The sequence below is a fragment of the Rhineura floridana genome, chromosome 7 (assembly GCF_030035675.1).
Source record: "Rhineura floridana isolate rRhiFlo1 chromosome 7, rRhiFlo1.hap2, whole genome shotgun sequence".
Lineage (NCBI taxonomy): Eukaryota > Metazoa > Chordata > Lepidosauria > Squamata > Rhineuridae > Rhineura > Rhineura floridana.
Window position 1 is genome coordinate 118926494 of NC_084486.1, and position 103662 is coordinate 119030155.

The 103662-nt window shown below is 42.9% G+C and overlaps 2 protein-coding genes and 1 long non-coding RNA gene across 3 annotated transcripts; 1 reads left to right on the forward strand and 2 right to left on the reverse strand.

Annotated features, from left to right (window-relative positions):
• Positions 1 to 315: 315 nt before the first annotated feature.
• On the reverse strand, positions 316 to 24650 carry SIAH2 (siah E3 ubiquitin protein ligase 2). The gene is made up of 2 exons (XM_061637036.1): positions 23601 to 24650; positions 316 to 2520 (listed from the first exon to the last, which is right to left on the reverse strand). The coding sequence occupies exons 1-2, from the start codon at positions 24021 to 24023 to the stop codon at positions 1963 to 1965; spliced, it is 981 nt and encodes a 326-aa protein (XP_061493020.1). The 5' UTR covers positions 24024 to 24650; the 3' UTR covers positions 316 to 1962.
• Positions 24651 to 30417: 5767 nt separating this feature from the next.
• Positions 30418 to 56683, forward strand: LOC133389424 (uncharacterized). The gene is made up of 3 exons (XR_009764107.1): positions 30418 to 31445; positions 32378 to 32469; positions 56447 to 56683. It is a non-coding gene; the product is annotated as an uncharacterized LOC133389424 (long non-coding RNA).
• On the reverse strand, positions 55410 to 97351 carry MINDY4B (MINDY family member 4B). The gene is made up of 9 exons (XM_061637035.1): positions 97239 to 97351; positions 97039 to 97066; positions 89110 to 89283; positions 87683 to 87802; positions 81770 to 81864; positions 80649 to 80814; positions 61148 to 61321; positions 59344 to 59524; positions 55410 to 56665 (listed from the first exon to the last, which is right to left on the reverse strand). Exons 1-9 carry the CDS (start codon positions 97349 to 97351, stop codon positions 56523 to 56525), a joined length of 1194 nt encoding a protein of 397 aa, XP_061493019.1. The 3' UTR covers positions 55410 to 56522.
• Between the last annotated feature and the right edge of the window lie 6311 nt (positions 97352 to 103662).

Below are 103662 nucleotides of genomic sequence, written 5' to 3' on the forward strand. Positions count from 1 at the left end.
TGTGTTTGAAAAGAGCGATAGAAATGACAGGTCAGAGACATACTGAACATTTATAGTGTGGCCTTCAAGGCAGAACACTGGCCTAGCTTGACCAGTATTGTTTTCTTTGACTGGCAGCGGCTCTCAGAGGGTGAGGCGAGGTTTTCCTCCAGCTCTACTACTCAAGAGTCTTTTTAAACTGGAAATACCAGGGATGAACCTAAGCCCTTATGAACGCGAAGGGTGTGCTCTGCTACTGAGCTATTTTTCTGGAATGCAGTTATAGTACCAACATACGACCAGCATACCAATGTTTTTCCAGACAGTCCATGGAAGTTATTTTTGCAAAATATTTATTTAAAAAACTAGAGTAAATATGGCAACAAAAAAAACTTAAATAGCAAAAAAGACAAGACATATCGGCACATTGCTCTTCCTTGTGTTATTCAAAGACAGCCTTTACAATTTTAATATCAAGTACGCCAAACAACCTGGATATATTTATAGGTAGGGCCTATTTTTAAAAACTGCTCAAAACACATCTTTGTTTTTGTCACCACATTAACTAAGCAGCTTTCACAAAATGTTGAGCCTCTTCAGCTCTTGCTGAAATGGATGGATAGATGAAGGGGTCAAACATTTTGCAGGTGCACTGAACTTTTTTGGGAACAAGCACTGTTGAAAAACAAGGACAAAACGGAGGCAGCAACCAGCTGACAAGCGTACCTTCGGTTTGTGTGTGAAAGTACACGTTTGTGTCATTTTGTGCAACGGTTAAGTCTCCAAAGTTCTCCTACATCTTTGAGAAGTAAAGCAAATCATCCCACTCCCATACGCCAAATGTTATATCTTTTTTGTTTTGTTACAAGGCCAATTGTGAAGATCATCAAGAGCCTTTTCCATGCGAGGAGTTTATTTGGCCTCACACACAAATGCAGCAGAATGAGGTGGTACCATTTCAGGCTGTAACTGACAAACCATGTTTTTGAAAGGTCTTGCACATTTTTTTTCAAAAAAAGTCCCTACAAGTACAAAACCTGCTACAACAGGCAGAAGCTGAGCTAGAACTGCTCTGATATGCCATGTTTCTACTTATAGTGAGTTATACAAGGAGGCTTAAAAGAAACAGTACTCCCATATGCAGTCTGAAGTAGTCCAGTGCACTTAACACGCAAGAAGTCAACCATCTCATTCTGCTTCATGTGCAAACTGCCAAAGCACACGATCTGTACCGCCACCCCATCTGCTCTTCAAATTCCATTATGTCAAAGAAACCTTTGCTTTTCAATAAAAAGGAATTGTCTTCACCTCTAAAAACATAGACAATGGTATTTCTTAAAAATAAAACTTGTCCTTTCCTTTCAGATTAAGAGGAAAAACTCATACTACACCAGTTTAACTGTTCTAGTAACTGTGCTTTTAAAACTCCAGGGTAGGTAGGTGTGTGCGTGTGTGTGTGTGTGTGTGAGAGAGAGAGAGAGATAGAATACAAAATGGCCTGTTAAGAAAGAACTCTATAAATTATGGAGACAAGTCCCACTCGCCCATTCCCCCTCACGCTGTTAACAATTACAAAGGCTTCCACACTATAGAGCAGCCTTTCCCAACCAGTGTGCCTCCAGATGTTGTTGGACCACAACTCCCATCAGCCTCAGCCAGCATTGCCAACGGCTGAGGCTGATGGGAGTTGTGGTCCAACAACATCTGGAGCCACACCGGTTGGGAAAGGCTGCTATAAAGGGAGCCTACATCTGTACAGTTGGCTCCTTAATACAGATGTCCACCTCCCAATGTGTGATAGTAGGGCCATGACAGTACTACAGGTGGGGCCGGGGCTACACTCCTGTTTTCCCCTCCTGCAATTGTTAATAGCGTGCAAGGGAAGACATGAATAGGGTTAGTCTAATACCATTTTTTTTAAAAGTAAAACATAAAAGCACTATGTCCAGGCAACAACATGGTCTCACTAATTACATAGAAATATCACGGACAACAAGTAGAAATAGTCACATTGATCCCAAGATTTCCATTGTCTGCAAAAAGGTGTGCTATGGCAGTGTCAAAAACGAGACAGTCACAGTTCATGATGGCTGCTGCCACACCATCATGGATGGAACGTGGTGTAGCCTCCCAAGTCAGCCTCCGCCGGTTGCCGTTCAGTTCGAGTCTGTATGCAAAGTTCTCTGCTTGTTTGCGGGTGCCAATGAGCAAGACAATGGCAAAGAACTGCTGATGGCCCTCATACTTCTCCTGCTTCTCCAGCACCAGCATGAAATGATGGCCGAAGCAGGACTGCATCATTACCCAGTCAACGGCTCCCGGCAAGTTAATGTCTGTGGCAAGGAAGACAATGTCTTCTCCTTGAAGAGTGGTAATGCTCTTATGGGCATGCATTAGGTGAGACATGACAGCTTCCAATGAGCCCTGCCATTTGCAAGAGGCGCCAGGACATGGGCAGGAGTAAGGGCGATATTCACAAATGTCTTCGTGTTCTGGCTTTTCCGTATGATGGAGTGTCAGAGAACAGCCTGTGGTGGCATACTGGAAGGAGACAAGAGAGAGAGGGAGAAAGAGAAAACAGCATGGTTATAAAGCAAAACTGTTGGTTTGCTACTTGATTTAACTAATGAATTAATTAGCAAAATTTGTATACTGATTGATGGTACTAAAACCTCAAAGTGATTTAAGTGTTTCTTTTTCTTCAAGATAAGAACATAGGAAGCTGCCTTATATCACCTATGGACCTATAAGGACCTTGGAGAATGGACTGAAATGCCCCAAAAGTAGGGTTGGTGTTACTATGCACCAACCAATCTTTTAAATTTTGTGTTCTTCTGAACGTAACGGCCGGTCTACTTTCAAAACCCAGGATATCCTCCACCAAATGCCAATATTTCCAGATACTATGTTAGAGATTTGTGACACCATCAAAAGCTGAGGCTACAAACTATTATTTCTACTGCATTATGTTTCTTTGACCTTTCTATTTCCCCATCACCTGCCATCTGATCATGTAACTGCAGATGCCAGGGATTGAACTTGGGACCTTCAATATGCAAGGTATGCACTCTGCCAATGAGTGATGGTTCCTCTACAAGTCTAAAAGCATGTGATAGATAATGCAACATAAGCATGTTGTTTTAGGCAGGAGCCTTGTGTCATTAATGATTTTAGAATTTAATTCACAAATGCAGACTCCCTGCTAATAAAGGGAGCAATACTGGTTGATGTGCGATTACATGAAATAATTGTTTTTAATTCAAAGTAAGTGGCAGTTTAAGGACTCCATTTGTTTTTATGGCAAACACTTAACAGAGCATAGCACATTCTATTTCTCAGGTGAAAATGATTGTCAGAATTTAGCTCCTCCAGCAATTCAACTGCAGCCATGTACTTCACACAAGTGCTGCAAAACATAATTAATTTTTAACAAGTACTCAGAAATGTTCACAAGATCCAGTGCATAGCACCCACTTAAAAAAAATCACAGATTTAAAACCTCATTCACTGAAAGGATCAGTGATACTAATACACAAATCATTTTCAGATATATTTCTAAAGGCTTAGGAAATCATTTTGTGCATGTTTCTTAGAGGAAATTTTTGGGTTTTTTCTTCTTCTAAAAGTCAAACAGCATGTATAAGTTGAAATATCTATACAGTAGGGCCCCGCTTTTCAGAGGTCCGCTTTTCGGCATTCCGCTAATACGGCGGCTTTCAAATAGAGTAAGGCCCCACTCATATGGCACTTGTTCCGCTTTCACTGTGTTTTTTGGGCATCGGGTGCCATTTTATTGACGGAGTTCTGCTTTTCGGCGGAGGTCTGGAACGTAACCCACCATATGAGTGGGGCCCTACTGTACTGAAAAATGTGTCTACATGAGAAATGACCAGTAGCGGACAATGGGGTGGCGGGGCTCACCTGACCTCCTGGCAGCTGAGTTGCTTACTTGGAGGGATGAGATGGCAGGAAGGTCAGTGCTGTACAAATGCACTGGCGGAGCCAACAAGGTACTCTTAACAGTGGATGTGCACAGCACTAACCTCCTGAGTGCCTCATCCCTCTGGTAACCAGCAGCAACTCCACTGCCCAGAGGTCAGGTGAGTGCCGCCAGCCCACCACACTGTCCACTACTGGAAATGACTAGTTTAGACAATTTCTCCATATGCACCAAGCATATTTAGTTAGTTAGTTTTATTTGTTAACTGCCTTTGTGGCCTTTGAACAGAAAGGTGGCTTATAATTTTTATACAGCATAAAATAGATGTGAAGGAGATCCTGTTGATTTCACAAAGTGAGGCCATGAATTTTGGTTTATCCAGAAACTTCAGGTATCCACCCCCCATGTAATTACTACTGTGCTAGAGCATGCTTCCTGGCCTAACACCCCCTCGGTCACATCATTAGCATTACTGTTACTGCAGTGTCCCCCCCACATATTGGGGGTGAATCTTTGCAGAGGGAAGGTCTCTCCTGCTTGTGCAGCTCATCACACAATTTAGAACCATGATCTTCCAGGGTTCTAAACTGTGCAAGGAATCTACACAAGTAGAAAGGGCTCCCATTTGCAGATGTTTAGCCCCCAGCATGTGTATGTGCGGGAGTGATATAGTAACAACAGTGATGCAACAAAAGGCGGTGAGGCCAGGGAGCTCACTCCCCTGCTACAGAATAGAGCTCCTGCCACACATTAATCTTATTTTAAACATCAAGCTCCCCAGAGCAAGGAACCGGTCTTCTTGTAGTCTATAAAACACCATATACATTAATTGCATACTAATAACAATGGCAGCAATAATAATCTCAATTCAGTGTGTGCTTAAATTATTTATTTTTATATATTAAAAGTGTATCCCGCCCTTCCTCCCAAAGCAGGCCAGGGCAGCAAACCTTTCCTACACATGAGGCACTTATTGTAAAATCAGCCCAAGAGAACTGGCAATTAAGGAAGTTACTGTTTTCTAGGCGAGGTGTCCATCTGCAATATAGGGATAACAACCATATCATCCTATCTTACAGGGTTGTTGTAAAGATTGTGTGTGTGTGCAGTGTGTGTAGTGGTTTGAGCACTTGAGATTATTATATATTATTATTTCTGTACCAAGTTACATTATGTCCAGTTCTTTCTAGCCTAGGAGTCATCTCATCTGGGATCGAGACATTACACATTAATTGCATCCAAGCATTTCCCATTGAGCTTTGTCAGCTAAGCTGCATTAATAATTGTGCAATATATAAATCTTACCAGTTTTGCTGAGGTTGCGCTAAGGATAATATTACAAAGCTCAACACAAAAGTTACATCTATGTTAACAGAAAGGTGAGAAGCATTTTTTTGCTGCTTGACAATTTTTTTGAAATGTCTACTACTGCGTTTACAACGTGCTATTTGTTCACTGCACCCTAGAGCTACATCTCAGTTTGGAACAAGGTGAGCAGATGGGACGTTTGACCCTGCAAATCTTGGCAAAGTATGGGAAAGGCCTGAAAACTGGCTAGTCTGTGAAAACAGGCCACACAGCTCTTGTGCAGCAGCAATTTGCTTGCTGCACAGGAAGGCCCAAAACGTAATAGCTTCATTGGTTCACATAAACCCATAAAAAGTTGTTGTGGGCTTGTTAATGTATAAAAAATGTCTGGCCATTATATAAATCAAAGGTAGATAAAATAGTACAAGGTACAAAAGGTTTAAGGGGGAAAACAGAAGATTTGTGTAAACTATGAAATTTAGGGAATTCTTCAGTAGGGAACTCCTCTGGAATTGAATTATTATTGCCAAGACTTTTCAAGTTTCTAGACCTCATGGTTGCAATGGAAAAATACTTAGTATTTAGGTAACAGATGTTGAACAGGCTTCTGAATGTTTGTAACCCCTCTCTATCTGACCCAGCATCTTCATAGCTTCCCCCTCTGCCCTATAATTCTCTCTTGTTTCATTCTCTCTCAACTAAAAAGGAACAGGGGAATTCAAACTATGCAAATTAAATGTTTTAAGAATATTCACTTGTGAATAATGTATTGTGAGCACAAAGCTTCAGTTTCCTTGGAATACAATTCTTTTGGCCCAGGACGCATATAGCCCAGATTACCAGTCTTATCCTACACCATATATCAACAGTTTAAGAGATTCTTTTACAGCGTAGAGAGAGCGATTTGGCTTAATAGTCCGAGCTGTAAAGTGTGTGTGTGTGTGTGTGTGTGTCTCTCTCTCTCTCTGAAACAGCCTGGAGAGATCAAGACACATGCTGTGGAAAGGCTGGTGGGTACCATATAAAATAATATGCTAAAATGAAGACACAGCAAGCTGCAGCAGTCTCACCCTCCAGACGTTTCCATAGTCAAGAGCCTTCTGTATTGTAGTAATGTGCTCCTGCTAATAATATACAACTGAACTGACCTGATGTCACTCTTATCCGTTCATTATTACAGCTGGTAAGTGTAGTAGTATTACATGATTCATCTGCATAGAAAGGATAATCCACAAAGAGATGTTTCTTGGGAGACACTGACATGAGATACGAGAATCACAGCATCTCTGTATAATGAAAGGGTAGGAGAAAATATGAACCGTCAATGCACAGGCCTCACCTATAGTTAGATCTATATGCTCCAACATTTGGGGGCATGGTTGAGATTTGTCTCTTAGCAGTTCACACATTTACATTTCTGTGGGCGTGCAAAGTTTCAAGGCATCCTGGCATCTGCCACATCCACATAATGAAGAAAACAAAGTAACATCTGAAAGACAGTTGCAGAGGTGGGAAGCACTCAAGCAGCAGAAACCAAGAATCCAGTACACTACTTCCACCATACCCAGGTACAAGGGCATGTTCATACTTGTCCCATTTCTGGCTAGTTACATCTAAAATATGTACAATATCCAATGTTTTTATTGCAGAAGTCTCTCCTTTTCAGTGAACAGCTGTGCACACAACAAATCTCTAAAGCGCTGTTACGGGCTTTGCACTAGAAACTTTACTACGAGCTACCTTAAAATGTAACATGTGAACATCATGGGATGGGGGCGGAGAAAGGAAGTGGGGCAAGATCATATTATCTCACTGAAGGCTGGCCTGTTTGGATGAACGCAAGTACTGACACTTAGGGCTGCAATGTTTCTGGGGGCATCAATGAAGCCTCCAAATCCCTTGCTATGTCACTGAGGTTGCTGGGGCATGCACATTTTGAGAGATGCACCCCAGCACCCTCCCAGATACTGCAAACTATTTTGAGGTGCCCCTCTTGAACTGCAAGGTACAATCGCTTGGAGGTGGGCAAATGGTTTGATGCAGCCCCAATCTGACCAGAAATACAATGTGGAAAAAGCCCGCTGTTTAAACACACACAGGCAGATCCTTGCATCTCACATGAATCACAGGCCCATTAATATAGATACAAAGCCCTGAAATGCAAGCTACCTCTGAACTCCTGAAACCTGAAAGCGGAAAGCTTTAAATCCTATTAACATTCATGATCTATTCCATTGCCTTAGCTATTTTCAATTACTCCAAGTTTCACTCTGAGATGCATCATAAGTCCCCTGCCCCCTGGCACCCCTGCCCCAGCAATCACTGTTAACTGCAGTCTCAGCAGCTGTATAGGTCATCACATGCTGAGCTGGGCACAAAGCCAGTTGCTTGCCTATATTGTGAGTTTTGCATTTGTGAAACGCTGTTTCCTTAAGCTACATTATAGATATAGGCTCCAAAATGCAGAAGTTGTGTTCTGTAACTCACTTTAGTCTGAGCATATGGCGTGACTGAGCATATGGCGTGACGTGCAAGCAAGGAATTTGGATTTGGTTGCAGAATCCACTGTCATGAGAATCTCAGTGAAAGAGAATTTCAAGGTTCTTGTCACAGCTATAAAAGGCCAGATGCTTACTAAGTGTGAGCAGCAATGGCTGGTGAAGTATCAGATGCCAGGGGAAAACCGAGCTGCCAGAAACAACTGTGCAAAGCAAACAAATATATGCTTGTTGAGCAAAGTTGCACAATTTATCTGGATTTCAAAATCTACTTTAATATTTTTTTTAAAAAAAACCACTAGAGTACTGGAATGGATGTAAAAAGGAAAAAAATGAGAACTTTGAGAAGGGCAAGTCAGAGTAGTTTATCACAGAAACCTGGTTTGGACACCACATTCCGATACTTCAAACTGTTGTTAGAGGGTTGAGAAAGAGCTACAAATTTCTTTTCCACTTCCTCGCCTCTCCCTAATTCTGTCTTCCACTTTTTCCCCCTTGGTTTGTTCTAACCATATTTTGCTACATTACCAAATCAGGCAAATCTGGTTAAGACACTCTTATGCATATACAGACACAAAATTTTGGGGAAAGAAACTATTCAATAAGCATCATATAAATGTTTAGCTTTAAATCATTAAAAGGGTTTCTTTGAGCAATGCCATGTAATTTCAATTTTCGACGCTTCATTTAGGTGTTAAGTCATGTGTTATTGCTATTAGTTTTTCGAAGTTTCCTTCTTTGTCATTTTACACTGTTACATTGTGGTTTTGTATTTTGCGTTATAGTTTAAAAATAAGTTTTTTAAAAAAGAAAAAACAAACAAGGATCACCCACTCTCAACATTCTAGTTAGTTCCCCCTCTCACTAAAGAGAATTTTCACTTAACACTAACAATAGACTAGAACAATCTGCACCTGCTGAACAATACTGACATTCAGCAGATCTGCACAAAGCTGCTGTGCACAGAGTGAGTAAATGAAGGACAGACAAGAGTCAGTGACGTTTTCAGGATAAGAACTATGGGGAAAAAGTCCTGCTCAACTATCATCACTCTAAGCAAAGACCCAAGTGCAGAGTCATAGACTGGAGGAGGAGGATCAAATGTAGTGCCGGAGGACAAACAGTTTGGTGTGCATGGGTACCCTTCCAGTGTGGTGCCCTCCAGATGTTGTTGGACTGCAACTCCCATTAGCCTCAAACAGGATGGGCAATAGTCAGGAATTATGGAAGTTGTAGTCCAACATCTGGAGGGCAAAGCATTGGCTTCCCTTGAGATACAGTATTCAAACCACAGGGGAAAGAGTCTAAAAGGAAGTGATGGGAGTTAGATGGACAAATGTCAGAACACAGCCAGGGTCACAGCCAGGAATAAGCAATGGCCGGCAATTCAAATCAAGAGAAGACCCAGGACCCGAGTGCAGCAAAGAATTTATGGTATAACATAGGCATAGGAAGTTGGGCATTTTCTATCATATAGACAAAGAAGATAGTGGAGCTAGGAGTGCTTGAGAAATTTGTTTGGACTGAATTCCAAAATGAATCCATCTGATCTGCAGCTCCTAGACTAATGTTTGGATTGGAACATACTTCTCTTCCAGGATCCACAAACGAATTTTATGAGGAAATCTGAGGTTGCCTTTTAATATATTTTTCCTTTCCTCTTCTGTAATAGGTGATAGCTGTTCCAACCAGCTAGAACTGGATTCTATTCCCCTGGTTGCATTAAAGCAGGGGTGAGTAGCCCATGGCCCACAGGCTAGACATGGCTTGCCAGGCCATACGTAGTGGCCTGTCAGCCCCCACAGCTTTACCTCCGGAACTCTTTAGATTCCCTGTCTACAAAGCAGGTAGAGGGATTCTTTATGTCCAGTATTAGAGCTAAGATAGAAGTCCTCTGCCTGATCTTTAAGAATAAAAGGCAGCATTTCCACCCACAGTACCAGAGGAGCAGGAAGGTCAGAAAATGTTAATAACTATGCGCATGACTGGATGGGCATCTGTGTGAGTTGCGTGCCTGCAATGTCTCGTGAATATCTGTGTGCTGTATGTGCAGAGACTGTGTGGTCTGTACGTCTGTCTCCTGTATGTGGGGGGAGGGAGGGGGGGAGAGAGGGAGAGAGAACGAACTACATGTATACATACATTGGCCATGCCCACTGTTGGCAAATGGCCCTTGGAGGGATGACTGACCATCAAGGTGGCCATCGGGCCAAAAACAGTTAGTCACCCTTTGGTTAAAGAAATGACTGAGAGAGGAAGAGAGAATTTCTACAGACGGAAGGAAAAGGGAATCCAAGCAGAAAAAGAAGTTTGTTAAGTTTGGTGTTATTAAATTGCACTTGGCTTCCGCCTATGATCAATTGTCTAAGGTGTTCTCGCTAGCATATATGGTTCTCCCCCCCCCCTTTGTCATCACAACAAACCTGTGAGGTAGATTAGGCTGAGAAACAGTGAGTGGCTCAATCAAGGTCACCCAGTGGGCTTCATGGCTGAGTGAGGATTTGAACCTGGGTCTTCTCAGTTCTAGTCTGACATTAATCACTGCAAGGCAATGATAACCCCTGTAGTCAAACACACACAAGGACTAACCACCCCCAACCCCAAATGAAGACTAAGAAGCTGCCACTTTGGTGTTCCAGGAACCATTTCAGTCAACACAGGCTGGGGCCATCAGTACTGACTGCACTTTCATTTCTATTCTCTGCTCTTAAGCAATTAATATAAAAGTGGTACATTTCTGATCGACATCCGCTACAATCTAGGGTTTCACTCCAAAATCTACCTAGCCACAGCAAAGTTCTGTTCTAAAGAGCCAAAACCCCAGCCCTGTCATTAAGAGCCTCAGGCCTGTTACCCACTCATTCATTAAAATCAATCAACAACTAAAAATAGAATCGGTTCCTCTCCCTCCCCATCATATTTGTCACCAGCATCTCCAGAAAATAAACCTTGATCCTGCTTCTTTTATCATACCTTTCAAGCCTTCTTTGATCATTACAAAGCAGCTGTGAGTTTAGCCAGACAATGGCTAGTCAGAGGCAGGAAAACAGCAGACTATTGCTTCATTTTAATTAATATTACTTTAAGAGGAGGCACAAAAGGTGAACTAGTCTAGCACTGATGCAGTGATTTCATTAAGACCAACATAGTAAAACTGCCAAATCAGATTCACAGTAGTCTTGAAGAAATGAAAAGAAAAAAAATAAAGCTACATTAGTAACAACTGTGATTGAACACACACCATGTGCCCAAATCCTATATCTCTACCATGCGGAAAAACTGGCCATCATCAGGTCTTTCACCACCTGAGCTCCTGACTGCATTAAGATTAAGACAAAAGCCACACACTAGTAAATGCCAACTTGCCATAAACTGTACAAATGCCTTCTCTAAACATATCAAGCTGCCTAATATTTTCAGTAGTTGTTTCTCCCCATCCCCCGTTGAATCAGTACTTAGGATACTTTCACACATTAGTGTTCCTCCCCTTCCCATCCAATTCTCCACAGCAGAAAGGAACGTGGAGACCACAAAGCAATGTTATTAACCACCAACCTTCAGCAAGTTTACTAACAGACACCATCACGCTCATGGAGAGCAATTATATACCCATTTTATAGATACGGTACCACCAAGGCAGAGGCATATGTGATTTCCCCAAGGCTACAAAATGAAGGCATCCGATAAAGGATATGAATCCAAGGCTGCTGGATCTAATTCCTAAACTTCTCTGTGCCACATTCACTGTCAACATAAAAGCAGTCACTCGAGGAGGGGTGGAAAAGCCAACTTTTCCCCCCAAATGGCAGGAAATCTATCTGAAGGAGCGCCTCCAGCATCGTCAGGAATGCCGCTCTACAAGATCAGCCTCAGAAGACCTCTCGATCCCACCGGTTAAAACAGCTAGACTGGTGAGGACTAGAAAGAGGGCTTTTTCAATAGTGGCCCCCACCCTGTGGAACTCTCTCCCAAATGATCTCCGCCATGCCCCTTCTATGATGAGCTTCTGCTGGGCCTTGAAGACCTGGCTCTTCAGGCAGGCTTTTGGGGTGGGTTAGGTTTTTACTGTTATGGTTTTAAATTTTAACGTTTTAATGTATTGTTTTTTTATCTTGTACGTCGCCCAGAGTGGCTGGACAACCAGCCAGATGGGCGACTAATAAATTTAATAAATAAATAAATAAATAAAATGTGGGGTGGGACAGGCTGAAAGGCATGGAAGAGAAAGAAGTAGCCGTTTTCCTCCCCTCCCTTCCCCATAATGTTCCAGATGCTATGCGCACATCAGATTTTGTGGGAGGAGTATTCAAAACACCCTCCCTTTTTCGGCAAGCATTGTTTGTTGTTTTGGCATTTAATTCACAACATAGCCAGAAACAAAAAATCCCTGGCTATACCAATTCTTTGCATTTCTGCTATGTTTTTGCAGGTCAGGGTATTCTTAGAGGAACAGTGCTGGTAACAATTTTGGCAACTCCAATTGGTCACCCAGATCTTTGGTGAATGCATAATCTAATAACTACCCTCTTTTCATCACTGTGCAAGCAAGCTTGCAGAAAACCAGATTTTGCAAAAAGAACAACGCTGCAAAGCCGCCACTTATGTGAAAGAAAGAAAAAAAATTAGTCAAGCAGGCTAGTTCTGCACCACTACAAAGTTACTTAGGCTTCACTCCTAACTCCATCTACCTGCGGGTAAGCCCCACTGAATTCAAAAAGGCTTACTTCTGAGTTGACATTGCTAGGCTTGCACTATTGGTGGTAAACTTTTTTTCCAGGCCCACTGTCCCTCCCTCTCACCCCAGTTACCACTCCTATCACCCATTCTCGGAACAAAACATGTCACTACTGATGCTGAGTACGGGCCATTAAGATAGCAGCTTTGCCATCGATTTCAGTCAGAGGTGGACTGCACCTATCTGTTTCCGGGGGGGGGGGGGCATGAAGCAATTTCCCCTTCTAACTACCCAGCAAACCTGTTCTTTGTTTTGGATTAGTTAAAGCCCCCTCCCCCAATAATTGCAAATGATAATAATTCCATCACACTAGCAATGACTGTTAAATTGGAAAGGCAACCTTTACACTAGAGTTCAAACACAGCCGCATCCTGAAAATTGATTAATTGGTATGTTTATTTCTCCACTCATACACATCCCACCCTCATTCTGATGGTATTGATTCCCAGGGTAGCACTTTTATATAGCTGGCCTGAGGTGAGTAAGAGAAGACGCCTGAACATGGGTGCACCCCATAGCAGGCTACCCGTGCGAAACCCCGCTTACTTGACTAACAGAGGTGGCTCATACCCTGACCTTGTGTTCTCAGAGGCCGAAGGCAGAATTTGTTTAGAGAGTTGAAGGTGGTACAACAAAGGTATCAGGTGGCATCCAACAGTTCCGCTAGTGCAATGAGTTTTAGTGTGGAACTTCCCCACCCTCTCCTCCCCTCCAAATTTGCTGGCTGGGGAAACCCCCAGAACAGACTTAGGGGGTCACTTAGGGAGATCAGATGGTGGGGAAGTTCCACTGCACAGCTAAAGCTCCTTGTACTAGAAGACCTGTTTAGATGAATACCAATCATCATTTCCCAATATGTACACTATTGTTTATTTTCACTGGTCTAACAGGTTTTGCAAGCGCTACAAAAAAGAATTCTGTAAAACCTCCAACAGATGACAGTGATCTGGATAAGCGTGGAAGCAACAAGCAACAATATCTCTATTCCACACCATTCTTTGACTGTCAGAAAGCGATGGTCTGCCTTGAACCTGGTAAAAGTCTTGCTGAAAATGTGGGGACCACAGCTTATTGGCAGAGCACATGCTTTGCATGTAGACACTCTCAAGTTCAGTTCCTGTCTTCACCAGTTAAAAGGATCAGCAAAGACGCTGCCTACTACCTTGAACAGCTGTTGTCAGAGTAGACAACACTAGGGGTTGCACTCAACTAAGCCTTAAGGAGAGTAGACCCACTAAAATTAATAAACCTGTTTTACTTATTGGAGTTTGGTATATATAGCAGTGGAATGCAGAAATGAATAGTCTGGCAAGACTGTTGGTGGAAAGAACAAAGAAAGTTAAGCTCTATTACTCCTGGGGAAAAAAGCCATTATGAGTATAGACATACATATGGCCATTATGGAGTCATAATACACACACGCACACTAAGAAGAAACAGGAAAATCAATTTGCACATCAACAAGTGGTTACTAAAGAAGAAATCAGGGAGGGAAGAATAGGTTACCTTTCTATCACCCCCCCCCAAATGGTTCAAGCTATTTCTTACACGGATTGCTGCTTTACTCCCAACATTAGCAATGTTTATTAACGTCAATGTGTCTACTCTCAGTAGGGCTAGCATTGAATACCACCCTATGTTACATCGGCAGAGAGTGTGACCTGATATAAGCAGCTTTCTATGGAGTTGAAGCAGTAACACAGGATGCTGTTTCCTTACATTTTTTATGTGTATGGTAGCAAAAAGGGCCATGGCTCAGTGGTAGAGCACCTTCTTTGCATGCAGGTCAATCCCTTGCATCTCTACATAGGGTTGGGAGTGTTCCGTATCTGAAATATTTGGGTAGTCACTGCCAGTCAGGGTAGATAAGGAGCAGGGAATCCAGCCCACAGGCTTACTTAGCCCGGCCAAATTTTCCTACTTGGACAGTGAGGCTGTTTCGGCCAAGCAACACCCACCTGCCCTACAGCTGACCTCATTTACAATGTCAGGCGTGGGCAAGTAAAGATGGGGCTTGGGAGGCTCCATTGATTGGCAGCACCTGCAAAGCCCTGTGCACCAGGCCCTGGAAGAGCCGCCAATCAGCTGATTGTTGGGTCTTGCAAAACGTGGTGCCTTTGTCCTCATGGGAGGGTGAGGGAGATAAGGATCCAACCCACTGGCTAGATCCAGATCCCTTAGGTGTAAACAGCATTGAGCTAGATGGACCAATGGTCTGACTCTGTATAAAGCAGGACTTCCTCTGCTCCTAAGAATTCATGCTTCCAAGCAACTGGGTGTGGCTCGCCCTTCGGAGGCACAGCTGGTGCCAAGGCACAAGAGAGCTTTTTCTGTGGCACCGCCCTGTGAGACATCCTGCCCCAAGAGGTCAGGTTATCTTCCTTTCCAGTTCTGTTCTGCCGATGCTGGAAGACATTTCTTTTAAAACAAACATTTGGTTCTGTTGTTGCTTATTGTTAGCTCTGGCTCTCTGGGGGTTTTATGCTGCTTTTAAGTCTTGGCTGTTTTGGACATTGCTTTCATGCCACAGCATTTTTGTTTTTGTTTATACCTTGCTCACTACTTTGAGCAGCTTTTTACAGAATGTTAGGTTTTCCTATAAATGAATAAATGGGGAGTGAGACATTTGCATCGGCATGCCTGACCTTGACATTTTCTTTTTATTTGTTTATTTTTAAAACTTTGATTTATACTGAGAAATATTACACAGTATTACACAGTATTAAATGTGTAAAAGTTATACATTTTACAAAAGCTCAAAGTTTTAAGAAATGCACAAAATATGAGCTACATTTGTTAGGAGATACAAAATTCTAAATTTCATAAAGTACGAAAAGAAAAAAATACAAAATATAATTAAGAACATTAAGTATAACGCTATAATATAGGCAGATTTGTACCAAAAATAAAAGAAATTTTAGAAAGGGCATTTAAGCATTGTCCATATTGGTTTGCATTAATATTTACAATTACATTTATTTACATTTCTCTTTCATACGCATAATGAACCAAATAAGCTATGTGGTTGTACATTGTCTTGGAATTTATTATTTCAATATATAACAAAAGGCTGCATCTCTTCATAAAACTAATTTCCTGTTTCTTCTCTGACCCTTATATAATCTGTAAGTTTTATCATATAAATAATATCCCAGATCTTTATTGTCCATTCATCCAATGTAGGTGCTGTATTTTTTTCCAGTTGGATGATATAACCATTTTGGCCACTGTCAAAAGATGTATGACCATTTCTTTATTGTCAGAGAGTATTAAATGTTTAATGTATCCAAACAGTATAATCAGAGGATCAACAGGTAGTCTATAACCAGTGATGGTTTCAATCTCATTAATTATATCTGTTCAGAATTTCTTTATTTTAACACAAGACCAAAAAGATTTGTTTCCTATCTGCATTTGTACTTTTACATCTCCAACAATAGTTATCTGCATCAATGTAAATTCAAGCCTGCTTTGCTGGGGTTAAATGCCAGCAGGAAATGACCTTATAAAATTTTCTTTTAAATCAACGCTTAACGTCAATTGAGAAACATTTCACCAGCTCCAAGCATTAGATGATATCTGCTGTCCTAGCTCCAATTCCCATTTAGACTGATAAATCTGGATACCTCTATCAATAGTTAAGAGAATCTTATAAAAATTACTTAATAGCTTTTCAAATTTTTGACTGGTAAGTTCCTCAAAGGGAGTCTTTCCCCTGAGTAGTCCATATGGTCTGAAGGCACATGAGGCCAGTCAGGTCTGGTCAGAGCCTGGATGGGAGACCGCCTGGGAACCGTATGTAAGCCGCCTTGGGTTTCTATCATGGAAAGAAAGGCAGGGTATAAATGAAATAATAAATAAATAAAATAAAAGCTTGAAAGCAATATGCTTTAATAGGAGATATTGTAAAACAGAGGGTCAGGTCTCTTATTTCATCATGTTTTGAAAAAATTCCCACTGAGAAGCTTATCATGCTAAGTTAGTCCATAGTTTTTCCATAAAGACAGATTTCTCAAAAGAGTTTCATTTTCTATCTCCTCCTTGTATGTCAAAGCTTTAAGGAGATAACCCAAGGCTTTATTTTCTCCTTAACCTGGACCAGATTTCAAAATGATTACTTGTGCAAGGGTTTAATTTTATTAGATATCTATCATGTATTGTACCACAATAGATTTCTTAAACGTATTTATTTTTATTAGATTTATTTCCCGCCCTTTCTACCAGTAGCAGCCCAGGGCAGCAACTTGTTGAAGTGTTATTTTGTTCTATAAGTATTGCTTTGTAATGTTGGAGCCAAAGTGTTAAAGTGTGTAAGCATTGTGGCTTCACAATATGTTTTTCTAGAGCAGAAAGATAATCCCTCATCCATTATTGAACAGATTAAAATATTTTTGGGTGCCCTTGGTTTTTTCTCTTTCCAGGTAAATATCAGAATAATATCTTGTCAGTCCTCTATCACTGTTGACGAAATTTCTAATGATATAGTAAGAAAATTATATTTTTTGGGGAAACCATCATTTTTTGGCCTCGATTCTTCCCATCCAGATTGTCCTAAATTCCTCATCATAGTCCTAAATTCCGTTTTTCCTCTTTTATTATGATTATAATATATTAATGTTCCTAAATCAGATATCAAGGTATCAAATCTAAGGTATATCTTTCAATGTATTTGTTTGTTTAGTTATGTTGGCTTTTGTAATATTGTCTAAATTAAACCCCATCCACTCAGATTTAGAATAATTTATTTATGCCCTGAAACTTTTGCTATATTGCTATATCGAATCTAGAAGCTAGCCAACACCATTAATAGGATCTTGGATGAGACATTGGCGATCACTTGTGGCCGAGTAAGATTGTCTTCCAAGGTCTTTAACAGTGGGTCCGTAAGTGACTGTGGAGGCCAATTCTGGGTCCACACAGCCACAGTGAGGACATAGGTTTCCAGATGGAAGATGGTCACGATGAGGATTTGTTTGACGTGCCTTCCGCTTAGCTCGTTTGTCCCGTTTGCCCTGTATTCGTGCTTCTTCAAAGTCCACAGCACCTTTGATAATAGCTGAGCTCCATTTCGGACGTTCATGGGCCAAGACATCCCAGTTCTCAATGTTCATGTTACATTTTTTTAGATTCGCTTTAAGAACATCTTTAAACCTCTTTTGCTGTCCACTGATGTTCCATTTTCCATCCTTAAGTTGGGAGTAAAGTAGCTGCTTTGGAAAACGGTGATTAGGCATTCGAACAACATGGCCGGTCCAGCGGAGGTGATGTTGAAGGACCATTGTTTCAACACTGGTAGTCTTTGCTTCTTCCAAAACACTAACATTAGTCCGTCTGTCTTCCCAAGTAATTTGCAGAATTTTCCGGAGGCAGCATTGGTGGAATCTTTCAAGAAGTTGGAAGTGGCGTTTATAGATGGTCCATGTTTCAGAGGCGTACAGTAAGGTCGGTAGTACAATGGCTTTGTAAATAAGCATTTTGGTCTCCCTGCGAATATCCCGATCCTCGAACACTCTATGCTTCATTTGGGAGAATGCGGCACTCGCAGAGCTCAGATGATGTTGAATTTCAGCATCGATGTCAGCTTTTACAGAGAGATGGCTGCAGAGATAGGGGAAGTGATCAACATTCTCCGACATCACACCATTAAGCTGGATCGGTGCTACAGAGGGACTAGTTCGCACCTGTTGATGAAGCACTTTGGTTTTTTTAATATTAAGTGAGAGCCCAAGCTTTCCATATGCTTCTGCGAAGACATTTAGGATAGTTTGAAGATCTTTCTCTGAATGTGCAGAGACTACATTATCATCGGCATATTGAAGTTCTACGACAGAGATTGAGATTACTTTACTTTTTGCTTTCAGCCTACTGAGATTAAAAAGCTTTCCATCTGTTCGATATATGATTTCCACACTAGTAGGAAGTTTCCCCTCAATAAGGTGTAGAATCATAGCAATGAAGATAGCAAATAAGGTAGGAGCAATGATGCATCCCTGTTTTACACCTGATCCGACTCTGAATGGATCGCTCTGAAAGCCACTGTTGTCCAAAATTGTTGCTGTCATGTCATGAAGAAGTCGGATGAGAACTACAATATCGTCTACATATACATTAATTTGAACTCTTCCTCCTTTAATTTGACACCTTTTAATAAATTCTCTATTTTTATAGCTTAGGCTAGTGGTTCTATGGACAGTGCTAAAGTAAAGGAAACAAAGGGCAATCTTACTTAGTTCCTCTTTTGAGACTAAATTTATCAGATTCCACTCCATTTACTGTGTCACAAGCTGTTGGATGTGTGTAGATCATTTTTATCCATTGGGTAAATTTAGCTCCCAGACCAATTTTACCTAAGACTTGTAATGAAAACTCCCATTCTAAATGGTCGAATGCCTTCTTGGCATCCGAACATACTAAGGCATATGGTTCATTAGAGTTACTGATAACGTGAATTGTATTAATACATTTTCCAATATCCATTGATAATTTCTGGGTTTTTTTTATGAAGCCTGTGTGATATTTACTTATATCAACTGGTCTATTAGCTAAGGTGGATGACCATATTTTAAAGTCCAGGTTTAGTAAGGCTATTGACCTATAAGATTCAGTCCTTGCTGCATCTTTACCTTTTATTGGTATAACTACCACACTTGCTTCCTCCCACGTCTTTGGAAATTAATGTATCTGCAAAATTTCCCTCTTGATTTCCATTTTTTCCAGGAGTAGCAGGAGTAATTTCCCATCAAAAGTTCTGGAATTTTTATATCCCTATCTATGGGATGGCTGTAATGTTTCAAAACCATTCTCTATATATTTCGACCTCAATGAGCACACACACACTCTCCATACCAGCACCTGTGATTGTTGGCGATGCAGGGGTTCTCCATGCAATTATGTTAATCCAGACAGAGAGCAAATTTCAAACTTGTAGGTTAGTTTTTGCGATCTCCATACGGGAACCTTCAATGTTTTAATCTAATGCTAGTCTTCAAATACAGTTCTGTCATTACAGTTCATTTCTCTATGTAGAATCTAACTTTGAAAGTATTAACTGTGAGGATTTTTTTCTGAAGGCAGAAGCAATTAGCAGATAAGGTACATATTCTTCATAGCATACATAACCACCTATGGCCAAACTGTACAATGTATGATCCACCAATCCAAACCAGCCTACAAGGCATGCATGGTGCTCCACCAGGATCTTAATAAACTTTTTGATTTTGCTGTTGGCTTGTGGCTGCAAAACAGCAGAGCTGTCAGCCATCTGAGAAGTCACACCACATGTCTGATAGGATGAGTTTGGCTTGGTAGGTCACAATTTAATGGGAAAGGCCCAAAGTTCAGTGGTAGAGCACATGCTTTAAGTGCAAAAGATCCCAGGTTCAATCCTTGCCATATCTAGCTAGGGCTGGCTTTTCACTCTGAATCCCTGGAGTGCTGCCACACAATGCAGTCCAGCCTAAGTAGGAAGTAGCTTCTTACGTTCAGATCTATGCAACACAGGACACTGCCTTACAGCAAGTCCTATCATGGGTCCACCTAGCTCATTATAGTAATACGCCTTCCTCAACCTGGCATCCTCCAGATGTTTCAGATTGCACCTCCCATCACCCCCCGCCAGCACAATGGTCAGAAGTGATGGCAGTTGTAGTACAACATCTGGAGAACACCACATTGAAGGAGGACTGGTGTAAACAATACTGAACCAGATGGACCAATGGTGTGACTTGGTATCAAATCAGCATTTTATGCTGTGCAGGCCTGAACATACAACATTGCCTCCTAATTGGTCAGACTAATGGTACACCTACCCTGGCACTAAATTCTCTACCTGGCAGCATGTCTCCAGATAGGGCTGTATCCCAACCTGCTACCTGAGGTCCTAAGGACGGAACCTGACACCTTCTGCAAGCACAGTGCATGGCAAGTTGAATTAAAGTATTAGTAGATCAATGGCTCAACTCTCTATTTCAGCAAGTATATTTTTTGCTTTCCCCCCGGAGCCCACCCACTCAAGAATTTAATGCAAGGTAGATGGTTGCTTCCAGCCTTGCTTTTTATCAACATGCCCTTAAGATCTGTGTCAATGTCATTTTAGAATGGTTTAGAGTGCATATTGATCAGCTTAAACCTGTGTCTTGGGAGAGAGACAGACATGAAATTGACACCAGTATAACTAGTTTAAGAGAGACAAGGGTCTGAAGATCAGTACTGATAGAAAGCCTGGGTGGAAACAGCTCTCCATTCTGCCAGCTGTCACCTCACTTTTTATCTTAGGGTGCTTCCAAACAGCTGCTTCCCCCCCAGCAAAAGTAGCACTGAACAGGAAAAAGAGGTAGGAACCTTTAAAATAAAAGATCATAAACAGCACCACAGGAGATGAGGTGCTGATACTGTTGCTTTTTTTGTGCAGCGCATGCTCATTTTTCTAGCTAAAATCGTTCCGATAGTGAACCTAGGTAGCAAAGGGCTGATCAGTTTAGAAGTGAAGCATGGTAGCCCAAAATCATGCTCTTAGTTGGATTACTGCATTGTGCAGAGGGTTGGTCTTGCTGGCCTTCCTTCCAACTCTACTATTCTATGCTTGCATGAAAACCAAGCCCTGCAGGAGCATACCTCTTAGAGCAGCCTTTCCCAACCAGTGTGCCTCCAGATGTTGTTGGACCACCACTCCCATCAGTCTCAGCCAGCATTGCCAATGGTCAGGAAAGATGGGAATTGTGGTCCAACAACATCTGGAGGCACACTGGTTGGGAAAGGCTGTCTTAGAAGGTGGGAATACACTGCAATAATTTTACTACCAATAACTGCAAAGCACAGAGATAGACACTGCCCTAGCCTGGGTTGTAGGCTACAATCATGCCTCCTTCCACAACAGCACAAGAAGTCATCAAAAGAAACCAGGGGTAACTATCTTTCTAATCCCCATCCTCTGTATGACTGGCTGTAGATCTGTGACTTTGGACATAGCAATACAGAAAGTTCTTGACCATGGCTTGCTATTTTAGGACAGGTGTAGGAACTTTTGGTCCTCCAGATGTTCCTGAACTACAGTTCCCATCAGCTCCAGCAAGCATAGCCAATGGCCAGGGGTGACAGGAGTTGTAGTTCAGTAACATTCAAGGGGGCCTGTTTTAGGAGACAAGAACACATTTCAGCAAAGTCATGTTCCAAAAATGCATCTGTACAGGTATCATGAATGTGAAGGGGGCTTGTAAAGGAGAATCAGCAGATGGAGCAGGATAAAAACAGATGAAAATCTTGTTGTCAGGACACATGGCAACTCCATCCCTTTGCCTGCCAATTCTCCTCTGCACATGTCTCTGCCAACTAATGAATGGGAGTGTTTTGAGGCAAACACAGGGTGGGGAGCCTCACATTTGTCTCATTATGTCTAGTTCTGCCTTTAACGTCAAGCCACAAGCAGTACCTGAAAGAAGAAAAAGAAAAGGTACCCCACTGCATGGGGCTTTACACATATCTTTGCTATGTTAGACCAATGCCACAATTCCTTTAGTGTGCTGCACAGACTAGCAAGTGTGCAATTAGCACTGATGTACTTTAATGAATCAGACAATTAGGGACGGGAGGCTACCTACACAAAGGGTGAAGAATCTCTGGTCTAAAATACCTCCAGTTTAAAAACCTCCTGTTTCACTAATTCTGTTACTTTTAGAGCTGTCAAATATACTTCCCTAGATCTCCCCACCTCAGTAACCACTATTTTGGAATGATAGTGTTATGGGTTTGGGGTTGAGATGGATGATTTCTATGAATCCCCTTCCAGCCTCTGATTTGGAGCCTTGCACTTGGGGGGTGAGAAACACACTCTGCTGGTCAGATAACTTTCTTTTGTTAATCAAATAGAGTGGCCAGGTGGGTTAATGGGTCTATCAAGTGCCCATCAACTGGTGAATGGGCCAGGGATATCCTATTGTCATTGAAACTCTTCAGGAGAGCCTCCCTTCCCCTCCCCCCTCTCCTGGGGCCAAGGAGAGATTTGTGTTTGGAGTTGTATCTGGGAAAGGTTGGGAACTGGAGGCAGGCAAAGAGACTGGCTCTCTGAACCATGGCTTTGGGGTGCCTCCTGTAACCCTGATGGAAAAGCTGGATATTGGACTGCTGATGCCTTGAACGCCTCCATCCTAAATTCAGGTTGGAATGTGTGTAAATAAACAAACCATATTTCATAAAGACACCATAGTCTCTACTGACCTTCTTTCCAAGGAAACCAAACCCAGGGTGAGCACAGGGACCCCTGGAAATCTCACCCCTCAGAGATTGGGGTGGCGTGCAACAATATGTAACTCCGTAACTTACACTGCCAAGCGTAAACAGGAATGAATTAGGACTAGGAATAATAATAGTAATATAGTATTTGTGTTCTTTAAAATGTTCAAAATTCTTCATGCAGATTTCTCAGATATTCATAATCACCCTGTGAGGTACGATAGTATTATAATACTCCACATGATAAGCCAGCAGGGTCAGAGGATGAGAAATACTGGCTTGGTCACAGCCCTGGCAAGATTTAAACTTGATCACTTCCTGGCCCACAATGAAGTCTCTTGTCAACAAAGCATCAGAACATTCAGTCTTTTAAGGTAATCATTTTTCACCAGAGAAACTGTTTGGAAGCAAGGATCTGCACTCTTGAGAAAATCCTGCCACTGTTTAGTATCATGGATATATGGCCCTACATGTTCAAGGGGCAATAATAGGGTGTCTCAGCATGGACTAATTAGAGTTGCTTCTAAGGGTGCTTGGGCCAGTTGTCTGAACTTAAAGGTGGCAGAGACAGAATATATACGCAACTGCACCTCACTTTCATGTGTACAGTATAAGTCTTTGACAAACAGCTCCCTGGAAAAGGGGAAGAACTGTTTTCATTTGTTTCTAATAAATGAGTTAATTGTGGGGAGGGGAGGTGTCTCAACGGGATCATAGTAATATGTCCCAGTAAGGTTATGACGAATTTTAGAGAGGCAGCTTTTACAAAGGCATTTGAATTGCCGCAACTTCAAGGGCAGGCGCTGTGACCAGGTAGAGCCGAGTTCCTTTCCTCCATACAGTCGCTCTCCCCGCCCACCTTCCCGGCGGCTCTGTTGATCGCTAGTACCACCGTTTTCCTATCTGTCCTTACCTTGCAAGGGAAAAGGACGGCCGAGGCCACTTTCTCCATGGCCAGATTCCTGATGCTGGGGGTCAGGGATCCCCTGCACGTGGGGCAGCAACTCAGCTTCTGCCGGCATTGGTTGCACACGAGGTGCCCGGCCTGGCACTGCAGGATCGGGGGCAGCACATAGTCGAAGCAAACCGGGCACTCGAAAAGCGAGGTCAGCTCATGGTGTTGAGGCGAGACCGGCCCTCCGCTGCCTTCGCCTCCTCCAGGGCTTGAGATCACAGCGGTTGCGGCAGGAACCGCAGAGGTACCGGCTCCGGCAGCCGAGATTGTGGCGACGGCGGTGCTGGCGGCAGCGGCGGGGGCAGCAGCCGGCGACGGCGTGTGCTGCTGCTTGCCGCAAGGTTTGTTAGCACTGGGTCCGGCGGAGGACGGGCGGCTCATCTCGGTCGGAACAAACCATCGAACTGCGGACACCGAGCTGATTTGTTCACCGAACCCCCGCAGGGCCCCGCCAGTGGGACTCAAAACAACACCTCCCGTCTCCCTGGAGCCGCTGCTCCTTAGAGAACCAGGTCGGGCCTCGCTTCCGCGCCGCAGGAAACCACGAATGTTCCAAAGTGTACGAACGTTCCAAAAGAGAAGCTTCAACGTTCCACAGGGCCAGCTCAGCGTTCTAAGCCGCTCCTTCTGCCCCAGCAGCCCTTCCGCTCCTCCCCCGGGCAAACCGCGCGTGGTTCCTTCTCCACTCCCCCCATCCACCCCCTCCCCGGAACATTAATCTGACGCAAGAAAGAGAGGCAGGGGGTGGTGTAGAGTCACAGCCTGCTTCCTAGCCGGTGCTGGCTCCTACTGAGCATGCCCTGGTCTTTGCTAATGGCAAGGCAGAGACTTAAAAAAGCGGCGGCGGGGGGTGGAGAGAATCGCTGCCCTCTCTCTTCCCTTTCCCGTCGGCCTCACAACAATGGGTTCCCCCTGGTTCTCACTGGGACCAAAACAGTGGCCGTGGAAGGAAGAGAAAAAGGGGAGTGGAAGAGGAAAAGATGGGCACGCGCGCACACGGAAGGAGCTTCCTCTATTGTTTAATGGCGTACCAGAGCCAGAATAAGGTGCTCTAGCCGCCACCTGCTGGACATGCAACTCACTGCTTCACTAGATTCCTTAAGTCCCCAAACCAGACAGCTCGCTCTGTCTGAAAAAAGAAAACGCACAAGGGCCAACATTTGAAAATTCTCCCACCCCTCCTTATTTTGAGAGGGGGTGAGGGAGATGAAAGAGATTTTTCGAAGAAAATACAGTAATGGGGAACGCACAGATCCTCTGCAGGATCCCCACTGATCAGAATGGAATTTATTTTCGGGTAAGCATTCACAGGATCGCTGTGCACTACCTCCCGTTTCAAGGACTGATGTTATCCTACAGTAGGTGACTGGCTGCCTCTTCCACAGCACAGGCATTAGAGACATCAGTATCATGCCAGCCTGTATCGATGCACGCAAGTCATCATGTCTAGTTCATCATACTCTGATAATTTTTCATCTACCCGTCCAAGCTGTTTAAGACATCACAATCTCCGATATACAAACTATATACTATATACAAACTGGAATTTCTCTCCACAGAAAGGCATCTGGCACTTTCACTATAGTTTCCTCCTATGGTAAAGATGTACCTCTTTACTCTGGCTTTTGAGATTTACATTTTTAAGACCTACACTATTCTCAGGCCTGTAGCCAGCTGTGGGGGGAGGGAGGCTAGGCCCCCTGCCTCCCTAAAATCCCCCCCCTAAATATTTTTGTATATTATTAAAAAATTCTCCCCCTCCATACTTTTTCTGTTCCCCCCCCCCATACCTTTATGCTGGCAACAGGCCTGACTATTCTTGTGATTGTAATTTGTTTTAAACTGTTTTAAATGTTGCATTTTAAATTGCTGTGACCTACCCTGGGACCTTAGGGACCTTCTGGCTGAGACACAATCCTAGGTCTGTCAATGGGACAAATCCACTCTTGCTGGCACAGTGTTCTGCCAGTGGTACATTCATGTAAGCAAATAAATAAAAACAGGTTTTCCTATGGAGAGTCTCAGATATCACACACATCCCCTATAACCCAATGAGCACTTTGGAGCAAGAGAAAGGAATCTTGCATTGTCTGCTAGCTTTCCCCTCACACCTGTGGACTTGTGAATAGGTGAATGAACACTTAGCGTCAAGCATAAGAAGAAACCACTTGTACAAATAACAAACATATGCACTCAAAAATATCCCTTAGCTCAATGATACGGCACATCCTTTGCATAAAGAAGTCTCCATATTAAATCCTGGCATCTCCAGGTGGGCCTTTCCCTGACATCCTAGAGAGCCACTGCCAGTCTGTGAAGAAAATAATAGCTAGACGGAGTAGTGGTTTGACTCGGTATAAGGCAGCACCTTATGATAACCAGAGAATCACAGGTAATAAGACAAGAGTCCAACTGTCCTCAATATGTACTTTGGACACAGCCTTAGAACTCTGGTCAAACAAGATCAAGAGCCACAGCTCTTTAAGTGCACTTCGGGATGTATGAACAGAGCACACCCTGTAAGACAGAAAGGAAGGGACTCCTGAGGAAAGGTGGGGGAGGACAAACAATTCTCCTCATGGCATAGGGGTGGAGAATTTTTTCAGCCCAAGGGCTTCCCTTCTGGGCCACCTTCCCAGGACCACGTGCCAGTGGTGGGCACAGCCTACTTCTTACAGTAGGCTAGTATCTATACACACACACTCCTCTCTATCCTCCATCTAGGCACACAAGAGGCAGAGTTCAAAGACACATTCCAGCCAGGCAAAAACACTCAGGGAGGGTGTGAAACAACCTCAGTGAGGGGTGTGCCTGGGATGGGGTGTGGATGGGGAGAGTCTCAAGGGCCAGACAGAGAGGCTTAGAGAGCTACATTTCTCCACGCCTGTCATAACAGGTAGCAGCAGTGTCTTGCTTGGCTATAGGAGGATCATGCACAATAGGGCATGTGAGCAACACACACACACTCAGAAGAGACTAGGAAAGGATATCCATGCATGGCTCAGACAGGAAAATATTCTCAACTGTTTGCTGACCACAAACTAATTATCTGGAAGGCATCAACTGATCAGTAAGTGAAATTAAATTATGGGTTACAAGTCCTGTTGTAAGAGTAGCTCCATTGAAACCACTATTTCCCCCCAAAAGTAAACCTTCAAGTGAACAGGCTAGGTGAATGTACACCATGAGAACGGAGATGTAGCATCAGCCAGGCCAGGCAGTACAGCACTCAAGTAGAGGTTCTTCCATTCTCTTGCTCACACCATAATGAACTCAGTTCTAGGATTTGCCGATTCTGACAGACTGTCCAGTCTTTACCTCACTTTTACTGCAGTATTTACCTGGATTAGTAATAATCTTAAAAGTTCTGTTCAGAAACCCTTCTGCTACAAAGACAATAAAGTATGGGCCATATTTTCCATCAGGTTTGATGTTTTAGGTAGACTGCCTTCAAGTTGATCCCGACTTGTGGAGACCCTATGAATAGGGTTTCCATGGTAAGCGATATTCAGAAATGGTTTACCATTGCCTTCCTCTGAGGCTGAGAGGCAGCAACTGGCCCAAGGTCAAGCTTCGTGGCTGTGTGGGGATTCAAACCCTGGTCTCCCAGGTTGTAGTCCAACACTCAAACCACTACACCACACTGGCTCTCCGATGTTTTAGGTAGCCTGGTTCAAAATGGATTGAGTGATGGGAAGAAGGAAGTCTTCTGCAAGCAATCAGTTCACACCTTTGGCTACAGTGATCTGTCCCTTCCCAGGCAACTTTCTGGGAGGAGGAAGGTGGCCCACGCCACTGCCAGCATGCACATGACCCTCCACAGAAAAAGGCTTCCCCATCCCTGCATTAGATACTTAAGAACTTTGGCTTTTAGAAATGCTTCAACGTTGCAATTGCAAAAAATAACTGCAAAAAATAATAAAGGCTTAGAAACAAGGAGTGTAATATTAATCTTGTGCTTTCCTGAGTACCTTTTTATTGTAGAAAAAGAGGGGTGTTCTCCAACTCACAAATGTTTGATTTTTAAAAAAATCCTAAATATTGTAAATGAAAAAAGCCTTTTGACATTTTAAGCAGATTTTTGTTTCATTTAAATTCCAGTTTAATTAGCAAACCGAGTATATGTTTTTTAAAATACGATATTTATGAAGTTCAAGCCATTTTACCTCATTTAGACTTCTTTAGAATAAGTCTATGAACTGATAATCTGGTTTAAGAGCAGAGATTCCTGTTTTTAATGTTCGCATACAAAAATGTAGTGCAGTGGACACCACCTTGATGTTGCCATTATTTTCATTCTTTTAATATCTTCTGCTGCGTCATTAAACTAAATACTGGATGTATGCAAATAATGGTTTTTATTATACACAGTTTTAATTCAGGAGAGAAGGAAGTCAATGGCACAGTTGCCATGTCTCTTGAGATAAGGGGATGAAGGGAGGAGCTAAAATGGGGGAAAGAGACAACCTGAAACAAGAAAAGCTATTAATGTTGGGGTGGGGGAGATGGAATTTTTATTTATTTCATTTATCCCGCCCCCCTTTCTTTTCATGATAGAAACCCAAGGTAGCTTACATATGGTTCCCAGGCAGTCTCCCATCCAGGCATCAACCAGACCTGACCCAGGGTGCTGGCCTCATGTGTCTTCAGACCATAGCCTGGGACATTTTTACCATGATGCGTTTGGTATGTTCTGAAGGAACTAATGGGAAGATTTTTTCTTTTTAGTTTTCAACAAACTTTTATTGTAATCTCTTTAAAAGAATACAAAGATTCCGGTTCCATAATTCAAAAACATGAGATTACATACTGTTGCAAGCCAACCCAATCTCCAAGCGGTGAAATTTCCAGGGGTCCCTGTGCTCCACCAGGGTTTTGTTTCCTTGGGAAGAAGGTCAGCGGATACTGTGGTGTCTTTATGAAACACACATCCCAACCTGAGCTTAGGATAGAGGGATTCAAGGCATCAGCAGTCCAATATCCAGCTTTTCCATCAGGGTTACAGGAGGCACCCCAAAGCCATGGTGCAGAGAGCCAGTCTGCCTGCCTGCGTGCAGTTCCCAGCCTTTTCTCAGACACACTAAAAACACTAATCTCTCCTCGGCCCCAGGTGGGGGTGTGGGAAGCTCTCCTGAAGAGTTTCAATGACAAAAGGATCTCCTGGCCCATTCACCAGTTGATAGGCACCTAATAGACCCATTAACCTACCTGGCCACTCTATTAGATTAACAAAAGGAACTCATCTGACCAGCAGAGTGGGTTTTTTAGAAATTATCCATCTCAACCCCAAACACATAACAATATAAACATAGCTGGCCATACATATAATGAACCATGTATAAACAAACGAAATTAAACACATAATTATAACCTAATGGGGATGTCCACAGGGGGAATATGGAGGAGTCCTAGCCAGGGGTGCAGATATTCAGGGTGTCTTAGACCCCTTACTTTTTTGGGAACAGGGTCCCAATGTCTCCAGCATCCTACCAGCAATCAGCATGAAAGCAGAGTGTGTTAGCTACTGAAAAGTGTCTTCTAACATGCTTCCTTGTCCTTTCCTGCTGATCAGAGCTAATCAAAGTGAAAGGAGGTGAGTCAGCCACTGAGAAGACTCTTTTCAGTCGTTAACACTCTCCCCTTTCATGCTTATTGACTCCTAGGGATATCTGTTGTTGTGGGAGAAGGCATTAACAAGGATCTCATTCTCAACTCAGCAGCAAAAAAGGGGGGAGAGGCATGGCTGTGACTATCATGAAGGGACCCTGCACTTCTGAATTTGCCACTACACTACTGGCCTAGGCATGGAAACAGAATGGAAGGGTTGCTAATAATGGATATATGGATTATCATTGAGAGTGGACTGAAGGTATTTTGAGGACTGGTGGTTGGGGACCCTGGTGAAAAATCTAAAAAATGGGAACAATGGAGGGAGGGAATATCTTTTGAGGGTAGGGTGGCTGCTTACCCGTTGCCAAGAAACAAGAAACTGCATCACCCACAAGGGAGAGGGGGCAAAAGATGGAAGAAATTTGGATATGCTACTTTATATAGAAACCAAATTAAGAAATATTAAGAAACTTTGGGGGCTACTTGTGTATGTTGGACCCTAGGTGAGAGCCAGGGTGGATGGGTGGAGTCCTGGGTGAGAGCTAGGAGGTTGAGAGATGTTAAGTGGAGAAGTGCAAGGCAATTGTCTTAATATTTATTTGTTAATTTGTATTATGTATGCATTTGTATTGTAGTTTTATTGTATATTTTTATAATATTTACTGTTTTATCTTCTGTACACCACTTAGAGATTTTTATATATATTATGTGATATAGAAATAGTTAAATAAATAAATAAATGGTTCCTACAATTTTTAAAAAAACACAATACATCTCACCATAATGGGAGAAGACTCTAGCCAGGTATCTTGGGTGCCTGCTCAATCGGCCCATGTGCCTACAGTTGATGGGCAAGTTCAAGGCCCCTGAAGTCTTCCTTCCAGTGGTCCATTGGAACTGGTAAGGCAGAAGTCAAGGAGGCCAACAGCAGGTGGAGCGAGAGCAACTAATTCTGGTTTTGTTCCTATCTTCCACCCTGCTGAGTTCTACAAGGTGCAACACACGCATCCCACAGCCTGTTGTAAGAGGCAGGTGGAGACTGGTTAATGGCAGAATGACACCAGTGAGGTAGTGCCCTAATGTATGAACCCCCACTGCTTCCTCCTTATGCTTCTCTTATCTTTAAACTGGCCTCGGCCAGGACACATCCCTTCAAAGAGAGGACCCTCCTCTGTGACGGAAGAGGCACGGCCACGTTATCCGAGAGGCGTAAAAGGCGTCCTAAGGGAAGCACCCCGCCGTGTTCACTCAGAAGTCAGTTCAAGAGTTAAGCGTGCTTAGTATCGGAGCAGCCTCACGCAGCCTGTCGCTGTTGCTCGTTTGTCTCTGGGCGGGAGAAAGTGCGTGTTTGTTTCACCGACAACACCCAGCCGGGCTTTCCAAAGACATTTAAGGAGCAGCACAGGGGCCGGCAGCGACTCGTGGACCAACAGCCCCCTCACAGACAGCAGTTGCTGCCGCCTGTAAAACGCAGCACCACTCCCTCACCTTGCCACTTTCAGGTGCAGTCAGCGCTAGGGTCACTCGCCCTTTCGCCCCTCTTCTCCCCGTGTAAGTGCGTCTGCTCATGCTATCGCTTCCACGAGCCCTGCTCTACACAAATTAGAAATCAGCACTGTGCGCACGCGCCTTCCCTTCTGACGCTTCTAAAAGAGCCCGAGCCCACGGGGATAGACCCTCCTTTGGGGGCGTGTCGGCCGTAGTTGAGCGGTAGTGCCGCGTCATACAGGGGCAAACCACAATTTCCAGCGCCTTCAATCAGTCCATGTTAGGGTTGATTGCCGAAGTGTGTTGAGTTGCAGTTTGTTCGCACAACGCAGCTTTCGCATTTAATCCTGGGGGTATCACCAGAATCGGGATTCACGGGCGGTTGGAGAATAAGCTTGTTAAAGTTTTTTTTTTAAAAAAAACAAGTATTTGCAGAGCTGGATGGTACTACAGGAAAAGGTGGAGGACACACACATAGTTTTATGGCCCTTTCTGTCTTTGTTTTAAGAAAGAGAGTCCCCTAGACAGCTATGTCAAAAAGCCTCAGTAAAAAAGAAAGCTGACAGCAGTGATTGGAAAACGGTAGTGTGCTGAATGCTATTAGTCTACAATTCCCATCTCCTCTGATTATTAGTCACGCTGAGTGGGGCTGATGGGAGTTAATCCAACAAACACCTTGCAGGGCACAGATACCCCATTTCTGAGGTATGGAGACGCATCAAGAGCTTTGTGCTGCTGTTTTTGTTTAACCATTTGTGTTTTAGTGGTTGGATAATTTGTTGCTTTTATGTTTACTTTTTATTTGTAAGTCACTTTAAGCAACTCCTTTGCTAAGGGGAGAAGCAAGATACAATGTTCTCAAATAAATAAATGTGGATTTCAACACCAAGGTGTAAAGTGATAATTTGTCAACTACAGAAACAGTTTGCCAAATGGCAAAAGTTAGTAGAGTGAATGTATTAATGTGAAAAGCACTTATATTCCTTGGAATTATTTTTCCTAGAAGAAGATAACTTCAATGGTATATGGAACAGTTTATTAATGGTTAAACCATTAATTTTTGATTGACTACCTGTTTTGACCATTCCCATATTCACCAATTACCACGTAGTAAAATCATCAGCAAGGCTTATCTGGGAGTAAGTCCCATTTCATCCCAATGAACTGAATAGGATTTGCTTTTGAGTAGACATGCACACATTTTGTAAAAAGTGGAAGGGTGTGTTGAATAATTAGGTATATGACTAATACTGTGCTTGTGCAAGTCTAATATTTCAATATTAAATTTCAGAGGCTGAAAACAACACTGAACTACTTCTCCCTTATTCATATCCATATCAGTAACATCAGCATAGCACAGCAAAAATGCCAATTAGTCATCAATAAGTGCTACAACCAGAAGCTGCATTTCAAGGTCATCACAATTAATCAGTTTTAGATACATGGAAACTGCACTCAGCTCTTCATCTATTTTGTCACCTGTGACCATATGACTCATCTGTGATTTTAGCCAAGAGCCAGATTCTTATTATTTAGTGGAACTTTGATTGCATCTCTTCTGCCCCACACATCATAGAATTTGATGGGAGTGCTCTTAGGTGAGAATACTCATTTTGGTAAATTCTTTTCTCATTCAGCACTGATTACAGTAAGGCACAGTACTGCCTAGGGCTGATGGATTGTTGTCCAAAACACATGGAGACCACAGGCTGGTGAAGGCTGCAATAAGGTAAATGAGCAGATCATCTCTGGCTGTGCTTTTGTGCACAAGCAACCTGGCATGATGTGTAGCTGGATGGATAATTATGCAAACATGGCAGTGAAAGTAAAATGTCAAGAACATGGGACAATAGCAAATCAGGCGAATATCATGTCCACAGTCAGAACAGCTTTGTATATGCTTTGGATGGGATGGGTGGGGAAGGGTGACTGACTTGTGTGTTCTGCTTTTGTGTAATTAATATAATATTAGAAAAAGAACTTGGGGGGATGTTCGAGGTCCACATCCAAGGTTTTTGCATGTTCCATTTTCAAATGCATAGAACAGGGTGGGGAACCTCCAGCCTTCAGACCAGTTCTGGCTCCCCAAGAGGTCCAAGTTGGCCCCTGAGTCATTTCCCCCAAACCACACCCAGCTGTCCACCAGCTCACTTTACTGGTGAGGGTGGGCATTTAAAGTCGTGCTCCCATCTGCCTTTCAACTGATTGGCCCATTGGAGCATGTCTTCAGTCCCCTCTGCACTTCTCTGTGCGAAGGGGGGGGCATATGAAGACATGCTCCCATTCCAGGCAGATTGGAGTGCTCCTTCAGGTTCGCTTTGAAGTTCTGAAAACCATGACTATGACATCAGATGATGTACAGGTGGACAGTCCCACCCACCTGTCAATTTTGGCCCACCAGAAGTTGGAAAAATGAAGATCTGGCCCTCTGGCCAGAAAAGGTCCCCCACTCCTGACATAGCCTGTGCATTGATAGGAATGGCAGCATGGGTTGCAGCCCTATACTCTGGGAGTATGCCCCATTGAACTCAATATTCTGTTATTCTGAATCCATGTGTATAGGATTGCACTTCACTAAAGCTTCCTCTCACTCTGCATCCAGGTAATGTTCACATCTGCCTTCAATCTGAGCTGCTAAAGCAAAGTTACCATATATATAGAAAACAAGCTCCAAAGATTGTTGAAGGAAGTCTGAGGCTTAAGTAAGGAATCGGTTCTTAATTAAGCCTTGTATTTGGATTTCCTCTGCTGATGGAACATCTGCTTAGGTCTGTAGCCAAAGAAGTTGCGGGAGCTAGAAGGGAGCTTTAGCATTCTAACTGCTTAGCAGATTAGATAAAAATAGGAACCATTGTTTAGGACGTTATTGTATATCCAGCATGTCAGCTTTCAAGCATGCCCAGGCGTTAAGTCAGAAGGGGGGTTAATAGGTTTTGGTGCTCAGGTGTGCAGTTTCTAATTGATAAAGATTAATGTGCTAATGCATCAGACATCAAGCAGGATCTATACACTGAAACCAAGAGCAGCTTGCAAAGGAAACAGTATTAGAGTCAATAGTTTTAAAAGTTGGCTTATATTTATCAGTGTGCAATTCTCCAGACACCCTTATTAAAGAAGAGCAACTTAGAGATGGTGTTTGCATCTTAAGTTAAATCTAATCCACACTGCAGATGTAGCAAGAACTGGGAAATCAGTGTCAGTGTGGTTAAAAAGGGCAGCATAATTATTTCTGAATTGAGAGCAGATTTAATAGTGTCTGCCTTTATGGATACAGCATTGCAGTTGTGGAAGACATGTGACATTTTGTATAGTACTACCATTGTTTTGCCAAGTGTGTCAGTTTATACTGTAGAACACACATGTAAAAAACATCAGTTGGCCTTTCCTTGTACTCTGCTATAACCCCTTGGGGCATGTAGAGTAGGAAAGGCTTTTTCATCATGCTCCCTTGTGACAGATTCTTAGTCTGGAACCAGAAAGATTATTTTTAAGGAAGGTTCTCTAAAACACTGTGTTATACTCATAAATGTTTTATCCCATGTTCTGACATATTGTGCCTAAGGTGAATTACCATCAATAACATAATGATGCAAAACAACTTATTTGTTATAAAAATTGTTGCTTTAAAAATAATAAATAAATTTCTATACTTGATGTCCAAGGCAGCTATTCATAAACACTATAAAATTAATTAATATGTAACAACAACAACAACAGGGACCTGCAACAAAATGTTACAGTGTAGAATGCTTCAGTTCAGGATTTTCTGCCACTCCACAGTATTTCCCCTTCCCCTGTTTTTCCATTCCCCACCCCAACAGCTAACCAGCAGGTCATGGCCACTGAGTATACTCAACTCTCAAGGGGCTCTTTTCCAACCGCTCCCCCCTTATAGAGTCCCACACACAAAAAGATTTTCTGTATTTGGAGTTTCCCCAGTTCTGTTAATAGCTTCATCTTGTGCATGGGTGGTTCCATTTTGTAATAAGGCTCACAGCCTGAATGTCGGAAATAGAGAGGATGTTATAGACAGAAGTTTACATCACTAGTTGAAAGCCCCCTAAAAATAGTTTCCAGATGGCACCTGTATTATGAAAGAATAGGTGCCTCAGTGACCATTCCTGGGGAGGCAGGTGCCAGAGGTTCCTGTTCCCTGTTCTGGTTGCCCTGCAAAAGGGGCGGGGGAAATGTTTCCCTGGCTACCACCTGTCTAACCATCGAAGCCAGGGGCACCTGGAATAGGGCCTCAGTTGATTATGTAAAGCAAAGATGGGCAGAAGGCACACCATGTTCTACTGGTAAATCCGGTAGTGTAGTGGCAAATGAAGAAGAGCATGCCCCCTCACATCTTCTCTCTCTGTGTCTCTCTCTGTCTTTCTCTCTGTGTGTGTGTGTCTCTCTCTCACACACACACACTACTTGAGCAACTACCCCTTCAGTAAGTAAGCACACCTGCTAGTGATGGGATCTGTAGCTGCTGCTGATCCGCTGCCACCCATGCCAGCATGGAGAAGAAGGAGGCAGGAGAGGAGCCCCCCCTCAGCCAAATGATAGAGTGGAGGCCTCAGAGCCTCCCCAGCAGGGCCAGTCCACAGAGGAAGAAAAGGAACAGGAAGAGGAGGTGCCACACCGCAGGGCAAGAGACAGGCTGGGGTGGGCAAATATCTACTTCATTTTGACACCCTTCTGCGGTCAGAATTAAGTGGATTTTTTGCCCAATGACTTTTGCCCCACGGTGCGGTGTGTCCTGTTCCTCTTTCTCATCCACAGACTAGCCCTCCTGGGAAACTGTTGCTGAGGCGTCTGCTCGCTCTATTGTTCATCCCAGCGGGGCCTCCACTCCTGTCTTCTCCTTCTCTATGGTGGTGTGGGTTGCAGGAGATGGAGGGGCAGGGCTGGTGCCAGATGGTGGCGAGGTTGGGTCCTGGCTGAGGACCCCTCAAGGGCCCTTCCTTGGGGGGGTAGCTTTCCCTTTTGCAATCTGTGGCAGCGTTGGCTCCCAACCCTGCTGCAGATTCCCCTTCAGCCACCTTGGTTGATGGCAGGGATGTGCATGCGTAGCATGCATGCGTGCCATCAACCAAGATGGCGGCAGAGGCATCAGCCCCTTAGGGAAGCCTCAGCTGCCATCTTGGTTGATGGCAGGCTTGCGCCCGCAGCACAACCAGCATTTATGTCAAGGAAGAGGTAGGTGGGCCATGCAGGTGGGCATTGCAGGCCTGCGTGGCAGTAGGATGGTGTCTGGGAGCTCCCTCTCTTGATCCACAGCAGGGTCGGGAGCCAACGCTGCCACGGATCACAGAAGGTAGGTAGGTAGGTAGGTGGGATGTGGGTGCTTGGGCCCGGGGCAGGCTGGTGTCCAAGGGCCCCAGCATGCCTGGCGCCGGCCCTATGGAGGGGGCTGGGAGGGGGCCACCTGTAAAAATGGGATGGTATCCTAATGTGTCCTGACCCGACTGCACACCTTGGGTAGATCTCCAGATGATTTGCAACAGATAACTTCCAGTTGTCTAATGAAAGCAGCAACTAAAAGGCTCCCCTTTTAATTAGGCTGCTCCACTGAAGAAAGCTGGGAAGGGCCATAGCTCACTGATAGATGCTTTCAATGGTAGAGCATTTGCTTTGCATGCAAAAGTGCCAGGTTCAACCCCCACAATACAGTACCCAGGTAGGGCTGGGAGAGATGCCTGCCTGAAACCCTGGAGATCCACTGTCCATCAATGTAGACCAAAGGTTCCCAACCTTTATTTCCACGAACCAGTTGAAAATTGCTGATTTTTCTCCTGATTGCAGCAGTTGTAATTTTATTTATTCATGTATGTATTTATTTATTTATTACATTTAGACTCCACCTTTCCTCCAAGGAACTTAAGGTGGCATACGAACATGGTTCTCCCCCTACTGATTTTATCCTCACAGCAACCCTGTGAGTTAGGTTAGGCTGAGAGACAGTGACTGGCCTACAGTTGCCCCATGAGCTTCATGGCAGAGCAGGGATTTGAATCCTGGTCTCCCAAGTCCCAGTCTGACTCTAACCACTGCACCATACTGGCTAGATGTTGTATGATTTTAATTGTATTTTTATTGCTTCTTTTATTTTATTTTATACAGGTAGGCCCCGCTTATACAGCGGGTTCTGTTCTGGACCCCTGCCATAAAGCGGAACCCCATTCACTATAATGGGCCGTGTCGTGCGAAAATGATGCGAAAACAACGCAAAACATCGCAAAAGAGCAAAAAATACCTTTAAAATTGAAAATGAAAGCCGCCACATCAGCGGAACGCCTTAAAGTGGAACGCCTTAAAGCGGAATGTTATAAAGCGGGGCCCTACTGTATTTAATTTTATTGAATTACAATTTGCATTTGATAGACTTCCAATTGTAATACAATAAAATACAATATAAACATAAAAGCAATAAAATCCAATTAAAATCAATATAAATATTTAATGTGGACATACCATGGACCACCACCTAAATGCAGTTCATGGACCCCTGGTTGTCTTTGAACCACAGTTTGAGAAGCCCTGGTGTTGACAATACTGGGCAAGGTGGGTCAGTGGTTTTAACTCAGGATAAGAGAGCTTCCTATGTTCGTAAGCTGGAGGGTAAAACCCTGAGTGGTTTCTATGTGTGAAAGAATTGTGAGCTCAGCTCTGGTACTGAAAATAAGTTCCTAGATATTGAGAGGCACCTGGGTTATGTGTGTACACCCCACACATATTCCAAGGCAGAATTTTGCACCTGCAGCTTAGAATTCTAAACATAAATGTGCCCACACTTGATTGTCAAAAGTTGCCGCATAGAGGGGGGGCAGGATCTCTTCTTGATCGTCCCAGAGTGCAGGACACGGAATAATGGGCTCAAGTTGCAGGAAGCCAGATTTCGTCTGCACATCAGGAAAAACTTCCTAACTGGACTTCCCAGGAGGATTCCTCCGCCTGTGCAGCTCTGAGACGGATCTCCATCTTGGATGAAACTTTTTCAGTAATAAATCCAGTCAGAAAGTTTTTTTTTGACTGGGGATAATTTCTTCCGGATAAGGAAGAAACGTGAGATTTCCCACACAGCTTTGTTGTGATTGTTGGAGACTGGAATTCGTCAGAATTGTCTGTGAAAGAAGGTCTTCCAGCTGCTCGGACAGAGCAAGGATTTATAGCCAGCTCAGCTGAAAAAGTGACCCGTTTTTTTTTCTTTAAAAAACAACGGATTAACAGGCAAGAATTCTCCTGTCTATGCTTATCACTTTCTTATCTATACAGCTAAAGAGATTTGTCAAAGACTCAGCAATTAAGATAACCTGGGTGAGCCAAAACTTTCCTTGTTTTTTACTCACGGAATTAAGGGGGAGGAAAATAAAAATAGCCTATCTTTTTGTTATTGCAAAAAGCTGACATGGAAAAAAGCTTTATAAAGATTTCAATGGATGAGGGGTTTCTGATTGGAAGAGATTTTTGATTTATAAGACTTTTGTGTGATATATGTCTGGGACTACTTTTTGATCTACTTTGGGTTTTTTTTTTGGTTTTTTTTTGACGAATCTGCTCATTCTTTCTGCTACTAGTTATTTGTACGCTGTGAACTAAAGCTGTTTTTGCACTTCTGGGCATATAAGAGATAAGAGCTGTCTAGAGTGTGACGTAAGTTGGTTTGAAAGATTAACTCCTTTGTAACTGGATAAAGAAATAAACTGCTTTTTGCTTGGGACATTGAAAATTGAAGGAGTTTTGTTCCTTTGGTCCTAAGAATGACAATTAAGAAAATTATGGATGTACAAGAAGGAACTTTATCTTTAGACATGTTTCAGAAAATAATGAATGGGATTAAGTCAATAAAACAAGAACTGAGAAATAATAGACAAGCGTTGAGAATTGAATTTGAAGAAATGAGACAGGAGCTGAAAGAAATTCAGGATTCTATGAAAAAGGAGAATAAAGATAGATCTGGAAAATCAAAAAAGGATGAAAGAGAAATTAAAGGCAAGGTTCAAACTATGGAGATTGGATTAAATATGGACATGGAAAAAGATTTGGATTTCCTGGCTGTGATGGATCCTGGAGACAAATATTATGGTTTGGAACTCAGCGCTGTCCCTGAAGGAATTGAAGAGATTGGAGATAAAGATATTATCGGTTCAAAAAAATTCCTGGACTGGAAGGATTTGATGGAACTTGAAATGGAGAAAGTTAACAGAATTAATCCCTGTTTTGTGTCAATGGAAAAATCTTCAAGAGATGTGCTAATGTATCATGTAAAAAAGAGGAACAGAGATGTGGCTTTGCAACAATACTTCAGTGATAAGTTCGGAATTGATGGCAAGAAAATATCTATGATAAAGGAAATTCCTATCAGACTCTTATTATATGACTATGACAGCAAGATTATTGGGTGCGTAAAGTTGGAAGATGGAAGATGGAACTAATACGGATAATGGAAGAAGAGCGATTTGAAATTACTGGACTTAGTAGACTTGATGAGTTGGATTAATTGACATGTTTATCTAGAAAAAAATTGATGGACATATATCTCAAGGATTGGAAACTTCTCTTTGACTTTTTGTGGAAGAATAAAATGATATGATGTTAATGAGATTTGAAACCAATTAAGATAACCGCTGGAGGAAGGTGATTTTATAATCTATTTAGAGTCAGGCTTGTTATATATTATAGATTTATAGCTGAACTACGACAAATCGGAAGTCAATATTTTTATTTTTATTTTCTTTTTTTATTGTGTTAGTTGTTGATTTGTGTTTTTCCTTTTTTATTGTTTTGGTTTTTGAAATTTAATAAAAATTAATTGGAAAAAAAAAAAAAGGAAAAACTTCCTAACTGTTAAAGCCATATGACAATGGAATCAATTACCTGGAGAGGTAATGGGCTCTCCGACACTGGAGGCATTCAAGAGGCAGCTGGACAGCCATCTGTCAGGAATGCTTTGATTTGGATTCCTGCATTGCGCAGGGGGTTGGACTTGATGGCCTTATAGGACCCTTCCAACTCTACTATTCTATGATTCTATGAGTCTATGATATAAAGCAACAGTCTTCAGCCTTTTCAGACCCAGAGGCCTATTTCTAGCCCAAACATGCATTTCGGGCCCCTCTTCTTAATATTTTAGCATTTATATGTATGGTGGTGGAGACAGTGTTGCAATCTATCTCAGTCTACCTGAAACCCAGCAGGGCCTGCGTAAGGGGTTCTGACCAGTCACACAGGTTCATATGTATGGGAAAAGACAGTCCTTTAATTAGCATCATAAAGGTCCAAAGAAGTTGTCTTCTGAGCAGCTGATCTATGAAACATTGTACAACAAACCATAAGTTAGAGCTGATGTAGGATTGCAGCCTTATATGGTGACATAATATGAACACTTTCCAAACTTCAGCATTTATTACCTACTAGCAAAGCATTAGATACTAGCATATAATCTATTGTGCTGGCACCCCGATTAGTCAAATATGTAAAAGAACCTTTAGACTCATCAATACCGGAACCATGTAAACATTCCAAATGATGCAAGAGCAGAAGCTCTGCCAATCTCCGCCCCTGTTTATTAGATGTTTTGTCCTGGGAAACCCTGTTAATCAAAGAAACTTGAGGGCTAGGCCCATGATTTGTAGTAGCCTCAACATTTGACCATACAGCCCCCAGCCTGGCGTTAAAATCTCCACACAGCAGCAGTTTGGAAATTGGAACTCCAGCTGAGACAAAATTTCTGACAGTCGATCCCATATACTATTGTGACCCAGGTAATTAGCTAGGGTAGGGGGAAAGTATACATTAATACAGATAAGGGGTCCTAGGGTTTTACCCGTGATCCTCAGAATCTGATTATACTGTGGGCAGTTATTATTCAGCTGCTGGATATCTACTATTAAATCCAAGGAGATGAAGATGGTGAGGCCACCACTACCACGACCTTCTGTGCTCCATTTTACAGCAGGATTAGAAAAAGCACGAAAGCCGTGTAAAAGCGGTAGATTTGCTTCTGCAGCCCAAGTTTCTTGTAAACACAGGATTTTAAATTTTCGAAGGTAAGTAACAAAGTCCGCGTCGTGATACTTATTTTCCCAGCCCATGATGTTCCAGGATAAAATAGATAATTGTCAAGCTGAAGAAATTTTGTCAACATCTTTAGTGTCACATATACAACCATTTACTTTGGGATGTGTTTGGGTAAAGGTTGGAAAATGAGGGCTTTCCCCCCTAGGTTCTGTATCAGTCTCGCGATAACTCGTGGCAAAAGTTGGTAGGCTCTTAGCTGTTTGCATATTCATCTCTGCGGTAACCTGGATGGGAGATCTTGTTGATCCTCTATTCAGGAGGGACCTTTCCTGCGATCCTATCTCTGCCTCTTCAAGGTATCTCATCTTATGCCAGTGGTTGGAGTTTGAGGGGTTCACATTTTTGACAGATGTAGAGTATTTGGGGGTTGTCTTGAAGGGCTTGTTGTCCCAGTATCTAGATAGAGCATTATATTCCGTCGTGATCTGGTAAGCAGAGGAGGAGACTCCCATCTCACTAATGGGAGGCCCCTCTTTCTTACTTTTCCCTAAACTGCTAGACAGAAGGGTAGAAGGCGCTCTAGCAAGAGCGCCACGCTCTTCCATAGTTGTTCTCTGATTCAAATGATCAGTCAGCCATTGATCCAACCCCCCCTAGATTTGTCAGGGGTGCACACAACTTTAGGGATCATTGGTTCTAGTTCTTTCGCCACTAGGTCAATGCCAAGTGGGAATTTCTTCTTTGTGTGGATATTTACAAGATGAAACTTAAGTTGGTCAAATCTTCCTAATATTTCACTTTGGCCTCGGGGCGATAGAGTGCCGAAAGAATCTATCAACATTCTTTCTTCCTTATCAAAGGGTTCGTTGGTCGTGTCAGAAAATTGGCTTCTTTCTTGTGTCCTGGTGTCCATCCATCCTGTATAATTAGCTATCTCTATATTTCCATTGCCAATACACGAATCAACAGGGTCAAAATCAATGAGGATTCCCTGCCTCACCTTCCCCTCATCTGACATGCGTTCAGGTCGTAAACAGCGTCGAGAAATAAGGCTGCTGGAGGGGCCCTGTTTTCAAAGTGTTTTAAGATTACTATTCCTATCTTGGCAAAGGCATCCTTGCTGTTAAGGATTTGACCGGCAGTGTTCAAGGTGGTGAAAGAAACAACGGCACAAGCTCTTGTGGCACTGTAGTATAAATAATCCACCTAGTCAATATCAATTGTAGTAAGTTGGATTGGGGGAATTCTCTTCAAGATTTCCAACAGGTGTAGTTTGGATTCGTTTTGGGATAATAATCCTCTTGGTTTGGGATAATTTGCTAGGACCAGCTTATGGCGATTCAGCACTAGGTTCCATTTAATGTCCTTTGGTTTTTCCACCTTCTCCTGCTTTGTGTTCTCCTTCAGCAGTACATCCAGCCACGGATCCTGAAAGGCTCTATACGGGTCCTGCACTTGTATGGGGGAGGCTGAGTAGGGAGGCAGAGTAGTTGTAGACACACAGTGGATATTAAAGTCCTCGTGGTGATTTACAGTGATTTTTCTCTTAGGGCTCTTGGAAGGTGTTCTCACAACCTTCCCCTCTTTCTGTGTAGGGGATTTTCCTACCAAATTGAATAATTTCCTGAAGTTCATTTTCTTACTTCGTGCAGGCTTTTGGTTTTTCAGATTTTTACTCTTTTTCGTGTTGGTGAACCCCCCTCTTGGCTTTCCTACGTTTCCGTGGCCTGGTCTCCAACTCATTAGAGATAGTTGTTGATGAATTCATTTGGTTTGTTGTTTTTAGCTCCCCAGCAGAAGGAGTTGGTGCAACCTTTTGGTGCATTTCAACTAATACCGTCAATAAGTGGTTGCATTCCGTCAGGAAAGATTTAACATGCTCGATATCCGTTGCCAGCATATACAGCCATCCCATTATTGGTAGCCCGTTCCTGAATGGTTCCGTTTGTTGCTCATTAGACACTGTCTTTTTTCCCTTTTCCTTTTTTGGGGTGACTTCCGTCTTTAAGGTATTAGCCAACTCTGTAGGCTGTGTCAGAATTGGGTTGTCAGGGTGCGAGCCTGTTATAGTCGAGTATGTTAAATTTCTTGCTCGTGAGTTCTCAGCTAATGCTATTTCCGCTGCCAGATTTAAAGGCATGCTAATTTTAATTGGACAATCGATGGACACCAAATTGAACAATGCCGAGAATTCAAATATCTGGGTGTATATTTTTCTGAAAATCTCTCTTGGAAAAAGCATGTAGACATGACCAAAGTAACAGCATTAAGAACAAGCGGAGCCATACTTAAATTTTACCGCACAACAGGAGGCAACTTAATCGTCTCTGTTTTAAAAATTTTCCGGAGCAAACTTCTCCCCCAGATTTTATATGGTGCGGCAGTTTGGGGTTGGGAAGAAACCCAGATAGCTAGTCTAGAGGTACTTCAAAACAGTTTTTGGAAAAGACTTCTGTTATTACCCTCTGGTACCCCGGCTGCCTTGCTCCGAGCAGAGACTGGTCTGCCTTCAATCAGAGCTCGTGTCCACTGTGCTTTGATTAATTTTTGGAGAACTCTAGAAGATGCTCCAGCCAAGATAATACACAAATCATGTTTTGAACAGGTATCAAGAGACAAGTATTGGACCTCAAGAATCAATAGTCTTCACCACCTATACCATATTCCGCCACAGGTACTGCCTATTTTAAATAACAGAGAGAGGCTTCGAGATGATATTTTTTGACATAGTGCCCTTTTAGACAGACAGGCCATCATTAATTCCAAATTTTCTAAATGGTATAGGTTCTATAAACACGACCACCTCAGAGCAGCATACCTGGCCCAGCCTTTAACTTTAAAACTTAGGCAGGCATTTACGGCGCTTTTCAAACCATGCCGAGTGCTGTGATGGATGATCCTTATTCACAGACTCCTTGGCTTCAGCGTTTTTGTATTTGTGGAGCTCTGGAGGTTGAAGACCTGTCTCACTACCTATTGTTCTGCCCCTTGTACTCTCATCCCCGAGCTAAATATTTGAATTGTCTGCTGGCGCGCCCGTACATAGACCAGGTTTTACAGAAGATCTTTTATCTTATGTCTGATATGGACACTTTTGTAACATATAGGGTTTCTCTCTTTGCATTGGCAGCACAAAAGATTCATGCAAAATACATTCTAGACCACGTGCTAAACTGCCAGGGGGATGCCTTATGGTAATAATTTGTTTACACAGTTTCCCGGCCATGTAGTATCCTTTGGGCTTAAACGGGAAGCTTAATGTCAATAAGCACAATAGCTTTGTTGTAATTGAATGTAAGTTTTAACTGGAATGTATTATAATGCTGGATCATGTCAAATTTTAATTGTATATTAAAACTGAGTATGTGATATTTGTTATGCGATGGCCTATGGCTAAGCAATAAAGTTTTATACCATACTAGCAAAGCTGTGCCATCCAGTTGTGTAGACAGCCTTTTGTCAATTTAAGTACATCATGCAGATTAAATTCATGTAAAGTGTATTATGTGTGCATTTGGTACTTATAAATTACCTGGCTACACAGTGAAAGGATTAATATTGTACATACTTAGTATGTTTTAGGATGTGCAATGTAATGGAGTATGTGGAAGGGGCTTTAAAGAGAAGGCAGGGATTTACTGCCTATTATTGCAGCAAATCCCTGCCTGCCCACCCCTCCCTCCACAGCACATTACATTGTTCTTCTGTCAGCTGGAGGACCTTGTGTGATGCAAAATCATTTTCTGCTCCAGCCTCTCTGGCCCTGCCCCATTGCCCATTTCACCAATGTAAATATCAATGATGTAATAAGTGGCAGGATTTAGGATGTATTGTCATCCAACATCTCTGCAAACATTATAATATTGGAAGCTCATATAATTTTTTTTGAAGATTATTGAAGAAATATACATTCTGAGCAGAGGTAACCAACTGCACAATATAGGCGATCTATTATAGTACAGAGAGAAAGGTGATCAACTGTACAAGGTTATAGGCACTTTCAGGCGCGTAGAAGTTTGAAGACAATTGCAATTGCTTGTAATTCTCAAAGAGCATTCAGGTAACAAAAAGAAAAGAAGATGGATTCTGTATAACAGGGACATGGAACGTCTGGCCCATGGTCCAAATCTGGCCCACCAGTCCTCCCCAGTTGGCCTGCAAGGTCATTTTTTCCAAACTATGCCCACCTACTCCACACATGATGTCATATGTAGGGCAGGTATACACACAGATGGATTCTGTGGCTGGAAAGACAGGATTGAGGGATTGAACTCCCCACATGTCAGCTGATGGGGTGGGGAGTTTCATGCCTCCTTGGTTCAGGGAACTTGCTGATGCACCTGAATCCTGCATTAGCTGATGAACAGGAAGTTCAGTCCTGATTGGTCATTATCTCTGCCACCCCTGCGGTCATGTGATTGACAAGGAGGTGGTCCCACCCACCTACTGAACTTGGCCCATGGAGTGGGTGGAGACAATGATCTGGCCCACTGGGCCAGAAAGGTCCCACATTTCTGCTGTAGAAGATGAATTGGGAGAAGGCCTCTATCTGAGTGGCAAAACATCTGCTTTGCATGCAGAAATTTCCAGGTTCCTAGTATCTCCAGACAGGGCTGGGAGAGACTCCTATGTGAAACTCTGGAGAGCTGCTGCAAGTCAGTGAAGATAACATGTAGCTAGATGGACCCATGGTCCGGCTCAGGATAAGGCAGCTTCCTATGTAGTTCATTGTATTCATGCATATCGCTTTTCCATCACTGGCTTTTATAACCTGCAAAATGTGTATCTGCTTCTGTTTATCCCTTGCTCCCGCCCTCCCCCTCGCCCCGGTGGACTTCTGGCAAAACAGAGTGCATTTTGGAGCACCACCTGGGAATTCACATATGGGCAAAAATGCATAGCTGGCAAACTGTGACCTGAATAATCCAAAGAACATTCAAAAAGTTTGCCTGGAAAAAAAAAAGATGTTGCTGGAACACAGTCAGTTTGGCCACGTAGTGAATGTGACATCCCCATCAAACATTTCACAACCAATAACAAATTAGTGTACATGGCGGCTTTGTCATATGCTTGCTTTTGTGCATCAAAGTTTGTTCTCACTTAGTTTTACTCCATCCAAATCACCATAACAGCCCCAGAATTCACAATCTGCAGTCTACTAATTTTTCTTGAGAGGGAATAGTTTAATAGTAGAACACATGCTTCATATGCAGAACTTCCTATGTTTAGTTCCTGGCATCTCCTGTTAAAATGATCAAATAGCAGATGATATGAAAGCCCTCTACCTAAGACCCTGGAGAGCCTCTGCTGATCAGAGCGGACAATTTATTTATTTATTTGATTTATTTGATTTATATCCCGCCCTTCCTCCCAGCTGGAGCACAATATTGGTTTAGATGATAAATAGCCAGGCCTGGTATAAGACAGCCTCCAATATTCATGATTTGCACACAGGGCTGGCACCAGGCATGACTGGGCCCTTAAGGCACCAGCCTACCCTGGGTTCACAGCTCCATAGCCCAGCACCCCTGCATACAGGCAGTGCGGGGCTAATAAGCCCACCTGTATGCCCCACCTACCTCTCATGTTGGATGAATGACGTGAGTGCGTAGCGCAAATGCCTACCATTAACCAAGATAGTGATGGGGGCATCAGCCCCTTAGGGGAACCCTCACTGCCATCTTGGGTGAAGGCAGGCATGCACGCAGAGCACGCATGGCATTCACACTGATGGGAGAGGTAGGTGGGGTGTCCGGGTGGGTTTATTGAAGCCCACGCTGTCTATAGTGGGGAGTGCCTGGGAACTCCCTCTCTGCGATCTGTGGCAAGGTCGGGTTGCAGGACCTGCCACCGCAGTGAATCAAGGAATGGCAGCAGCACCCTCCTACCCTAAGGAAGGACCCTTCAGGGGTCCCTTTGGGCCACAGGGGCCCTTTGCCAGTGCCCAACCTGGCAGCCCTCTGGCACTGGCCTTGTCTGCATATGAGAGGAGAGCATAAGGGTCCTCCAGACAACCAATTTATTGAGCATTCATTTTGATTTACTTGAACAAAGTTTACGCAGATATATCAGTCTTTACTGAGTATTTCGCAAGTATGTTATATTCCAATGAACATTCATCCTGATTTGCTTACTTACATTTCTTCCCATTAGTAATTCATTCATAGCACACTTTTCAATGTGTTTCCTGGTCACTTTCTAAACCTGATTTTTTTTAATAGAAGTCGATTTGTTTCTGTAGGGCAGATTTAGGCAGAGAGACAGCCTGACTTTTAGCTCTTGTTACTGAATCTCATGTGCCATCCAGAGTATAGCTTGGAAGTCTTCTGGCCCAAGTTGGTTGGACTTAAGGAGTGGTGGCAGGTTCTAACTTGCGGGGTTGGTTTTCACCCTAGTCTTTTGGCAACTCCTATACCAACAAGACACTGGGTCCCAGATTTTGACATATTTTCTAAATTCAATCACATAATTGAGTGGATGGAGGAAGATGGCTGCTGGCAGGCAGGTCCACTAGCGAGCTCTGGAGCTCATACCCACCTCGCCTCTTTTTTTGCTATCTTTAGAGATATTCTTTGGAAATTTTTATTCTGGAACCTAACAGCATCAACAACACCTATTTTTTGAAGGCTATGGAACCATTTTATCAGCAAGAAAACAGACTCTTTATCAGCCGGTGAGTCACAACTCTGCTTCGCACTACTAACTCAAGGAATATAATTTACCATAACAAAATCTAAGGATTCCTAAGATAAAACTACTTAGCCTTGGAGTTGACAATTTATAATTATACCTCCGTTCATCTTAGAGTTTAAAAGGCAAACCTTATAGTTTTTAAAATGGTTCAAACAAGGAAAAGATGTTATGAACATGACCATAAATCAGACCAGGTTTTGGAAGAATCTGGGAATGGGGATCAACAGCTTAAAATTACAAACTTCTTTTTACCAACCAAAGCGGATAAGACAAAGAGAAATGCGTCACGATCTATTGAGAAAACCCCTTCCCAAATCGAAACAGAACAATTCTGTACCTGCTTGAGTGAGGATTTCCAGGCAAGGGATGACCCAGAAATTATACAAAGCCTGGTGTATGGAACATCCACAGATCCCCTTTTTGGGCAGACGCATACACCTAGTCTGATCAACTCTCTGCTGCAGGTACCTGAGAGCAAGGAGACGCCATCTTCTTCTCTGTACAAGGACAGTGACTTACATTCCCCCTTAGACATTCTGTCTACTGTGCATGCTACAGACATCGACAGCCTGACTCCCGTTTTTACTCAATCACAGCCATCTTCTGCCTGCTCTACAGAAGTTACTGAAACCACGGAACTGGCACAAATTGGCCAAAAACTACTTCTAACTGGCCAAAAATGTGTGCAGTTACAATTAGCCATCGTGGCAAAAGAGACTGAAAACATCAAAGCTTTTTTGGAAGAAACAAACCACCTTCTAAAATCATTTATGGAAGAACTATCCAAACTATATTTGAGTTTAAACTACACTCTTCCCCCCCACAAAACAACAACAACACTGAAGTGTGCAAACATAAAGAAACCTCGTATTGCACCTAAGGAGAAAAAATCCAAAAACATAAAAAATTACAAACCGCCAAGGAGTAAGAAGATGAACTTTCAGAAACTTTTTAAAGTACTTAAAGCTCAACAGCAAACAGCTTCGCAAACAAAGAATTTATCTGCTTCATCTACAGCGAGAACACCCCCTAGATCTTATTGCAAAGCCTTACCAGAAAGAAAAAAAAGTCCAAATCTCCCAGAGCTACTTACTCACCCCAACCCGAGGTCCTATAGCGGAAAATGCTCTACCAATAACAAGATTTCACGACGAGAGAATACAAATGGGAATTGGCTTCTCAAATATAATTCAAACAAACTTGCACTGCTGAATCTTCCTCTTCTTAACATCAAAGAAAAAGTAAACATCAGGAAGCAAAGAGTGTGTTACGCCCTCCAGTCGTTAGGTGTAATGGATTTACGGCCTGACGATATCTCGTATGTGGAATTCCTTTACAACCCCTCAACAAAAACGTCTGCTTTATTTACCTTTAAATCGGCTGAGACAACAGCACGGATAATTGCAAATAAATCCCTTCTCAGCTACCATGGAATATCCGTTCAGAGACATTTCACAAACCTGGCTAGTCCAATTTCCCTGTTCACAAAGAGAACTCCAACAACAAACCTTATCTCTTCACAAGAGAGGAGGAAGTCTTCCTCGAACAGCAGCAAAAATACATCAAACTCTGGAAACTTGGATCCATTCCTGGAACAGCTTCCTCTTAAAAGCACATTAAACATGAACTGCTCTTCTCTATCATTAGGATCAACTATGCTGGAAAAGAATTTATCCCCTTTGACTCCCCCAGCACAAGAAACGTTAAACTTTGAAACACTTAACTCCATAAACTCTGATCTTATTATTTTGGATGAAGTAAGCTCCTCCCCACCACCAGCTCCTATTTTTGTTCCGTTACAGTCACCTTCTTCTCTGGTAAACAGTAAGGAAAATCAAGATCTTGCATTTGACTTTGCTTGTGAGGGAGAGGAGGAACTATTAAATAGTTTCCATACATTCACTGAGAATGAACAAAGTGAGGTCATAAACAAAATGCAGAACCTGTTAAACAATCTAAGGGCAAAAAGGACATGTTCCAGATACTTGGAGGACTATGAACTGAACTCACCATCCAGCATTCAAGTTTCTCCTCTGAAAGTTCCCTTAAAGGTACTGCCACATAGTTACTCAAATGTTTGTAGACCTAGCACAATATGTGATGTGATAGTACATGAGGTTCCTGAACTGACTTGACAACCCTTATTAAATTCTAAAAACCCGATTCTAACCTGTGAATCTCCTGAAAAAATGGTAAACCCTCATTTCAGGACATCACAGCACTCACTCTGCAAATCTTATACAGCAAAGGAAATTTCTAATCCTACGAATTCAACTATTAATGCATGCCAGGTTTCTGTTCTCTCACCTAATTTTACATTCCACCTTCTCTCCTGGAACATTGCAGGGTGGAATGCCAAACAAAAAATTCCTGACTTTATTACTTTTCTGAACAAATTTGACCTAATTTTCTTACAGGAGACGTGGTGTACCCTTAAATTAATAGTGGATGGTTTCTCTTGTTCATGTTTACCAGCGACCTATTCCCAACCCAGTTCCAAAGGCAGACCCAAAGGAGGCCTAGCCATACTCATTTCTACTTCTGTAACAGCTCGCTCTATAAGTTTAACCCCTTGTAAAAACATTGCACAGGCTGTTTTATTATCTTTTAGCACATTTTCTCTTCTGTTAGTAAATGTTTATATTCCCCCTCATGCCTCTCGGGCACAAATTGACCGTGACTGGGACGTTCTTACCAATTATCTAACATCACTCGAGGCTAAATTCCCCAAAGCGCCTCTCATTGTTATGGGTGATTTCAACGCCAGGTCTGGCCCCCACAATGATGCGCTATTTGCTTCAAACCTCTGGGGGGGCGAGGTCACCGCCCCATACCTCCCAGACTATGCTAGGACTTCCAAGGACCCCAAGATAAATTATGGTGGAATATGTTTATACCGATTTCTTGCTAGACACAGCCTAATAATGTTGAACGGTCATAAGCAGATAGATTCATGTGCGGAATTTACCTACATTTCTGGCCTCAGGTGCAGTGTCATCGATTACGCCTTGATCTCGCATTCCCTGTTCAGGTTTATTTTGGACTTTTCTGTCGGCTCCAGACAGGATAGTGATCACCTTCCCCTTACCTTTTCCTTTTATCTACCAGAACGCGGTCGCTTGCTCCTTACCCATAAACCAATGGCAAATCTAATCCACCCCACCCATAAAAGGACATTTTGGACTCCCACAGTAGCCTCTAATGTGGCCTTATTTCTCACTTCCCCCTCTGCCCTGTCCTTACAGAGGGAGATCATGCATGCTTCTGATTCATATTTAGCGTCAATAGTGTATAACTCCTTAATTACAAAACTTAAAGCCTCTATTATCCCACCATCTTCTTCCTTCAGGGCTCCTCCTACCACTGGTTTTCCCAGATGGTTTGATAAGGACTGTCTTGATGCTAAGAAACAGCTGAGACGGCTATACCATCAATATCGACACCAAAATTTAACCACCCTCCCCCCTGAGTATTTTATTATCAAAAAATACTACAAGCATATGATAGTCATCAAAAAAAGGCAGGTGATGCACGAAGATTGGGAAGCCTTAATTCAAGCTTCCAGATCAAATAATTCGAAGTGTTTTTGGGAGCTGGTTTCTGGTTCTATGAGCCCACTAAATCCGGCCCCTTGCCACATTTCCCCATACCTCTGGGAGAAATATTTTTCTGCAAACAACGAGACTGTAAATGCTGTTTCCTTTATTGATAATTTAACAAATCTTCCCACTTGGCCACCTGTAACCCAAAAAGAAATTATTGATTTGATTGCTAGCTTGAAATCCAGCAAAGCTCCTGGACCTGATAATATACTTTCTGAAATGTTGAAGGCGCACCAAGCTTGGTGGGCCCCTCTTCTAGCAAATTTCTTTACTCTGATCAATAATTCTGGATGCTTCCCTGAGTCTTGGCTTGAATCCATAGTTATCCCTATATTTAAAAAAGGGAACAAAGAGGACCCAGCAAATTACCGCCCAATTAGCCTCCTTTCCATTATTGGCAAACTATATGCCTGCTACTTAAAAGAGAGACTCTCATCTTGGTTGGAGGAGGATAATATCCTTGGGAGGGAGCAGGCAGCTTTCCGGAAAGGTAGGTCTGGGATAGAACACTGTGTGATTTTAAATCACTTAGCTGAAAAATACAAGAACCGCTGGGGTAACGGCCTGTTTGTTGCCTTTGTCGACTTGAAATCGGCTTTTGATTCCATCCCTAGGGAGATACTATGGGCGAAACTCGCAAAATCTACGATCGACAAGAGACTCCTCTTCTTAATTAGCCGTCTGCACCACCACACATCCTTTCGTGTTAGATGTAGTCGTGAAGGTCATCTCACAAACCCCATTACTACAACAAAAGGAGTTAGACAAGGCTGCATACTAGCCCCACTTTTATTTAATTTTTTCATGAATGATCTGTCCCTTTATTGTCAATCCCCGGACTTCCACCCCCCTAAGTTAGCAAACCTGCATTGTCCCTTGTTATTGTATGCAGATGACGCTGTTCTCCTTTCTGTTTCTAAAGTAGGACTCAAACGCCTAACTAAAGCTTTTATGAGTTTCTGTCACGATAACAAACTATCTATAAACTTTTCCAAAACTAAGATCTTAGCTTTTGCCAAGCACTCTCCTGCTCACGCATGGACAATTAATACCCATAAAATAGAACAGGTTTCTCATTTCAAATACCTTGGTATACTTTTTCATTCCTCTCTGTCCTGGACTCCCCATATCCGTGGGGCTATTTCTACTGCTCGCAACTCAGCCAGTGGTATTGGAAGGTTCTTCTTCACTAAAGGAGGACAATACATTCCGGCAGCCCTAAAGGTTTTTAGATCCAAAACTATTTCTCAACTTCTCTACGGGGTACCTTTATGGATTGGCGCCTTCAACCCTTCTGCGGAGGCAGTTCTCTCCTTGTTTCTCAGACAAATTTTTGGCGTTCCCAGGTGCGTTCCTGCGGCGGTCCTTAGGTTAGAATCTGGTCTAGTCTCACTTGAGTCTCAAGCGTGGTTGGCCGCCCTAAATTTCTGGTTTAAAATGTCTTATGAAAAATCTACTGGCTATCTCCCTTTACTCTGGGAAGACTCTTTTACCTCGAAATGGGCCCGTACGTTTACAAATTACCTTGCAAGTATTGGCCTCTCAATTGAACATCTGATGTCCCTCGCTCCAGAGACAGTTAAACATTCTATCCGGACTCGTATTAACGATATGGACTTCCAACGCTCCATAACTGCAGCCACCTCGACCTGTTCTCCTATTCACTTTGGTCTGAGCTTTGTGCCTATGCTCAGTGCCCCTTATCTGGAAACTCTTACGATCCCCAAATATCGTCTAGCCTTTACAAAGGCTAGATTTAACTGTCTTATCTCTGCCTTACTTGAAGGGAGATTTAAACGTATCCCGTATGCAAACCGATTATGCCTTTGTGGTGTCAGCGCCATAGAAACTCTCTTTCATGTCATCTTTGAGTGTGCCCTATATGACGATATTCGCTCCAAATTCATAACCCCCATCATAAATAAATACCCCTACAAACCGCTTAACTGTTTACTTTTACATCTCTTGTCAGCAGCTAATAAGGATACTGTCTTGTCAGTTGCTAAATGTATTTTCGTAGCTCAATCAATTCGGAAGGCATCTATCCCTTCAGAAGCTTCCGCCATCCAGCTGTAACTGTTTTCCTTGTTGTTTTATTGTTTTACTGTTTTTAACATGACTGCAACTTTGTAACCTTTTATTATAAATGTATGTAGTTTTATTTATAAATGTCTTTTGGTCTATGACTGTATCAATAAAGATTGATTGATTGATTGATTGAGGCAACCTTTGGCCAGACTACAACTCCCATCATCCCTGGCCATTGGGTTCCCCGTATCTGCTCTAGGGTGACAGAGTGCTCTAATCCACTTTAACTGTGTAGAATTAAAGTTCAGGTATGTGCTTGAATCACTCCCACAAAATAACGACAGTCTGGAGGTACTCATCGTCCTAGCCTACTGCAGGTTGAGCAATCAGTCTTTGTAGAGGTTGCATGTTGCTGAACCTTGCATTATAGGAAGTCCCATCTTTTGGGAGGACATTTAAATAAATAAATATTTCTGGCCTCTGGTAACTCCTGGTGATCTCTCTGCCTAAAGGGCCATGGCAGCCTTCCCCAACCTGGTGCCCTTCAGATATTTTTGATTACAATTCCCATTGTCCCTGAACATTGCCCATAGTGGCTGGGGCTAATGGAAGCTGTAGTCCAAAATAATCTAGAGGGCATCAGGTTGGGAAAGGATGGGTTATGGGCTCTGAAGACAGAAAGAAGAATCCTTATTCTAGGCCAGACCATTTGTCCATGTAGCAAAGTGTTGGCAGCAGCTCTCTGGAGTCTCAAACAGGGGTCCTTCCCATGATTGGGAAGAGGTTCTTCCCCTTTTAACTGGACATGCCAGGAGTTGACCGAGGGACCTACTGCATGCCTCCTCAAGGAGACAAGGGGCTATTCCAAGCGACATTTCCCATCCATTCTTTTCAAACAAATAAATGAAACAACCAATTCACCCAGGGTTTTTTTTAGAGCTATATTGGCGTTAGTTTCAATCCAATAGTAGTGGAACACGATAGCTAGCATTGAATTGGGGGGAGCACTTTGTTTTCCTTTTGAAACAAAGGAGACCTAGCAATGGCTAATGCAGGACACAATGACTCACAGTCTAGATTTAAACTTTACTGAAAGGAAAAACTGAGAGGAGGGAGATTCACAAAATTGCACAGCAATGCTGTGGGCAAAATGGAAACTTCAAAATTCTAACAAGAGACTACAGGATGAGGAAAAAGTCCCTCTAAAGGTTTCATGTTGCTCATCTTTGCATTACAGGGATCAATCTCATCATCATGTTTCTCAGCATTGTAAATCATCTGTTGAACACAGTGTTTTCTTTCTTTCAAGCATTTTGGCCAGCTCCTGCCTCCTTTTATAATGCTGCTGTAGCAAGACTTTTTATGAGGTGAATCAGAGTTTTCTGAAAGGAGCAAATTATGAATTGCTTCCATGCAGTATAAATATATTAAGATGTTCTGGATTGCTTGCATGGGTGGTTTGCACATAATCTGTGCAATTTGTGGCTCAGCTTTATTTTACCATAATCACAGAAAAAAGCCCATACCAAAAAATGTTGGAATAGATTGCTTGCATACAGATCAGGCAGAGTTGACATCTCAATGTCCTTGATTTGCTAGCTATCATTGAGGTGAAAAATAAGTTTTCAGTTCTGAGCGCCACCTTGTGGATTACTTACATAACACTATGACAACACTCTTTCAGATGTGTAACATTGTACTTTATGTAGGCTTGCGCAATCCCAAAATATTTGCTCTGCAGGCAACTCAATATGGTGTACCTACTCTCTTTGGTTGTAGTGGTGTAGTTTTCACAATTTGATGTGTGAAGGAGAGAAAAACAGGAGGATGATAGGACTATGTATTACATCTTTCTCTTTGCTTTAAATATTCAATATTATTTAATCAATGTTAAATAGGGAGGAAAACCAGTCCAAATTAAAACAGCTTGGCAATGCCGTCATTATTAGCTATAAACAATGACCAGTTTTCAACAAATTTATCATATGGTTGTCTACCTCCCCTTACACATGAATAAGTTGTCAAGGTTTACATACTTGCAAATTAATCATATCTTTTTGTTGCATATAACTTTATTCGGTGGTGGGTTATGTTCATTTCAGCTGCTGTGATTAAGCAAAGTACAAATGCCATATCTGTCTTTTAGTTAAGCTTCTTAGGCCCCCCAATAATGCTAGTTATCCATTATTATTTCCTAATAGTAGAAGATTACCAATAGTTGATTCTTACTAGTTACAGTATATTGATGTCAAAGGGAAGAAACCTGGTAATCCCAAACCAATAATGATGCTCTAACATAGTTTACAAAAAAAAAGAGAAAGATTTAAAATCGGGACAAATTCATTTTACTTCTTTAAAATGTTTCATACTCGTGTTTCCTCCAGAAATGCACATTATTCATAGTACTCAGTTTACATCCTTGAATTGTATTATGCCTCTCCCACAACTTTCTTACCAAGACCTTTTCTTTTAATAATAATTTGTATCAAAGCTTTTATTGACCAATGGCTCTCTTTGTCACCAGTGTTTTTAATACAGAAAAAAGGATGCCTCTATCCATTTGCCTAAGTTACCTTATTCTACCTCCCATATCCAACCCACTTATTGAGCCACTTCCCTCTCTCCCTTCAAAAGCCAAAAGTAACTTTTTCCCTTTTCAAAGCATATGTAGGACTACCAGACTCACATTCCCTGTTAACACTCATCACTGTATGTTTATCTACATGTTTATCATGTTTAAAATGCCCCTTCACTCATGCTCCACCACATTTCCACTGATTTCAATTAAATTTAGTTCCAAATAAATATGCTGCCTAGGAACAGATTGCAGAGTTCCCAACTCGAAGACCTTTGGGCTAGGACATCTGTATGCTATAGATTGTGAAACCTGGTTTTGGTGTTTAAATAGCAGTAATTGTCAGTGACAGAAATAGCAGAAACTTTTAATGACAGGGAGAAGTCATCATAAATGTATGAAATGGCAGGATCATGACTTCATTCTGTCACTTCCAACATTCCTAACAGACCTTATAGACCTAACAGGTCCTCAGTCATTTCACACCAATTATATTTCTGTGACAAGCAGCATTCTTCTAAGATATGTCTTCACAGCTGGTGGGAGAAGCAAAAGGTCATAGCACTATGTGTATGTGTGTATAAAACTGTAACGGTGTACTCCAATTTGATGTCTACTCTGTGTTTAGCTCGCAGAGTTATGTGTGTGTATGTTGCACAGTTTGCTGTTAGCTTATCTCATGTGCACCTCATTTATTTACTGTTAATTTAAAATGGAAATCAGAAGGCCAAGCTGGCAGACCCATTAAGCTGTCAACATTTGGCCTGCTGGTAGCAATTTTCTTCCCTCTCTTCCTCCAGGTTTAGATTGCAGGGTTCAAGCGAGAGATCCTGTGGATCAGAATCTGGATGGCATCTGCACCTATGCTTGCTTTAATCAGAAGAATGGGACCGTCCCGTTCCAGTTGACAGCAGCACCCTCCCACTTAGTTCGGATTGCCATTTTGACAGAAGGGAGTCTCTTTTCTGAAGCACCATCCTCCTCACAGTGCTTTTCTTCCCAATGATGAGAATGAGTGTCTGAAATAAAAACAAACATGCAACCATGCTATTCTGTGCAAAATGGAGACATCTGGCATTGTTTTTCTCACTCTTCTTAAGTTCTCCTGTGCTTTAGCTGTCTGCCTGAAGCCCAGTAGAACACATGCTTTCCATGCAAAAGGTCCCAGCTTCAATCCCTGGTGTTTCAAGATAGGTCTGGAAAAGACTCCTGCCTGAAAGCCTGGAGAGCCACTGCCACTGTTTTGACACAGCTTCCTATGTGTCATGGATGCCACTTGGGCCCCATATGTTTCTATGTCTTTATTTCTATTGCACAATGGGTGAAAAACATTCCCTCACCACCACCAATAAGGGCAATTTGCAGCTTCTCTTCTGGGACAAATGGCTTTGCGGAGGGGATTTTTATGGGTAAAATTATGCAGAAGGAAAGGTTTACACCCTACTTTCCCTATGCCACAGTACCAATCTGGATCTGGACCTGTCATTTTGAAAACAATATTTAAAGAGATGGAAATTCAGCTAAGCATTTCTGATCACAGCTAGTTTGACCCAGAAGTAGAGCAAAGAGATGAACGTTTCAAGCTAGAGTTAGCTGTAACTTGCCTTGTATTTTTCTTATTTATGAATTATATTTATTTCCAACCCTTTATCCACAGCACACAAGGTAGCGTACATGGTTATCCTCCCCCTTTTATCTTGGCTGCAACCCTGCAATATAGGCTGAGCTGAGAGAGAGTGGTTGAGTGGGGTTCAAGGCTGAGTGGGGAAGTCTCCTTACTCCTAGTCAGACATTCTTTTTCTTCACTGATGGTTTGCTTGTATCTTGGTAAGTAAGTCAAGTATTACAGAGATGCCCGCAAGTCTCTACTCCAAAACTCTCTCATCCAAAGGAGATTACACCAAATAGTGTTGTCTCCTGAACGACTCACAATTTGGGAACATGGGAAGTTGAACCCCATTTCATCAGTTTCATGTGGAGATTATAGCTACATCTCCTTAAGCAGTAGGGGTGGCATATAAGAACATAAGAAGAGCCTGCTGGATCAGGCCAGTGGCCCATCTAGTCCAGCATCTTGTTCTCACAGTGGCCAACCAGGTGACTGGGGGAAGCCCGCAAGCAGGACCCGAGTGCAAGAACACTCTCCCCTCCTGAGGCTTCCGGCAACTGGTTTTCAGAAGCATGCTGCCTCTGACTAGGGTGGCACAGCACAGCCATCATGGCCAGTAGCCATTGATAGCCCTGTCCTCCATGAATATGTCTAACCTTCTTTTAAAGCCATCCAAGCTGGTGGCCATTACTGCATCTTGTGGGAGCAAATTCCATAGTTTGACTATGCGCTGAGTAAAGAAGTACTTCCTTTTGTCTGTCCTGAATCTTCCAACATTCAGCTTCTTTGAAAGTCCACGAGTTCTAGTATTATGAGAGAGTGAGAAGAACTTTTCTCTATCCACTTTCTCAATGCCATGCATAATTTTATACACTTCTATCATGTCTCCTCTGACCCGCCTTTTTGGGGTGGAGGTGCTTAGCTGACCTCCTGGCAGGTGACTTGCTGCTGTTTACCAGGAAGGGGTCAAGTGGTGGTGAGGTCAATGTCGTGTGAACATACCAGTGGAGTCAATCCTGCTAGTGCAGCGGTTCTTACACATTTTTGAGTCACAGGCTCCTTTGAGAATCTGATGAAAGATATGGACCCCCATAAATAAATAAATAAATTTTATTGCATTGGAAACAGATTTTTTTTGCGCCCAGTTCATGGACCCCTTGAAGCCCATCCAAGGACCTCCTGTGGGTCCATGGACCACAGGTTAAGAACCCATGCACTGGTGCATTTGCACTATACTAACCTCACCACCACCACCTTCCCTCTCCATCGCAGTATGCAGCTGCAAATCACCTTCTGGGAAGTCAGGGCAGCATCTCTAGCCCACCATGTCATCTGCTACTGTTACATCTATATCCTGCCTTTCTTCCATCACGGAACCCAAGGTGGCATACATATGGTTCCCAGGTCAGCCATCAAGGGACTGATCAGCCCTAGACCTGCTTAGCTTCAGCAAGGTGGTCGCTTCATGAGCCTTCAGACTATATGATTCTTTTTAGAAAATCTATGCATAATTCTTCAGCATGTCCCTTATTTTGCATAAGAGAGCACTTTCTTGATATTCATTGGTCACTGAGTGCTTAGTAAAAAAAATAAAGAAAAAGAATTGGGTTCTTAATGGATTATATGGCCTAAAATGATTGGGGTATTTTATCTCCAACTGACAATGCTTTCAGAAATCTCTCTAGGGACTGTACTTCTCTTTGGAAATGTTTTCCTCTCCTAATTGCTGGAGTCTTCTTTCAAATCTGCTCTCAGTCAGTTTTTTTTTTTTTTTTTTACTGTTACTGTGACTTGTCTGGTGTTTTCATAAGGGCTACTTACTGAAAACACCTTTTAGTCTAGAATTTGGCACTTCTGAGTATCACTGGTAATGCAGAACAAGATGCAAAAGAGAGCCAATTTAAAAATCAGAAGGTGCACTCAAGTCAGCATAGCTTTTTTATAAAATGATTAATGGAGATGGGAAAATGCACCAAAACTGGATGCAAGCATCATTTGTGAAAAAGGCATTGATGGAGATACAACACTGAAAAAAATGTTGAGGGAATTCATTTTAAAAAGTTCTCTCCAGTAAATGTAAGTGCCTACCTACTGTTAGATGCACTGTTGTCTTCTGTGAGGGCTGCCCATTATAAAAATACAAATCAAAGAGGTGTTCCATTTTCCAGTCAGACAAGAGCAACCTGTTAGTGCTGAAAAGAACACTGTATGTTCTATTGATGTTGCACAACCATATAGGCAATTTAGGAGTCTTCAGCATACTTCCAACCTTGAGTAGAAAGAATATTGATTATACACACTCATGGTGAAGTAAGGCTTTAAAAAACAAAAACAAATGCACCTTTAAAAAAGCATATTTCCATTTGCATAAAAATAAGAGTCTGACCTAGCTGATAATTTAAAACAATTGGTATTATCACATGTGGCTGTAAGATGTCATCAATCTCCAGATTAGCCATTAATTATTGCATTTTGGACTGAACAAGAGATTCCACATGAGTTGTCTTTAAGACAATGAATAACATCCCTATGTACTAACTAGCCTTGCTTCGTAGTCATCTCCATACTGAAGTTTGCCCTAGTTCTGGTACATAGCAAAGGCACATGCATCTCTTCCCCTTGCTCTCTCTAAGATTTCTGTCTATATAAAATCTCCAACAGAGATCCCAATTAGCTCCCACAAATCTTCCTGAAAAGATGGGTCTTGGGGTGTTAAGGCAGGGGTGGGGAATCTGTGACCCTCCAGATATTGCTGACCATAACTTCTATAATCTCTCAATGGCCATTCTAGCTGGGGCTGATGGGAGTTGTAGTCCAACTGTAGTTTGGTAGCTGTAAGGCCACAAAGGTTGTGCTCTGATTCACTTCCTTGGACTGGCTGTTCTACAACCCTGGGGCAACTCCTCCAAAGACCCGTTTCTTGCCAAGGCCAATCTGACCTCACGCAATGATGGTACTAAAAGCTGTCAGGAAAGAGCTACCGTTTTGGGAGTGGATGTTCTCATGTAGCATATCCAGTTCCTGCAGTGCACAGGCTTTGAGGCTTCACACTCACAATGGTCCCCATCATGTGTCTATACAATGGATGGGTACAACTTTAAAAATAATATAGGCAGGCTGGCTTTCCATTTGGTACAGCCAGCTTTCTACTATTGGCTATGCTGGACAAATAAACTACGTATGACCGAGCATATTTTTGAGAAGTCATTACTAGGGTGGGAGGGATTGAGAATGTATAGAGCTTGTCTGAGAGTGAAAGTTTATCGAGTTTGTTAGTGAGCAGAGAAATTGCTTAGCAACTTTCTAGACCAGCCACCCCAACCTAGGGTCTTTCAGATGTGTTGGACACCAGGCTGTCTGGGTGCATCTCCTTTTCCTCCTGTCCAGAGTGCATCTTTAATTAGTGTTTTAAACGCTAATTAAACACTGTGCAAGGACCCCCATTTTGGTTCAAGGACCAGGTTGGGTTGGTCCCAGGTCAGATTGGGGCCACTCTGAAGCACCGGATCAGGCTCTGAATCAGATAGGGGGGGCATGCACACCCCTAGTACTACCCCTCTTGTGTCCTGTTTCTCTTACTTCCAGTCCCAGATTTTACTCATCTATTCACAGTGGGCAAGACCAATAAACAACATTTCTTGGGGCAAAAAGCAGCCAGGCAGGGGACAATTTTCAGCAGAAAAGTGGTATGGGACTCTAATCCAGATCAAGAGCATGCTCTGGATTGGTGCCCCATGGCTACTTTTTCTCCAAAATAAAACTGGTCAGGTGAAACATGCAACTTTAAATACATGATTAATATTATGTGTACTTTGGTCCTGTAGCTCAAGTACAGTCCTGAATCCAAAAGGCACTCTCAAGAGAAATTCAGGGATTTGCATGTTTACCATACCTGTGGGAGGCTGCGATGTTCCACTTCTTCCTTGCTCCAGTGCAAATAGCCTACCTCACTGCGAGACAAGACTCCATGCAGCTGCTTTAGCACGCTGCCCTCATTGTCAACTTTCTGGAACCCATTAAACACATGTGGGCTTGCTCTGCCTGTTAAGATGATGTTCAGAATTGCCTAAAGGGGAGAAAACCCCAAATCACACTTTCAGGTGTCCAGTCCTAAGCTGATCTCAATAATTACCTCTGCTGGCTGTTCATCAACGTTCAGCAATACTGTATCTGTCAATGAATGGACACTACAGTGTGTGTGTGTTTAATCATTCCCAGTTTGCTCTGTTTCTCCAATTTAAAATTGACTATGAAGCTGCTATGAGATCTGCAGTGGACAAAAAGGACAAATATTGTACAGGTACTTGCATTTTCCTGCTCTGCTGATCAAATAGCAGCTGCAGGGCAGGGGGGCAATGTAAATCAAAAACAGAATGAATAGAGAATGTTAATGCTTCTTCAAAGCTTGGAAAAGTTACTTTTTTGGACTACAACTCCTACCAGCTCACTCCAGTGGCCATGCTGGCTGGGGCTGATGGGAGTTGTAGTTTAAAAAAGTAACTTTTCCAAGCTCTGCTTCTTCTCCTTTGACCACTGTTCCAGTCAAAATTGCAGATCTCTGTGGCTGTTTGAAAGTCAGAAAATATTGGGAGAAAGTCAGATCTTCCCTTTCATGCTTCTTGTGGGCCATACACATGTGTTTGTATGTTATGTTTTAACAAAATCTTTAGTGGCTCTGTCTTAAGGTTTGATGTGCCAGTTACAGTCTATAGTTGGAGTGTACCAACAGGTATGCCAGTTAGCTATTAATATCATGTTATGATGGCAGTGCTGGCACATACACTGGCACATGTGATTAGCAAGTTGGAAACACTTGGCATACATCAGTAAAGCAGCTATTATGATTGAACATTGGCTTTGTCTGTACCCTGAATAATGTGGCAAATTGGGGTGATTCGGGGCAGACTCTCATGTTCTCAAGTCGGATTGCACCGTTAACACAGCATGTTGAGATGGATCTGGGAGGGCCCAACCTTCTGAGTAGTTCTGTTATCTTGGTTTTCCCAAAAAGTTAAATGCACAGCCTTTCCCCCCACTTTTCTGAGAAACGAAACCAAGAGTAGAAACATACTCACTGTTCTGCCAGTTCCAGTACATCTCCACTTCTCTCTTCTGAAAATGGGGGCACGCAACACTAGTCAAACCCTGCCCCTTTTTACTGTAAAACTTGGTGGGAGCTGCTTGAGTGTTGTTGTTGTTTTTAAATTCAGCTTCAAAGAGATTTCACAGCTGATAGGCAGATCAACTCATTCCTCCTCCAGGTGTGGCTAATGGAAATGCTTTGATCTGGTGGCTAGTGTGTTCAAAGCCCAAGCTTACTTGGAAATACCAAGAATTCAAGAGGGGAGGAGGTGGTGAGCAGAGGGGAGGGAGTGGAGAGGTAGGGGGAGGTGGATCTTTCATTTTGAAAGACAGGTCTAGATTTTAATCATAAGGAATTATTTTCTGAGGCCACTCCCATCACAGTTATTTGGGGGAGTAATGTTCAACTAAACATATGAGTCATCATTCTCCAACAGGTTTTGGCTGTGAGGGCAGAGAGTAAGCAGTGGAGTTAGACTACTGGGGCGGTCTGCTTCTTTCCCAACCATTATTTTTCATTACAATCACTTTTCATACTGTTTGCCCACAAAAAACTAAGGGAGGGAACATGATTTCTGTTTTCCCATCCCAAAATGGTCATATCTCCCCTTGTGGGAGAACAGCAGCACCTGTCTTTCTGAAATTTGGCAGGGTTCATCCCCTGCAATTTGCACCCAAATCTGGGAGAAAAATTAAAAAGATTTTGTTTTTCCTTTTTGGGGAAAAATGTTAAAAGTTCTCTGTAAACTCCCACCCCACTAGATGAATCTGCCTGAAATTTGGCAGGCTTAATCCTGGAAGGGATCCTTTGCCCACTGATTTCATCCACTTTTGTTAAAACGTTATATCCATTTTTAGATTCCCTATTACATTCAATAGGGGCAAAAGAGAGCTTTGGATTTAACAGATCATATTTAGACCCCAACAACAGAGTTGGAGTGACACAGAGTGGATCTGTAACAGATTGGGCTCCTTCTTAATGCTATAGATAAAAGACAAATCTTGTGGTTGCTGCAGACCCCTAGTAGATATTCTAAGAACTGGTATTAGCAATGCTAGAGCAAATAAGCTACAAATTAGCTGTGGTTCTCTTAGTCATGATTCACAGAAATGACTAAAGACTAAATGACTAAAGAGCTTATCAGAAGTACAACATTGCTTTCTTACTAAATTACTATGTAAGTACTAATAAATATGCTATCTCTTCTTGCTCCAAACCAGAGGTTGGAAAAGTTACTTTTTTGAACTACAACTCCCATCAGCCCAATCCAGTGGCCATGCTGGCTGGGGCTGATAGGAGTTGTAGTTCAAAAAAGTAACTTTTCCAAGCTCTGCAACTAAGAAACTTACACATCTATATTAAGCATTAAAATCAACCATGAGAAAAGACTTTAGTTACTCCAGCTCTCTCTTCTTTCCCCTGTTACTTTGCCAGAGTGTGCAAAGGGCCTTGCCTTATACATAAGACCATAAGAAGAGCTTGCTGGATCAGGCAAATGGCCCATCTAGCCCAGCATCCTGTTCTCACAGTGGCCAACCAGATGCTTATGGGAAGCCTGCAGAAGGACCTGAGCGCAACAGCACTCTCCTCCCCTGCGGTTTCCAGCAACTGGTATTCCGACTGTGGTGGCAGAGCATGCATGAGATACTGAGCCCACTCAGGTACTGCAAATTCCTGAAAACGGGTGTATTCTTTAAATATATATTTGTCAATAACATTATTGATTAAAAACTGGGAGCCTTTAAATGTCCTTTAAAAAGTATTGAAGAAAATACACCCTCCTCCAGCAGTGGTGGCTCATGAGGTGAGATGGAACCAGTCGCATCTTCACAATGACAAGGTTGCAGGAGCTCTGGGTCAGCAGTGGCAGCAGCCTCACAGGTGTGCATGCAGTTAGCAGGGTCACTGCACCCCTGAGCTTCCTGACCTCCTCACCGCAGCCTGTCTCTGATACATCTCCAATCCCAACAAGCACAGCACCGTTGCTGGGAGGACACCACTACCTCTGCCCCACTTTATGAGCCACCACTGCCCTTCCCTCCATAAACCTACTTGTCTACAGATGAAGTTTCCAAGCCTGCAGTGCAACAGATGAGTTGTGGTGACGTCAAGGTCTTTTTGCAGCCTATCCGACCAAAACACAAAGAAAAAGTTATTGTTTTCTAATGTAGTTTGATGCCTTGTGTTACCCATCATTGTCAGCCTGCTTGCCAGAAATCTGAATTGAGTTTAAGCTAATTTGCTAGCAAAATGCAAAATTCCTCTGCCCCGTTTCTGTTCTGTTCCTGCCCTCCCATTGCAGCCCCATAAGATACTGCCTACAATGTTCAATAGGACATCCAACCCTCTACATGGAACAGCATGAGAATATGCTATACCAGGCGTCTAGGAATAAGAAAATGGACAATGTTCTCATTATGTTCCTATGGCATAGGATGCGTTTGATAAGCAATGTGATATAGTGGCTTTTTGGGTCCAATACTTGAGGACATTTGAGGAAGAATACTGTGGGCACCACCTCTTCTGGTTGCATCTCTCCTCACTTGACCAGATCATACTCCCCCAACTCCAAACAGACAGAAAGAGAAAAAAAGCAAACGAACACACTTTTGTTTTTCCAGGAGTCTGGGTAAAAGTCAGATCTAATCAAATTAAAACAAGTTCTCTTGAATATACATGATATACAGAAAAGACCCTCTCTCTGATAACCACCTACCTAATCTCAGCAGGTGAAGGCACCTGAAGGGCCTCAGCTCCTAGGCAGGTGGTCTTTCAGGTACTGTGGACCCAGACTGTTTAGAGGTACTTCTAGATGGGTCTTTATTGTGGGATTAGTGCTCCTTGTGCATGCAGGGTTTTTTTTTACAGCATCCACATGATGTTGTTGGCATCAAAATGCCAGCCTTTATCCCCTCTGAGTTGGCCAAATCTGTCCATTTGGGTTCTCTAAGTTTCTCTTTTTTCTAATCTTAAATTAACTTCTCCACATTTCTGCAGCAATTTGCAATCTAAAAAAAATCCTCTTGAAATTTCTTCTAATAAACACATTTTTGTATGTAGTTTTGACTATTGTACATTTTTGCAAGCAATTTTCCCAATGCCTCCCTGGGCTACTTTGGAAGGAAGGGCAGGATATAAATGTAATAAATGAAAATAGAGAAATTTTGTATGGTATTTTCATTAATATATGCATTTTTATGCAATTCCCCTCTAACATAATTTTTTGAACAAATTGTTCAAAACTTATTGAACAATATTGTTTGGTTGGAAAACTGCATTGCAAAATTCAGAGTAGTGTGAATTTTGAAGGATAATTGTGTTTTGGTTTGCATATTAGTTTAAGAAGTGCAAATAATATAGTTTCTCATTAAACAAAATCAAATTATTCCCCCATCCCTAATCCCCCACATTTAATTCAGATTTACCCTTATAAATAAAAAAATCCTATTGCCAGTGACCCATTTGCTATATCTCAACAATCGGCATGTAAATTAAGCCCCCGCCTCAAAGCAGCTTAGAATGTTAAATATAGGGTGTTAGGCCTTGTGTGTTTTGTATTTGCACCATTATTTGAAAATGCTACAAAAATCGAGAATAGCTGCAGAGGGTCTCTACTCAGCTAGTAGGGCAGGGTCAGTTACCTGTAGTGTTATGCATCACTGTAAACTATTTCAATACATTAGGAGTTAGTCAAGCAGTATGAACTACATTCATGTATGTTGAGCCACACTCCTTTGTCCCATAGTTATGTGCAAATGGAGGAAGTTATTTCTTTATGAATGTATTCTGTCATTACACAACACAGAACATTGCTCAGATCTAGTGATATCTTATAGGTAAAGGAGCTACAATGGACAAAGCTCCCTTGCTTTGGCAAGAGAAGGGCTAGAGTGATGTATGAATAAATGAAATGGCATACCCCCTTGTTGAAGAGCACATCAGTGCATACCAGGAGCCTTGGCTCAGAAAGGTGTGTAGGAATCACAGCCAGACCAAAAGAAAATAGCTGTGCTTTTTAAATTAAATATCAAATCACATGGAAAAAGCAGCTATGTACATCCTGCCAATAACCATTTGTCCTGAAAGTGTGTTTTGAGATAAAGTTGGTTTCCTTATATAGGTTTTTCTTTTAGATTCAAAGTGAGCCAATCAATTCTGGGCACTACAACTTAATTCATTAATCAATCAATCAATTAATAAATTAATTAAATGGCTCTTCCCATTTATTTATCTTATAGACTATTATAATTATTTTATTTTCAGAACCCAATTATGTACTATTTGTACTTTTATGTAATAGCAAACACATGCACACACTCACTCTGCATTCAGGGCATTGTATCTACATGTGATGCTGTGATATTTATTGATGTGCTGCTGCAGCGTTTCCTAACCTGGTGTCCTCCAGATGTTGTTAGCTTACAACTCCTGTCACTCCACGCCATTCACCATGCTGCCAGAGGGTGATGAGAGTCCAACAATTTCTGGAGAACAGCAGGCTGGAGAAGATGCAAGGCTGTGCTATACAGAAGTTGGGGGTTTCAACAGAAAAGGAAGATACATACTGTATAAAGCCTTTGAAGGGTGTGTAACATACAACTTTACAAATGTAAACAAATAAATATGCAAAGAGTTCAATAAGTACATGCACACTATGTATGAAACCAGAGCTCAGAGGTACTAATGTGGCTCTGATGCATACTGTAACTCTATTTGCTCTTGCACTTCCTCTTGTAACAGTTACTCAGAGCTGTCACAGTGATGCCTTAGGTTCAACTTTAAACTGTTCCTTATGGGATTCTTGAAAGTTATAATTTCAGAATAAGATTTAGAAGTGGTAGTTAATTTCTTAACAGCTACAGAAATAATTATTGCAAACAACTGGAAAAGAAAGAATGCACTATCTTTATTTGAATGGATCCAGAAGATATGGTCAATCGTGACAATGATTAAACTAACTTATTTTAAGAGATCACAGGTAAATTAGCCAAGTAGGTTTATGAAAAAATGTACTATATTTGTTATGTTTTGGAATGATAAATATCAAAACGATGTACAACCATACAATTTTTAAAATTCATTTTAAGTTTGTTCTTTTAGTATTTCTGTTAGATGTTTTTAGATTCATTCATATAGATTTACTTGTTTTTAATTTTAAAACATTTAGACTGTTAAAAGACACCAGAAGGGAAAGCATGAGGCCAGAGGCTTCATCCTAAAGTAGGCTGGCCCTGTGTTCTACTTTACAGAGAACAGCCTTCTCTTTGAAGGGCTGTGAGAGGGCAGTCCTCTCTTTGAAGGCATCATCTGAAGGGCATCCGGTCGAAGTCCAGTTTAAACATAAAGAACCATACAAAGGGAGACCTCAGAGCCCTATCCACAGCTAGCAGCTGGAGAGCAGACTGAGCAGGCACACAGGTCACAGTTTTCCCCACTATAGTGAGATGTATTGTATTTCTGTTTAAATCATAGTAATTATTTCTAAATTTTAACCTACGTATATAAAAATTCACTTATGCAAATCAGTGTTCTCTCTTGTTCTCTTTTTTGGTAAAACGTTTTATCAAAAAGAAGGAAATATAAGTGGCCATCCTATCCTAAAGGGCAATAGCTCCGTGCTAGACCATCTGATTTGCTTGGAGAAGGACCTAGGCTCAATCCCTGCCATCTCCAGTTAGGACTAGGAATGTCCCGGCTGAAATACTGAGAGCCACTGCCAATCAAGGTAGAAATTACTGAGCTAGATGGACCCATGGGCTGATTCTCTCTTACTGTGCAGAGCTTGGAAAAGTTACTTTTTTGAACTACAACTCCCATCAGCCCCAGCCAGCATGACCACTGGATTGGGTTGTTGGAAGTTGTAGTTCAAAAAAGTAACTTTTCCAAGCTCTGCTGTTTTGTGTATTGCCAATTTAGAGGGTTGTTAAGCAAGCATTTCTGAGGATAGGACTATAAGTTTTGTAAGGTTTTGTGGGGTGGACTGAATGAACAGCATACGTTGGCAAACCACGCTGCTGTTCTCAGTACACTATCTCTCAAGACATTGCGATCTGACCAGTGGAAAAACAGGATGTGGTTAACTTTATGGCTGTAAACGATACTGACATCTGTAGTGGTTAAATAACTGCCTGCATATTGCCACGTAGATAATGCTGTTGTACTATGTATGTACGTGATGTTATACAATAGTTAAAGGTCATAGGCTGTTTATGGAGAGAAAATAATCCACGCCTCCAAGCGGAGGTAAAATAAAAGCGGAGACGAGAATTACGAGGGGGGCTCCGAAATTGAACTCTGGTCTCACCGTGTCTCACTGTGTCGTGATATCTACATCTGGTGACCCCGACGTGATTCAGAACAAACACCCTCGTACCCACTGGCAGGATCAGCCAACGGTGCACCTCAGCGTACAGCTCCCATTCGTGAGTATGGGGGGGGAATTGTCAGCTCAGCAGAAGGTTCATGCACAAGAGCTACAAAAAATTTTAAAACAGGATACCTCAGCTTTTATAAGTCGTTCTCACATTGAATCATTGTTAAAAACAATTCAATGTCAATGTCCATGGTATCCAGAGCAAGGATCACTACGTCAGTCAGATTGGATAAAGATAGGGAGAAAATTACATGAAGAACCAAGAGCACCTATTCACCATCTCTTATTATGGCAAAAGTGTGCTGAGGCCATTAGTCATTTAGGGATAAAAGAGACATCGCTGTTTGCCAATTCTGACCAGAAAACTCCTCTTTATCCCCAACTTTCTTTACCTACACCTGAAAAGGATATTGAGAAATTTGTAAATGCTCCTCCATATAGCCCTCCAGTTCAACAAGAACAGGTTACTGGGAAGGTTAAAGCAGCCATAGCTCAGGCTGCAGCCTCAGGATTATTATCTATGGAAGAAATGGGAGACTGGGAGGGTACAATTTCAGCTTTTCCCGTTACATATCAGCCAGATCCTAATAATGCTAATAATCGCATAGCAACTTGGACAGCTCTTCCGTTTTCTGTTATTAGAGAAATAAATAAGGCAGTAAGAGAATATGGGATTACGGCTAATTATGTACAAGGGATGTTGGAAGGAGTAGCTACTGGATATAACATGATCCCTCAAGATTGGAAGGATCTCTTTAGGATGATTTTGACTCCTTCGCAATATGTAGTTTGGGACCAAGAATTTAGACATGCTGCTATAGCAGCTGGGGATGCTAATATCATTCCCGAGCAAATTTATGGGTCAGGTAATTTTGCTACCATAGCACAACAAGGGGTATTGCCTGAAGCCGCATTTCATCGAACTGCTGAGTGTATACAGAAAGCATTTAAAAAGGTGCCTGCTGGGAAAGAACCCTTACGTTCTTTTACGAATGTACGGCAGCAAGCAACAGAGCCCTATTTTCAGTTTGTTGACCGTTTGAAAGAGGCTCTGACACGGCAGGTTGATAACCCTCAGGCACAAGGGGAATTATTGTTAAAATTAGCTTACGAGAATTCTAACACAGACTGTAAAAAGATTTTGAAAAACATTATTCATAGACCGCAATATGAATTGGGAGACATGATTCAAGCTTGTGCAGAGGTAGGTACACATGTTCATGCCATGACATTGTTAGCTGGGGCATTAAGACAGGGTAACAAACCTACAGGCAATTGTTTTAATTGTCAAAAGCCTGGTCATTTCAGAAGGGAATGTCGGGCTCCTGGCGGAGGAGCATTTAAAGGTGGGGGCACTGTTACAAACCGGCCAAAGAAAATCTGTCTGAAATGTAAAAAGGGTTATCATTGGGCTAATCAGTGTCGTTCAGCTCCCACTACCAATACCAATGTGTCTTCCCGTCCTATTGAGGGAAACTGAACTTGGGGCAGGCTTCCAGCCCCGAATCTCAAGGAAGTGTACCCACCCCTGCTACTCAAGGAAGCGCTGGAATTGATTTAATACATGCAGAGTCAAAAGATGTTCCTTTGCCTGGAGCAGTTCTTTTAATGCCTACCACACTCACTGGCCCTTTACCAGAAGGCACCGTAGGCCTTGTACTACCGCGATCCTCTGCTTCCAAGAATAATATAATGGTGGTACCTGGTGTTATTGATTCTGATTATCAGGGAATTATTTATATTCAGTATTGGAGTCACCTTCCCCTTCAGTTGAAGAAGGGAGATTCTTTTGCGCAACTATTGTTATTGCCATATCGTCTTTTCACATCGAACACTTCCTCCCAAAAACGTACTGGTGGATTCGGATCTACAAGGACGAAATCGCCGAGTGTGAGTATTTCAGGTAATCCTTTCCATCCACAGGTAGCTGCAGTACTGGCAGAAGTGACCAGGGAGAAACCGGTTCGTAAGTATTGTTTAAACAATGTTATTTTTGAAGGTATTATAGATTCTGGGGCAGATGTCACAGTAATTGCTGAACATAACTGGCCATCCTCTTGGCCAGTAGAAGTGGCCCCTTCTGTGTGGGGAGTGGGCGGAGCTCAGGATTCAAAACGGAGTAAGGATTGGATACAAGTTGTTGCTCTTGATGGTGATCGTATAGCCCACATTCGCCCTTGTATTTTGGACATTTCAGTAAATCTGTGGGGAAGGGATTTACTGGAGCAATTCCAGACCACCATTGTTATTAATGATTAGCCAACAAAAGGCAGCTCTTCCTTTACAATGGAAGACAGACATACCCATTTGGGTAGAACAATGGCCCTTACCCAAAGAAAAATTAGAAGCTCTGCACCAACTGGTAAAGGAGCAACTGGAAGCTGATCATATAGCAGAAAGTAATAGCCCTTATAACACCCCAGTGTTTGTGATTAAAAAGAAATCTGGAAAGTGGAGGCTCTTACATGATTTACGAGAAATAAATAAATTAATTGTGCCCATGGGTCCGCTACAATGTGGGACGCCCAATCCAAATTTAATTCCATATGACTATTCCTTAGCTATTATAGACCTGAAAGATTGCTTTTTCATGCTGATCAGGCTCTTCGTGCCCTCCTTTGCACACCCATAGAAAGTCATGCCCTTCATCATCAAAATGCTAAAGCACTCCAGAAGCAATTCCATCTTACTGCCCAGGAAGCCTCTGCCATTATTCAACAATGTCCCCAATGCACACAGTTAACTCTATCCCCAGAACCAGGAGTGAACCCACGAGGTCTCATAGTTAACCAGTTGTGGCAAATGGATGTTACACATTTTCCTACTTTCTCCCCATGGAAGTATTTGCATGTTACAGTAGATACATATTCCGGATACATATGGGTAACTCCTCAGAAAGGGGAAAAAACTAAGAATGTTATTAATCATGTCATTCGTTCTATTGCCATCATGGGCCAACCTCAGACGATAAAAACTGATAATGGTCCTGCATATGTTTCACAGCAATTTGCACAGTTTTGCACTAAGTGGTCCATTACACATTTGTTTGGTATTCCTTATAATTCTACAGGTCAAGCTGTCGTCGAACGTACCAATCGTACCCTTAAAGAGCATTTGCTTAAACAAAAACAAAAAGGAGGAGTACCACTGGGATTGGCCACCAAAGAGGAGTGGCTGGCACAAGTGTTGTTTACCATTAATCATTTAAATTTGTCTCAATCTCCCAATACTCATTTTTCCTTTTCTACTCGAGCGCAGCGGCATTTTCAGCAGTCGGAGTCTCTACCTGCCCCGCGGGTGCAGTTTCGGCAACTACCAAATCCAGAGTGGAAAGGCCCAGTTCCGCTTATAACGTGGGGTCGAGGTTACGCGGCTGTGTCTACGCCTGACGGTCCTGTGTGGGTACCTGCTAGGTGTATCCGGCCCTGGAAAGACGATGTCCTGGCACGATAATCTTAAGAATCCCATCCCTAATTTTTCTCTGCAACTTCAGGATACTGGGATGTCTTCCAGGAAGCGTGGTCGGAATGTTCCGCAACCTCCCGTGACTTGGGGCCAAATAAAGAACTTAGCAACACAAGCAGAAAAAGCAATGGAACAAGCCGGGGTGGACAAGACAACTGAGAATACCATTCTTGCTTTAATTGCGTCTTTAAATACAAATTCTATTTTTGTACTTTGCATTTGTTGGATTTTAGGAAGCGCCGGGGCTGACAGGTTGGGGCAGGAGTTGGGGATGCGGTTTCAACACAATATCTGGGTTCAGTTAGCAAGAATGACAAATGTGAGTGACTTTTGCATGACTGAACATGTACAGGAAATGGGTATGTTGGGAACATGTTTAATACCCGTATGCAAAGCACCTGGGGATATTGGGAACATTACAGGACTTGGGCGGTTCATGAATACTTCAGAGATTAAATATCATACTGTTTCGAATTGGGGAACTCCAACCTTCCAGCTGCCTGTTAATGCTTTTCAATTATTTACATCACATGTTGCAAATTCCATTAATAATACGTGTGCTCGGATGGTTAATTGTAGTCGACATAAGGTGCAGAAGGGATGTCTAAAGGTTGGGAGACCCACATGGAATTGTACACAGCACATTAACATATCCAGTATGTACGGACACATTCCTTTACCAGGTGGATGGTTTTGGACATGTGGAGAAACCACTTTTAATTATGTTCCCGCTAATATTTCTGATACCATCTGTTGCCTGAGTCGACTGGTTCCCATTTTCCTTCATAAAAGGGAGTTGCTAGCCCAACGTAGGAAAAGAGAAGCTGTTGCCATGCCGGCTGATTGTAATGACAAGGTGGAATTGCTTAATAAAGCAGAAAGTGTATCACTAGCCATCTCCCTTGTTGGACTTCCTGCATTGGCAGTAAGTAACAGCAATCAATTACATAAATTAGCCTGTAATTATGTTAAGATGATAAATGCCACCTCTCGAGCCATTGCTTTGTTAAATGAAGAGCAGGGTATATTAAGACAAGCTATCTTGGATAATCGTGCAGCTATAGATTACCTGCTATTACAACATCAGTTGGGGTGCGAAACTATAAAGAATATGTGCTGTTTTAATTTAACTGACAACAGTTTTGAAATCAGAACACAGGTAAAAAACTTGAAGGATCTAGCTAATAACATTTTGCAGGACGCCCCTACAACTTGGTGGCAGTGGCTTTGGAGTTGGCTGCCCACTGGATGGCTAAGTCAGATTCTTAGATATGCTATTCTTTTACTCATTTTAAGTATAGGCTTATGCTGTTTTTTACAATACCTTTTCCAGACGTGTACACCTGTTGCTCCGCGACCATTACGTAGTAATTACTTTTTGCTAAAAAATAAAAAAGGGGGAGATGTGGGGTGGACTGAATGAACAGCATACGTTGGCAAACCACGCTGCTGTTCTCAGTACACTATCTCTCAAGACATTGCGATCTGACCAGTGGAAAAACAGGATGTGGTTAACTTTATGGCTGTAAACGATACTGACATCTGTAGTGGTTAAATAACTGCCTGCATATTGCCACGTAGATAATGCTGTTGTACTATGTATGTACGTGATGTTATACAATAGTTAAAGGTCATAGGCTGTTTATGGAGAGAAAATAATCCACGCCTCCAAGCGGAGGTAAAATAAAAGCGGAGACGAGAATTACGAGGGGGGCTCCGAAATTGAACTCTGGTCTCACCGTGTCTCACTGTGTCGTGATATCTACAAGGTTTTGTTTTGAAATGAGCTTATGGGGAGGATCAGAATGGCATGGTGGTATTTTCAATTTAACATTACGGAATGCAAAAAATTCATGCTGACTATAGTATACAGCCACTCTTGTGGCTGCATAATAAAGCAGAACTAATCCACTACTAGTGTGGAGGGGCCTTAGATTTCTATAAAGGCATTACACGAGCTAGAGGGAGCCCCAGCTGATGAAGCGTCAAGGCCCCAGCTGACAAAGTGTCAAGGCGAGTTAAGCAGCAGAGCAAAAAGAGGGTAAGTAGCTCCCATTTAGTCCATTATTTAATTGAAGTAAAACAGCTCAGAGCAATAAGTAATAAGGGCAGCCCAAGGTCACCCTGAGCTAGGAGCCAAATCCTGAAAGAACCTATATCTTAGGAGACAGATCCTAGGAGAAGGAAGCCTATAGAAAGCTAGTTTTCAACACCACCCTAGCAGGAAAGCTTCAGGGGACTGTAAACAAGGCTAAATTCCAGTCGGAGAGAAGGGGGAAAAGGAAACTCCACCGATACATACAGGGAGAGAGTCAGCTCAGTCCTTGCTAAAAAGGGCAGCTTCAGCCTTCCTGAAACACAACCACAAGCTCTGTTTCCCTAGGTTAAAGAAAGGTCAGGCTGTTCTAGGTGGGAAAACAACAAACAAAAAAGACTTGCCTGGAAGGCGCAGCCCCTTGCTTAGGTTAAAAGCAGCCAAAAGCTTAAACAGCCCCGCCCCTCGCTCAGGAAGGAAGGAAGCCTGCCTTCCTGCCTTCAAAGGAAGGAAGCTTGAGAGAATACTAAAGAGTTAAGCCCCAGCTGATAGCCATCAGCCTCAAGTAACACATCATTGGCTGGCAGCAGTAGCTGGGAGGAACCAGCCACACATATAAAGTCAGAGCACCCTAGCGAGGGAGCCTGCTCCACGAGCTAGAGGGAGCCCCAGCTGACAAAGCGTCAAGGCGAGTTAGGCAGCAGAGCGAGTTAGGCAGCAGAGCGAGTTAGGCAGCAGAGCGAGTTAGGCAGCAGAGCGAGTTAGGCAGCAGAGCGAGTTAGGCAGCAGAGCGAGTTAGGCAGCAGAGCGAGTTAGGCAGCAGAGCGAGTTAGGCAGCAGAGCGAGTTAGGCAGCAGAGCGAGGAGGCCAGGGCCCCCCACTCTGCCCATCTGTTCCCTGACCTCAACTAAACCACAGTCTCCAACCCATTGACGTAATAAACCTTAAACAAAACTATGCAGGTAAGAAGCCAGCAGGGGTGTGGGGGCTTTCCAGTGTTTTGCACCGCCTGCAGCATGTACGACTATCTGCCTGTTGGACAGAAGTCGTGGGTGTGCTCTCAGTGCAATGAGCTCCTGGCTCTCCGGGAACAACTTCATTTCCTTGAGGCCAAGGTGGCGGACCTGGAAAAGCTGAGAGAGGCAGAGAGGTGTGTGGAGGAGGCCTTCAGGGACGTTATAGCTGTGTCCCACTCCAACGATGATAGCTCTCCTGCTATCATGGAGAATGATGGTCTCGGGGAAGGACAGCATCCAGCTGAGGAAGAGGGAAACGATCCCTTAGAAGAGACCCATTCCTTGGGGGATGAGCAGCTATCTTCTCGTGCCGAGGATATATCTCCAGGGGGTGGAGGGATCCTTGTAGTGGGTGATTCGATCATTAGGAACATAGACAGTGGGGTGTGTGATGGGCGTGTAGACCGCAAGGTGTTTTGCCTACCTGGTGCGAAGGTTGCGGATATCGCCCATCGTTTAGATAGTTTGGTAGACAGTGCTGGGAAGGAGTCAGTGGTCGTGGTGCACGTTGGCACCAACGACATGGGGAAATGCAGCCGTGAGGTCCCGGAAGCAAAATTTAGGTTGCTAGGTAGGATGCTGAAAGCCAGGACCTCCAAGGTGGCTTTCTCTGAAATGCTACCAGTTCCACGTGCAGGACCAGCCAGACAGGCCCAGCTTCGCAGTCTTAATGCGTGGATGAGACGATGGTGTCGGGTGGAAGGGTTTGGATTTGTTAGGCACTGGGGAACATTTTGGGACAAGCCGGGTCTGTACAAAAGGGACGGGCTCCACTTGAACCAGAATGGAACCAGACTGCTGGCACTTAAAATTAAAAAGGTAGCAGAGCAGCTTTTAAACTGACTGAGGGGGGAAACCCGACAGGAGCTGAGAAAGGTCCGGTTCGGAATAAACCTCCCCCCTGGGATAAAAACCAAAGAAATGATGAAATTTTAAAAGGGGTAGGCCTAGAAGTAGGCATTGTGAGAGCAGGGGCACAGGATATAAATTCAGAAGAGCAAAATTACCACAGGCCTAACCACAAGTGCCAAAGACACTTGAAGAGAGACACTGCTTACAAGTGCCTGTACGCTAATGCTAGGAGCCTCCGAACCAAGATGGGAGAACTGGAGTGTTTGGTCTTAGAGGAGAGCATTGATATAGTGAGCATAACGGAGACCTGGTGGAATGGAGAAAACCAGTGGGATACGGTTATCCCTGGATATAAACTATATCGGAAGGACAGGGAAGGACGTATTGGTGGCGGAGTCGCTCTATACGTGAAAGAAGGCATTGAATCCAGCAAGCTGGAAACCCCAAAAGAGGCAGACTCCTCCACAGAATCGTTGTGGGTGGTGATACCGTGCCCCAGGAGGGACTTAATACTGGGAATGATCTATCGTCCCCCTGATCAAAATGCTCAGGGAGACCTTGAGATGAGATATGAAATTGAGGAAGCATCCAAACTAGGAAAGGTGGTAGTAATGGGTGACTTCAACTACCCGGACATAGACTGGCTGCATATGTGTTCCAGTCATGACAAAGAAGCAAAGTTTCTAGATATTCTAAATGACTATTCCCTAGATCAGTTGGTCATGGAACCGACCAGGGGGACGGCAACCCTGGACTTAATCCTCAGTGGGGACCGGGACCTGGTGCGAGATGTAAGTGTTGTTGAACCGATTGGGAGCAGTGACCACAGTGCTATTAAATTAAACATACATGTAACTGGCCAATTGCCAAGAAAATCCAACACGGTCACATTTGACTTCAAAAGAGGAAACTTCACAAAAATGAGGGGATTGGTAAAAAGAAAGCTGAAAAACAAAGTCCAGAGGGTCACATCACTCGAAAATGCTTGGAAGTTGTTTAAAAACACTATATTAGAAGCTCAACTGGAGTGCATACCGCAGATCAGAAAAGATACCGCCAGGGCCAAGAAGATGCCAGCATGGTTAACGAGCAAAGTCAAGGAAGCTCTTAGAGGCAAAAAGTCTTCCTTCAGAAAATGGAAATATTGTCTGAATGAAGAAAATAAAAAGGAACACAAACTCTGGCAAAAGAAATGCAAGAAGACAATAAGGGATGCTAAAAAAGAATTTGAGGAGCACATTGCTAAGAACATAAAAACCAACAACAAAAAATTCTATAAATACATTCAAAGCAGGAGACCATCTAGGGAGACAATTGGACCCTTGGATGATAAGGGAGTCAAAGGTGTACTAAAGAACGATAAGGAGATTGCAGAGAAGCTAAATGAATTCTTTGCATCTGTCTTCACAGTGGAAGATATAGGGCAGATCCCTGAACCTGAACTAACATTTGCAGGAAGGGATTCTGAGGAGCTGAGACAAATAGTGGTAACGAGAGAGGAAGTTCTAAGCTTAATGGACAATATAAAAACTGACAAATCACCGGGCCCGGATGGCATCCACCCGAGAGTTCTCAAAGAACTCAAATGTGAAATTGCTGATCTGCTAACTAAAATATGTAACTTGTCCCTTGGGTCCTCCTCTGTGCCTGAGGACTGGAAAGTGGCAAATGTAACGCCAATCTTCAAAAAGGGATCCAGAGGGGATCCCGGAAATTACAGGCCAGTTAGCTTAACTTCTGTCCCTGGCAAACTGGTAGAAAGTATTATTAAAGCTAGATTAACTAAGCACATAGAAGAACAAGCCTTGCTGAAACACAGCCAGCATGGCTTCTGCAAGGGAAAGTCCTGTCTCAGTAACCTATTAGAATTCTTTGAGAGTGTCAACAAGCATATAGATAGAGGTGATCCAGTGGACATAGTGTACTTAGACTTTCAAAAAGCGTTTGACAAGGTACCTCACCAAAGGCTTCTGAGGAAGCTTAGCAGTCATGGAATAACAGGAGAGGTCCTCTTGTGGATAAGAAATTGGTTAAGAAGCAGAAAGCAGAGAGTAGGAATCAACGGACAGTTCTCCCAATGGAGGGCTGTAGAAAGTGGAGTCCCTCAAGGATCGGTATTGGGACCTGTACTTTTCAACTTGTTCATTAATGACCTAGAATTAGGAGGGAGCAGTGAAGTGGCCAAGTTTGCTGACGACACTAAATTGTTCAGGGTTGTTAAAACAAAAAGGGATTGCGAAGAGCTCCAAAAAGACCTCTCCAAACTGAGTGAATGGGTGGAAAAATGGCAAATGCAATTCAATATAAACAAGTGTAAAATTATGCATATTGGAGCAAACGATCTTAATTTCACATATACGCTCATGGGGTCTGAACTGGCGGTGACCGACCAGGAGAGAGACCTCGGGGTTGTAGTGGGCAGCACGATGAAAATGTCGACCCAGTGTGCGGCAGCTGTGAAAAAGGCAAATTCCATGCTAGCAATAATTAGGAAAGGTATTGAAAATAAAACAGCCGATATCATAATGCCATTGTATAAATCTATGGTGCGGCCGCATTTGGAATACTGTGTACAGTTCTGGTCGCCTCATCTCAAAAAGGATATTCTAGAGTTGGAAAAGGTTCAGAAGAGGGCAACCAGAATGATCAAGGGGATGGAGCGACTCCCTTACGAGGAAAGGTTGCAGCATTTGGGGCTTTTTAGTTTAGAGAAAAGGCGGGTCAGAGGAGACATGATAGAAGTGTATAAAATTATGCATGGCATTGAGAAAGTGGATAGAGAAAAGTTCTTCTCCCTCTCTCATAATACTAGAACTCGTGGACATTCAAAGAAGCTGAATGTTGGAAGATTCAGGACAGACAAAAGGAAGTACTTCTTTACTCAGCGCATAGTTAAACTATGGAATTTGCTCCCACAAGATGCAGTAATGGCCACCAGCTTGGACGGCTTTAAAAGAAGATTAGACAAATTCATGGAGGACAGGGCTATCAATGGCTACTAGCCATGATGGCTGTGCTCTGCCACCCTAGTCAGAGGCAGCATGCTTCTGAAAACCAGTTGCCGGAAGCCTCAAGAGGGGAGAGTGTTCTTGCACTCGGGTCCTGCTTGCGGGCTTCCCCCAGGCACCTGGTTGGCCACTGTGAGAACAGGATGCTGGACTAGATGGGCCACTGGCCTGATCCAGCAGGCTCTTCTTATGTTCTTATGTTCTTACAATGCTGACAGTTTTATTTTTTATTCCTTTCCTAATTTGCCTTTTCCACAGCTGCCACACACTGGGGGTGCCTCCAGACTGTCAGTGTTTTGCAGGAGGGATTCCAGCATATTCTGGGAGATTTAGATTTGCACAATTAAAGTAGATTAAAGCACTCTGTTGTCCTACTTTTTAATTATTCATTAACATTATTATTTTATTTATAAAATTTATATAAATAAATAAATAAAATTTATATTATTTTATTTATTTTGATAAAAACATCAAAGCGGTTTACAACATGTTTAAAACAACCACCACCATAGAACAAAAACATTAAAAATGCAATAAAACAAAAGCAACTGTTGTGGGGGAAAAAACTTCTTAATTGCCTGCATAAGCCTGGTGGAACAATAAGGTTTTCAGCAGGCACTTAAAAGTTAAAAGTTATATCCCACCATTCCTCTCAAAGAGTCTTAGCAACAAATGCACTTTAAAAAAGAATTTGACTTTTTGCAGTTAGGAAAGTGACAGGGAAATGCATTGAAAAGTGCAGAATAAACAAATTATTAATGGCAAGACGTATAAACACCCCAAAAGCAAATCAGGATGAATGCCCATTGTTGTATAATCTCTCAAAAATTCAGAACAAATGCTTATTAAAGACCGGGTGTAATCTAACTTTCATGCAGGCTTTGTGCAATCAAATCAGGATGAATGCTCAATAATGACCTCAAGATCTCTTTCCTGGTCAGTCAGTGCTAGTGCAGATCCCATGACAGAGGGTGTAGGCAACAGGCTGCTGTACCCTGTACATCACTGGGAAATTTTGAAAGGTTTATGAATGTTCCCTGGCTTTGAATCTGGAAATTCTAGTCAAGGAGATTCCACATAGAGATGAATGGGTTACTGACAGCCCATTTTGATTACTACATGACATGTGCAGCACAGAGAATAATATGTGCTCTCCCATAACTCATGCCAATTATTCCTTTATTGATGTACTTTCAGTGAAACAGCTGGCCAGGCCTCAAGATATTTAAGTACACATACAAGGTAGCTCAATAAACGGTGCTAAATTTAACGTATTTTCTCTGTGGTCAGAGTCTTTTCTTTCTTTTTATGGTGTCTAATAAAAGAAAGAATTACAGCACCTCGATTCCCACAGTGTTTGTTGTCTTTGTTTTTTTCCAGTAAACAGCAAGTCTCTGGCTGTGAATTAGATCTTTAGGTGTTTATTCTTTGTAGCACAACATACAACAGTACTCCTGCTTCTGAGATTTTTCTATTTCTTAGCTCTTACATTCAAACCAGACATCCTCCCCTCTTGCAAATCTGTGGGTGTTTTTTTTTTAAGATAGCTTCTCTTACTTACTCTTTCGGTAAAGTGATCCTCTTTGTAATCTATACTTGGAGTAAAATAAGTGTCATTGGTGACAAGACAAACAGTAGCTTTCTGACCATCTCCTGCTGTCCACAGAATATCCACCAGGGATGTTGCAAGAGCCTTTTCTTGTTCTTTTTGGCTTACTTCACATAAACTGCAAAGCCAGATAGAAAACAGACTGTAAACGAACCACACTGGAAAATCAATAGACCAGGGAAGGGGAACCTGTGACCATTTAGACATTATTGGCAGTGGTATAGCTAGGGCTAGACCTCAGGGCTAAAGTCTAGAATCCTACAACTCAGATCCCTCCCCCAGCAACTACCTAGAGAGCAGCAGGTGATGGGTGCACTGGCAAATAGGCCTAGCATCAGAATCTGGGCCAGCCAGGGCATGCCAGGGCCCGCCAGGGCTGACATAACCACAGCATTCTTCTTATTTGTTTTCTTTTAATTTTTTTAAATAGTTTTTTATAGTTAGCATTGCGGCAGCTGTGCATTTACATGACTATAGATGCTCACTTTATTATTTTTACTTTAAATATATATTATCTTTTTCTACAACAAAATGGTGCGTAATCCCAAGTAATCATGGCAGCAAACGCAAAACCCATTTTATTCCATATAGTCATGATGGTGCAAAACTGCATAAGCTCAGAATATTTTTTTTAAAAAAAACAGGCTTGGCAAACTCTTTTTGTTTGTTTTTCGCTATATCGTATCAGGAATTGCCAGTTAGCTCTCCCTCCTTTATGTGCTTTACACAAGGCAATCTAAAGACCCCTCCCCCTAATATTAAATCCACGATCCAAAGTTTCCTAGCTGCACCACTGTTGTTGAATACAGCTGCCATCATCCCGGATTATCCCCACACTAGCTGGGACTGATGGCAGTTGGTATCCAGCAAAATCTGAAGAGCCACAGGTTTTGCTTCCCTGTAAAAGACTATGAAACAGCTCCTTGGTTTTCAATACTGGAAGGTATCTCCATTCTCTCTATCTAGATTCATTGGGCCACATAAGGCAAGTGGTATGGGAACCAAAAATTCTGGAACCAAAAACTCATATAGCATTAATAAATATCTCTGTCCACCCACATCTACTTCCTTACCTTTGCAGGTCCATATTTTCATCGTTATTTTGTACAAACAGTAAGTATTTAATAATGTTCATCTGAACAGCCATCTGAACAGCGGCTCCTCCTCCCTAAAAGAAAATATAGTGTGTAAGCTCTATTTAAGTTAGGATGTGCATTTATTTATGCCAGTAGCAGCTAACGTGACAGGGTGGAGTGGCCCTCCCAACATCTGCATCACTGCTGCTTACCTGGGTAGGGATGAAGCTGGGTGGCAGCGAGGTTGGGGCCAAGTGGTTGCACCAATGGGAATGCTGGATTAGCAGCAGCGGTCCCATCAGTGCAACTGTTCTGCCCTGACCTCAGGCAGAGCTTGGAAAAGTTACTTTTTTGAACTACAACTTCCATCAGCCCAACCCAGTGGCCACGCTGGCTGAGGCTGATGGGAGTTGTAGTTCAAAAAAAGTAAATTTTCCAAGCTCTGACCTTAGGGCTGCCTTCCCTCAGCTCTGTCCAAGTTAGCAGGAGCAACACTGATGTTGAGAGGGCAGTTCTGCCTCACCACATGCACCACTATCATTGTTGTGGGGTAATTCAAGTGTGTCATGCAATTTAAGTGTGGTGAGTTGCAACACATACAAGAGCCCTTGGACTTTGGTAAGCGCACACACATACACACACACAAAACCACCCTACACTCTGCTTAAATGAATATGCGCTGAGCCCACAAGACGAAAGCGGTCAGATTAGAAATCTTTGGGTACTGATGCTAGCCAGTAGGGATGGAAGAATCTGTCCATTTCGGTTCTCTCAGTTTCTCATTTTTACAATCATAAATTATGTTCTCCACATTTCTGCAGCAATTTATGATTTTTTAAAAAAATCCTCATGAAAATCCTTCAGCATTTTAGTGAGAATTTATCTGTAAACAAATTTTGGTGTGCAGTTTTGACTAATGTCAAAGCAAGATGGCGACTGAGGCGGATGCTTAGCAGGGAGCTCCGCGCTTCAACTTTAAAAACATCCTTTAAAAACTTCAATGCCATCAATACCATCATTATCATCTGCCGGTTTGTCTGCCTGTCACTACAGGCTGAATATTGCTGCATACCTGGGGCCGTTGTCGCCGCCGTTGCCCGCTGTTGTCGTTGTTGCGGGCTGTGCTGCCTGGGGCTTTGCTGCTGCTTGTGCGCGGGCGTCGTTGCTGGGTTGTGCCGCTGCCGCCGCCTGCCCGCTGCCGCTGTCGCTGTCATGCTGCTGCCTGGGTGTTGCGGCTCTGTTTCATCGCCGCCGCTGCGGGCCGTGCCGTGCTGCCGTGCTGCCGTCGTTGCGGCGGTTGGGCCGCTCTTCGGGGTGCTGTCACAGCGGCTGGGCCGTTGCTTTTCGTCGCGGCCTGTGCTGCTGTTGCCGTCGCTTGCCGGCCCGTGTGCCGCTGCGGGCTGTGTCGCTGCCCGGGGCGCTGTCGCTGCGGCTGGTGCTGTCGCCGCCGTTGTTGCGGGCCCGCCCGTGTGCAGGCGTTGTGGCCGCCGCCTCTGCCGCTGCGGGCTGTACTCTCGCCCGGGTTGTCATCGTTGCTGCTTGTGCTGCCGCTGCCGTCGCCGCCCCCGCCGCTGCGGGCTGTGTCGCCGCTGGAATACCATCGTGGCGGCCGGGCCCATTGCTTTTCCACTGCTGCCGGGGCCTTCGTGCCGCTGTTGCCCGGACATTTTTTCGGCTGCTTCTGCCTGCTCCTTGTTGTTGTTTCATCGCTGGATCGTTGCTGCTGGGTTCCGTTGCTTCTGCCTACTCCTATGTCCTTGCTTCATCGTGGCTTTCTGCCTGTTTGCCACCACTCCATTCAAGTTCGCTGCTTGGGGCGTGTTCTGTCCTTTTGGCTTGCTTACTTGTTTGTTTATTGGGTCGTGGGCAGATATTTTACAACTTTATTTGCAGATATTATTTATGGACGAAGCTTGATGCGGAGGAGTATTTTTAATACCGGCTGCTATTGTTGATGTTTGGGTGCATTTTAATTTGTTAGTTTGTTTGTTTGTGTGTGTGAATGAGATTGTGTGGATGTGTTTGTATGCGTTTATGTGTATTTTATGTGTTGTTGTGTGAATGTGCCTGTTGTGTTTCAGTATTTTTAAATATGTGCCTGGGAGATCATATTTTGCATTTAACGGGGGGGCTTTTGGGGGCCCCAATTAGCGTAGTGACGGGTTATGGGAGGTATGGCGCTAGGAGGAGAACGTGCCAGGTAAGGGGAACTCGCCCCAGACAAGTTGTGTCTGTGTCTTGTTCCGGTTCTTCTCAAGGCCACAGAACTGCTGGTTGTTCTATCAGCCAGCCCTTAGATCTCCAGGTGCTACTTTTGAATGCCAGGTTGGTATATAATAAAACCTCCCTTGTCCACGATTTAATTGTGGATGAGGGTGCCGACCTGGCATGTCTAACCGAGACCTGGGTGGGTGAGCAGGGAGGAGTTGCTCTCTCTCAGCTTTGTCCACCTGGGTATACGGTGCAGCACTATGGTAGACCTGAGGGTCGGGGAGGCGGGGTCGCTGTGGTCTATAGGAGTACTTTCTCTCTCACCAGGCATCCTGTCCAGATGACGACTGGTCTAGAGTGCCTCCACCTTGTGCTGGGTCAAGGAGACAGACTGGGAATCCTGTTGGTGTACCGCCCACCTTGCTGCCCAACAGCTTCCCTAGCTGAGCTGACAGAGATAGTCTCGGAGGTATTGCTGAGGTCCCCCAAACTTGTGGTGTTGGGGGACATCAACATTCATGCCGAGACTGTTTTATCTGGGGCGGCTCAGGACTTCATGGCCTCCATGACAACCATGGGGCTGTCTCAATTTGTTACTGGCCCAACGCATGTGTCGGGTCACACTCTTGATTTGATCTTCGCCACTGGTCATGGAAATGGTGATCTGGAGGTGGGGTGTTTTTCATCTACTCTATTGTCATGGACAGATCACCGCCTGCTGAGTTTTAGACTTACGACGACTCTTTCCCTCTGCAAGGGTGGGGGACCTATTAAGTTGGTCCGCTCTCGGAGGCTTATGGATCCTATTGGTTTTCAGACGGCTCTGGGAGTTTTTCCAGCTGATAGTACTGGCGCTCCTGTCGAGGCCTTGGTCGAACTGTGGAATACGGAGATGGCCCGGGCTATTGACACGATTGCTCCCGCGCGCCCTCTTCGATGCAGAGCTCATACAGCTCCGTGGTATACCCCGGAGCTGAGAGTGATGAAGCAAGAGAGAAGGAGGCTGGAGTGCAGATGGAGACGAACTCCAGACGGATGCAGTTATGCTTTGGTAAGTGCCTCTACTAAGTCGTATATAAAATCGGTAAGGGCGGCGAAGAAGTTTCACTTCGCTGCCTCTATCAGGACATCTCTCTGCTGCCCTGCAGAGCTTTTTAGGGTTGTACGAGGACTCTTACATTCTGGTCCTCGAGATACTATTGAAACATCTGAAGCTCGCTGTAACGACATCGCAGGGCACTTCCAAAATAAAATCGCATGCATCCGTAGGGACCTAGACTCCGATGTTATGACAGACGAATCCACGTCTTGTCTTTCATTATTGGATGAGTTTCAGCTGGTGCAGCTTGAGGAAGTGGACAAGGTGCTTGGATTGGTGCGGGCGACCACGTCTGCTCTAGATCCTTGTCCATCTTGGCTAGTGAAGGCTAGCAGGACTACTACCACTGGCTGGGCCAAGGAAGTGATAAATGCCTCCTTGAGTGAGGGAGTAGTCCCTAGTAGCCTCAAGGAGACAGTAGTAAGACCTCTTTTAAAGAAACCTTCCTTAGACCCAGATGACCTGAACAACTATAGACCAGTGGCGAATGTCCCCTTTCTGGGCAAGGTTCTGGAGCGGGTGGTTGCCGGTCAGCTCCAGGCGCTCTTGGATGAGACCGATTATCTGGATCCATTTCAATCCGGTTTTAGGCCTGGTTTTGGCACTGAAACAGCCTTGGTCGCCCTGTACGATGACCTTTGTCGGGAGAGGGACAGAGGGAGTGTGACTCTGTTGATTCTCCTTGATCTCTCAGCGGTGTTTGATACCATCGACCATGGTATCTTTCTGGGGAGACTCGCGGAGTTGGGAGTTGGAGGCACTGCTTGGCAGTGGTTCCGCTCCTACTTGGCGGATCGTCACCAGAAGGTAGTACTTGGGGAACATTGCTCGACACCTTGGACTCTCCATTGTGGAGTCCCTCAGGGGTCGGTTTTGTCCCCCATGCTTTTTAACATCTACATGCAGCCTCTGGGTGCGGTCATCAGGAGTTTTGGAGTGCGTTGCCACCAGTACGCTGATGACATGAAGCTCTATTTCTCCTTTTCATCTTCTACAGGTGAGTCTGTGGATGTGCTGAATCACTGCCTGACCGTGATAATGGACTGGATGAGAGCTAATAAACTGAGACTCAATCCAGACAAGACTGAGACACTGTTGGTGAATGCCTTCCCTGCCCAGATGGTGGATGTTTACCCTGTTCTAGATGGGGTTACACTCCCCTTGAAGGAACAGGTTCGTAGTCTTGGGGTTCTTTTCGATCCTTCCTTGTCTCTTGAGGCGCAAGTGGCCACGGAGGCAAGGAATGCGTTCTACCACCTCCGGTTGGTAGCCCAGCTACGCCCCTATCTGGACAGGGATGACCTCGCCTCAGTTGTTCATGCTCTGGTAACTTCTAGGTTGGATTACTGTAATGCGCTCTACGTAGGGCTGCCCTTGAAGACAGTTCGGAAGCTTCAGCTAGTGCAAAACGCAGCAGCCAGACTGCTGACGAGGACCAGTCGGTCAGCGCATATAACACCTGTTCTGGCCCGTTTGCACTGGCTACCTATTTGCTTCTGAGCCAGATTCAAGGTGCTGGTTTTGACCTATAAAGCCTTACACGGCGTGGGACCGCAGTATCTTGTGGAACGCCTCTCCCGCTATGAACCGACCCGGTCACTTCGCTCAGCATCTAAGGCCCTCCTCCGGGTACCAACCCATCGGGAAGCCCGGAGGACAGTTACTCGATCTAGGGCCTTTTCTGTAGTGGCCCCCGAGCTGTGGAATAGCCTCCCCGAAGAAGTACGCCTGGCGCCGACGCTTCTATCTTTTTGGCGCCAGGTTAAGACCTGGCTATGCTCCCAGGCATTTTAATGCGTTTAATGTTACAATTTTAAATCTCTTTGTTTACTGTTTATTTATTGTGATATTTTGTATTTCTGTATTTTTAATCTTTTGTACACCGCCCAGAGAGCTACTCGCTATGGGCGGTTTAAAAATGAAACAAATAAATAAATAAAATAAAAATAATGTACACATTTATGCAAGCAATTGCTCTTAATATAATGCCTTTTTGTGTTATTTTCACTCATATATTCATTTTCATGCACACTCTCCTTTTATATATGTATTTTTTGAGAAGCATTGCTTGGCTGGAAAAGTGCATCAGAACATTTGAAGGATGGCTGTGTTTCAGTTCTCATATTGTTTTGGAAAGTATAAATTTGATAAATTCAAACTTGAATTTAAATGCAAACTGTTTGAATTCTGACCTGTCCCTACTAGTCAGTGACACCTTTATTAAGAAGACTGGAATGGGGCTCTCTAATAACTAGTTATGGCAACCTTTAGAGCATATAGCTGCTATAGGCAGCTAGAAGCTTCAGTACACATGGGGATGGAATGTATTTCATATCCTGCTGTGTGAACCAGCTCTATGTGACTTCTGCCTCATTCTTGATATGTCATGAAATGAGAAAGGTGCTTTACAACATACTTATGTTCTCACTACCTTGTGAAGGAGGTGACACAAATTCCTATTTTATACAGGGAGAGCCAAGGCAGATAGGTAGGTAGTGATTTTGGCCTTGTGCATCTAGGGAGTACATGACTGGCATGGGATTGGTCTGATTCATACAGACAGAGTATTTATCAGTATAAAAATAGCTGCCAGGTATTACCTTATCTGTCTCCAGTGCATAGGCCAAGTCAGTATATGGATAATTGAATCTGAAATATGCTGTTTTCCATTCATAGCTGAAGACTTGGAATGTGCTTCCAAATAACATCTTACGTAGTCCCTTAAGATGGGGAAGAATTTAAAAACTTACATTCTTGATTCAAAGAAAGCTAATATTCTTGTCTTCTTGGGAGTGAACCAAGCATTTACCACAATGATCAGGGGACTGGAGCATCTTCCCAATGAGGAAAGGTAGTTGTTCTTAAACATCTATCGTGCCCATGCACAACTTGGAAATTGCTGGGGGTCTTGGGAGACCACTTACACATTTGTTCTAGAAATCAAGGTAGATATGTAACTCATATTCTAATACCATTTTTACTTTCAACATCAGCCTCATTCTCAAAACCAGCGATGGAGTATGAGAATCATGGCCCCTGGGCCAGGGCCTTATTAATTTTCTCTATAATCCGGCCCTGGTCAAAATGACATCAGTCTTTACAATCATCAAGAAAATAAATAAATAAAGTGTGGGGGCAAGTAGTACAAATATTCTCGACTGTTCTGCAACCTTGCCACAGATCACCTCATGGACTGCCCAGTGCACCACAACGTTTCTGTTAAAAGCATTTGAGACTTTCAGGAGGTTTTGAAAATTATGCATGGTATGTAGAAAGTGCTTAGAGAGAGAGATTTTCCCCTTGAACAGAAAAGATGGCTGCACTAATAGACATGGTTCCCAATATGTTTTGGGGAAACTACCATCAAGGGAAAGGTTTAGTGCTTCTTGATGAAAACGACTTGGGAAAAGTTTTCTACTACAGCTCACCTAAGCTCATAATGCTAGAACTTGGGGTCATCCAATTAAATGGATTGGAGCAGATGCAGGACAAATCAAAGAAAGGACTTCTTCACACAACACAGAATTAATGTTATTCTCCCTAATATATGCACTTTTATGCACATTTCCCCCTAATATATGCATTATTGTTTGCTTGGAGAACACATCACAACATATGGAGAAGTGTTAATTTCGAAGGATAGCTATGCTATATGGTTTGAGGTGTGTGAAATGTAGGTAGTTTCTCATCAAAATGCAAACAAAATTGAATTTCTGCTCCATCCCTAGATACAACTCTAGATACAAACTAATGAGCCACTGATAGAATAGAATAAGGAGTTAAATATCACATCATATCTATATTGTCCTATGCCTAATGTAGCATCAGATGCATGCATTCAGGGGCCAGTAGCATCCTTGAAAGGCATTCCAAACAACCAATATCCATTATATTCCCTTTAAATTATTTCTAACAGCAGCCAACTACAGCCAAGATTCCAACAGCGCTCCTGGATAAGATTTCTGTGTCTCTTTAATTTTGGCAAGATTAAGTTTCAGCTCATACTTAATTGACAAGGTCTGCTTACCACTGCCATCTCCAGGGAGATGGGCCGCCCTCCTAGGTTCGATGAGACTATGAGAGCTTTGGGAATTGAATAAAGAATATTGGATGGAAACCGGCTGTGTTTTAGGGAATTTTTGATTTGAGATGCTGCAGCTGCATCCTCTTTGTCATCCTCCATTTTGTGGTCTTGGCGCATCTATATATATATAAACAAACAAACAGACAGACAGACAAACAAACAAAAACCAAGCAGCAGAACATATTCAAAATATTTTTTCCATTATGCTATCTCTTTTCTGACTTTATTTTTTTATATCAAATATTCTCCCAAGACAAAGGAACTGTATCAGAATCTTATTCAATGGCAAGTTTTGCCTTTTACCTGCAAGGATATGAAAGGTTTTTATATTGTTTCAAATCTAACTCTCTTTTTGGAGTGCTTAAGTGAACACATCATTTTAAAATCAGTACCAAATGTTTAAAGGCACCCAGTGACGGTAGCTTTGCAGAGAGTACAGTTTACAAAATAATAATTTGATATCTGATGTGCTAGAGCTGTCACCTTATAATAATAATAATAATAATAATAATAATAATAAATTTTATTTGTTAGTCGCCCATCTGTCCGAATTAACGGACACTCTGGGCGACTTACAACAATATAAAATACAATATAAAACACATACAATCAGCAGTCACAACATTAACATCAATTCATCTAAAACCATCCCTTCAATAATACAGTTTAAGAACCTAGCCCACCCCAGAGATCCCATAGGCCTGCCTGAATAGCCAGGTCTTTAAGGCTCAGCGAAAAGCCATCAGGGAGGAGGCATGTCGGAGGTCAAAAGGAAGCAAGTTCCAGAGGGTGGGAGCCACGATCGAAAAAGCCCTCTCTCTGGTCTGCACCAGCCTAGCTGTTTTCACCGGTGGGACCGAGAGAAGGTCTTGTGAGGCTGATCTTGTTTGGCGGCATATTTGGTGATACTGGAGGCGTTCCTTCAGATAAACTGGGCCGAAACCGTATAGGGTTTTAAAGGTCAACACCAACACCTTGAATTGGGCCCGGTACACAACTGGCAACCAGTGTAGCTCCATCAACACTGGGGTGACATGGTCCCGGCGACGGCTCTGCTTTATTAAGCGTGCCACCGCATTCTGTACCAGTTGCAATTTCCGGACCGTCTTCAAGGGTAACCCCACGTAGAGCGCATTACAGTAGTCTAATCGAGAGGAGACCAGGGCATGTATCACTCGTGGGAGCAGAGGTATAGGAAGGTAGGGTCGCAGCCTCTGTACCAGATGAATTTGGTACCAGGCTGCCCGGCTCACTGCCGAAACCTGAGCCTCCATAGACAGCTAGGAGTCCAAAATGACCCCAAGGCTGCGGACCTGGTCCTTCAGGGGTAATCTCACCCCATTAAGGACCAAGTCTAAAATTCCCAACCTTCTCTTATCCCCCACTAGCAACACCTCGGTCTTGTCGGGGTTCAGCTTCAGCCTGTTCTCTCCCATCCATCCACTTACAGACTCCAGGCAATTGGACAAGGTATCCACAGCCAACTCTGGTGAAGATTTAAATGAGAGATAGAGCTGCATGTCATCCGCATATTGGTGACACTGCAGCCCAAAACTCCTGATGATGGCTCCCAGCAGTTTCATATAAATGTTGAATAGCATGGGGGAGAGGATAGAACCCTGTGGCACACCACAGTTGAGGGGCCAAGGGTCTGAAACCTCATCCCCCAATGCTACCCGTTGGTATCTGCCGGAGAGATAGGAATGGAACCACCGTAAAACAGTGCCTCCTATTCCCAATCCCTCCAGGCGATTTAAAAGGATACCATGGTCAACGGTATCGAAAGCCGCTGAGAGATCCAGGAGGACGAGGAATGTGTGTTCTCCCCTATCCAACGCCCTCCTCATATCATCCACCAGAGCGACCAAGGCTGTTTCAGTTCCACGTCCAGTCCTGAAGCCCGATTGGAAAGGATCTAAATAATCTGCTTCCTCCAAGTGTGTCTGTAACTGTTTAGCCACCACTCGCTCAATCACCTTGCCCAAGAATGGTAGATTGGAGACTGGGCGAAAGTTGTTTAACTCTTGGGGATCCAAGGAGGGCTTTTTCAAAATAGGTCTTATCCCTGCCTCCTTGAGGACTGATGGCATTGCACCCTCCTCCAAGGATGCATTTACCACTGCCTTGATCCCTTCACCCAGTCTCTCTTTACAGCTCATAACGAGCCATGAAGGGCAAGGATCAAGCAAGCAAGTGGTTGGTTTCACAGTAGAGAACACCTTGTCCACTTCATCAGAGAGAAGAGGCCAAAACCGATCCCAGCAGTCCAGAATGCAACTGGCCGCCTCTGGACCACTACTTGTAACCACGGCGTACGGAATCTTGCCCTTTAGGCACTCGATTTTATCGGCAAAGTGTTTAGCAAATGTGTCACAGGAGGCTTTTGAATGTTCCATAGGTTCCTGAGCAACTGGACCGACCAGGCTTCGGACCACTTGGAACAGCCTCCTGGGACAACACTCTGCCGACGCAATAGAGGCAGCAAAAAATTGCCTTTTTGCTGCCTTTGTTGCCCACTGGTAGGCCGCTATTGCCGCTCTAACCAGTGTCCGATCGTCTTCAGCGCAAGATTTCCACCACTGGCGTTCTAGTCGTCTCACCTCCTGTCTCAGACCGCGCAGCCGTGGTGTATACCAGGGTGCAGTCTGAGTTCTATTCAGGGGGAGAGGACGTTTCGGTGCCACCCGGTCTATCGCCCTAGTGATCTCCCTGTTCCACTCCATCACCAGGGTTTCGACCGGGTGTCCTTCAGTCAGCTCCAAATCACCCAGCGCATTCAGGAATCCTTTAGGCTCCATCAGGCGTCTGGGGCGGACCATCCTAATGGGTCCTTGTCCCCTGCGGAGGGTAAGCGGCAGTGAGAGATCCATATTCACCAGGTAGTGATCTGACCATGACACAGGGCTAGAAGAAACAGTCTCCATTTTCAGAACACTTCCCTCCTCTCCCGAGGCAAACACAAGGTCAATAGTATGACCGGCTACATGGGTGGGACCCATATTACTCAGGTGCAGTTCCCACGAAGTCATGGTTTCAATGAAATCCCGAGGGGCTCCAGTGAGAGTGGCCTCGGCATGCACGTTAAAATCCCCCAAAACCAATAAGTTCGGGGTAAATAACCGCACAGCCGAGACCACCTCGAGCACCTCGGTCAGGGAGTCTGCTGTGCAGCAGGGTGGGCGGTACACAAGCAGAATCCCTAAACTGCCCTTTGGTCCCAACCTCCAGTACATACAATCAACAAACCTTGACCATACTTCCTCACAAGTAAATCCCACTGCAACCAATGGGACTTAGTTCCAAATAAGTGCAGCGAGGAGTCTAGGACTGAGGTATCAGTGTTACTTCAGAGTCACATTAATGGTTCCTTTAGCATTCTGTTTGTTGCACCATAGTACATGGCACAATCGACTAGCCAAAAACAATTCACATTCCCAGCAAGAAAGGATTGTTTTCTTGTGGCAAAAAAAAAGAAAAGAAAATTTTTTCTTACTTACAAGTTGACTCTTCTTAACTTCCTCCTGTAATATTTCTATGTAACTCAACTTGGAGTCTACCCATCTTTTAACCTGCTGCTGCCTTGGTCTGTTATCCATAGCTTACTAACAGAACAAAAGTCATCACAGGCAAAATTACCTAGTGGCAGATGATACTTGAAAAGGAGAATAGCCATGGCTCAGTCTCCTGGATTACCGAAGAACAGGAGCTCTCCTTCTGGTTAAGAAATTAAATGGCTCTCATCCAAGCTACAGCACTAGAAGAGGTTTTGGAAATACAGACTGGTATTCAGCTAACTCCTACTCAGAGTACACCCACTGGGTTCAGTGGGTGGGCTCCTGCTGGGAGGAAGGGCAGGATATATAATAATAATAATAATAATAATAATAATAATAATAATAATAATAATAATAATAATAATAATAATAATAATAATAATAAAAGTTACAAAGCAATCCAATTCAGAGGAAGCTGGTGTAAGTGATGTCAGTGCAAAGTTTTGCCGCATCCAGTTGCCGTTCAGGAGCCTCTGGGTTGGCTGAATGCTGGCTCAGATGGGAGCTGCACACAGCAACCAGAAAGTAAAAGCCTGCTCTTCTAAATACCTCTACCGAGGAATAAGCCTTCTCCATTGACTTCTATTATAATTATTTTCTTAGATTGACCTTTTTCCCGGCGTAGCTTTTGCCTGAACTGGGGCCTGCAGGAGCACTCCGAGCATGACTTGGATACAGCCTAAGTACGCTCATCTCAGCCCCTCCCCTGGCACACCCCCGGAATGCCCCTTTTTGGGGACTTATGCTGACTTCACTTACACTAGTCTCAGCTGAGCTGGCTGAGCCCCGGTTGAGCCAGGCTAGACCAAATGGATCCTGGCTGAGTTGAGCTGAGGGATTTATGCTCAGCTGGAGATCCACCGCATCCAATTCCCCTCAGCCCGGTGTAAATGTTGGTTGGATTGCATCCTTAGTCATGTCCATTAGCTTCAGTGGGTCTACCCTGAGTCGGACTGGCACTGAATACCACAAAAAGATATTAACCCTGTCTTCACAAAGAAATATTGAAATAAACACTGGTTTTATTTTAATTTTTCCTTCTCTGTTATATATTCAAGGCTGATTATGAGTAAGGCAGTGCAGAGTAGGGATAGCCGAATCTGTCAACCTTTGGTTTCTGTCAGTTTCTCATTTTTCCAATCTTAAACTCAGTTCTCCACATTTCCACATCAGTTTGTGATTTTTTTAAAAATGGCCTCATGAAAATTCATCACCATATTAGAGCAAATTTCTCCTAACATTCACATGTTTGTATGCACTTTTGCCTAATATGCCTTTTTATATGTTATTTTCACTGATATATGATTTTTATGCCTACTTTACCCAAGTATATGCATTTTTATACATGTTATTTCGCTGGAGAATGGCATTGCAAATTTTGGAAAAATGCAAAACATGTAAAGATGATATGCAATAGCAACAGATGCCCTAGAAAGTTAAATGTATTAAATGTTACACAAGTTGTAAGAAGAATAGAAATAAACATTTCAAAATGAATTTTATTTTGTGCCATTTGTCAATTAAATCAGTTTTCACATTTCTGTCAAGCAATCTATTCCTTTTAATTGCAGGCTTATATATTTTTTCAAAAATATGATTATTTTATTTCAAAATTCAATTGGCCAGAATAGACATGGAAGTAGGCCTCTGATTTAGTTACCTTAGCATGCTAACTTTATGTAGCTTTATGGCCACTTAATTTTATTATATGAAACTCCAGTAAATGGATAATAATTCTACATGTTTAAAGTTTATATGATGTACAAGGGCGATTCGAAATATAGAGCTCTCATTGATATATTGTGTAGCCATCCATTTTGCCACACTTTCTGAAATGTACATCCATTCTGTCATGATTTGTTCCTTTTACATAGATTCTTGTTAGCTCAATACATTTTAATTAACGTTGTTTCAAAATGCACTATTGCTCTGCTCTAGTAATTGCAGTCCATGCATGGAAACATATTAATTGGAAAGTAACCGTATCTTGATGCTAAATGAAGGGGGGAAAGTTTAATTTTAGATTTAAAGTTTAGATTGCTTGTGTGTTTTTATGATGTAAGCTTGAGCACAGAAGCATAGATTAAGGGTTGTATTCAGCTAAATCCTACTCACAGTAGACCCATTGAACAATGAACCTAAATTAGTCACGTCAATTAACTTCAATGGGTTTACTCTGAGTAGGATATTTTAAAAACCACCTGGAGAGGGTTGCCAACTTTATCATGGTCTCTGCTCTGCTGCTTTAAACAGGTGTTCTGATTATCTTGTGAGAAGCTCTTTCTGTTGATTACTGCAGATCAAGCTGCTGTTAAAAGCACAGGCTCTGAGCTTTTTTTGGTTAGCTTGCCATCCTACATTGAGTGTGCAGCAGGAATTCTCCCCTTTCTGAAAGCAGATACCTATTACAATGATGGAGGCTAAAGACTTGGGGGGATAGCAGAAGTGGCCTCTGAGGTAGCATAAACAGTTGCTGCCAAGAGGAAGCATATGGAGAAACAATGATACACTGAACATACTTTGCATGCTGCTTAAGGGGCTATGCAAGTCTTATGAATGGTTGAAACAGCTGCAAAGGTTTAGCCTGGAGAAGAGAAGACAAAAAGGAGACATTGTCTCCACCTATCTAAAGGTCTGTCATGCAGAAGCCAGATCAGGCATGTTCCTTTTTGCTCCAGATGGGAGAGCAGGAGTAGAACTGAGAGGCAGAAATTGCAGGGAAGCAGATTTTGGCTAAACATTAAGAGAAACTTCCTAACTCAGCCTTTTCCAACCAGTGTGCCTCCAGATGTTGTTGGACCACAACTCCCATCAGCCTCAGCCAGCATTACCAATGGTCAGGAAAGATGGGAATTGTGGTCCAACAACATCTGGAGGCACACTGGTTGGGAAAGGCTGTCCTAACTCTTTGAACTGTTTGAAAATGTAACAGACTCCATTGAAAGGTGGTGGGCTCTTCTTCTCTGGAACTATTCAAGTGGAGGCTGGGTAGCCATCTGTCAGGAATGCTGGGGATACATCCTGCTTTGCAGATCCTGCATTGAGCAAAGGGTTGGACTAGATGACCTCAAAGCGACCTTCCAACTTGATGATTCTTATATCACAAAGAAGGCAGATAGGGTTGCCACTAGGGATGGAAGGACCTGTCAATTCCAGTTGTCTCAGTTTTTCTTTTTTCCATTCTGAAATTCAGTTTTCTACATTTCTGTAGCAATTTATGAATTTTTGTTTTAAAAATTCTCATGAAAATCCTGCAGCATTTTAGAGTGAATTTCTCCTAATAAACACATCTTTGTATACAGTTTTGACTAATGTATACATTTGTGCAATCAAATTTTCATAACTAATTTTTGTATGATATTTTCACTAATATATTCATTTTTATGCACACTTTCCCCATACACGTTCATTTTTGTAAGCATTATGTGGTTGGAGAACTGCATCACAAAATTTGGACAAGTGTGGATTCTGAAGGTATTTTGGTTCTCACATCATTTCGGAAAGTGCAAATTTGATAAATTCAGCTTTAAATGCAACCCCAGTTGAATTTCTCTCCCATCCGTAGTTGCTGTCTTGTTTGCAAAATGAAGGCAGTGACAATTTTCCTGCAGGGAACTAAGTGGTGTGGAAAGAGTCGCCAAAAGCACAGCAGCAAAGTCGGAAAAACCCTGTTAATTCTAACTTTGCAAATTAAATGGGGGAGAACTGCACAGACTGTGAAAAGCACATTTAAAAGTCCTACAGCAATAACTTCTACCGTTGTGTTCTTATCTCTACTACCAGAGGCAGCATATCGCTGAATATCATTTGCTGGGAATCGCAGGAGGGCGGTTGTGTTATCCAGTTGGCCACTTTGACAACAGGATACTGGACTAGATGTGCTTTTGGTCTGATCCAGCAGGGTTCTTCTTATATTTTAAAACTGATAAAGAAAAGCTTGACTTGAGATTGCTGACACTGACTGGCAGTGGCTCTCTAAGATTTCAGACCAGAGTCCTGTCTACCCCAAGCCGAACCTGGAGATGCCAAGAACTGAATCTGGGACAATCTGCATGCAGAGCAGCCCTTCCCCAATTTACTGTTGGTACTGTATTTCACAGGAGTTTAAAGATGAATCATGAACATATATCTAAAATATATTTAAAAGTTGTTAAACAGAGTAAAATCTGTGTATCCAGAAAAGACTGTTTTTATAGTTTGCTGAATTTAAGATGTAGATGCTGTCATCACCTGCTTTCCTTGCATACCCAAGCAATTTTTAAAAGCAATTGCTTTTGCTGGCAACATCACAATATTAAAAAAAATAGGGAAAAGTTACCTGATGGGTTGTATGGCTGATTTCCAATCTGAAAAATAAAAATAAACATAGCTGAAGCAGCTAAAAGCACAAATCCAGCAGAGTCTACAAAAAATGATTACAAGTGTGTGCCACCAAGCCTTCCTCCATAGAATCATAGAATCTAATTCAATGATCTAATTGCTGGCTCATGCAACAATCAAGAAGGAAAAAAATCTTACCCATAGAAACTAAAGATCTTTCTCCACTTGTCTAGATCTGATATTTTGCTGGAAATCTTCTGTGGTTCCATGTGTTCCAAGCTGCATAGATCGCTGGGTGCCTCCTTGTCCATCTGTTTGCTGGACAAAAAAACCATGTGATGTAAACATTCAAAACCAGCATTCCAGCACATAAGAGTTCATCTTTCTTCCACACAAGTGCCTATATGAACTGTTCTGATTTTGGGGGTTTAAACGGCAAGAAGGAAGCTCACCTCCTTTCTGTTTCCACTCTCCACAACTGTAAACTCAATACTGTCGTATTGCAATTAAACTTTCATTAGAATTGGACATAGTTTCTGCGTTTTTCTGTCCATTGTATATGCAACATAATTTTAAGACACAGATTTGTATAGAGGCTGTAATTACATATCTATTTCATGGAAACTGGAATTATTGAATAATTGAAGGCATGGGCCTTGATACAGTGCAAGAAGCCTGACAGATTGCTTTCAAGCAACCAAATGAAGTGGTGGGGTGTTTAAGGGTGGGGTGCTTAAGGGTTCATGCTTGCTTCTGTTGAAGTTGATAGCAGGATGCCTGGTGGGACAGAATGAAAACAAGATCTTGCTCTTAAATGAAATGGCCAAGGGGAAAAAATACATTTCATGTTAAGATTTCCTTTCTGTAAACTCTTATATACTTTCTCATATATCTTACTTTAAAGGTAAGGCAGTGTTATGTTTAGGAAGCAAGAACTGAAACTGAAGAAAGGCACCCGCTCATCGGCAGCTAGTGTTGCTTGCTGAAGGGAGGTGGTCAGCTATGTGGTATATGCATACAGCTCCATAGTGCATATACACAACTAAACTGGGCAGTTTCAGTAGTTTCAGTTTTCAGGAATTAGGTTCTTTTTCATGTATTTTTAGTTCCATTCCATTGTGCAAGATTGGATCTCTCTTTGTGTATTATTGTGTACTGTGGTATTCCTGTTGCAGCTACTCAAGCTGACTTCAGCCATGCAGTTTTCTGTATTGGGTTGGGAATATACCCGCTAAAATGTGGTATATTTAAAAGGACCAAAGGCCCCTGCCAACACCCTTTTTACTGTGTTTTCATGGTGCTCTGTGCTGATTGCAACAGATATATGGGATCCCACTTTCTATGCTGCTGGCACCTGTGTGCTTGCTCAGTCTGCTGTTCAGGCGCCAGCTGTGGATAGGGCCCTGAAGTCTCCCTTTGTACGGTTCTTTATCTTTAAACCTGCCTCAGACAGACAGCCTGTCAAATAGAGAACTGTCCTCTGAAAGTAGAACATGTGACCACCCTAGCTTTATTTTGCGCACGAATAAATACAGAAGTGTTCATCCTATTGAATGTTCTTGTATTTTCCTTCTAAGAAAGAGTGCATAGTTTGGAAAAGTATCCAGATGAAAAATTTTTGCAAGGATGCATAGGTAAATCGCAGAGAGTGCAATGGATTTTGTTTGCTTGAAATATACTGATGTAATCTTGCTACTCATGAACCAAAAATGTCGTGACTATTTGTAAACTGTTACCTCTGTCTGTGTGTGTGTTTCTGAAAACATATATATGAACTTCGTGGGCAATTATGATTTTGAATTTTGGCCTGATTTTTGGATAATTAAACACGTTTCTTTCAAGTTTAACCTAATTTAAAACCAAACCCTTAGGCAGTGGTAACTTTCTCCTGTTCTATGATGCTCTGTCACATTCTGGTATTAAGTCACAAAATATCAGTGGTTTTCTCACTATGTTTTAGGAAAGCCTGGGATGACTTTGCAGACCATAAAATCTTCCTCAGAGAGGGCCAAACCAGGTGTAATCTCAAATGCATCCTTGTATTTAACATGTAAATAGCAGCTGATGAAGGCCTCTCCCCTGATAAATATTGGGATCACAAGAAGGGGGGATTGGGAAGTTTAACGAAAGGCAATTACTCCATTTAAGCTGTTATTTGCATTGTGAGAGATGCAATAGCAGCTTCAGAGAAGTGATTTCAGCAGGGGAGGAAAGAGCTGAACTCCCTCCTCCTCTTCTACGATGATACTGATAATTATAACCCCTCCAGGACCTACTCTTTAGTTTACATTTAAAAAATGTCCACATTAAATGCAAACATTATATGTACACTTAGCATAAGATTTAGGTTGGCTCAGAAAGGCACATTGGTTGCCGTTACTGATTTTCCTCTTCAGTGCACAATTTTGGATGTGTTTCATGCCACACTCAGGGTACTGTTAGAATGCTGAGACATGAAGTGCACCAAACAGAGCATGGATAGGGTTAAAGTAAGCACACTCTGGGGCTCAAGGACAGAGAGCAGACACGCACTCACCACTCCTTTTAGCCCCCATCAGAACGGTCTGGCGGAGAGAAAAAACAGATCCTTGCAAGATGCCACGAGGGTAATGATTAGAGATGCCAATCTGAGTAATGCCTACTGGGGTGAATGTATTTTATATGCGGCTTATATTCAGAACAGGCTGTTCCACAGTGCTATAAACATGACACCCTACGAAAAGCTGTATGGACGTAAACCTACTCTCCAGCACATCCTAAAATTCGGTGCAAAATGCTGGGTTCATGTCCCCAAGGGAAAACGTAGGGGAAAACTAGCACCCAGGGCCCAGAAAGGAATTATTTTGGGGTTTCAAAATGTTTTTTACCGCGTATGGCTACCACAGGAGAAAAGGGTGATATTTAGCCGGAGTGTGAAAGCCCAGGAGGAAGACTGGGATAAGTCAGTATCAGTTGATCTAACACACACACACAGTGGCTCAGAACAAGGGGGGCAAACAGTGAAAGAAGAGGAAGAGGAACGTGAACCTGATGAGACAGAAACACAAATCAGCCCCAAGCAAGAAGTAGTTTTAAGGAGATCAGACAGATCTAATCTGGGAAAACCGCCTGATAGATTCCAGATAGATATCATACGAAAACATGATGAAATGCATGGGTATACAGGTTTTACAGAAGTGCCAGAACGCAAAACAAATGAGGAAACCTTGTATCTAACATGTTTCAAACCAGAAATAAATGCTGACTGATGTGTTGTCTGATGTGATAAACAAATGTATTCATAAAATAATAAAAGATGGAGTGAGAGACCAGAAGCAAGAAAGAAACTGTAAACCTGAACTGTAATAGGTGAAATGTGAATTGTACATGAGAAAACAAAAACTGTAAAATGTAAAATGTATGAAAGCCATGTCTGTTTGGAAGGTGGGGGCTTGTTAGAATGCTGAGACATGAAGTGTTCCAAACAGAGCATGGATAGGGTTAAAGTAAGCACACTCTGGGGCTCAAGGACAGAGAGCAGACCGAAGGCTGCAGGTGGCTGGGCAGGAAAGCTGCCAAGGCTATATAACGCCATAGAAACAGCTCAGGGTGTGGGGGGTGTATTTGATGTCTGTGAAGGAGAGAGCTCGTGTATCTGTATCTATAAGCTATTGGATCAGTAAAAGATTCATCTTCACCACTTCTAGTGTTCTGTCTCTATTCATTCCTGCTATACGCAGTGGCTTTGCCCTGACAGGCAAGCCGCAATTCCAACAGGTACAGCTATATGTTACCTCAGCAAATGTGGCTTTCCAAGCCAATCTTTACCAATATAATGTGAATGTTAGCTAAGAAGGGAGGTGCTTTTATGGAAGCACAGGAAGATGGGAGTGGCAGTTACTTAACATCTCCCATGTCTTGTAATTCTCCCCTGGAATGGTGGTTTTACTTGTGGTTTCAGAGCCCAGTGATTGGGGGGGGGAATTAAAATGGCTTTTAGGCTCTTTTTTCATGCAGGCCACTTCATCTCACAATGCATGCTTACATTACAGAAGCTTCTGCCACCAGTGATGACCACCAACTTGGATGGTTTTAAAAGAGGATTAGACAAATTCATCTAGGATAAGGCTATCAATGATAATTAACCGTGATGGCTGTGTTCTGCCTCCACTGTTGGTGCAGGATGTCTTTTTATCTGAATACCAGATATTGGGAATCACATGTGCTATTGCACTCAAGTCCTGACTCAGGCTTCCCATAGTCATCTGGCTGGCCACTGTGAGAACAGGATGCTGGATTAGGTGAGCCTTTGGTCTGATTCGGCAGGGTTCTTTATATGTTCTTAGGTCAGCAGCAAAAGAGAATTGGAGAGGGGTTAAGAATAGCTCACAGCATTCTCTGTAGGAAAAGCTCATTTAAGAACAGTTGCTGCAATGAGCAGTGGCATAACTGCTGTGGACTATAATGAGATTTCATGAGAACTGGCATGATAAAGAACACCACTGCGGAGTGGAGTGTGTCATGCAAAGGAGAGGAGTCTGGACTGTGAAAGAGAGCCAGATGATCTTTGAGCAAACTGTGAAAGCAGCCCAAAATAGCTTTATTTGAATTAATTTTAACATGGGAATTTGTCACTCACTGAGGTTCTCTACAAAGCTCTTATAAGGAAAACTGGATTTTTGTGTAGCAGTTCTGTATTTTCTCCCCTTATTACTTTGCATAGGTGAAGCTAAAGTGATCAGAGGTGTTATTTGCTGCAAATAACAATTCCTACACAGTATTTCAGCTACATTTAGAGTGACCAAATACAAAGGAAGAGAGGGCTCATTTACAATTAATAGCTGGATAAAAGAGATCAGGTATGGGTTTTCTAATCCTGGCACAATAAAATGCACCTGCTAATTTTTCTTTTGTCTACAACAGGTAAATGAAAGACATCCTTTCTACCTTTGCATCTACTCACCTAAGATGGAGATGAAATACTGAGCTGAATTTTTAATTATTATTATTTTTGCAAATATACGTTTAATACAATTTAATGGTAGAATATTTGCTAAGTCCTGAGAGATTTTAATTTGAACTGTGCATCTGAAAAGTATGATTACTTTCAGGACTGTTTAGGAGCCAAATATACTTCACATCACAGAAGGCTGATTGGCTTTCATAGGCAGTCCAGGCCAGGAATCATCAGTGAGTCTTACTGGGGCCTTGACAACTACCTGAAGATGCCAGGTACTGACACTGATATAAACATTATGTTCCTTTCCCCACCGTTTTTCATTAATTAGCTTGTCCTACTTCCTGCTAGAGATGTTTATGTGCACAGTTACAACAGCTATGCAAACTTCCTTTATTGCTAGGCTCTCTTTCCTCCTTTATCCTTTTAATTTTGCTCTTCTTTCTTACCGTTCGATGTCATAGAAAGCCATCAGGATTTCTTACCTCCAAGCCATCAAATGTTGCATTTGTAGCTTTATGGCAGGCCAGGAGTGCTACTAGCTGAATATCTCCTAGAATATTATCTGGCCATGTCTGGAGTTAGTGCCTTCCCCTTGATTTCTGTGGAAATATCAACACTTGCCCTGAAAAGTGTATACCAAGCCACGTAGTAATAAGTAAACAACATTGTTTCATCATGTACTATCAGTTTACATTTACACAGTATCTTCCTCCTGAAGAATTGCATTGGGACTGCTGCATTAAACTTCACTTCAGCTTTTTGTGGTGGAATGAACTTTTGTGGAATGCAGATGGGCAGCCCACATCTGATGATATACCTTCTGGTCAGGCAGCCTTCATTCAAGTGTCCTGTGATGCCCTCCCTGTCTGCAGGCCACTGATCTGCCCCACCATCACCAGCAGCAGTAACTGGGTCTGGGAAACAGCCCACTATCTGAAAATGCCCCAGAGCAATGCTATCAGGGCCAGCACCAGACAGTAAAAGGCCCTCAGGCATCAGATTGCAGTGGGTCCTTGGCAGTGGCGGCACAGCACAGTGGCATGCTAATGCAGCAACATGGGAAGTACTGGGCCTATTTTAAGTCCATGTCAGTGGGGTGTTGCCTGGGAGCATGGCTCCCGCTCCATGATCCAAGCCAGCATTGTGTTGTGGGGTGCATGGTCCATGACCCGATGCTAGCATGGATCACGGAGCGGGAGGTACATCTACCCATCCCCAACAACAGGGGCCCCTCCCAGCCACAGGGGCCCTTGGCCAGTTCCCAACCTGGCCGCCCTCTGACACTGGGCCTGAATGCTATCTTGAGTATTTGGGTCATTATGGAAAAATAAAAACGGCAGCTTGTTTCTCAGTCATTGCTGTTGATGCTGCCACTGCCAGATAAGCCAGAAGCAAGGGTACTGAGTAGACAGTTGCCTGAATAGCAGCACCAGGGGACCCTGCAGGAATGGTTGGGTTGAAGTAGCCACTCAAGGATGCCAGCTGCTGCCACAGGTCCTGCCTCTAGTCCATGACAGTATATCCATTGGTCTGAGGACCAGCATCAGCACCTGGTATCCAGGGCCCACTGATGATTGCACCTTCCCTGACTCCTTTTCATTTCTTTTTGGTAGCAAAATGAGATCTTCCGGTTGTAGCACAGGAAGAGAGGTACACGCTCTCAAAATAATCCCAGAAGCCCTA

Coding starts and splice junctions, on each gene's coding strand:
- SIAH2 (XM_061637036.1), bottom strand. CDS start 24,023: ATGAGCCGCCCGTCCTCCGCCGGACCCAGTGCTAACAAACCTTGCGGC. Junction 2,521..23,600: donor CCGTCCTTTTCCCTTGCAAG/GTAAGGACAGAT, acceptor GTCTCCTTCCAG/TATGCCACCACAGGCTGTTC.
- MINDY4B (XM_061637035.1), bottom strand. CDS start 97,351: ATGGACAAGGAGGCACCCAGCGATCTATGCAGCTTGGAACACATGGAA. Junction 89,284..97,038: donor TCAGCCATACAACCCATCAG/GTAACTTTTCCC, acceptor ATATATATATAG/ATGCGCCAAGACCACAAAAT. Junction 87,803..89,109: donor TCTCCCTGGAGATGGCAGTG/GTAAGCAGACCT, acceptor CCCCATCTTAAG/GGACTACGTAAGATGTTATT.